This window comes from Sciurus vulgaris, assembly GCF_902686455.1.
Source record: "Sciurus vulgaris genome assembly, chromosome: 9".
NCBI classification, from domain to species: domain Eukaryota; kingdom Metazoa; phylum Chordata; class Mammalia; order Rodentia; family Sciuridae; genus Sciurus; species Sciurus vulgaris.
This window is the reverse complement of record NC_136469.1, coordinates 48,786,799-48,930,977: the sequence shown is the minus strand read 5'-3', so window position 1 is coordinate 48,930,977 and position 144,179 is coordinate 48,786,799. Positions and strand designations below refer to the sequence as shown.

General features: G+C 34.9%; 1 long non-coding RNA gene across 1 annotated transcript; it reads right to left on the bottom strand.

The window, feature by feature from the left end:
- Window positions 1-45,999: 45,999 nt before the first annotated feature.
- On the bottom strand, window positions 46,000-129,423 carry LOC306669460. Its single transcript, XR_013766123.1, has 3 exons — window positions 129,344-129,423; window positions 81,607-81,661; window positions 46,000-46,067 (listed from the first exon to the last, which is right to left on the bottom strand). It is a non-coding gene; the product is annotated as an uncharacterized lncRNA (long non-coding RNA).
- Between the last annotated feature and the right edge of the window lie 14,756 nt (window positions 129,424-144,179).

Genomic DNA, 144,179 nt, shown 5'->3' with positions numbered 1-144,179 from the left:
CTTTTTCATTTTTGTTCATCGCTGATCCATGAGAAAGCTTGCTGTCTCCGCCTAAAACTTCATGGACAAGAGAAATTGAAAATAAATGTAATATCATTGTTGGTTGGGTTGATGACCACAATATGACTTGCAATTTAGCATTTGGAAACCTGAGGCACACTGAGGTTAAATAGATTGCTCTCAGGTAACAATAAAGAGAGATAATAAATCAACATAAGAACTCTTAAGATTTTGGCTTTAGTCATATGCTTGGGGCACTGATCTACACTATACTCATGTAATTTATTCCTTTCTGTGGGATTATTCAAGCTTTTATTTTTTTTTCACCATCATAAATTTTGTTTTATGATGTTTGACCCCAGAATTTGTATTTGTTGTAAATGGAAAATTTATACAAGCATGTTTGTAATTGAGAAAGACAGAGCTTTATGGATTGTCTTCAAATGGGGGCGAGGCACATATGACAGTGATGAGAGTATATGCTAATCTTTGGGGGTCATCTCCTCCTTGTGGTGGCAAAATACTTTAAAGATCTGTAAAGAGTCTCATTTGTTGTTTAGTGCAAAATGGAATCGGACAGTCCTGTACAGAATTCTACATATTATAACTGAGACTTCTGAAAATTGCATGTATGCAGAAATATATTGGTCTTTCTTTACTAAAGTGAGGAGAATTTAAATTTTATATGTGACACGTTCATATTTTGCAAATAAGTACTAGAGGGCAGCACTTGGGCAACTGGGATAGGTGATAAAAGATGTATCTGGTGATTAGCCCCAGAAGCTGATGTTAATTGTTGAGCTGTCTCAGGAGAACATAGCTGCAATGACATGACCTTTGTGTCTGTGGTAGTTATACTCATACCATGTAGCTGAAAGAAAAAAAAAATCTTTATTTTGAAGCATAGAGAGGGTCAAAAGCAGGTAAATGACTTGTAGAGCTATGTTGGATTTTAGATTTAAATGTGGGGATCTTCTGCTAAATATAACAGAAGTTCCTTTGTAATGCTGTTTTAATATTTTAATGAGCTGTATTGACAGACAGGCTGTACATGTAGAAAATATAGATGGCTGCATGTGCAATTTATTTGCTAAAGGACCTATTTCCAGGAGTAATTGAACAAATAATTAAATCACTGAGAGATAGAAATCAGATAATTTAAATCTTTTGGCATTCAACAGTGGTTAACTCCAAGTTCTGCAGAAAATAAAGCCTACTTAAATGCCGTTTCTTATTAATATGTTGAGGAGTTATTGGTATAAGTAAAAACCACTTTATTTAAGTCTCAAAGTTCATCAATTGACCTCTATCACTCGTCATTTATCCTGAGTGTTTAGTCAATAAACAGAAAAAAAAAAAAAAAAAAAAACCAAGTACGTTTATTTTGCAAGTGAATATAGTGTATTAGCTGCAGGAGCTTACTGGAAAGAACTAGAAATCTTAAGAGTCCAGATCTGGTTCTTGTACTGACTTGACATCCTCTCTTGGATGTCTCAAAGACACCTCAAAATCAGCATGTGTGAGACTGAACTCATGATCTTCTCTCAGACCTGGTCATCTTTCAGTGTTTCCTATCTCAGTCGAAGGCACTAACCTCCACCCGGCTGGACGCTTGAAATCTGAAAGTCATCCTTTATTCCCCCATCTTCTTGCCGCACCCCCCATTCACTCCATCATGCGATCCTGTAAGTTTTATCCCTGTAAAATCTCAAATCTGCCAGCTTCTCTCCATTGCTGCCTGCGCCCTAGTCCTGCATGCATTGTCTCTTGCCTGGACTCGAATCTCCTCATCGGTCCACGAGTGATTACTCCTGCCTCCTCCTGCATGAACACGAAGGCACAGTGACCTAGGCAAAATGCAGACCTAATCAGATAACTTCTCTGCATCGAATCCTTTACTTATCTTCAGATAAATGAGTATTGCGAGGAACCGTAATCAAGGAACACCTCAAGGTCTTTGCTGCCCATCCCTCCAGCCTCACGTTCCCATTCTCCTCTCTCTGCAGTATCCAAAAGAAATCACTCTTCTTTTGGTCACTCATACTTTCTTGCCACAGGGCCTTGGCACAGGCTTCTTCCTGCCTGGAACCTCTTCTTTCTTTTGCCTGGTTAACTTCTCCTTATCTTTGAGGGCTGTTTGTACCAGCTCCTCAGGAAAATTTCACAGGCATCACTAATTCAAATCTCCATTTAGAGGCATTCATTGACCACCTTGTGGCTCTTCTCTTGGTAGCCTCCTTACACATGCTGGTGTCTGCCTACATGTGTTGGTGTCATTAGTTATAGAAGTGATAGCAGTCCCTCCCACTTCCTTCCTCCCTCCCTCCATAAACCATCAATTTTGCAGAACCAGAAACAGGGTCCAGGTTTCCTTATCAGTGCCTTTCTAGCACTGAATAGCATGCTGGGTGACTAATAGTTGCCTGGTATTTATTGAAAGAAAGAATGAATGAAGAAATGATATATCTATGTCTTCCAATGAGCTACCAACAACTTGTGCCATGGCACCAGCATCTGCAAAACCAAGAAAGATATTGCATTTTTAAAAGTCCTCCAGTTTTTTTTTTTCCCCCTAAGAGCATGAAGACATGTCTGATTTGAAATTAAGTATAACAATTTGTTCAGAAAACCTGTTCTGTGTTGGCTTATTATCCCAATCCAAACCTGCTGAATGCAGAGAGGGTATGGGAATTGTAAAAAGAAAAGAGAAATAGAGGAGAAGAAAAGAGAGGAGAGAGATCATCAGTGAATGCAAAAATCTGGAAGGAAACTAGAGAAGTGAGAGATGGGTAGTTAAAAGGAGGTAAAAACAGGGAAGAGGTGTGATGCTTTTTATAACTGTGTGTGGTCAAGAGTAAGTGACGGTGGAAGTTTTATCCGTTATAGAGTGAAATACTCAGTCACACACATGCACACACTATTTCTCTCTCTCTGCTTCACACACACACACACACACACACACACACAGAAGTGATGACCATCCCCTGACTACTTGCTTAATTAAATTAGCAAGCAATGGAGGATTTGTGATCCGAACGCAGAACTTGAGTTTACTAGTCTATAGCAGCCTTGTGGTCTCTTTCTTTCAATTAAAATCTGTGCATAGTCTTTGTGTTTGAAGGTAATCAGTTAAACTTATCATTAAGTTAAATTTAAGGATCATTGAGCCCTGCCTTAAATATTTGTCATCTATAAGGAAATCAAGGCAGAGGGGGAAAAAAGAGAGAGAAGTTTGGATTGCATTTCCTTGACGCATAGTGGATTTCATCAACAAAACAGTCTTTAATGTAAACAACCTCTGATTTTTTTCATGTTATATTTTAAAGTAATAATTTCATAAATAACTTACTTTTCCTAAAATGCATAAATTAAATTCATCAGGCTCCTGTCAGGGGAGTATTGGCTTAGGCTCAGTCAAATATAAAATTCTCCAAACTTTTAATATTCTTTTGCTCACAACAGCTTTTCAAAAGGTTGGGGAATGACTAGGAAATGCACTTTCATTCTCTGCTTAGTGCTTGAACATTAGTTTGACTTTAATAGGCTGGGATGATTTCAGCTTATAAATCTTCAACTGGAGGATAAAGTTCAAGTAGATAAAATCAAACAGATGTTGGTGGGAGGATTTCTTCATGACCCATAAAAGTGCTATCATCAAAGCCGAGAATCATTTGTTTTGAATTATTACACTGTTATCAAAAGGACTGTAGCAGTCTGTTTGTTGAGGAATTGGATCTGTTTATCTGAAAACAGAACAAAGATGCCATGCTATGGCGTTCCTGGGAAAGCATGGTTCAGACCACGGCTGACAGGGCCCCGGGGCTCTCAGACGCTTTGACTGACGTTTGTCAGCGAAGGCGGCAGTCAGCGCGTGTCATTCTTGAGGCGGTCTGGAACAGTCCTGTGTTAACCAGAACTTGGCCAAAGGCAGTGTGGAGGTCAGTGGTACAGAAACCCTCCAAGTAACAGTAGAAAGTTCATCTAAGTGAATAATTAGTTGTTAGTGGGAGGAATATCATTCATTTTCTCAACATGTAGGTGAACAGTGAGGAAAGGGAATTCAGTGCAGAGCACCAGTTCGAGAGCGGGCATTAGCACACAGACCATCTCAAGCCACTTAAGTGGGAATGGCTCATACCTGTGTGTAAATGTGTACTCATTTTTAGAAAGTGACTCTCCAAAATCCTTTTTCTTTGTATTAATTTGGTTTATAGGATCAGGCACATCTAAGTATTCCAGGCATGCCTCAGTGTTGGATGTACTCTAAAGGTAACACAGATGTTCAGAATATTTTAAAATATAACATGGAGAAATGATAGTTTTAAACTTGATGGTAATCAGGTTTTGGTGAGATGAAAACTGTGTGTGTCCCAATTTCTTTTACAACTGATAAATTAAGAACACCTCTGTTTAGTTGTCGAAGTTGCCAAATGTTTACTGAGTAATGTTAGTAGAACAATCTAACCTATAAGAGGTTTTCTACTTCACTAATACTAACCTCCCCCCTTGGACTTTTAAGACCTGGGATAATCTGGCCTTTTTGTACCTTTTTCTTTACCTCAGCATTTACATTTTGCTCTACTTTTTCAGGTTCTTTTGTTTTCATTTTTATTTTTTAATCAGTTTCAGGTGATTTATCTTCCTCTCCCATATCTGGCTATCTATGGTTTTTTTGCACTATAGTTGTATTTTTTCTCATTTAAAAATGTATTTTGGGTTCTTATAAAAGCAACGACACTGTGATATTTAAGTGTTTTGCATCCAATCAGAAGGAAAAAGATCTGCTAATTTTTTTTCTCTCTCATCCCCCACTCCTACCCCAGGACAGGAGCCTCTGATAAATCTTTCAAGATTAACGAAAGCCCTATTTCTCCATGAAACCCAACTGTTTTGATGGATCATCTGGACTATTTCATACGTCACTTAACCAAGACGGCCTCAGGATTTAAGATGCTGGGTTCTAACCCTGTTCTCTACTAGCTCTGTAAACTCTAGGACCAAGACTGTGGGATTTAATTTCTGCCACCATAAATTCAGTGATCTGAGCTTTCATTTACTCTAAAAAGTTGATGATTCATGCTGTGTTCTTATTGCTCTGCCTAAATTGTAAGCTCCTTGTGGGAAAGAGGTGTATTTTACCAGCTTTCTCTTATGTTGTGGTTGGTTATCTAATGTAATTCTAGCTTCCAGAAATTAAACAGCAAACACTTTTTGAGTACATATTGAAAATAAAACAACATACTATCTGATTGGAAATTTCTTTGTGCAAATATAGAAAATAAGAAATGTCAATTTAAGTGAAAATCAGCTGGCATCTCTTTGCTTTACTTTCTTACACTTGATCTTTTTTTCTCTGAAAGTTAAGGTTATGTTGTCTCAAAATTGTGTTCTTGAAAAATCTTGGTTTTTAGTCCTACGAAGTATTTTTCTTTTTCTTCTGTGCAATGTGTATAGAAGTTGTCTGAGTAGATGTACAATGATACTACATGACAATCATTTTACATTTTCCTCTGCATAAATCTTTTCCAAACCCAATTTAATTGCAAACAGGCAACGCTTTTCTATATAATTTTTTTTCCCCAAAAGATTAAGAAAGGCAAACACTATAAATGGGAAAGTGTTACATGTGGGGACCCCGGCTTGGATGGAAATGAAATCACAGGCTGAAATTTCCTTAGGGGATTCTGCCACATCTGGCACCCCCCAAAACGGGACACATTTAAACAGACAATAGATGCCCTCTGATACCTGGTGAGGGTGCTGCGTGGCTGCAGTGGTGGGGGCATGTCTAGTCAGCTCTTCTATTATTCCGGGGACCCTCACAGTAAGTTTTACTATGCCTAGTGCTGCCCTTACCATTAGGGAGTGTTCAAGATCTGTCTTTCTCTTTCCCTCTCCATCTCCCAGGGGAGTGCAAGAGGAAGGGGGCTCTGACGTGTATCCCCTGGCTCCCTCTCTCCCCATCTCAGCAGGTATCCCTATGCCATCTGCAGTCCTGCTGCCGATGTCTTCATGCGCCTCATTAAGTCTTCTCTTCTGGGCCACTTGGCCTGGTCTCCGTTTGACATTTGGTGACCTTTGGTTTTGTCCAGCAGAGCATCCTTCTGTTGGAATCCTATCAGCCTACCTGGTAGCCTTTTTGTGCAGGACTCAGAAGGGCTGTGGGCTTTCTTTTCCACATGGTCCACCTTGCCTCTGCAGACTGTGGCTCAAACTGGAGCGCCCCAAGTGTCCTTCACTTTGCTCCCTCTTTTGCCCTTGGTGTCTTCTTGGCAAGTGTCACTCATCCTCTCCCAAGTTATGAATAGGTTCCACTGTAGCTGGAGTCCGGTGCAAGGTAGGCTCAGCAAGCCTAGACATGAGGAATGTTCTTTAGCCTTCCCTGAGGGAGGCAGAAAACAGGGATTCATGGCCATCAACAGCTCTCTGCAGAGTTTTTCTTCTCAGAGATTCCCTTCTGTTCCCCTTTTGATGCCCTCAATGTGGACATAAGAATTGTTAAAAAAGAAAGAAGTTGTGCAACTACTTCTTGACTCAATAAATGCTCGTAATGCATAACTGTACATTCAAAATTCCCACCTGTGCTCTAATAAATAAGAATTTCTTGTAGAGAAAGGGCTAAGACTTGTATGATCATTTAAAAAAATATTAAGATGCTTTGAGACTAATTTAGAATTAGCATAAGAATCATTCAAGAGATTCCATTAAATTAACTTTAAAACATGAGGTACTTATCTAAAATATCTAAATATTTCCTCAATAACATTGCATTTCATGTGTATATAATTTTTTGCTCCAACTCCTCTGACATTTTTTAACTCTGGTAGTTATTGACTGAAGAACACATTAGACAGATGATAAAATTACTAGATGAAAATGATAGATTGGTTTTGAAAAAACAAAAGTCAAAATTTAGCCAAATCTCTGCTGGCTTAATCTGGACCTCCTCCTTTCCTTTCTTGTGAGCACAGGAAATATGTGGCTCTTCCTTTGTACACCTGGGGACCTCCCCTCCATGGGTTGGCATTGTAGGTCTATGGGAAAGGGGATCATTTTCCTCTCTCCCAACCAGGTCACAGTCCTTCTCTCCAGCACCTCATGCAAAGTGGATCCCAGCTGTGGGTGTGCTGCAAACACTGAGCTGTGGGGTGAGACGGCAGTGCTCCTTCACCTTGAGGGTCTGCCCTCACCCTGCAAGGATTCCCATGTCCTTGGAAGCATGGTATTAAGTACCAAGTAAAAAACACCATGGCAAATTGAATGTCATGAAAGAAAGGAGAACATTTTATATTTTTGTACCTTCAATGACATTGATTTTCATATTTTTTTAAACAAAGGGATCTGTATTTTTATTTTGCCTGGATCTCACACGTAGAGTGGTGGGGTAGGAACCCTGAGAACCTCAGTAGGCTATTGTATTAAGTCAGGTCCAAGATGGAGGTGCCTTGGGCAGTGGTGGGAAGAGGGAAGTTGGTAAGAAGAGCTACTTTTTTATGTGTTTTGAAGGCTCTTTTTCTACCTCTCTCTCCCTTCTTTTCCTTCTTTTTCTCCTATATAATAATTCAGAAAATTCCTAATTAAAATAGATTTGAAAATAAAATCTTAGGGTAAGTTGCTTAGAGTAGGCATAACCAGTTTAGGTATGAAATTACTCCCTGAAACACTCTTGTACTAAATTATAGTAGAAGGTACACTTGGTAGGGGTTCTTTAATTCAGCAAAGTCACTGACTTTATACTTTGTGGTGGTTGGTAGCGGCATTTTTCCCTAATGAATGCTAAGTCCATATAGAATATGTAAATATTTGGAACACATAGACAAATAACTCTTCCAAGTACAAAGCTCTCAGAACCAAATGCTATGTGTCCAATTTTTAAAAATGTTATCTCCATTATAAAGTGGACCTCAAGCATTTCTGGATTTTAGAACAGCTTGTTACTTGACAGGAAAGGTACCAGATTGCTACCATCTTAGGTCCACTGCTGTGATTTAAAACCTCATGAAGCCTTTTAAACAGCCAGAATGAAATACATTGGGTTTCTTTCTTCTTTTTCCTAATAAGTCACGATCCTTCCCAAACCTGTTTGGGCATCAGCTCTGGCACTCCTCACTGGGATGCCTCCCAAGGGGTTCTTTTCCTTGGACAGCAAGTCAGTTATTATCATCAAGAGATAACCGCTGTTGAAGAAGCGGGAACGTGCTGAAGAGGTAGTGAAACGAAGCAGGGGTTAAGCAGAGACTGCCCCCAAGTAAAGTCATTGTGTACCTGCATTTTGGCTGGATCAAGAATTACAGCCATGGTAATTAGCAGTGCAGTTTTGTATTATGGCATGCCAGGCCTGGGACTTTCTTTCTTTTCTTTTCTTTTTTTTCCCCCTCCCTGAGACTTGTCCTAAGGAGTAAGCCAGGGGAAAAATGAAGTGAGAATTAGATTAAAGCTGCCTTGCACTGCCGAATGCTGAGCCTACATGAGCTGCTGGATCAAGGGCCAGCACTGGAAAAGCTTTACTACAGTTGCTAAAAGTAAGCACAGCATCAGAATTTTGTTCTTCTCCAATGCTATCTGCTCTTAGTGAGGGTCACTGGTGTGTGTGTGTGTGTGGGGGGGCTTTCTGAAAAATCAAGGATAAAGAATAAATAACTGTGAGCCTTAGTGGCTCAAACAAATTATTTTCCGGTGGGTAGATAGAGTGCTAAGTGGGAGGCAGTGAGCTTGAACATGAGCATCTTGATTGGTAATCAGCGCCTGCCTTTCTCTGTGTCCACAAAGCTAGTAAGAAACATGATCAAGTTCAAGTAACTCTCCTTGAGCACAGAGACGGGCACAAAGAGAAGACATTCAAGCATCCAGAGTACAGAAGAACCATTTCGCCATCCAGTATTTCACGTGTGTTCTCGGTGTGGTACTTAACAGATGTCCAAGTGTTTGTGTGTGTTTTTGGTGTGGGGGTGTGCTTAACAGATGGGTCTTGGATGACATTGTTACTTTACATATGGAAGAAATATTTTATTCAACTTGGTTATTGAATTGTGAGTTTCTTTCCATTAGTGGTATAGAATTTGATATCTCTTTTGTTCACCACAAATTATTAAAAGTTGGCAAATTCTAGAGAGTCAACCTCGAATAAGATTTTTTTTTTTTTTCCTTTTTCACTGAACCTTCTTTTGGTACGCTTGTCATGCAAATGTTGGAAATATTTTGTTGAAATGCTGCATGTTCTACTGGTGGTTTCATATACCTGAAGCATCTACTATCCTTAAATATATGAAATTTGAGAACAGAAGGGACAGACTAGCAGCTGAATTTGCGTTTGCTGAATGGCAACTGATGTAAACAAAACGTCCACTCTTTGGACTGTTGGCAGCCACAGTTAGCCTCCAGAGGAAGTATTTTTAACTATTTCTCTTTCTAGTGGGAGTGCTGAAAACTTACAACCTCTTTGGGAATTTCACTTTTCTCCACGAAGCTGCAAAGGGAGCCATTTGATGTACTCTTAATTATAAGCTGTTTTGAATGTTGAAAGTTCTTTTCTAGCACATATGATTAGAAGCTTATGAAAAACATCTCTAGATTTAAACAATCTTGCTGGAATTTTACTTACCTGAAAAACAAAACCACATAAAATGGAGCTATACTGTAGTAATAATGACATCAGTAACACTGTTAACAATATTCACCGAGAGCTCACATGTACTGGGCACTATTCTATATAAATAAGTTCATAGTACAAGTATTATGTATATTTATAGATGTATTAAAGATTTAAAATTCTCTCCATGGCTCCATGAGGAAAGTAATATTATCATTTCCATTCTGAAGTGCAGGAAGGTCAAGATATTTGTCAAAGGGTATACAGTTATACATGCTAGGACAAATAAGGAACACAGATTAAGTATTTAAGCAGTAGGCAAAGTGTAGTTTCATCTTTTATTCCAAATGATTAATTTCCTTACTTTATAAAGTTAAAAATTCTATATAAAAAAAACAGTAAATGTTGCATTTGTAAATAGTAGTGACTCTCCAGTTTCTCTACAACCTATGGAGAATGTTATAATTAATCAAGATAAGTTTGGATGTTGAACCTATGTTATCTTTGAAATGCCAATGAATGAGAATGTTAATAACTCATAACTGGTGACATTATGGCATTTGAGGAGATGATAAGTAAAAATTAAGACAGTGCCCATAATAATAATGGTATGTCAATATCATTAAATATTATGCAGTCATTAAATATAAATTTGGGAGAATTATCTAGTATATTAATGGTGAAGGAAAATTTATTGATGCATTTGTAATTTGATCTCCTCTTGGAAACCAAATGGTGTCAAATCATCTCATCTACGTATAGGTGTTCTGTGTGGGTGGTTATTGTGTTCAAGTGCTGTGGTGCATGTATGAATGTGTCAGTATTTATATCAGCATAGAAAAATGCATGGAAAGATGTACTGTTAAATTACTTACTCTGGAATAGGGAGAGGGCATAAGGTTGTGGGTATGTATGTGAGCATGAGTGGGAACATGATGTGGACAGGCAAAATTAGAGGAAAACAAGGAAAAAATAAAAAGGAAAACGTGCTCGTTGGTTCATGCATTGATGATGATGATGATGATGATGATAATAATAATAATAGGAACACTGGTATAGGTATCAGAAACCATGGGTCCTGATGCCAGTTTTGACAGTGGCTCACCATGGTACCATAGATACACTGCTCTTTCTGTGGCCCTACATCTATTTTTGTATCTGTATCTGTGTCTTTCTATCATCTATCTGTACTTAACCCTTGAGACTGGAAATGGGACAAAATTGAAGAGAGATTATACAATTATATTTGTTATATAGACCAGTGTGAAATCACTGGAACTGGTCCTCTTTCTTTTTTATTTTATTTTATTTTTATTTTTTTAGGTCCTCTTTCTTAATATCATGGAATTTGGGAGCAGGAAGGGATCTTAGATCTTAAAAGATCATCTCATCTAATTTCTTCTTTGTACAGATAAAGGACAAAAATCTTGGGTTAAGCAATCTGGCCAAGTGAAACATTCTTTTGCTTACTTCCATTGTGTAAGAACAAATATGATTTGTTGACAAATAAATATTTAAATAACATAATAGTTTTGAGACCAAATATACATTAAAATATAGATTGAAATCTGTGTTGATGGTATCCAAAAGTCAAAACATGCTTTCATTAGCTAGTATTTCCAAGTTTTTTCCTTTATACTTTATAAAATGAATCTATTTGAACATAATTTTATGCTTTTGTTCACATGATCGAATAAAGGAGAAAGCATTGGGATATTTTTAAGCACTACTCAAAAAAATATGTGCAGATAGGAGATCTTAATTTCCAGTAAGTGAAAGTCAACCTGATATAATTGGTCCAATATTTTCTCTGTTTTGGAAATATCAGAGACATCTCAATCAGATGTTTTTAACATATGTATCCAGTGGAAATACTCATAATACAAATTTGGAATATTATCTTTCTTTTGTTTGTTTCTCATTAATTCCCATTTCAACATCAATGTTTCTTATGTTGCCTGTACTTCCAATGGTCCATTGTGGATATACATTAAAATATAGATGACAAAGAATAAATATAATTTAAAACTACCTAATGTTCAAAACCAACTCCCTGGCAGCCATATGCAACTGAGTGATCACCTGAGTGGCTAGATCATGAACATGCTCATCTGGCCTCCAGGGGTCTGCACATACACGGCTCATGGCACTTTCCAGTAAGAAGGCAAGAGATATTTAAATGTCTATTTAATTTAGTTAGTTAAAAAATACAAACAAAATAGATGCCTTAACCACCCACCATGGTGTGAACCCTGTGGAAACATGCTGACCAGCATCTATGGACTGGTGAATCACCTCCGTGCAACTATGCTCTGCTTCTCTAGGTGTGTGTGTGTGTGTGTTTTAAACACAGAGGAGATCATGCTCTCCTTTATCTCAATTATATCATTTTTCAATCATAAATATTCTTTGATAGCATAAAATATTTCAGGGTGTGAATATATCTGGCTTATACCCTTCTTAGGAATGGATTGATTCCAAGGAGTAGAAACAGACTCTAGTGAGGTTTGAGAAAGAGGGATTTTGAGTAAGGATAAAGAGAAATCTCATGGAGCACCACCCAGGATGTGTAGCTGCATCATTTTGGCTCCTGTAATTTCTCTGGTTGTAACTGGCTTTAGTTTCTGATTGAAGGTCTCTCTCTCCCTCCTTCTGGGTGTAGACCAAGACCCTCAAAGTCCCCTAATACCTCTTGACTTTCACATGGCTCATGCTGCCATGAACCCAGCTCAGCCTTGGGTTGGCTCTGCCACTGTGCACCTTCCTAGTTACATCCCATGAGTTTGTGCCTGCCTGTGAGCTAGTGACCTCATATTCTAGAGAATGAATCAGTTTAGAGTTAAGGAGCCAGAACTGGATGTTTTTCAGTCATTCTCATTCTAATTTGCTCTGTGGACTCTCCACTTAGCTTGGCATTTCAAGAATAGATAACAGATTTTCTGAGAAGGAGTCATGGGCAGGGCCTGACTACTACCTTACTACCCCTTACTGCCCTTCCTCATTCCAATCTTTGGACAACCTTCATAACATTGCATTTATCTGCCCCTCTCTGTTTTAGTAGTTTCATTTCTCCCTATTAGACTGCTGTATTTTCAAGAGGGAGGCAATGTTTGTCTAGAGTAAAGGGGAAGGAACCTCTGCAGTTTTTAATCTATATTTATCTATGTATCACTTCAGTGAACTGAGTCAAATGTGACATTTAAAATTCTGAGTTCATTTTTGTATTCCTTTGATTGATACATCTAAGAAAAAAGCTCTAGAGTTCTTCCTAGTCTTCCAACTTACCCATTGATTAGGATAAGATTATTCCATTAACTATACCATGTCTTATTATTGGTATCCATAACTTCAATTCTAGCTACAATTCACCACTCATTAAAGTTAAATTGGGTTTAAAAAAAAAAAAAAAAACTGCCCCATAAGTATAATCAAACAACAATGAAGCAAAAAGAAGTGTTTTGCAAACCTTTCAAGATCTAACTTTGTAATATTTGATACTTGAGGAACAGAAGAAGGGAGTCTCTGGGAAGAATGGTAATAATAGATACAAGGCTGGGGAGGGGAGAAAATTGTAGTGCAGAAAATAAGAGCAATTGACAAAGAGTTAAGATAAGAGTTTTCAATGAGTAGAAACTTTCAAGGTAGGAAGACCAAGGAATTAGTAGAGAGATCAAGTAGAGATAGGAATGGGAAAAGCTCACTGTGTAAAGAGAGTGAAGAGGGTTTACATTTTAATGATTTATGCTGAAAATTGGTAGTATATTTTATAAGGAAATCTGCTAGTACATTTCAAGAACAATAAACATAGTCATATCCTTTGACTCAATATTACTGTTCCTAGAAATTTGATGAAATCTAGATCAAAGAAATATTAAGTTCATAAAGACATTCTTTCTATTTTTTAAGTGAGCAGAAAATGAAAAGTCTATGTAAGTGTTATGATTTGGATATGAGGTGTCCCCTGAAAACTCATGTATGAGACCATGCAGGAATGTTCGATGGTAAAATGATTAGATTATGAGAGCCGTTACCCAATCAATGGATTAATCCACATTTGAAAGGACTACTGCACTGGTTGGTAGGCAGGTAGTGTGTGACTAAAGGAAGTAGATCACTGGGGGCATGCTCTGAAGTTTATATTTTGTCCCTGGTGCCATGATCTCTCACTCCACTTCCTGGCTGCCACCAGCTTAGCAGCTGTCTTCTGCCATGTCCTTCTGCCATGATATTCTGCCTTACCTCAGGCCCATAACAATGAAGTAAGTTGTCCATGATCTGATCTTCTGAAACTGTTAGCCCAAAATAAACTTTTCCTCCTCTAAGTTGTTCTTCTTGTTCCAGTAACGCAAAGTTGATTAACACAGAAAGTCTAATTATATGAAAACAGTTTAATTATAGTACAACACATCAGAAAAATGGATATCCTTGTATATAAAAATTATAATGATAAGGTAGCAACTTTTCACACTATAATATAAAAATTACCATTAATTACAACTATACAAATGCATGTGGTAAAACCTGAAAGTGAATAGAGAAAAATGAAACCAGTTGAATCCTAATATGGTGAGATTCTGGGTGATTTCCATTGTGGACTATGCTATTCAGAAAATAATGATCAAACTTAAGTGTGTCTGAGAGTCACTGGGAGCCTGTTAATAGTGCAGATAGCTAGGCCTCACCCAGAGATTCTGAGTCTGTGGATCCTGAGAGAGACCTGGGAACCCACATTTCTAACAAGTACCCTGCCCCACTGGGCATTCTGGTACAGTCTAAAGATTACATTTAAGAATGGTGAAGGAAAGAAGGGCAGGCAGGGAGGCAGGAGGGGCCAGGCAGGAGGAATCCCTTTAAATCCCTCAGAGTGGCCAGGGGATCCTTCACCTCCTGGGGCCTCCTTACTACCCTCTCCCCCACCAAAAAATTTAGCAATCTTGGGCAACTGTTAAAATTTGAGACTGAAATTTGATATCTTATATATCAATAATAATAGAGAAGAAAGCATAGCTTAAAGAGCCAATTGCGAGTGGATAAAGAATTAGTAGAGACTTCAGGAAGATGTCACTGTGAAAAGATAGCTCTGAAGGCCAAGTAGTGGCATTTGAACAGGAGGTGCATTGTGTAAACATAAAAGGCAGATTACAGTAAAGGACTGAGCCAGAGGGGGAAGTGCATGCTCAGAAGCTGAGGAGAAAAGACAAGTGTAGCCAAAAATATTGAGGATGGCAGAGAGAGAGAGATGATAATGGGTATTTTAAGGAAACAAGAGTGGTCAAGGCATTCACTACCTGTATTGCATATGCTAAGTGTTAAAAATGTTGCAGTGAACAAAGCAGATATGATGTGGGTGTACTTCTGCTTTCATCACAGTGTGGGAGACAGGTGAGACAAATGAGAGAGAGTCACAAACTGGATTAAGAAACATGAAGGAGACGTGGGTATTGAAAGAGAGAGAGATCTGAGAAAGTGGAGCTCAAGGGAGACCTCTCTGTGACAGGATATTAAACTGAGACTGGAGGTTAACCAAATTAGTACAAGAGGAAGGGGATGAAAAGAGTATCTCAGGAAGAGGGGGAAGAAATGCCAAGGCCCTGGTGAGAGAGAGTTCAAGGTGTCACAGAACTGAAAAAACTGGCAGAGTGGTTGGGATATCACAATGGAAAGGGAAGAGACATCAGATGAGGGTGTGATCTGACATGGGACCAATCATACTGGAATGTATAGGTCATAGTAAAGATTGGACATTATTCTAACAGTAATGATAGGACATTGAAAGGTTTCAAGCAGAGTATGATCTATGATAAGGTTTGTGGTTTTTGACCTCTTACTCCCACAGGAAGCCATGTTAAGAATAGAATGCATGAAGTTAGAACAAAACCCAAGAGACCTATTTTCAAGCTAGTGATGTGGCCCAGATGAAAGTTGACTAAGACTTGGACCAGGATGGGATCACTGGGGATCATGTATGAAACACCATCATCTTGACTATTGCTTCTCTTTAGTCAGGTTTTGAAACCAGAGTAACTAGCTCTGAGAGGTCAGCTGCTATGCTACATCAGTTTTCATCTCCTCTGTTTAGGAGCTTTGCTTTATGAAAATAGTTTTGCTTTATTCACTTTGAATTTCTTCATTTTCTTGCTATTGGAAGTTTGGTGAAACCAATCTATAGCCAACCCATCATAGTGTACAGATGATTCTTTAGATTTTTCTCTGGAATATCCATCACCTAAATATTCCACTGCCTAGATTTTGTCCTCTTTTGAATTTTTTATTGAATGGGAAGAAAACACCAAAACCTTAATCTGAATATAAGCACAGTTACTATTGAGGTTTTTAATGCACATGTTAAATTCTGGAGTTGAGCTGTCCAATATGGTAGCCATTAGCTACATGTAACTATTTAAATATAAATAAATTCAAATTGAGTAAAATTAAGAAATCAGTTCCTCTGTTGGACTAGCCATGTTTCAGGTAGTCCATGTTCATGTATAACTAGTAGCTGTGTAGCATACAATGCAGATACAGAGCATTTCTAGTGTCACAGAAAGTTGTATGGACATTACCTATGTAGAGACTCTTCTGTTTCTTTGCACATATGAGCTAGCTGTTATCTGATTACAATGATGAGCTCCGATTCGTGAAGAATTTTTTTTTTTTTTGCAAGTTCTTGGTACATTTAATAATGGTTGTATTTTTTATGACAATGGTCCATTGTCTTGTTAAATGATAAGTCATGAGTTTAATAATACCTTTGAAAGCAATCTTACATATTTTATATCATTTACATCAACAACCCAGAGTATAAAAAAGGTATTATTATCTCTAGTTCACAGATGAGTAAATGATGTTCAAAGTGGCTAAGTGATTTTATAGTAAGCTCTGGAACTAACAATAATAATTAAAACAACAATTAACATTTATTGCCAGATACTGCCCTTAGTATTTTACATATATTAACTCATTTAATCTCCAAAATAACTCTAAAATATAACTGTAAGACATAAGAAAAAAAATACTACTCCTTTTTTTTTCAGCTGAGAGAACTAAGACTCAGAAAGTCTCTCATAAGGAAATTTTTACTTTTAAATTCTAAATCTCATTTATTTGAGAAAACTTCTTTAACTTCTCTGAGCCTCAGTTTCCTCCTTGTAAAAGCTGTATAACATAACCAGTCTTATACAGCAGATGTATTATCAGTTAGCTTTGGTTAGGTTTTGTTATACTCACACAAAATCCCCAAATCTCAACAATTTACAGATGGAGACTTTTTTGTTTCTTTGCATGCCGATGGCAACAGCTCTCCTGTTTTTCCCTAGAGACTAGGCTAAAGGAACTACTTCTCTCTGGGACACATTTCTGTGGCAGTAGGAAAGAAAAGGGTAGATGGCAGAAAAGGGCACTGCCTTCTGAAGTTCTGCCTAGAAGAATGCACTACATTCTGGTTACAGAGAAAGTCATATGGCCAACATTTTATCTGTCTATCTATCTATCTGACTATCCATGGTGATGTTAGGGATCAAACCCAGGACCTTATGCATTGTAGGCAAGCTCTCTACCAACTGAGCTAGAGCCCCAGTCCAATGTGACCAAATTTGAAGTCAGTGTGTCCTCCTTTTGTAGGAACACACACCAAGTCTCACAGCAATGGACAGGGATGTATAGAACTCTGCAGCAAAAAGGGGAACAATGCTTGGGACTACCACTGCAATCTGCCACAATATTTTCCACAATATGGACTAAATATGACATGGGAAGACTTAACTCAGTGCTTGGCATTTAGAAGTTTGCCAAAGTTGCACTTAAAAATTTTTTTCACCCTCCCTTTAATGATTTCAGGTGAAGCTTAGAGCTTGAGATACAGTACCAATTATTAAAAAGAGTCCACTGATAATAATTCTTTTATTTTTCTCCAGGGAACATTTATTCACAGTGTGCATCATTGAACATGTATTAAGATATCTTCAATTATCTAAGGAAGACTTATAAAAGCTTTCAATTGTTTTAGTAATTGTTTTCACTGCCTTAGTATTATGTAGACAAAAGATAGCTTGTGGAGTATTATATTCTAAATTCACGGTGGCCAAGAGTTAAACTGGGCAGATATACATGCAAAAGGGAGAAATTATACAGTTATATTAGAAAAAATTAGGAACACTTTTGTTTCTCTTACCAAAATAAATACATAAAATAAAGAAAACTTTAGGATTAGATATAATTTCTAAGCATGTGACTTACATTTATGAAATTATGAAATAAATAATAAAACTGAGTAGCAAGAAAACTATCTGGATAAATTTCCTATCCTATGAAGACTTTGTTTAAAAATTGTTAGCTCTGTGGCTTTAAATTAGGTTTGTTGCTAGGACTTCAAAGAATGGTTTCATATATGAAGGGGTTATTTTGCATACTCTATAATAATGTAGTTCATGACAATATAAACATCATGTGTTTCTCAATGTCAAAAGTTACTTTTCTCATACCAATTTGTAATTTTGGGAAAAACACACTAATCAAATTTAATGTATAAATAAGGTTTTAGGCCTAAAATATACATATAATGCTTTGTATGAAAAAAATCTTTTTTCATCGCTGTTAGGAAAGAGTACAATAGAAAAACTAGAACTATTTGGAAAATGATCAAATGTACTGATCCCTCATAAGCAATTTGAGTTTGTCAGATATTACATTCAAATATTTATGTTTGTAATCTTAAGTATGTTGATTGTAGAAGAGAGACTAGGTCTGTCAAGGCAGCAGTTTGACATCTATAGACAATTATTTATTTGTACTTTGTCTAATTACCGGAAGGTTTTAATTTTTTAAAAATTATTGATGAATATAATTATTGTTAGCATTAAATGGACTGCACATATTTTCTTGGCTAAAAATATGTAGCAACAGGATTTTGAACAGTAGCCTATTCATTTAGTTATAAAATGATTTTCATATATCCATTTTCTGCCAATATAACCTTTCTATATTGAGTTCTGTTGGATTCCATTGCATGTTCATTAGTAGGGGAGACTTGACATTACTATAGACATCATGATTATTGTTTAAAGAAACATTCATCATTGAAATAAAATGAAAAATTCTAATGAAAAATTTATTTTCTTGATTCTAAATACATGACAGATTCCTTCACTTGGAATGTTGTTTACTAAACATTCTAGATTTTGATTCATAAATCATTCTAGATTTTGATTTCTGCATAGAAACATAGGCAAAAACACAACATGTACATTTAAAAATTGTTAAATGTCTCCCTATTATGAGATTTTTATTTGTGTTAAAGAAAATAACTTCTTAAATGCTTTGTTTTTATCCTCCTACTTCAATAATTTGCCAATTTAAAATATTAGGGAATAATAACTGGAATAATTCTGTAATTATCATAGAGTGATATTCCAGGTCAACTGTTTAATACAGTGCCTAGCACATTCTTAAAGTTCAATAAACATTAGCAATATTTTAGTATTAGTAAATCAGTTTAGGCCTGTCACAAATTCATCATCTTATTTTGGGTCAGTCATTTATCTTTAAACTCTCATATTTTTGGTTTGGAAAATATGAGGAAGGTTTGAAGTAGATGATCCCTGTGACTCTTTAAGCTGTGATAGATAAATAATCCAGTTTATAAGAGTGCCAAAGGTAAAGGACTTCAGGGTACTACAGCTTGGTTTAAAGGGTACAGAACTTGTTATGTAAACATACTGACTCTTCTTCATATGGATATTATTTGAATATAAAATTTTCTTTCCTTGAAATACCATTGGCCTCCATTAATTTTTACAAAGGGCTTTAAAGATGATAAGTGGTGTGTGAAGTGGTGAATTTTGCCAATAAGCATGAAGTGTGCAAGTTTAATGGTGCTATGAGACAGAACCAGAAGATAAGAGGAAATTGTCATTAAAGACAGACATGGAAAATTTCTTAAGAAAAATCTTGTATAAAATTACACATTTGTAGTGAATGTGTGAGCACTTTATTAAGTGTTTTAGTGATGAAAAATTGTTATATTTGGCAATTAAAAATGTCTGAAGTCAGTGTTAAACACAACTATTAATGAAATATAGGGCACATTGTTTTTTAAAGATTTTTAAAATATAAATTATTTGCTATTTATAATGTGCATATTATTGATTATGACTATAACCTTTTGGATAACCAAGGATGGAGAAGTCTCTATATAGTTCCATTTCAATGGACAATTGACACTGATTCATAGCGTCTCTAAATATCTGGAGTAATAAACTACGTAAACGTAGTGTTATTGTGCTATATAACATAAAATAGGCTAAGATGTTTAAGCAATCTTTTTGACTCTACAATTTGTTCTGTAAATGTATGTGATGTGTATATTTTTACTTTCACATTTTATTAATGTTGTATATTATACATTTTTAGAAATACATTGCTAAAACATACTTCTAATATAGTGTGAAACATTAAATATATCACTTGTAAGTCCTGAATGCTTCCTTGTAAGTGTGGAGAGGTAAGGAAAAAGAGGGTCTCTTGGGACCCATTACCACTTACCAAATACTTCAAGTTATGTATCTCTGATATAATCTCTTATGTAGAGAAGAATAGATAGTATAATAAATATTGTAAGTGTTCTCAATAGGTTTGTTGACATCTATCCCAAGAACAATGCCTGATACTCATTTTAATGTGCCATGGTTTAAACATATGTAGACAAAATACAATCCAGAATATAGTATAATCTAAATTATTATACCTAAAATCAATAGATATTTGGTAATGTGTATAGCCATGCATTCTGGTAGTTAAAGTAATTTAATTTCACTTTATAGTGGTGTATATTCAAATAATTTCTACTATTCTAATCATTTTGCATGTCTCTATGCAGAAAAGTACTTATCAGTCAATTCAAGTATTTCTTAATCTTAAATGTTTAGAAAAAATTGGCAAAGGAATTATCATCTTAGAATAAAAACATGCACAAAATGAGGATATGATTTGTGTAAATATTTCACCATTTTCTATGACTAACCATCATTTCTCATAGCACATTTTCCCTTCACAGTAATCCAGTGTTTGTGTATTTAACAAAGTAAAGCTGAGAGATTTTGTGTCTCATAAACTTCTTAGGAGAATCTCTTGGCATCATAATTTGCCTGTTGACTTTTAGTTCTAATTGATTCATTTATATAGAGATGGAAAAAAAAGCAAAAATGTTATAACTTGCTGATGTTTTCCTTCCTTGTTACTGTACTTTCTTAAAAATTGGAATAAATTCTTAAGGATATTTGTTATAAGCCAGTCTCTGTAGACATTTTGTCAAGATTGTATTCAGTTTTAAATCATGGTGATGATTTTGAGGAAAGAACTTGCTCCTATAAAGTAAAATTTTACAGGTTAGTCAGTGGGCCTTTGTGTGACGGTAGCATGGTCTTCTCTAGGCCTTCAGTAGGTCTGTGGAAAAAGCCAACCTACACAAGGTTGAGTGTGTAGTATCCATTATCAATACACAATGCATTTCAATATTTTCTCCATATAAAATGAGAGTTGATACTAAAAATGGTCATTTCCAAAACTTTTAAGGTGATTTTTTTGACATATTGTAAAGACTCATTTTCAAAAACTGTTTATAACCCAAGTACAGTCAAATTACTCTTTAGAGCAGAGACAGGTAACAGAACAATGTGGAGAGAATCCTCTAATACCTAGGTAAAAAGTAAAAACTTTATGAACCACCAATTAGTGACAGATGAAGCCTTAATCATGGCATAGATCTCTTTGAGATCCTTCATAAAAATAGATATCTCTTCCTTTGATTTCCACTACTAGACAGTAGTCCATTACTTTAGACATCTCGCTCTCTCTCCCTGACCCAGCTTCTTCTTTCACCTTATCACCAAAATTAAGGCACAATGGAGGGAGATGGTTCTATGGGAAGAGAAAGAACCAAAAAGAAATTAAAGAGGACACTAGGACTTGAAATTTTGAAGAGCTTTAAAGGATTTTAAACATATTTACATGTATCTGTCTAAATCTATCCATCTCCATCCCTCCATCTATCCTTCTATCTAATCTAGCTATTTAATCCATCTACCTCATCTTTTAATTCTGCTTCAATTGGAATGCTTCTGCCTCCTGTTGATAGATAGGGTTACAGGGCTTGTTGTAGCTACCACTTTCCACAACCTTGTACACAGAAGAAAAGGAGAGAGACATATCATAACCAAGCTCAGTGGTACTGAATATTGTTGTTACTGTGATGTGATCCTGAATTGGTTCACCAACCAACTATCTCTCCACAATTGTGTGTTATTTTTTTGAGGGTTTCTCAGAAGTAACATCTTAAGTATACACAGAATTGCAGTAATTTTAAATAAATTATTTAGACATTTTCATGCCAGTCATTTTTAACCCCAAATTATGATTATTTTGCTAATTTCTATTTAAATATCAAGTCAGTTGACATTAATATGACCTTACTATTCATTTAGTCCAAATATTTTCAGATACAGAATAGCTATTTAAATTTCATAGTTGATGTTCTTGTAAGAAAGATCTGAAGTCAATATTCAGAACATTCGTGAAACTAGTTTCATTGAAGTATTAGATATATGGAAATAAAAACAGGTAATATTATGAGAAAAGGATTAAATTGTGACATATTATATAAATACTTTTAAATTAATTTTTAAAAATACTTAAAGGAAATGCATATACAGCTCAGTTGAAAACTAGTGATATATTAACTAAACTTTAGAGAAATTTATTGCGATCACAAAAATGTTTGGAATGATGGAACTCTAACTTTATATCAGGAATAGCATCCCTCTAAAAGATGTTCCAAGTAAAAATTTCTTCAGTCAATGAAAACATCATCTTCTCTTTTGGTTTTCTTTGAAATAAATATGAGTGTTCATCTGATGCTTGATATATTGATTAAAAAACAAATAATGCCACTGTTTTTTTCTCATGCAAAACAATTTTCTCCCTTTGCTTGTTCTGAATAGATGTGCACAAGGCATATTTTTAAGACTAAAACTAAAAAGTGTTCTTTAGAAAAACCTATCATATTGTTCATCATAGTTGTTGCCAATGCCTCAGTTTCTTACTGCTTTTTCACCAGTTCAGAAACACACAGGGACCTAAAACATCACATGACATGGTTCAGAACAAAATCCAACAGTTCTGATGGCACAGAACCAGGCTGATACTAACAGGACAAGTGCTTTCCTCCGTTCTTAAAGGGTGTGTTATCACTTTTTGAAGTTGGTCTTTAGATAGAAACATGTAAAAAGTAGTAGACTTCATAACACGAGTTACTGTGTTCAATTTGATGAAGAAGTTAATGCAAACGGGGCTGTTTGAAACAATTTTTCTGAAAAATACTCTTGCTTTAAAATGTCATGTTTATTTAAAAATCGTTTAAAATTTACTTGATAATATTTTTATACCTTTTAAGGAGAACTATTTCAAAATTGTTTTTTCAAAATATTCCATCTTTTAAAATATTATGAATTTAAAATTTCTTATTTAAATGGTATCAGTTAATATTTGAGACTACTACTTTTTAAAATTTACATTACTAAATTAAGTAAATTCTTTATAGCTTCAGAGTTGCTCACTTAAAAAATTTCTTTGCTACTATACCAAAGAATAAATTTCTTTACAAAGTTATTCTGGTATTTTTGAATTGATAGCAGTAATACCCAGTTTTTGTAATCTTGGACAGAAGGGCATGTAAATGGGAGAACTTGTAGGTTCTGGAATATTTTCTCAGGTACACACACCCACTTCAGACTATTCCTAGGAATAATGCTCTTGAAAGATCCACTAACTTTTCAGTGTCGTTGTGAGCATTCTAGCTTAGGTTATATTGTATAAAGCAGTCCTTGCGAATTTATACTAATACAGAGAAGGCAAAGCAAACCAAAATAGTGTGTGTCTGACTAATTTGTGACTTATTTTTTTAAAAAGAGCCACTGAACTATTTATTTTTATCTCAGTGAAATGCTATCTAACCAGGCCAGTTACTAATCTCTTTAAAAAGCAAATCTTGATGTAACCATTAATGTATCACATTTAAAAAATTATGTTTGGTATCCTAATTTAAGCACTTCCCAAATATTCAGGGTATATCCTTGCTCTTCATGTGAATGCCGAGGTAATAGAATGAGAAATAAATTTATTTAGGGGTCATAACTGTTAATTTATGTACCTAAAATGTAGATTTATGATTGTGAAACTTAAATAAAATGTCAAAAGTCCAAATTTTAACACTTTCCATGATTTGTGGTTTCTTTAGTAGTTAAATATGTCATACTTTTTTGAATTTAGTGCCACACACTGTTACTTGCATGGAATGCCTGGCTTGTGGTGGAATGTTGGGATGGAATGGTGTTGAAATAAAGGAAACTATTCCAAAAGAGTGGTAAGAAAGATTTAGAATGTTATGAATCGCCTTCTGTCTTTGAAGTGTACTACCTTTAATACATGTGTTTGTCTTATATTGTCTTTCTAGTGTATCATACTTTGACTTAGTGGTTACCGCCAAATCCATCTCTTTTTTTCTGCAATGATTTGGCTGTAATAAGAAACTTGTTTTTCTTTTCTCCCTTTTACACTTTTTCTTCTTTCTGAACAACTTTGCTTTATTCCTTAACCCTCCCTCCCCAAATCCAAATGAAGTATCACAAGTTAGACTTCAAAGCAATTTTTAAAAGTCCAGTTACTCACTTGAAAGAAGGGGTGACTTTCTTCTGTGCTCTATGCGATTTTGTGTTCTAAATAAGATCCTTTAGCAATTTGAATTTATTTTAAAAATGTGGGTGGAAAATTGATTTAAAGTACTTTAAAATTAACGGTGCATTAGCATTTCTCTTTATTCTAGTTTATCTAGACTGGCTTAAGAGCCCTATATAAAACATGGGTGCTAAGATCAAAGTTTGTTATAAATATAAGAGCATTAAAAGTTTTTGGACTTATTTAAAAAATCTACCAAGGTTTCTAAGTTTGTTATTGGGACACTATTGAAAGAATGAATAATTATTATATAGGGCAAAATATGAGATAACATGGGTAAACTCATGTTAAGCACAGTCTGTATATACAGTTTATTGCCCGACTACTGAGCCAGTATTAGCATGCAGGAAGTCATCAATACATGCTTCTGGAATTGCACTGAAGTGAGACAGAGCATGTTAAGCAAACCAAATAATGTGAACAAGTCTCTATCCCTACAAAAATTCTCACGTCTGAAAACATTTTTTTTTATACTTAAAAGAAGTCTAAGAGAATCAAAACTTTGAAATTACTTGCATTAATTTTTCAGCAAAAAGTTTGAACTTTTATTTGGTAATCTTCAAGAGGCAAATGGTCATTAGTAGTTAATAACTCAAAGATTATGCTTGCCTTGACAACAAAGCAAGAGGGCATTTAGCAGGAATTTGTATGTTTTCATCTTTATTCTTCTCACCTCATATGCATTTTAAAATTTTCTTTCAAAATTTAATAAGAGGGAACATCTACTAGAGACAAAACTTACCTCAAGTCTTTTTACACTTATAACTCCAGTTGATAAGGATATATCTAACTGGTGTGGGACTCAGATCTATGATCTTCACAATCAAAACAAAGGTGTTAGTTTTGTATAGTAATCCATTATAACAATATTTTCTAATAGCAAATCTGTAAACATTAATGCCCATGTTTTAGAAAACAACACTTGAAATTTTATTTTTTTCTCTAGAATGACTTTCGCTTTGTTTTTTGTTTAGCGTTTTGCAAAATGCCTCACAAACAGTAAGAATTTAGTAAATTTATTGTGCTAAGTATGCCATTAATTTGTACAAGAAAATTAAAAAGTTTTTGACAATTATTGGACCATTAAGCTTAAAGGTAGACATTTCATATATTGTATGAGTGGATATACTTTAAAACAATATACATTTAAATATTTGTGATTTTTTTAATCTCCAAAATAAACAAAGGAAATTCAGCTAGTTTTGTTAGGTGTCTTACTCTACAGTAACTAAAGGTATCTTTAGGCTGTGTGTGTCTCTGTGTATATGTAGCCATTCATTTTGCATCTACACATACAGCTATATTCTCTCTCTCTCTCTCTCTCTCTCTCTCTCTCTCTCTCTCACACACACACACACACACACACACACACACAAAGGCATATGAAGTAAATCACATTTTCTGATTCACATGCTGCTTCAATGAATGCTTTGGCGTTTCCATTTCTCATTGATCTCCAATTGGCAGTGTCTCCCAGCACTTGAGCTCTAAGTTTTTCTGCCCCTCTAGCCTCTTTGTCAAGTAGCTAATGATCTGTAAACAAACACTTAAATAGGGAGCTCCCTATTTACATGAAGCCATCTGTGAATTCCTTTGTGATGTGAATAATTGCATCCTAATTTGTCTGTTTTCCCAGTTATCTATCTTAAAGAAAAGCTGTCTGGTGGTTTAATTTTTAAATTATGGAAACAACAAAAAGAGATTGACTCTCAGATGTTCTTGGTGTTTGAAAATCTCGGAGAAAATTCTACAAGGTTGAAAAACACAGTTGATGAAGTAAGAAATATATAATTAATAATAATATGACATTCTTAGGAATGAACAGATCAAATCCAGTGAGAAAATAAAAAAACTGGAAACTACTTAATGTGCAATAACATATAGTAATTTTACAACCATAATTTGCTATGATGATATATTCAAGTGGATAATACTCCATGTTCCTGGGTGAAAAAAAAGTTATTATTTCAGGAATTTATTTTTCTACTTTTTCTCCCTCATCTCTTTATATAAATGTGCTTATCCTTAAAAATATTGCATAGTTGGTTCCTAAATGCATGTGTTCAGTGTGATTTATTCTATCATCAATTGAAAAAAAAAATCACCTGTCAGGCTTGCAAAAGCTTTTGTAAAGACCAATGGTTAGGGTCACTGTGGCTTAGAAATGCATCAAGTGGGTTTCTATGGAAATTATGAAAGTTAAGCAATGAAATAATTTTAGATAATGTTTAATATTTTTTTACTTTCTTGATAACTAATAAAAATAGCAACCTAAACTTTTCAGGTAATTATAACATTCTCCCTCCCCCAAATATAGCACTCTTAAATCCTTTGAGATAAACAGATAAAATTAGAGATTAAAATTATTGTGCACAAAATCCATGAAGGAAAGAGACCACCCTTTATTTCTTCAAACACTTGGAGAGTTTTATTTAGGGGCTGAGTGAAACTGGAACCCCAAACATACTGGCAAAACATTGTAAAATTTGGAGGAAAAAAATGCAGAATTTTGTTAAAATGCCAAATTATTCATCAAATATAAGTGTTACATTAATTTTATATGGTTTCCAGTTAAAATTAATAATTTATCTGTTTGAAGATTTTTGGAGGGTGGGAGAATTGCCTGTATTTCCTTGCCCTTCAAGAGTAAAATAAATCTAATTAATATTTAAATAAATATTTTATGTGAATAAAAATATGTCCATTTATTTTAGAATAGATATTTTGATGCACAAAAGATCCATGTCATCTGATATGGCCAGATGGTGCTGTATGTGTTATTTTTTTTTTTTATGAGCACTTTCATTAAAGGCTTGAACATGTACTTTAAAATAAGCTTTCTTATTTTCTAAGCTTGTGAAATATTTTTGGAAAAATGAAATAATCCTCAATTTTTATTTTGTAAATTCTTACAGTATTTAAAATGAGAAATTCCTTCAATCACATTTAAACTAGCATATTGTAATTTGGTTTATGATTTGAAAGCTCTCACTAAACATCCAACTATCTTTCTTAAAATGGCATAAAAATACTTGAAATAGGAAATTAAAGATGTACTTAATCTCAAAGCTTTATTTTAGTGATCTGTGTTTTTCTCATCTTTTTTTGTGTGCTCATAGCTTTGGTAATCAAGTACTTACATTTACATTTCAGATATGCTCTCAGAAACTTATTCTATTCGTGTTACTTATCAAGGGTATCTACAAGGATCTGATAAATAGTATTTGATTGGAGATAATCCACTGTAATCCCAATACAAAAATCAAGGAGGGAAATGGTCACAGCAATAAATTATTCTTTCATTCATTCTTGTTACCTTGATTCCACCAATTTTTTTTCAAATCCCCTGATTAAGGTCACTAACCCCCACCTCACTCCATTCAAAAAAAATGTCCTTTAAATAAAAATACAGGGAAATATCAAGTAAACAGATCAACAAATTTGATCTTGTCCCAGAATTGTAAAAACTGCTTTTTAGAAATTGTTAAATAGTGGGATTATAAATATGGTATGAACTAACTGCTGTCAATTCCCTGTTAGGAATTGTACAGGAGAACCGAAAGGTTTAGAAGATGGTTCAATATTCCAACCTTGCCAATTCTCAGAGAAAGTAATGAGGTGGGTTATGCTTTACTTTCCTCATTTCAGTGCATAATAAATTTAATGTTTTCAAAAGTGAATATTTATTTAGGGATAAAATAAAGACTGTGCTTTATAGTTACAGTTTGCACGCCCCTCTGTAAAGAATAGAATGGTTATCTAGTATTAGTGTAGCTAGTTTTAATTCTAAAAGTCTATCAAGTTCTTTTAATAAATGTTAATGTATTTTACATGATGTATGGTATTAAAAAGTCTTCCTTAGAACTTAAGAGGTTTCAGAAATAATGACAAGGACAGTGTTGCTAGACAATCAGTGCTTGAGTAGAACACCAGGGCTTTACTGGTGATAATACCAATTCACGCAATTTAAAGATTAAAAGGGAACCCCTTGTTTGTGTTCAGTGTCTTGGTAGTTAAAAGCCTCCTGGTTTTGCAATTGGTACAGGTCAGAAAGGTAAATTGAAATTTCTGTCTGCTCTCCTATAAATACTTTCTTCTATTTTCTGTGGAGAGAGATACTTTTGGGACTAGGCTTATTGTCCCTGACTGCTTCCCAGATAGTGTTATCATGGTGAACAGGTATTTACAATGCAGGGCACCCTTGCGGGTCACGGTATGTGAGCCCTTCCATTTAGTATGTTCTATTTTATAGAGACTCTTCAGAAGTTCAGAAGTTCTTAAATTAAATTTTATTCATCATACCTAATATATTTATTTTCTCTTGTAAAAATAAATGTTTTCAATTCCATATAATTTCTCAAGTTCATAAAACACAAGGAGCAAAATTTCAGTTTTATAAAAATGTAGTATTTCTTAGTATCATGCATTCATAGATCATAGAACTCTTTGACGTGCATGTTAGCAGTGCTTTGACTTGTTTAAAAATGCTATTATTTAATAATATGAATTTTTATTGCTAACAATAAAAATTGACTATGCAATATAATATTTGTTTCTGATCTTATATACAAAATGAAAGCTTTGCTTATTTATTTGATTAAAATGCAAAAGTGCAAGTGCATTCAGGTTTGTGTTGTATAGAATAGAACTTATTTTATTAGTCACTTTCATAACCTTTAAAGAGCCTTAAATAGTACATATGAAAAATACATTCATAGCAGGTTTCCCTGGGGGATTTTTTCTTTGGTTTAAGAAAATTTTATTAAAAATTGGCATTGCAAATAACATTTTTCATAACTATATGTAGACCTGTTAAAATTTTTATTAAAACTGGAGTTCGGCCTGTTCTTTTTCATCATTCTATCAGATATTAAACTGCCGCAGCAGCTGTAGGAAATAGAGAAAGGGATTTTCAAAGGGATTTGAGTCTCCCTGTCTCTGTGCCTTTAGTGATCATATTATCATAACTATCACACATAACAAAGCTCTAAATCTGTAATTCAGATAAAGTAGTCAGGACTCTGAAATACAAAAATCCAAACATATGCCGTAACATTTTTTTGCAATGCTGGCTCCTTTAACATGGATTTTGTAAACTTGGAGAGGCATTCAAGAGATTTTGTATACGAACACAAACTAAACAACATTGTTAAGGGTATGTTTGACAGAGATTTAATTAGAGGTGTTTTCATACATCCAAGCAGTTCCATTAAAAGACCATGCCTGCATGCTCTAGCAAATTATGATCAAACCTCGAAAGGTTAATAAGAATGAAACTAGAAGCTGGTTTGGAAGCAGGGTCTATATGAATCTATGTCTAACTTCAGCAGTCTGAGTCTTTTCTCAAGAGAGCAACATTCCTTAAATGCAGTGTTAAAGATGGTAAGTGTGACCACATAATTCTTTTATGAATTAAGTAAGTTAAAAATGAGGGTAATAAAATTGAGGATGGGCTGCAATCCAAATCAAAATGATGCAAAAAAGGAGTTATGCAATGGGTTTTTTCTTCGCAATTACAGGACAAATTTATAACTTAATGTCTACGTGAAAAGAATATTTGCGCTGTGTAAAGTTTGTAAAACTTGTCAGAATTTCCAACCAGTTTGTAAATGAGCAGCTGTATGTATATATTTATTGTAACAGTGCCTTCTGCTGGTCACACCTTATTTATGGTGCCAGTGAATGCACTGTATAGAAACGAAAACTTATGTTTATCCTAAATTGTTCTTGGGTATATTTATTGCCTTTGCAGAAGTATTTCTGTGAGTCACAACTTACAAGTATAAAAATTATACTATGTGAGGGATTAACACATTTTCTTTCTGTTATACTTCAGCAGAAACAACCTTTTAAAAAGTTTCTCCTAGAAAGAACAGTTATTTCCTACATAATGCATCTTAAAATGTGGAATATTTCCAACTATTTTTATTGTCTTTCCAATTTTGAAATAGATTTGTACTTATTGACATTTTTCTTTACAGTTTTTCAGTCATGCTCTAATTAAGCCTTGTAGAATTCTTATATTTTATCAATATCTGTAATATCTGAGAATCATGAAATTTATTTGTAACTTGAGAAATGCAGCAGCATTTAAAATATAACAACTGACTGAAAATATTTAATATTCTTCTAAATATGAAGGCATACAAAGATGGTTGATTTTAACTTTGTTTTGAAAAATCAGAAGCACATATAATCATGAAAAATATTTTTCATCAAAATATTGCATGTAGTATGACCCTCAGTATATCCTTAATATATAATAAAGTTGTATACTTATTTATGAAATCTCTTCATGAACCCACATTATTTCAGTTTTAATTTTAAATAATATTTAGCAAAGAATGTGTGTGCATAATTTTAGAATAATTGTCTTGCTATTTTGCTATTTAAAGTGCTCCAATTAATTTTATGAGGGTATGGTTTATACTGAATGGGTTATCTTGCTGAAATAACCTTTATATGAAATTCTGAACATGGTATTTGATTATCTACAGTAAAATTAAAGTCTATGCTACAAAAATATTTTACTTTTCCTTCTTAAATCATTAAATCCTGCTTTTATTGCCTAAAGCAACATTTTAAAAGACTTTATTATGCACAAATTAAAAACCTGGATCTTTGATAAGAATTCATTCTATTTAATTAGAAAGAATTACTTCAATGGGACTAATTCTGTTTATGTTAGAAATAATGTAAATCAGAACGAATCCTCACTATTCCCTATATCACAAGTCATTGCACATGAGCGCTTTGTAGTGCTTCCTAGACTAAAATCAGAGAACCTCTCTGAAAAATATATTCCACCAGCAGCAGATTGTCAGGGTGTTTCATTCAAAGTTGGAATAACTCACATGACCATAACAGGCAGTGAAGAAAACACCAAATTTTTATTTCCCTCACACTTTCTATTTTCAAATAATTGTTTTTAGAAATGAATTGCTTTCATTATAATTATATCAACATGCTTGCGGAAAAGGTAATGATTAGGAACACACGTACAATATTTTTTGAATTGTGTTCTAGTGAGATTTTAATCAATGCTGAAAGGAACTTTTTCTTTTTAATGGGGAAAAAGCTAGGAAAAGAGTGGTTGAAGATGAAAAGGCTCAATTTCTGGCTTAATAGACCAACATCTTCTCTTCATGTGTGAAGAACTCCTGCTATTGCTTTAAAATGATGACATCTGTTTTGTTTACCATGTGGCATCCATAACAAGGATAGAGGTGTTCCTTGTTAAATTTTGCTATTTGGAATGAAAAAATATATATATATACACATATATATATATGTATATATATGTATATATTTTCACAAATATCTATTTGCTATTTATCCATATGTGACTATTTCCATATTATGTGTGTACATTTACACTTACTTTGATGCAGCCATGAATAATGAACTGTGGAAATGTGTGCACAAGGACATAGAAAGAGACAATACATGACAGTGGGCAGTTAATGCACTTTCATTTCCATGAGTTAGGGATAATTGCATAATTCATGAATGGCAGAGAAAAGTCACAAGTGCGAATTGCATATGGGCAACTTAATATATGTTTAATAGTGTCACTCTCATGTCAGTTAAAGATGTGTTTAAATTGCACCATTTTTGTTTCGAATTAAATCATTTTAAGTGGCATATCAATAGGAATAAGAAATCTAAAATAATGTAATTCTTTCTTATTTGGGTAGAATATAATCAGTACATTCTGTTTTTCCTTAATTTGTCAGTAAACTGAGTTTTCATATCTTTGTGTTAACTATTACTCATTCATATTTTATGCAGGATATTAATATAAACAAAACTATGCTCTTATTTTTTTGAAGTTATCTCGTACCATCAGTTAAGCTATGAAATCCATTGAAGACATACAGATCACATTTAGTCCCTGTTCAGCATAAACATTGTAGTAAGGGTCTCTATTCCTTGTAGAAAGTAATCTTTAGTCAGAACTTCAGAATTCTCAGTAGTTTCTAGAGAAATATACTAAATATAATTCCCTATGCATTTATTTTTCTTAGTTGGTGGATTTAATGATAGCACTTAGTAATTAGATATTCATTGAGAAATATTTTCTAATTTTATTTAAGGAGTACAGATTAATGATGTGGCTAAGATGCTCAATGAGAAGGCCATGGATCAGCAAAGGTTTCTAATACAAAATACTGGCTTGTCCAGTAACAACAATGCAGCATTGTCATGGGGAATGGGTCCTTGTGTACATACTTCTACAGATAGCATATAAATACTAAATCCATGTGCTAGTAGATAGACCTAACATTGTACTTTGAAAGTTATAAATTTTCATAATGATCCCGATGAGTCAAATTTAACATATTTTATAATTAAACTTTAATGCCCTGGTCCCCTAACTCCTTTTCTCAGAAACTTCATGAACACAAGTCTGCTTAGTTCACATCCTTCCCCCTGCGTCTACTGAACACAGTGTTCCATGTATACCTGGGAGGAAGCAGGAGACATTTGCTTTACAGGTACCTAATATGTCAAAAACAAAGACATTCAGTATCTAAATGGAAATCAATGGATATTGGTTTTTAAAGATCCATGGTTCTTCATGAAATAATGTTTCCTTCATGTAAAAAAAATCAGGTGAGATTTAAATCTGTATGAACTTCATTATATAATTGTGAAATGTATGAATATTAAGTATTACAGAAATAAAAGTATTTTAAATACAATGAACACAATACTGTGCCATTCATACAATAGAGTGTAGCATTTCTGTCTCTATCATTAAAATGTCTCCAATTTGTCAACATTGTAAAGCATACTTTTTCCCTTCTTTTAACTGGAACAGACTAATTGCACATTTTCAGGGTGGTTATTGGAGATTCCATAGGCAATTCTATGATAATCATTCTCGGGCATCAGACAGGTATTTAACAGTTTGGTTCAGGTTGTCTAGGACAACAAGAATGTTGTTATGCTGCAACTCCAAGCCGCTGGGATGAAATCAGTTGTGACAAAGCAGTGAAGATTAAATTTGTAACAGATACAACACCTTTGAAGTACTAGCTTATGATTTCACAGTGGCATTATGAGTCTTACTGCAGTATTTAAGCTGTCCAAAAGAATGCTGGTTATTAGCAGTTGAATTTTGTAAAATAGGATTTTATTGTCTTTAAATAACCATGGCAGCAGTTTGTATTATCCTAGTACTACATTTTATTGCCATGTATTAGAGTTGGTGAATATTTTTTCACACTCCTTTTCCAGGTAAATTATCTGTTAGGCCCTATGTGACTCAAATAGGGGAATAAATAAATATTTCTAGATGTCAACATACGGGATACGCACTTTTAAGTTTACTGTTTTCTAGAAGACCAAATGAAGACACTCTATACTTTATTTCTCCTACATAACATTTTGATGATCAGATAGCAAAATATTTCAGGCTTCATAGAATAATATGTATAAGGTAACTTAAGCTATATAATACCATAAGGCTGAACTGTTCCCTTAATAATCTTGAAAGTGCAGCATTAGCAATACATAAAGCAATTATGCTTTGTTACTAAATCTGATCACATCTAAATTTCCTGTCTTATCATATGTCAGAAAGAGTCTGGCTCCTAAAAATAATGTCTCAAAATCTTGAGGTATGCAATAAACTGCCTCTTGATGGGGAACGTGATCTCCACAGATGTTTTATTAGGCAAGCATCTAAGGTCATACAAATTTGAATACCAAAATTTTATGTAAGCTACTTAATATTAAACTGGTGTAATACCACTTGGTTTTAATGACTATATAGGCTTCAAAGGGTTAACTTTGCATGAGGGTCAGGTTTTATATGTTTGTATTTTCTTAGCCTTGGTCAGGAGAAGTGGCTTTGCTTGCCCTTGTGTGGTGCGGGAGTGGTAGGGTTTCACTCCGTTTGAAAACCTAGCACATCCCAAGAGGTTACCTTGGTGTAGATTTCTTTCTTTCTGTATTAAATCGCTCATTGTCGCAAAGTGACTAGTGCTGCTGCGCTTTGAAAAGAACTTCTAAGAGGTTAAAAAAAGCTTCTGTATGAAAGGATTTTTTACTCCTGCAGACAGAATACAGTTTGCAGCTGTTTGGCTTGCGACAGTGATATAGATCTGATTGTATACAGTATAGCAGGAGCCGTGGATGCAGCTGGAAGAGAGGTTATAAATTTTAAAAGCGATGCAGATTTTTGCCATTAATTGGCTGCTAATAAAAGCAAACTCAATGGCTTCTAACTGTGGGAGCCTGTGGCTCTGTATCTGATATCAGGAATTCATACACATTACACAGTTTTAGGGATTCAGACCACGACTAATTGAAATATGAGGCATACTGATCAAATTTAGCATTGCCAGCATGCACTATGGTTTGGGACTGTATGGCGACAAGGTAGCATTTATTACTTATTCTCCATAACACTGCTTGATTGAAATATCTAGCTATGTTGTCAGCAGAGGCCCAGCTGGGCTTTAGTACAGCTAATTAAGTCATTAAAAGAGAGGTCAAGCAATCTAATTCTTGCATACTAAAGTACAAAAAAGTCTTTTATTATATTTTTTAATAAGTTAAGATTTGAATTTTTAAAGAAATTTCTTTTTAATAATAAATGCATTTACTGGTTTATTTATTGAAGTCTTAATTTAAATATATAGAGGTAAGAAATTATGAACATGTCAATACACAATTTCCAAAGCAGTTTATATAGTTATGTTCTTTAATAATGACATTGTACATGTGATTTTTGAAAGTTGTTCATTAAATTAAATACTGATGTAAGGGTTGTAGCTTCTGATACTATACTACTGATTATTTCAGCATGGTGCTCCTTTTTTAAGGAAAAAAATTCAAAGATATGCACTGATGAATGTATTATGTATCCCACAAATCAAAACAAATATAGACTAGGCCATTCCTTGATTTGAGGCCTTTTTGGGTAAAAGTATGAGGTTCTAATCGTTTACTTTTTTGTAATTTATCAAATGCCTCTTCAAATCCCCTTTTCCTTTATTGAAGAGCATAGGAGCTTGTTTGTGTCAAATAAGTGAGTGGGGAATGAAAACAATGAATTTGTGTAGACATGTATTACCACTGTTCAAAATATTTTTTTACATTTCAGACAAATAACAAATGTACTACTTTTTCATGGTTTTAGAATAACATAGTTTAAAAGATGACACTTTTTCTTACCTTTATTATTTTAATATGCATGAATATTCAATTACATTTTCCTATGGTAGACTCCTAAGGTAAACACTGAACATAGTAGATGTTTCAGAAATGATTAACCAACACATGAATGAATATCTTGGATGCAAGGTATCAATTTTCTTAATAGTTTGGATAAGTTTACAACTTTTATTTTTTGTCTTTTTTTCCCTTTCACATTAACTCTCAATCAGTCATAGTTTCCAAAGCTAGATTAGAAGATAGAACATGAAGCTCAAATCTATTCATTTTGTTATTATTTATGAATGGATCTGGGAAAAATATTTGGGGAAGAAATGTGTTTCAATTATACATTCAATTAAGATAGAAATGAAATTAATTTTTGCTTGCTATTCTTATTTCTCCTTTGGTATTCATTGCTAATAATTAGTAGAGTTTAAAGATGTCATTGGTTTTGGCTTTCATTTTATAGTATATATTGTATTATTAAGAAAGTTCAAAAAATCAAGTAAGTAGTAGGAGAAGAGTGAATGGAGAAGCTTAAGAAGTATGAACAAAGTGATACAAATAGTTCAAATTACAAGTGTTGTCTTTGTTAGAAATGGTTTGAAATATCCAGTGAGATCTGCTTTGGAAAAATCCTAGAAGAGAACTATAAAGAGATGCAGATCTTATTCCAGATTTCATATCTGTCGAGGATCTACTTTCAGCATGCGACTGACATGGAACAACTGTTACTAATTTTTACACTTTTATTAGAGTAGAGCATGCGATTCTAAATAAGCTACTGATATTTGGACAGGAACTGTACATTTTCAAGTACAATGTGCACTGACATTGAAATAATAGGTTTTCAGATATTGAGAAACCTTGGACTATCAATATTGCTACTTATTTTCTAAATATCAGTTCTTAAAGGCCTTTGTAATTTATCAAATGCCAAGTAAAACTGTGCGTATAATAATTTGTAAATTTATTTGTCTCAGATGCAGCACTCTTTGCTATGGGAAAGTCATTGTTATTCATATCTAGAAGGGAACCTCATGCAATGTCACACTGATTAGACATTGGAGCACCTACTATGCGATGTAAAATATAGGAAGCTATGTATTCATAAATGAAGTCATGAAAACAGTTCTTCCCATGACCAGTGTATAAGCTCTGTTGCAGGGAATTCTTAAGGTGAAAATGCTAAAAATGATTTTGTCTATTTCATTACTGCTTATTAAGTCCATGTCTTGGGTCTTCTTTTCTAAAAAAGAGTAAAACCATGCCTTGCTCAATCATATTCACAGAGGAGTAGTTTATTTTTTTCCATATTTGGTATCAGAAATTGATGCTTTGTATCAAAAATTCATTTTCAAACCATTGAAAAAGTAATCATCACAGCAGGCTTTGTTAGTAATAATAAATCTGATAGGAAACATTTGAGAGACACAAGTAATTGTACACATGATAACTAAACCAAAGAATGATCATATTTTTTGTAGGATAACTCTGTGTTCAGTTAAAAGAAGACCCTGCAGTCAGTGACAGACAAACACTTTTTCGCCTCTTCCAGTTGGGTTCTCTCATTTCTACAGGTTCACAGACCTGTATTGATAGAGATCTTTCTGAGAGCCTGTCTCTTCAGTTACCACTTACCAGGTATCAGCGGGTAAGGGTTCACACTAGTGGGGGACCTACCATTACTAATCTTCATGGGTGAATTTGAATTCAAAGGAAGATTTCACCTGTCCCTAAAATTCTGTTCAAAAGTTTTATTTTTAACATCATTTAAAATGGGACTCAAATGTCAGATATATATTTTTTAAGAAATTTCTCTCTTCCAGGCAAAACATATTGTTTAGTTTTACCTGAAAACCTCAAAACATAGAAATTTTGCTACCCATTTAAAACAAGTACTTCATTTTTCAGGGTTCAGAAAGTTTAGAATTTCATAGCTTGCATTTATTTTTAGGACCATGAGTGTGGAATATGACTGAAGACCAAAAGTCTGGTCTCGAAAGAATTCTAGCTCAATTTTAAAATCAGAAGTTATGGAAGGTTTTGGGTAAGCCTGTGAATCTCTGGGCACCTGTCCAAAATGAACCTCTAAGTCTTTTGAAGTCTACCCATCACTAATATACACAGTACAGTCTAATCCAGCTGTCTGCCCCTTTTCCTGTTTCCCTTTCTTTTTCTTCAATCTGTCCTGAGGTACCAATAGCTACTTACTGTGAGAGATGTTTAGTAGAATGAATTTTTCCTCTTGGAAGTGTTCCCACACAGTGAATCTAGGGTTGTGGAGAGAACAGGTAATACTTTAGTCATTTGTCTTTTTGGTTGACATACATTTACACAATAATATTCCTACCTAACTTTCAAATTACAAACTATTTTAGTTAACGGCAGTAACAATAATATCTTTGCAAGATTTGTTTTCTGTTTCAACAAAAGATCATACAATTTTAAAGAGCAATGATTCACAGATGAAAGTAAACAAAATATAATTAGAAAATCAAATTAATTAATACCTTTTAATACCACAAGGCATAATATTATATTCTATTAAAGTTTTTGAGGGGGTTAAGTCAATGGAATTAAATTTTTTTCTTTTTCTTTTTTTTTTTTTTTTTTACATTTTACAGTTAATAGTTTGGTTGGAGACTGCTATTTTAATGCATATTTTTTCAAATTTATTTAAAATAAAATTTAGCTAGGGTCATGTTTGGGCTTAAAATTAAAATTAAAGCAAAGTAAAAAATAAAAATCTGAGCATAGTTTTTAAGACATCTTTGTGAAATACATACAGAAAACTTCAAATTGTGGTTAGAAGAGATTTCAACTAACTAAAATGCTTAAAATAGCTATCTTTTAAGAATCTTTCCTTTCTTGGTCATCTTCTGTTCATAATTGGATATTCATTTTTTTGGATTCATTCTATGGAGCTGTTTCTGAAACGGAAATTCTTTAAATATTTCTAAGCCTATCTTCCAAAAACAGTAGCAGAGTCCATTTCAAGAATTTTATGTTGTTATCACAGAACCGCACACGCGTTAACTCAAAACACAGGGCAGGAGGGGGGAAGCCAGTTCTCTCGCTGCTCTGACCTGAGTAATAAAGCCCCATTTATGTAAATAAAAGACTGACAAGCTGAAGGGAAGAGAGACCAGGACTAGAAAAGAGACTGCAGTTCAGGTAAAGAAAGTACTAGTCTTTTCTTTTCCCTCTATTTATGGTGTACTTCTTCTTCTCCTCTTATAATTAAAATCACCAAAGCATCAAGCAGGTTCATATCAAGGACTGTGATTTGCTGTCGATGGAAAAAATCAACACAAAACTCAGTGCCACTTAGGAATCTGACTTCGTATCTCAGTTCTGCCCTATGATATTGGACAAGTTCCTAAACATTTCATATGTATATGTGTGTGTGCGCGCGCGCGCGCGCGCGCGTGCGTGTGTGTGTGTGTGTGTGTGTGTATTATTTCTAAGACAGAATAATAACTAAGTTACCTTGGGTTTGTTTCGAGAATGAGATGGGAACATGTTTGTTCAGAAACTTTAAAGATTCAATTTCATTCAAAATTCTAGTAACACTTTGTGGAAAGATTACAAACTGATCCTGAAATTCATATGGGAGAGAAGAAGACAAAAAACTAACCAAAACAATTTCTGGAGATGAAGAATAAGGAAGGTGTGGTGCCATAAGGCTATCATGACCAAGATGAAGTGTTTCTGAAACGTGCTGGATGGATACAACAAAAGGGAGACCCCAGGCAGACCCCTTCATAAATGGAGACCAATTCCAAGGATCTGTGGGGAAATGATAAACCGCTCAAAATAGTGGAACTAGGACAGAAGTTTAGTCATATGAGAAAAAGCCCTAAACATTCTAGCTGAATTAAGTATCAGTATGAAAAGCAGAAGTTTGCATCTTTCAGAGAAAGTGTTGGAGAAAATAAAAACTTGAGGAAGAAGTGTATCCAAAAGCATGCATCAAAAAGAGAAAGCTTGATATGATTGCATTAAGATAATACAATTTTAGTATATTAAAGGATTGTATCAAAACAGGAAAAGTTAAAGAAGACTCTTCCAGATACTTGAGATATGTATAAGTAATAAAAGAATTAATATTTAATATATAAATAATCTTGAAAAAATGCAACCCAATAGAAAATTAGGGGAAAAAAAAAAAAAAGAAAGAACATTAGGTAAGGGATATGAAGAAGGACTTCACAGAAGAGGCAGACTAATACGGCAAAACAAAACAAAGACAGACAAAATATGTGTAGAACCATGAAATGTGGATTAAACAATGAGATATTATTTCACATCTATATTGGGTTGGCAGAATTTTCAAAAGTCTGGAAAATATCGAGTGTGAGGATGTGGCACAGTGGAAACATTTATGTACTGCTGATGTGAATGTAGTTCGGGACAATTAGAGAATATTTTGGCATTCAAGAGAAGAAGAGAGTACACCTACTCTATAATGCACTTAGGGAAATGTTAGTAAATGGAGAGAGTGATTAGAAGATCAACCATATTCTCTGCTCTGGCTTTTATATAAAAGGCAATATACAAAGATGTTTATTCCAGTAGGAAAAAATGGAACATCTTTAATATTCATCGTTGATCATTGGCTAAACAAATGTGGTGAAATCATGAAATAAGCCCTTATAAACGAAAGGTTTATAAGTGAATTAGAGTACTATTATCAATAAGAGTAAGTCTAGAAAATTTAATGAGTGAAAATATAGTTTGTATAATCATAAAAAATATGTTTCATAAGGTTCAAAAAACCCAAAACATTATATATTGTTTATAGGTAGATATTTACATAATAAAAACCAGTAATGTGAAATTCATATGTTAATTTCAGGATACTGATTAACTCTGTAAAGGAAGGGAGGGAGAGTAATGTGATCTAGGGTTGGTTTAAAGGACCTTTGACTCTAATATTTTTTCCTTAATGCAAAGTAGCAACATGTCAAGAATTCTTTTTAAGTTTTACCAAGTGACACATACTATTTGTACATATTTATAGGGTACAGTACAATGGTTTATACATGTATGTAATGTGTATCAGTAAAATCAGGATAATTAGCATTTCCATCTCCCTGCTTATCATTTCTATGTGTTGGGAACCTTTGGATTTTTCTAGATGTTTTGAAATACATCATAAATTGCTATAGACTGTAATTTCCCTACTATGTTATAGAATACTAGAATTAATTCTTCATGTCTACCCATATTTTGGTACCCCTTATCTAACTTCTCTAGTCCCCTCTTTCCCTCCCCTTCTCATTGTTAAGAACAGACGCACAACTTAAGAACAGATGGATCACCACTGAGAAGTCCAAATTTGAGAGTCTTTATTAAGCCGGCCAGCTGACTTTCACACACAATGTCCCAGAAAACGGCTATTGGGAGAACAGCCCCAACCGTAGGGTTGTAGGGGTTCTTATACCAAAAATCACATCAATCATAAGTGTCTGTTGCTATGATTTGAAATTACAAACTAATGTCATGAGATCATCATCAGAGGGGGAAGTGGGTCAAAATGACCCTTATCTAGGTACAAACTAAAGAATGGTTACTAACATCCACACAATCACTGTTCACAAGGTACATTGTTTAGGAGCAGTAGGAATTGAAAGAGAGCAATTTTTCATTACATAAGAATTGTCATTTTGTATTGCTAAACATATCATGCTAAGTAACTAATGATGCGCACAGAGGCAGGGTGTTCCCGTGGGAGAAGGTAAGCAATTGTTGATGGGTACAAAGGTGGGGTGTTCCCATGGGAGAAGCTTATTTTCTACATAACATGGAGTCTCAGAACAAAATGGAGTCTGTTTAGTCATTTCCCTTATAGTCTGGCCCATAACATTTTCATGGAGCCAGATCTGTCAGCCCATCACATGGTGACCTCTGTTCCACTCTTTTCTATGAGATTGATTCTTTTAAGCTTCCCCAAATGAGTGAAAATATGTGGTGTCTGTCTTCCTGTGTGTGGCTTATTTCACATATCATGGTATCCTACACTTCCACTCACGATGGCACAAAAGACAGAATTTCATTCTTTTTAATGACTGAATATGATTCAATTGTGTATATATGCCACATTTTAGAATCATCTGTTCATAAACATCTTGCTTGATTTTATTTCTTGAATATGGCAAATAGTCCCATAATAAGCATGGAGTGCAGGTATTTTTTAATACAATTATTTCATTTTCTTCAGATATATGTCTTATAGTGTAATGGATGGATCATATGGTAGTTCTATTTGTAGTTATTTGAGGAACCTCCATATACAGTTATTCATAATGACTGTATAATTTACAGTACCCCTTTCTCTGCATCACCAGCATTTGTTTTCCCTCCTCTTCCTCCTTATCTTCCTCTTCCTCTTCTATTTCTTCTCTTCTTGGGATTGAACCCAGAGGCACTCTGAGTTACATCCCTATCCCTTTTTGTTTGTTTGTTCATTTATTTAGAGACAGGCTTTTACTAAGTTACCCAAGCTGTTCTAGAATTTTCCATCCTCCTGCCTCAGCCTCCGAAGTAGCTGGAATTATAGGCATGTGCGATCATGTCCTAGCACCTATTTGTCATCTTTCTGATTCTAACTAAGGTAAGATGATATCTCCTTGTGGTTTTGATTTGTATTTCCCTAATGATCAGTGATATTGAGTATTTTTTCATATACTTGTTGGCCATTCATATGTGTTCCTTTGAAAAATGTTTCTTTAGGTCTTTTGTCCATTTTAAAATCAGATTATTGATATGGTTGCTGTTGAAGTCTTTGTATGTTCTCTGGATAATAGTCCCTTGGATGAATGGTTTGCGAATATTTGCTTTATTTCTGCAGATGGTCTCTTTACTAGAAAACATTTTGAAAAAAATTTAAAAACTGTTCATATTCTGTGAACTTTTTGTTGGCTTAAAATATCTAAGCTTTCAAGTTATTTTCATGTTTATGAAAAATCGTCACTAAAAATGAAATTACATAAAATCACAGTCCAATGAATTATTGTAAGAATTTGGGATTATGACAGTGTAGAAGCTTGGTGGAACAGCCCTGTAGGGACGAAATCAGACCAAGGAGGGAACCCTGACTCTGGGTGAGGCCTCTGAGGGGCAGTCATAAGGCTGGCCTGGGAGTGTGGGAAAACCACAAATGGAGCCATAGGCTGCTCCAGGAGTCAATAGCCAGAGCCAGGTTGAAAGGGCACTGCTGAGGTCCTGCTGGAGAGGCAGGAAGGACCCAGACCCTTCTCAGTCACCAGCCTTTCAGCCTCCCTCTGGTGCCCCCTAATGTCAGAGTGTAGCAAGGAACAGGAGGCAAGGCAGAAAAAGTTGCCAGGGATCTAGCACCAGAATAACAAATCAGATTATAGAAGGGTGATTTTCAAGTTGAGAGAAATTACATACTAACAAGCATATTTCTCAGTCACGTCAGAGAACATCCTGTCTTCATCCCAGTCTCCATAAAGTCACCTTGTAATAGTAAAGAGCAGAGGCTGCTTTTTCTTCACCTCCCCTTCTCTGTGTCCTTGAAAAAAATATCAGCCTTTTTTTTTTTTTTTGGTACCAGGGATTGAATTCAGGGGTGCTTAACCACTGAGCCACATTCCCCACCCTTTTTCGTATTTTATTTAGAGACAGAATCCTGTCGAGATGCTTATGAACTTGCTAACTTGCTTGCTGAAGCTGGCTTTGAACTCTCGATCCTCCTGCCTCAGCCTCCGAAGCTGCTTGGATAAAGACAGCATTTTTCTAGTTTCTCCATGCTTCCTCCTTGTAGACAATTCCACCTCCAATCTCAAGCAAACCCATGTCCTTTAGTAAATTTGCCTTTTGTTTTTCTCTTCTACCACACACAAGCACTTTGGCAAGTGACTCAGCTTTTCTCTGTAGCTTGACCCTCATTGTGATCTTGAGGGATAACAACATTTATGTGAAAACTCAAGAGAGAGCAGTTGCTGAGCTAGCTCTTCCATCGCATGGACTTTAAAACCTCCAACTTGACTCCACAAAAGCAACCCAGCCCGTGGTCTCAGCTTGAATTTTGATTCCCTGAGCATGCTCTCATTGTCAAGTCTTCATCCCCCATTCTGTACTTTTTGAGAATAACCACTTGGTCTTCCATCTCTCCCAAATTCTTCCTTTGGTTTTGCTTGTTTTCTAAGTCCATGAAATCACTACTATCTTCCTTTAATTCTTCTTTTCTTCTCCATGTCTATCAGTGCTCCTTGGTGTGACACTTGCTTTAGGTGACCACACTTGAATGCATTATAAGTGACTTTGACCCTCCCCCTCATAACCAGCCCTGCTCTCTCATGGCAGATTCCTCGAGGATCACCACTTCAGATTCCTGCCTTTTTGACCGAGATTCTTGAAAGTGTGATCTGCTCTGCTCTCTCTCCAGGTCTTCATCTCTACCCACTGTTGTCCATCTGTTACTTTGCTGAATCCCTCTGGTTCAAGGTTAAAGAAGATATTATAATTTTAGAATCAGTGACAGATTTTCAATCTTTGTCATATTGGTCTTGCAATATATTGAACACTATTGAATTTTCTCTTCTACCCTCATCAGGCCCTGGGGTATTATTTCCTTCAGCTCTTCTTCCTACATTCTGTTCTTCCTTTTCAGTGCATTTTCCAAGTCTTTAATTTTCAACTTTTATCTTAAATACTGGCACTTTTATGGTTCTTTCTCATTTTATAAGTATTCTCACTGAGGAATTTTTCATTCCTGTACTTTCTGTGACCACAAACACCCACTTGATGCCTCATCTATGTCTCCTTATTCCATCTCTTCATGTCCACGTTCCTACTATTATCTTAAAACGGGGCATCTTCCCTTCTGACCTGTCCTACCTGGTCTTTTCTTGCTGTCCATACAGTATATTAAGCCAGGAACATGGATGGTGTGTTCAATCTTAGCCTTTCCCTCTTTTTCAATCTGTATATTTAAGCCATACTAAGCCTTAAAGAATCTGGTCTCTGAAAACCTTTCAAATAAGACCTTTTCTGTAACACCATTGGCCTTTCCTTCAGTTTGGACACTCACCATAACTATGGCAAGTGCCTTCTCCTCATCTTTCTCTTCCCTCCTCGTTTTCCCGAAGTCTGTCTTCCACACCACCATGAAAATCTTCATGCCTTCATTCCTCATATCTTTTTATCATTCTTCATTGTATACAGGTGAGCATCTACTTTCTCTGCAGGATATACAGTTCTCTTTGAAGTGTGACCCCTACCTTATCTGCTCCCCCACAACGAGGTATTTTAGCCAGCATTTTCATCACTGTGATCAAAGACCTGAAAAGAACAACTTAGAGTTTATTTTGGCACTCATGTTTCAGAGATCTCAGTCCATAGATGGCTAACTCCATAGCTTTGGGACCTAGGTGAGGCAGAACATCATGGCGGAAGAGTGTGGTGGAGGAAAGCAGCTCAGGACATGGCAATCAGAAGGCAGTGAAGCTCTGGTCACCACGACAGAATGTAACCCCGAAAGGCACATCCCCAGTGACCTGCATCTTCCAGCCATCCCCTACTTGTCCAGTTAATCCATTAGCATTGGATTAATTCACTGATTGGGTGATGACTCTTGTGATCTAATCGTCTCACTTCTGATTGTCCTTGTCTTGTCTTTTGTGGCATGGCTTTTGTGGGGACACCTCACATCTAAAATAACACAAGGTCCACGTCACTGCTATTCTGAACTTGCTAGTCTTAAACTCACTCTGCATCCTTACCTCGCTCCGTTTGCACATCATTCCCTCCATCTGGAGTAACTTCTTCCTCCTTCCTCTTCTTCCCTACTTAGTCTTTGCAAACGTTTGACTTTCCTTCAGAAACTTCAAGTCTCAGACCAAGAATTTTCTCCTTAATGAGGAGGGTTCTGGAAGTCTTCTGTGTAACCTTGAGGCCTGGGCTTGGTGGTGCCCTGCCACCAGGGTTAAAGCTGCTCTGTCCTGGTTACGTCTATATAAGAAAATTTGCAGGACCTTAGAAATATGATTATAAGAAAAATCTCACAGATTTATCAGGCATGATAAAAAATAAAAGAGGCAAATGAAATGAAATAGCCTGCTCAGTGCTGGGCACATGGTAGACAGTGATTATTAGCATGATTGTAATTGTGAATATTAGTGAGAAGAGTGGTACAAGTAGCAATAATATTTCAGGTACTCTCATATCTGAGATATTTCCTCCTACAAATCCTATATGGATCCACATATTCCTGTTATATGGATCTTCCTTGTTATGTATTAAATATGCCAAACCTCACCATTGAGAGAATGTGAAGTAGTTTTTTAAAAAAATATATAACAATGAAAAAAATACATGGTGTTAATATTACAACAAAAGGAAAATGAGAGCAGCAAAATAAAATTAGAGTAAATTAGTGGACAAGAATGTGTACCATACAGTATCTTGTAATTTTCAAAATAGGTTTTACCTTTGATAGGTTTGCCTTTGAGCCTCCTAGTGGCCATAGCAATGAGAGAAACAAGATATATATCATCTGCAAAGTAAGAGTCAACCAATTACTGAGGATAAGCATAACTTTTCCTGGAGTTGAGCCTTTTGGGAAATTTCCTTGATGCTTTCATCACAAAGTGAGCCTGTGGTACACTGTGAAAAAGTGCTACTCACATTGTGATTCTTGGACCATTATCACTTTGTAATTTGTTAGACTGAGGAATCTCAGACCCCACGCGAACCTATTAAAATCAGATATACATTTTAACAATCCCTAAATGATTTATGTCCATAATATTATTTGAGAAATGCTACTGTGGTCGACAGTGTTTTAAATTCCTTAAAATGAATTAGTGAATTTTGTATGCTGGTTTCTTTATATGTTTATGTTTTGAATTCCAAATTTTAAATATGTCAAAAAGTAATGTTTAAAATATAACTTGGTTCCTAGATTTGACTTATTTTATTGTCTTTCTAAATCTGTTTTGAGCCTCTTTTTTAAATAAAATATAAAATATTATAGGTACCGTTATATTTTCTTTCCCCTTCCCTTTCTCTGCCACACTCCCTGGAGTGACCTTTATTGTAAAACAGGAGAGCATCTTTCCAATGTAGATTATTTTCAGTTATAGACATGTGGAATCTCAGGTCCTAATACAAACTATTAAAGTCAAATTCACATTTTAACAATCTCCAAGTATATGCATAGGTATATATCCATAGAATCCCATATTTTATGTAACCTGTTCATGGGAAGATCTTTAGTCTTCAATGGAAACTTGGGACAGAGCATGAAAGTATAACTCAGATTTACTAACACAAACCCCAAATTCTGGGGGAAGAAAGTGCTCATATTTCAAATGGTCTGGCTTAATCCAAGGAAAGGATTTAGATATAAGAACTGTAAGAATGGGTGGAAAAGGAAAAACAAATGAATTGATGAGCAATGAGTTATTCTGGCAATACTCCAAGGTTGGAAAGGTACATGTGAGAATTTGATTTTCTACTTGGTTGCACTATTTGATCAAAATGATCGTACTAGTGTCAGTACCAAATTCCAGTACTTCTTCCCACCTTTCTTACTTAAAGAAGAGATATTTACCATCTTTTACTGGACTCTGTCATTAGAAGCTGATAAACCTGGAGAAAGAGGCGGTGCCAAATCTGTGGCCTTACCCAGGTGGGCAAAAGGTTCTGGTTGATATGTATTATGCGAGGTGAAAGTGGAAGGGCCTGTGAGAATGGAAAAAAGGGAGAACAAGAAGAAGGAGGAATGGCCCTCTGTCCTCTGGTCTCCTCCCCCAGTTTCCCCAACATTCTCCCATTCTCCTGAAGATCCGTCCTCCCTTCCTCCAATTTTGTGATTTTATCAGGATCCTTCTGGGAGTTCCAGTGCTGGGGAAAATGTGAATGAATCATAAACCTAGAAATCAAATTTACTGGTTAACCAAGAGAAGATCATTAATCATCTTTAAATCAAATTTACTAATAAACCCTGAACAATGCTTAAAATTCTTCCAGAGTAACTGCAGCTTTCTTCAACTTGAAGGAGCTTTTATTCCTGGGGTCTCTCTTAAGCATGTATCATTGTAGTTTGAGGCAGTTTTTAAATTACAAAAGTAACAGTTGCGAGCACACACACATCACATGCACACACACACAGAAGTCAGCATTTTGGCGTGTAAAAACAGAACACATTTCCAAGTCTTTAAAATGATGATGTATTTATTATGGCCTCTGGTGAGAACCTAGAGTGCAGACATTTGTAGCACACGCACAAGCAGAGTTGTTACTCTACTGGGTGTAATCATTATTTCAAAAAGCATTATGAGGAGGTTGGGGATATAGCTCAGTGGTAGAGCCCTTGCCTAGCAAGTGTGGGTTCCATCTCCAGCACAGGAAAAAAAAAAAAAAAAAAAAATCCAACAGAAAAAGCATCATGAAAATTGTGCATTTACTCATCATAAAACTTCAAGATAAAGAAAATGCAAACATTAAAAATCTGTCCCAGACAACTTACATTGTATCCTTAATGTTTTTTCTTTTGCTAATCTTTATGTACTATCTTTCATTATCTTTGGAATCAGTCTGTCTGGTCATGCAGGGCAATACAGGAATCTGACTGTCCTGTGATAGGCAGGGCACCATGGGGCATTTTAGGTAGGAAACATTTTTGACTCTAGGTTAGATGCTCACCTAGACTCGTGCTGCTCTTGAACCTTCTGCAATCCTTTGGGAAAGCTGCCCTGCCTCTCTTCTATGAATCCTCACCCACTTAAAGTGGTAGTGAGACGCTATCCAAACAACACCTGTGTCATGGTGGGAGATGAAGAGCATCAACTGTGAGGTTAAATATTATTGCTATTAATTATTATTTTGCTTTTCAGAATTTGTTATTTTGGCAGTCTTTACTTTAGGTCATTTACTTTTACCCAGGGGTGAAGTTTAGATATTTGGGAATTACACTATATTCCCTTTCCCTTGTTTTTTAACTCAGACTATTCCTGGAAAAGTGAAGCTAAATATAACGAAAGAACACAACACAGAAATTGTTTAGGATTTTTATGTTCGTAGAAATACTCATTTCCCCACATACAAAATATTTCTTAAAGAGAGAGTATTATTTCAATGCAGCACCAATGAGGGTCCCTTCCTGCCAGTTGGGGAGTGTGCCACCGTGCTTGATGTAACGCCTGTGTGATATCATAAAGTCACAACTTGTCTTAAGCTGCATTTAGGCTTTAAATCTCTCTTTTAAAGCTCTGTTTATTTTCATTAAGCCTCTTCTTTTTAACTCAGGTGATGTGTTTGTGTTTAGAAATGTATAACTTTGGCTTACTTGGCTATTTTCCCTCATGCAGATTTTATGCTGGTAAATGTGCACTAAAGGGCATTTGTATAATTACTTGTTTAATCTGGAAGCTCAGTGCACTTTGTATGCTGCACAACGCGGTTCCCAGCTCAGGTATTAATAGTGTTTTTTGATGAGTCGATGAGGTTGATGTTGATGGCAATGAAAAGAAGATGAGAAAAAAATGAGCATGGTGAAATTAGGGAACAGAGCAGAAGCATGTTTGCATCCTTATAGAGAGAGATTCGCAGGAAAAGATCAGTCTCATGCATCCACAGAATCTGCACATGTCTGTATTCACTGCTGTGAATATACTCACTGCTACTTGCCTGTTGACTTAAAGCAGGGGTTGACTTCATTCTGGAAGCTATTTTTTTTTTTTCCTAGCTATTTGCTCTTAAAAGATATGAGAAAAAGATTGTTCCTAACATTTGGTCATTTATGCATGAAATAATTATTTCTCATAATCTACAGTTTATAAGAGGTCACTAGAGATTATTCATTTCTGCTTTTAGATACCACCAGCCTTACACTATTTAGAACAGAAGAGAATATATTCTTCAAAATCTGCAATGAAATCTACACTTGCAGCCATTCTAACATATAAATAGTTCCAAACAAATTTCTTGACTGTACTATTTCAGGTATTAGTAAGAAATATTTGTGTAGCTCTTTGTCTCAGTGCATTTCTTAAAGTATAATAATACTACTGTTTTTCTGAAAAGTGTACAATAAGAACTTCTGTTATTGTTATTTTTTAACACTTACTATGCTTAAAGATTTTTTCCCTTTGTTTTAGATTCTTACAGCAACCTATGAAGTAGGTATTTTGCTTCTGTTCTATAGGTGAGGAAATCAAGCCACTGATAGCCTAAAAATCTTTCTCCAGATTAGTGGTTTTAAATGCTGGGAGACCAAAATAAATGCTTTTAATCATGACTCTGTCTTGGCAGAACATTAATTCACAACATTTTAGTAGGATTACTTGAAAAGAGAAACTTCTGCTTAAATAAGTGTTTGAAACAAAATTAAGCAAGCTTATTGATAAAGAGTTTGTGATATCAAAATATTTATAGGAGAACATGCAGGGACTGTAGTTGGCCAACAATTGCTAAATTAACTTTACTGTTCAAAGATGAATTCCTTAGCCCTTGGTTGATATAACCTCATTAATAAAGTTATTAATGGTGGTTACAGTTTTTCTTCTGTGTTGAGAATGATGCTAGGCATATTAACAACTTTATGAAATTTGGGCAATATTAGTTATAAACTCTCTGAAGGCAGATACCATATTATGTGCCTTTAATTAATAGTGGAGAAAATTATTACCATGTTTTAATAGATGGGAAAGCAGACAAGCCAGACAGTTTAAATAATTTACCTTTTGCTATGGACTAGTAAGGGGCAGAGTAGATATTTAATATCAAATTTATCAGATTTAAAATCACTAGTCCATACTGGATTCTAGATTCCTTAGGATACAGGAAGCCTTGAATGACCAGTGGCTGCTTCCCTAACCTTGCTCCTTCTTATGTGTCCATGACTTTATAAATACCGTGCCCTGTATCTGGAATGTTCTTATCATTATTTTTGCCTTTTGAATATTGCTTATATAATATCTTCTATGTAAATACTCTTCTAACTAGCATTCCTATCTCCACGTCCTACAGAATTAAATTCTTTCTTATGCTGTTCTGAATCACATATTTAATATTACATTGTAATTTTTATTCCTGTTATGATTTCCTAGAAGACAATGAGGTATCACAGGTCAAAGATCACACTTCATTTCTTTTGCTCTGCAAGGCCTAGGTGAAGTCTGGGTATTATGTTTATAAATTTAGAATGAGTGAATAAAAAGGTGTTAACTATTGTTTAAATATCCTGGATCTTGAGTGAGCCCTTGGCAAGTGATGGTTTGCAACCAATTCTTGGTGGAATTCTCTAGTGGACCTTAGAAGGGATTGTGATTCCACTCTGGTAGTTAAAGATGAATCTATGCAGTTTTGATTCCAAAAGGCAAAAATTAAATTACTTATAAACTTAGCTGCCATGAAATTTGGAGAGCCTGGCTTGAAGGCATTTCAGAGACCATTTCACAGGGGTGCTTCTTCCTCATACCATGGCAATTAGGTTTATAAGGAATATTCCAAGCAACAACAATAACAGCAATCACATCAAGCAGAATTTGAAGACCTCATAAGGTTGTGTCAGAAATTACTGTGTGACTTCTGCCACACTCTACTGATCAAAATGAGTCAGAGTCAGTCATATTGATTATGAATGAAGTTAACACAGGGTCCAGATACCAGGAGATGTGGTTTACTGAGCACTAGTTCTCACACTTTGGGAGAAAATCTAGCATTTAGGCACTAAGGATATTTTGTGTACACAAAATTAGCCAAGAGGTGTCTTCATGGGTGAGTTTAGTATAAGGACTACTATGGAAGACCACATCAAGTGCATGGTTCATTGTTAGGACAATGAGAGATCTGATTCCCTTAGGATTGAGGAGCAGGAAAAAGATACATGAACAACAAGATTTCATAGGGGTAGAGAATCAGACAGTTGCTAGAAGTCTAAATTTGAGAGAGGAGGACCTCGCCCAGGAGAAGTTTATAAAAGAAGACCCATGAGGTACTGAGGAAGAGAAGCCAGGAAAGGAGATGACAAGAGAATGGCCCAGAAGTTGAAAAAGAAAATATATCCCAGAAACTTGTTAATCATAGAAGCCCCAAAAATAGAGATTTGTCAGTCCACAGCATGAGTGAGGAACAGGAAGTCTGGCTGTTTTAAAGGCCATTCATGAACCTGGAGAAACAGTCTCTTTAGCATTATGGACAGTAGAATCTAGAGTATAATGCCAGTTGTTCTCAGCTTTAGTTTCTGCAGTTAACCTGGGAGTCTTGGCCAAACGACTCTCATTGGGGAGTTGTGGAGTGAGGCATAGGCATTTTCATGCTTAATAAGAGTCTCTGAAGAGTGTGAGGCAAACCACATTTTGAGAAATACTAGATGAGAGAGAAAATGAGAAGTGGAGAAACAAAGGCACCGTAACTGCATGTCATCCAATGGCTTCTGGCAAAAGATAGGATGAGAGTGCTGTGAGAATGGAGCTGAGAATTTTTTTTTTGGGGGGGCGGTCAGGGTGGATATATTTGAACACATTTGTAGACAAAGGGGAGGTGGATGTGGAAAAAATATAAATGAGACCATTGATGGTGCAAATTCCAGGGAGGATGGAAGAGAGGTCATTGGGTAGAGCATGAGGGCATCTGTCAGCCCTGCCGGTCCAGCTTCACACCAGGGTTGATCCCAATTATTATGCTCAGTTATTCCTAATCCTGGAACCAATGAGAGAGCAACTTGGTGAGTTATTATCGCCTCTTTTCTTGTGAACAAATGACATGTAAAGCTAGTTTGGCTGGCCTGGCTGCCAATGTCTGATGAAGGGAACAAACAACTATGTATTAAAAAGCAGCGTTATCTTGTAGATGGATTTCTACTTTTTCTTTAAATGTTGTGGTTACTAGTCTATTGGCTCTGATACTTAGTTCTGTGGCGCCTCTTCCCCCCCACCCCAACCTCTGTCTCTTTCTCTTTCTCTTTTCATTATCCCTCTCTGCTAGCTCTGTATTTTGTGAAGAATTAGAATCTTACCCAGAACCTAGAGAAGTAGGCTGAGTAGTGGACTGAGTTTATCTACCTTTCTGCCCACCTTTTTCTATTCCTTATAACTAGACTCTGTTCAAGAGCAAACCATCTGCATTTGAATTACTTGGGGTGGTGATATGAAGTGGAAATTCTTGGGCTCTGCCATGGATATGTTTGAATTAGGAAGACTGGGTGTGGGCTCAGGAACCAGGCTTTTAAACAAATTCCCCAGCTGACTCTTCTGCATGGTAAAGTGAAGAATTTCTGAGCTGCAATTCACAATATCTAAGCCATAGAATCAACCTAGGTGCCCTTCAACAGATAAGATTGGATAAAGAAAATGTGGTATATATACATAATGAATATTATTCAGCTATGAAAAAGAATAACTTCATGACTTTTATGGGTAAATGGCTGGATCTGAAGACTATCATGCTAAGGGTCTCACTAAGTTACTGAGGCTGGCCTCAAACTTGATCCTCCCATCTTAGCCTTCCAATTTGTGACAATTACAGGCATGTGCCACTGCGAAGTTGACCAAATTATGCTAGGTGCGTATATGAATAGCACAATGCATTCTAATTTTATGTATCTATAGTGCATCAATTTTAAAAAATAAATAGAAGGAAGACCAAAAAGAGTAGATTAAGGGATTCCTGGGGAGGGCGCAGTGGAAGGAACAGAATAGTTCTGGTAATTGAAATGGAGAAAACTCTGTTATATGGATTTATGAATATGTCAAAATGAATCCCACTATTATGTATAACTATAATGCACTAAATAATAAAAAAAAGGCTGGAAAGTTTAGCATGTGTGGAAGTTCACAAAAGGAAACAAGATAAAGAGTAATTGTTCTTCTTTAGTAAGTTGAAAACGACTAAAAGATTGACTTTCACATTTCCCCATATGCTGACATAAAGTATAAAATTATTAACCATATTTGCTTTTTCCTTAGAACATGCATTAATTAATGCAATAAGCTTCAGCCAGCATCTGAATACCACCTTTGACAGGGAGTGCACAACTCAGGGCTCTCTTGTGAGAGAGCTCCTGGTTATAAAATGATTGTCCTGGACAATTTATTCTGTCATATTAAAATTTCAATTAAAATTAAACATTAGAGTTTTTTAAAAACATTGCCATGATGACTAATCACTGTATTGCTGCAATAGTTCTTCTGTTTTCATTGAAAATTGTTTAGCAATATGAGAGAGTTGAATTACCCTGAAACACATCATTCCAGGTAATTACAGAATTACTGAATCAGATAAATCTAATTCCATTTCCTATAACTTTCCACATACAATCCCTTTTGTTACATTGTACCAAATTATTAAATTTTGATCATCCCTCCACAGGTTTCTAATACTTATCAAAGTCTATTTGAATTTACTTTGTGATATTACTTATGTGTTTTTTATTATTTACATGTAAGGGTTACATGTTAGTTGAGTAATTTATTACATTAAAATATACCATTAAACTGATTATATATTTTAATTATATAGTCTAAATATGATTTAAAAACACAAGTTTAGTTACTTCTCACATTTTTTACTGTACATTTTGGTGGTGTCAATATTTCTATTAATGAGGCATAGCTTCAAATGCAACTTGAGGACTTTTATTCCTTTTATATTCATCTGTGTTCTGTTTCCAAGAGTAGTAGATTTAAGCCATTTCTTTAGTCTTCAGGCTTTCAATCCCAAATCACTTCTCTGCACTAATAGGAAATGTACTTCTGAATTACATAGAAATTTAGTGCAAATGTTCTCACGGAAGCAGACAAATGTGCTTCTTGAAAGACCAGCTCTTGGATGCCTGCCATGGCAGTGCTGGCTAGTATTAGCAAAGAAACACCATAAACTACACTGGCTAAGTGAAAATGCATTTTCTCCACTTTCCTGAAAACCATCCCCCACCCAGCCCTGGAATATCCAGAAATGGGAAGGAGAGCAGACAAGGAAATGCAAAAGCGTAGCTGCCATCAATTTCCCAGAGCAGTGCACTGCTCACACCTGAGTTGGGAATGAAAGGTGGAAGGGAGGAGATATGGACTGAATGCTAATTTTTTTTTTCAATGTTTTTTTAGTTGTTGCTGGACCTTTATTTTTATTTATTTATATGTGGTTCTGAGAATCAAACCTACTACCTCACACATGCTAGGTAAGTGCTCTACCACTGAACTACAACCCCAGCCCCTGAATGTTAAACTTTTAAATTAAATTCACATAAAATTTGAAAACTCTGAAGTGAGTCTTCATTTCCAAAATGACTCTTGATTTAGGTTGAAATGTCTGCAAATCTCCTGGCATATACTGGAAATGTAGTCATGGTAAAAGAGTCAGGAGAGGAAACCTTGAGCCAGCGGTGGGAGACAAATAAATCATTTCCTGTGGGCACCCCATTCAGTCAGCCCTTTTATTTAATCTACAATGATATTTATGTTTGTTACATTAGATTTATTTTTAGAATTATACATAAAATCAGTCTCCAAATTAATTTATTTCTCCTTCCATTAGTTTCTTCATTTTCTCTCCCTCCTTCCCTCATTCTCTCCTTTCCTTCCTTCCTTGAACATTGAGACCAGACTCTGAGCTAGGCACCGTGCTAGATGATAGCAACATACCAGTGGAAAGGAGAAAAACTGTACCCTTGTGAAGTTTATATTTCTAGTGTTAGAAAATAAGCAGTTAATGACTTTGAACTGAGCCTCAATGAATAGAGGAGGATCCCATAGGAATACCTGGTAAAGAATGTTCCATGTAGAGGGGAGGATGAATGTGAAGACTTTGAAGGAAGAGTGTGATCAGCAGACTTGGGAAAGAGCAGATGACTGCGGAGATATGGGGAAAGTGCTAGTAGATAACTCCAGGAAAGTGGTGGGGCTGGGGGGGCAGGTGATGTAGAACTGTGGGCCTTTGAATTTTATTCTGTGTGATGGAAAGTCATTGGAAGGTTCTGATTAGTAAGGGACATAAGCTGAATTGGGTTCTAAATATGGATGAACCTTAGGAGACAAGAATGGGAACCAGAGGACAATTTATATTTGAAATATTTCAAGAAAGAGCTGATACATGCTTTTGCTAAAGAGACGGAGATGAATATGATGAGACATGATTGGATTCTGGTTATAATTTGAAGTTAAAGTTGAGAATTTGCTAATGCAACCTATGCACAAAAGAAAGGAATCAAGGATTATTCCTTGACTGATTTATTTGTTAGATGCAAACTACACACAAAAAAATGAGTCAAAGATTATTCCTTGACTGGTTTATTTATTTGTCTTTTAAGGTAATTGGGGGAACCTGGTGTCATTTACTGTGATTCGAAAGAGAATAGAAAGAGCAGATTTGGGTGGAGAAATCAAAAGGTCATCTTTTCCCATATTAGATTTTAGATTCCTTAGAGACATTCTACTTGAGGTATGAATTTAGATTTCAGAGAACAGGTAGAAAACAAGGAGTCAATTCAGAAGTTGTTAGTTTGTAGGTGGCATTTAAGTCAAGTGATTTCAGGTGACCTGCTAGGGAGTGGGGTTGATTAAAAACAAAAAGTCAAAGAACTGAGGTTGGCTTACTCCAGCAGCTAGAGAATGGGAAAGCAGTTGATGATCTACTTTCTCATCAATGGAGGCAGAGAAAGTATGTCCAGTGATGCATGGGGAAGCTTAAGGAGACCAAGAACTGTACACTATTGGATTTGGCAAAAGTGGGTATTATTGGTGACTTTCATGAAGAGGTTCCAGTGGAGTGGAAATGTTGAAAGCTTGATTGAAGTTGGTACAAAGGGGAATGGGAGGTGGGAAGTAGAGAGAGTGAGTAGATGTCCCTTTGCAGTTGGTTTGGAGTGGTAGTTGCAGCCCGTGATGGATCAAAAGAGGGTTTTTATTTTATCTCATCATTATCATACTTTTTTGTGTGTCACCAGGGGTTGAACCCAGAGCCTTGTACATACTAGACAAATGCTTAAGCACTGAGCTACACCCCTACCTGAGGGTTTTTATTATTTATTCTCATAGTACTGAGGATCAAACCCAGGAATGCTTTACCACAGAGCTACATTCCCAGCCCTGGTTATTTTTTTGTATTGAGACAGGGTCTTGCTAAATTGCTGAGGTTGGTCTTGAATTTGTGATCTTCCTGCCTCAGCCTCCTTTGTAGCTGGGATTACAGATGTGCACCATTGCACTGGGCTGGTCTGAGGGTTTTCAGGGTTTGGGTGTGGAAATGATATAATGGAGTGGAGAAAAATCATGATGGAAGAAAGTAAGGGACACTTGTAGGAACCAAGTATGTAACCTAGGTGAGAAAGAACTGAGAGACAATGAATAGTTTAATCTTGGGTTTGAAAAACAGTAATCATTTATGTAGTGCATAAATAAAAAAAAATAATAATAACCCTATATATCTGCTATTGAATGATTAGTTCAAGTAGGCTCTTTGAAAATGGGAGCTGCTTTTGAACATAGAGGCTTACATTGAGTTGAGTCGTATTTACTGAATGAGATAGGTTACGCAGGAGTGACAGATTGATTGGTGTGTGGAACTCACACACTGCTAGGGCATGGCAGCAGGGAGTTTGTATTCCTACATATTTATTGGAACATAGTTTTTGTACAATTAGATCAGAAACAAATACTGAGCCATCTTTTATGTACCAAGCCCTGAATTGGACACTATGAATATAGTGCAGAAAAAGATGATGTTGCTGCCCAGGAGGATCTTACATTGTCGTAAAGGGGGATAGCAGGTAGAGAGGTGAATTAACAAATCAGACATTTTCTGGAGACACTCGTCACAAGAAGAAAACACCTAAGGAGATGTGATGGAGATACTCTCCCCATTCTTTGAGATTGAAATTTGTTATATATGGGGCCTGTGTGACCCAGAAACATGAGATGTGACTGTCACTTTCTCACTCTCACCCAGGTGTGAGATGGGTGGAGGAAGACAGCAGATTTCCATTTTTCAGAAGAGGAAATGAAGATTCAGTGATTTGAAGCACTAAGTTGTAAGAGGAATATTTAAATACAGATTTTTTTTTTTTTACTCTAAGTGTATTGTTGTTTTTATAATACAAAGAAACTTGGAAACTTTTGTGTATAACAAATCGAATATGCTTATTATTTATTTAAAAAATCATTCTATATATTAAAAAACAAGCACAATCATAAACATACAGTTGATCCTCACTACCATGCAGAAACAAACATAATATAAACATATAGCAGTTAACATCTCTTCAATTTCAACAGAATCCAAGATTAGGCTTGCATTTTTTAATATAAACAGTGAAATCATAATTTATGTTGATATAAACTGTATTTTTGAGAAAAGTAAAACTTTGTGTTGTTGATCAATTTCTGTAATGACATCCATTTAGATAGTGAGAAATTAGGTTTTTTAAGGTAATGTTTTAAATGATTTTATTTTACTACTAGTATTCTATACTTGTATATTAAATGTTAATATTTGCTGAGGGAAAGTCACTTATAGAATGAGTTTTTTAGAGACTACACAGAGAAATTTTCCTAAACAGAGATAAATATTTTAAACTAATACCCTCTAAAACTTCACTTTGGAAACATGAGACCATTTGGGGACTATAAATGTGCTGTTCAAGACTGTTGGCTAAGCAGCTCTAAACCCAAGGATTCCTTGTTAACTAAATGCTAAAGCAATGGATAAAAAGAGTATGATTGCATTAATACCCTCTTTTTCCATGTACTTCACTAGACAATGGTGTGGATCTGAACGACAATTTTATCTTTTAAGCTCTTGCAAATTTTGAGTCATTGGTATTTGTGCTCTAATTAGATGCAATGGAATTTTGAAATTTATTTTCAAAAACCTTCTCTTAGTGGTAAAGTGAAAGGAAATGGTAACATGAAAACTATAATATTTCTAGAAAAGACACAGTACAATATTCTATACCTCTCTTTATCCCAGCTTTGCAGACAAAAGTCTCGGCTTTTTAAATGCCTCGACAGATGTTAACATGTATACTGTTTATGATGATGATGGTACATATAGTAATGTAAGGAACACGAAGCAACTGAGTATCCAGAATCAAGTGCCTTAGTGTTGACTTTATTTTGGTGTCCCAGACTTTGTAATCTTATGTATAAACTTTGGGGAACTTCAAAATCACAGGGAATGTCTAAAATCTTTGTCTGAAAGTCTTTTTGTTCTTAACTGTCAGAGAATATAAAAAATCAGCTGTGGTATTTTCAGAACTATCCAATTTCAAATGCCCTTTTATTCAGTGCTTTTATGACCAGTTGCTTGACAACATATAGATATAGTTACTTCATGTAAATCTGCTATTAGTGTTGGGATATTTTTCTGGACATCTGCTATTATATGGTAGTTCCCAAACTGGGGATACTAAACTGGCTTTACTCTTTTTCCTTTTCACTAATTTTAAAGATTTTTATAACAGAAAATTCTTCCTCCACATACTATTTTTGAAGTCTGTTTTGAGACAAGTTTTAATTGCTAGATGTATAATGTACATTGGATTGCTTTAATAGAGATTTAGCATTCATTAGACATTAAACATGTATGCAGACTTGAGATTTTAAAAATCTGTTTTTGTATTAATTTGAATATCTGAAACTGATGTTTTGTTGTTATGCGTAAGCTAAAACTTTTAAAATATAGTCACTCTAAAACAGATTTTTCATGAAAAATTTCCAAATATACATATCTTCTAGAAGTAATTGCTACTAATCTTAATTTTAGTAATGTTTAATGACTAATACTAATCATTAATCTTCTCTGTTGGCTCACATAAGCATTTTGTTAATTTAAGTCGTGTTGGGGTTATATACATATACATACATTTGAGTTGCTCCTCCACGTTTGTGAATGTCTATAGGGTACTTTAAACTTATAGGTAAGAACATACTTTATAGTAATTCCATATTATATATCCAATATTTAGAGTACACTTAGGAAAAATATCCTTATAAACATTTTTCACTTTTTTTTTGTTCTTAATAATTATTATAGGAGAGAATAGATTAACAATACAATAGGTCAAGAATAGAAGAAAAATGTAGGATTAACTCAACACAAAAATTTATGTAAATGACTGAATTTAAAATAACCGCTTACTAGATCTTCTAAGTTTAGCAAATACCTTAAAGCCAAACGTTTAGACTGTTATCTTGGCGGAGAGAGTGACTTTGAAGATGGTCCAGGTTAAAGCAGTTGTATGTTTGAAAACAATGGGCATGGGGGTCCTACACAATTCTAAAGTTTTTTTTTTTTTCCTTCTAAGAAAAACACAGTCCTGTGGATCACCAAGTCCAGATTTGTACAAAGAAAAACTAGTTCAGGGCTGAGACCGAGAGCTGATACATTTCAAGGAGGACCGGCCGGCTGCACTTGTGAGCGGTGACAGATCTCTGTGAAATATAATCCTGATTAAAAATGCATGTGTGAAACCTCTTCGAATAAAGCGCTGTGTCCAACAGCATTTTTGAGCTCCTGCATGTGAGAAGGGAAGACTAATGTAACCACTCTGGTACTGTTCAATCCGTCATTTGCTGGCTGTTTCACATTTCTGAAATGATATCTTTTCTATAACCTGGGATTAGGTAGAATTGTATTTTTTTTTAATTAAAAAAGATTGTTGATAAAAGTGAATTTTAAAAATTCAGAAATTCATTGCCTACACGCAGGGAGTCTTTTTATATATGTCTAAATCAAGCACATGTGCTAAATGATAGTCATGATTTAGATGAACATCAAGCCTATGATGTTTAGGCCTCGACTGCTGCTAAGTCATGTAAAATACAAAAGAGGTATGTGCACAATTACTTCACATAGATTAACAACACTATTGTCGTAAGTTTATTTCAGTCCCAAAGCTGAAATCAACTATTGAAAAATTTAAGAGACTACTTATAAACCCGTTTTGTTCACTTGAGGTCCAGACTTAAAGGAAGTCAGGTATAAAACCTGAGAAGCTTCCAAATAGAGATGAAAAATCTCTCCAGGTTAAAATAAAAACAAGTAATTCAACTATGGTGAAATCTGAGCAAGTCAAGTTGCCTTGTGTTCCAGTTATTACAATTGTGTGGTTGTGATCTTAAGATCATGGCCTGGAATGCCTAATTATGTCTGTGTCCTTTGTTAGGATCGACAAGATGGTCATAGACCATGCAAATAGTCATTCTTTAAAACCTTAGGGAAATAAATAATTGGGAAAGAAATTAAGAAGTGACTCAGTGGAGTAACAGAGCATAAGTTTTGACTGTGATTACACATGTCTCTTTAGCTAGTTGTATAATGGGGACCCACACACATGTACACAAATGCACTCAGATTTATAAGAAAAAAATATATCAGAAAAATATTTATTGAGCTCCTTCTATGGACTTCACAGCTTTATGATAAGTTCAGTTTGTTAGATGTTCTTAAATATTCATTTTCAGTGGTTATTTTAAAATAATTTATTAACATCTCCTGACCAACATCCCTCAGGATGAGGGATGGGGGAAACATTCAATAGTCAATGGATATTTTTAAAGATGGAGTGCTTTGTTCGATATCATTTAGAAAAAATGCTCTGAAGTTTTTCTAAATAACAGCTCCCACTGAGAACATTTTTAATGTCATTTTTCCAAATAAAATGTAATTTTTTGGATTTGCACTTTGTAGAATGTGTGTAGACATGGTGGCTCTTTGTCTGGTCTCTCCTTTCATGTCTCAGTCTAGCTCTTCATATCTGGTTGTCTGCAGATCTTCCCAGGAAGATATGAAAATTAACTCACAAGTGCAATGCATTTAGCATATTATAACTGAAGAGTCTTTTTCCTTAATTGTGTAATCAGGAAAGCATTCAAGATTATAAGGGTTCTGAATTTATACCACCACAGTGAGCAGGAGAGAGGGATATATTTGACATTTTTAGGTCTCAAAGCTGAATATATGTTTCTGAAGTGTAAGTTGGTTTCTGTTTTTTTACTCACTCAAGGAACAGGTATTGGATATTGTTGGTGACACAAGCACAATTTTAATTGGAATATTAAAATGAGTATAGTTTGAGGAACACTATTTACTTGATAAATTTGAGATTTAAACTTATTTTGCCTTAGATTTTATGTTCCCTAATACACATCTATATTTTAATAATACCTATTCTTTCTTGTAGCAGGATTAATCCTATAAAATGACTTCCTTAAATGTGTGTGGTGATTTTCCTTAAATAAATTCCATTTTTTTTTGAGGAACATAGCATATGTAGTTTTATAGCAATATATAGAACATGAAAGAAGGGACGGAAGTGTACAACAAAATATGCTGCAGGTAGAAACCAATGAATAAAAATGACTATCAGTGAGATCAACAGCAACAACAAAAAGCTTTCTAAAACCTTTAAGACCTTGAATATTTTTTTCTAATCCCCTGGTGCCTTTTAACAAGTGGAACTATTTTTTTTTTTTTTTATAAAATTGTCAATGGCCTTTCTTTAGATTTATTGGGAGTATTTGTCTTTTGTGTTTTAACAGTATACAAAGCTTTCTCGTGTGTTATTTTTCCTGGCGCACATGCACACACACGAAATGCACACAGATAAGTTTGCCAAAGAGTGGCTGTTGATCACCTTCATGTGAAACATGATTCTCTATGTCTGGTGCAAAAACCACACAAGTAACACATACGTGCTTTGCTGATATCTTCATATTAACCAGTGCTTGGATATTCATAGGACTAAAATGTAATTTATCCTCATCATTCTGTATATTTTACTTTATTTGCAATTAATTCTCTTGCTATATTACATCTATGTTAATATATGTTTTCATACAAATTCTAAGGAGAGTACTGCCTCTAATTTATTTCCCATCTTGCAGTTAATTTAAGCAGGGGTTTAATACCAGTGATCTCCTTTCTTAGTAACAAATATACACAGTGAGTGTTCTGAGATTTATGTGTGAATCTAGAATTCAGAAATGGGTTTTCTTATTACTACTTTTGATTTAAAATTAATTACCAATTATTAACTTAAAAATTCACAATGAGAATTAGTAGTCTCAGATTGCTACTTAGTTCATTCTTATTATTTTTTAAACTTTAAGTTATTGATATTAATACCAATGTTTTTGAACAGCCTTTCTTTTATTAAAAGGTCCTCTAATATTCTTAGTCTGAATCAGTATGCATGTGAACACTCTATATGCAGGTATGAAATTTTAAAATTTCTGATGCAAGGAAATTTAAAAAAAAATTAGACCAAATGTTGATAAAAACATTTTTATGATCAGTTCTAAGAACTATAATATTTTTTATGTATATTAAAATATTGTAATTTTTAGTTCTGGTTTCAAAAATAAAAGTAAGAGAAACAAAACTGGATGGGAACATTCAAGAACTGTCATTGAATGTTATTTATCATCTGATATTTGAGATGATCATTTTCTTTCCTTTGAAAAAGACAATCTGCAAAATAAGTGTGTTTAGGAAATAAGAAACTGTAACATTTAAACCAATTCTAGCTCAATAGAAATAAAAATCTATCTGCTTAAGAAACAGTTACAGAAATAATGTGGCAATAGATGTTGCAAACATTGGATATGGTTTTATTTTAATGCTTATAAGCATACTTATATGCTTGAGTGCTGCATTTTGAAATGCAATCTAAAATAACGCCTGTCATGATAATTTGGGGTGAAGGGTCCTCCTATATTGTATACCTGGGCAGAGAACATGTGGCCTTTCCTAAATGCAGTTTTCATATAATCAGTGAAACTATGGACCTTTCCAAGAAAGAGTTGGAAGGGTTCCTTTTCAAATTCTTACCCAGTGAGTTTTACCATAATAAAACCATAAGGTGCCTCCAACAAATGGAATGTAAAAGATTCAAGAAACCCTCTCTATGAGCATATAAATATTGACCTTTGTTTGTGATTGACCTTGTTGATGTACCTTTCATATGAAGCAGCCATGGGTCTTGAATGGCTTTTCGTGGCTGTTATTTGAATAACAAATTTAGAATCCTGAGAAAAATGTTTTTTTCTTAGCATTAACACACAGGTACAGCACATGGTAACACCCCTGCTGGCCCAGCGCCCTTAGTTAAATCATCAGTTTGTTAACTGCTGTTTGCAAGGTAAACCCTCCCTCTGGAATGAACTTCTTTAAAGCAAAATGAAATAAAATAAAGGTAAGTAAAAGTAAATAGATTTTCCTATTGAAAGTTATTACTTCAGGAATGAAGAAGATGGATATTGATCGGCACCCTCCTTTGCCATTACTGTCGGGTCCACGTAGATAGCTAAGACACTTTATTCTAAGCAAACAGCCATTTTCTCTTCTGACATGGGATTCCAGTGAGAATTGAAAAAAGTAAAAGGTTTGTAAAAACATTTTTCTGTCCTTCTTACAGGGACAATTTGTGTTGAAGTAACAGTTTCTGAGATACTCACACCTGTTATTGATTTATTTCTTCTTTGTCATGAACAATCTCCTGTTTTATAATACAGTTACCCTTGTATTTTGCTCCAAGGCAGTAATATAGAAATAATTTTTGTTGCAACAATGTCCTGAGGGACTCAAAATATTGGAAGCATACGAATAAAACAGTAAACATGTGTATACCTTTTTCTAGTTCTCCCTCGTGCATAGTAATAGTTGTGATATTTGCTTTTAGCACTAATAAAAGCACAATATAATGATACACTATTGACATTACATTGAGAATACAATTCTAAACTCATGAACTCCCCATGGTTTCTGGTCAAATGACCCTCTACTATGACCTTGGGAACCCATGAACTGGAAAACAGAAAAGAGTGTGAATAATGCAAACTTCACATAGTCAGGTTATAATTCATAATTGTCAATGACGGACTATCTCTGTTGATAAGAAATCAAATTTGAGTCAAAAATCAGTGAATCTGAAGAGAAACTTTTGTTTAAATCTGCGAAATATGAAGCTGTATATTTGCACACCGGTACATGTGTAAGAGTCCACTTTACCGTGTGTCTACCTACACAGTACACAATTGTTTCCTCTTAAAAAATCAATATGGCTGTGATTTCGCTATAGTTCATTCACTGTTTATGGATAGGGATTAATGGTTGACCTTCCCTTGCCTTCTTGACTTGAACCAATTACTTTAGAATAATTTTTCAGATTTAACTTTTTATCACATTTTCTGACATTTTGGTGAATAATATTTGACAGCTAGGAACATCTGCAAAAGTTATGGTTATCATAATTTGAGCTCAATGGAACTACTGTCACTGATGCTCTCAAGATCATATGGCACTACAGAGTAGGGACACAGTTATTAAAAAAATGTTTGATTTTTCATTAGAAATCTTTGTTTAGTTTGCTTTAACAAAGGCAGACTGTTTTGGAAGAAAAAGAAAAAAAAAAAACAAAACCAGGAGGTAAAAAGCATATTTGCATTCTGTGGAGGGGAAGCCTCAAAGTATTTATTTTTCATTTTGAAATTTTATATATTATTGTTATGCATGAGATAGCTTTTAATTTTCTCTCTTTTCATATATTTTTCTTAAATGAATAAAACAAAAATCTTTGGGAGCATTAACATTGCAAACCAGGTTTATGCATCATAGGTTTGTAAGTAATTTTCGATAAAAGTATTTCATTTTAGTGTCCTGATTTCTTATTCAGTATGCACCCAGGGAAACTGGTGTATTGCATTCTCCTTGAAGAAAGCAATAAAGAGAGAAAATGCAGTTAGTCATTTATGTGCATATAACAATATAAATCGCAAAGATTAAGGGGAATCATTTTGGGGAGCACCACAATTTTGCAACCAAAGGCACTTAAATAATTACCTTTTTAAGCAACTTTTATTGACTATGCAGAAGGATAAAAAGTAATCTTACTTGTTTTAAATGGCATAAAGCAACCAAATGCCATTAACTGAGTGTTACATTTCTTATTTCACTAAGATTGTTGAAGCTTACCAGAAAGAGATAAAAAATGTATAAATTCAGGAACACTGGCTAGTAATATCCCAAACCATTGTCAGTGGACTCCTACTTTCTCCTGCCAAAATATGTGGAAGCATGCATGGATTGTACTAGATTAGTAAGAGGGGCTCGTTTCCGTGGCATTAGCCAGGTATCTTAGCAACAAGACCATACCAGATTCTAGCAGTGCTCTGTGGTGGTGCATGTAATATCCTGGACATAATCTGTCTTTTAATTTTCTCTGGATTGTAGTGATATTACAGATACATGTGTTCAGTTATAGATCTTTATTTAATAAGAAGAATGCCTTAGCTGAAGATTTGTACTATGCCAGGAGTGGGCAACTCACAATAATGTTGCCGGCGTTTTAGCCCAGGTACTGCCTTGTCTCGTATTTCAGATTGACAGGAAAACTTACTCCCTTCATTAAGATGTGCCTCATAGTTCATATCTTTATGCTGTGGAGATGAGGATGCTGCTGGAATTCATAATACTAAGAACGTTATTTAATGTCAGATAGAATGCAAATTGCTCGTACAATTGAAATGTCATCTAAAACATGCCACCGTATGCAACACCACTTTATTATAAGTCACTGAGAGCAATATCTTAAATTTGGAATTGCACTAATCCTTCATCTGCTTTGTTTACCTTTCATCTATAATAGAGATGTCGAATTTCCTCCAAACTGGATTTGCATGTTTTAACTGCTTGCTCACACAGCTCAAGATGTGTGGGAGGACCATATAGGGGTACTTCCTTTGATTTTCTTGTCTTTTTGTTGTTTGTTTAATGCAAATTAACAGCAAAAGATAGCTTTCAAATACAAGACAAAATGCCATGTCAACCCTTTTGGGGAAATAAGCTAAAGCTTATGGAAGAACATTTGATTATTTAAAGGACGAATTATAATACAAATATGCTGTCAGTTTATTGGTAATTGATTTTCCTGGTAATTTAGTTTCATGTGGTATTTTATTTGAAATTTAATTGAAACTATAATAATTGAAACTATAATAATTCTATAAGAATTATTTCTTCATTTAATTGAAACTATAATAATTCTATAAGATTCATTTTGTTCACAGTGAAATTACATATAAGCTACTCAACACTTTTGTCATGTTTGCTTGGCAAAACTGTCCAGAACAATTCCCTTCCAAAATAAAGCTATCCTGACATAAAGAATTGTGTTTGTACACAAGGGTTCTTAAAACTTGTATTCTAAATATTCTTCCAAGATGATGGCTTATCTTTTATAGATCAGTTTTCATACCAAAGAAGGCCCAGGACACCTCTTTATTCAGTTGCAGGGTTTTCCATGAAAAATAGCATTTTACACAGAGGAGAATGGCATGAAGGAAAACAGGAAGATGAGAGTCCTTAAGACCTGACTCCTTATTCTGTCCCCTTCTCTCCTTATCCCCTCTCCTCTAAATACAGCCTTTCCAAAGAATTTCAGCTCTTCAGTAGTGCTTAGCATCTTTTGATGGGCTGCAGTAGAAATTCTGTTTTGTATTTTCAATATTACATAGTATTTGCATTGTTTACAACAGAGTACTCTATAACCCAACATACACTGGTAGAGTGAAGAACTCTACCATGAAAGATTATTTATTAGTGAAGAAGTTAACATAAAACTTAAACAAGAGTATTAAGACTCCCAAAGTTAAACTCTTTGAGTTGATTATATGTTTACATGTCATTTGGTATAAGAATCTGTATACGACAATAAAATATTTATTTATATATTTATGAAGACAAGTCTTTGCTTCTAAAGATGATGACCTAAAGTAGCCAGTTTAATGGTATCATTGCTGTGATGCTATACCATTCACTGTGGGTTAAATGTGTCTAGAACTGCTAAGAATAGTTTCTGAAAGGGGTGTCTTAGAATTATTTGGTATATTTGTGAAAAATTTGGATTCCTATATTTTTTCTCAGATTCATTATATAAGACTGTCTAAGGATTTTGAAGTTTCTCCAGATTTTTTCCTCTTGCTCATTAGAATTTGAAAACTAATTTTTTTAAAAAGCAAGTCAAATGATGCAGTTTGTTATAGTCCATCATAAAACAATCATTTAAAAATTAAAGGATTACCATTCAAGGACTCTGAAATGTTCATTTTCAACCTTAACCGTTTTTATATAATAGTTGCACCTCTAACTTCTTATTTTTGTACTCTGCCATCATTTGAAATTTAGTCTTTCTAAAATCAAAACACAAGATCATATTGCTGATTTGTGAATTTCGCTTGTTGATACTATCATTTCCCTTGTTATTTGTGTTCAAAACCTCTCAGTAATCTGCACTGGGTGAAGGACAGATGTTAAGATTTCTAGTCAATTTTGCACATGGCTTCACCATGAAGTAGGTTTATTTTGAAAATAGGCCTTGAATGCATTGAAAAAACACCTTTAGTTCAAGATACCAAGTCAGATTAAACAACACCCAATAAAGTGACATATCCCACTTTTAATCAAGTAAAAGAAGAGAATGTGAAACTTTAGGAAAGATGTTTGGGTCATATTAATAAAATTGGCAGAAGGGTTAGGATGGTATTTCAGTGATACAGCTCTTGCCTAGTGTGTGCAAGGCCCTGGGTTCAATCCCCAGCAAAACAAGAAAAATTACAGCAGAAAGAACAAGAATAAATGGCATATTTTTAGCTGATAAAAATCAAGAGCCCCATGTTCCTCTGTATGAGGAAAGAGTTGCTGATTTCATCTAAATCATGGGTTCACATAGCAGGCTACTTCATCTTTTAAGCCTTTATGCAAAAAAATGCATTGAGTTTATCTTTTAAAAATGTGGCAGGGTGATGCTTTTGTGTTTCCTTCTCCCTGATACTTCTTCTAAGCTAGCTTACCCCTGGAGATGGGGTAGCAAGAGCAGCTGTTGACAATAAGACCCTAAGATGGAGACTCTTGGCATCGTGGGGTGGAGATCCAGGGAATGAGATAACAACTTCCTAATTTTAAGGACCTTTGTTAGCTGGGCTGGGAAGGAGGGCTGGAGAATGTAAAAAGTGAAAAGCAAACCTGATATCCTACTCCATCTTAACTCTGTCTTCATTAAAATTAAAAAACAAACAGTAGAGACTGTGTAATATATGGCCTGTGTCCCAGCTAACAGTAGTTTGGCAGAAACATGGACTATACTACAGTTCTAATAAGAAAGCATTGGTCCTGGAGATAGAATTCGCTTCTGGATGGACTCTTAGAGAGGGGCTGTTCCTCTATGACAGTGTCACATTTTAAGTCATGTCCTACTGTGGGAATGTTGACAAGAAAGCTCATGAAAGGTACGGAATCAGTAAGGAAGCACCACCTCTTACAGAACGAATGTTTATCAAGTGTCATACTAAATTTACTATTACTACTTTATGGGGCTGAGGAGATAGCTCAGTCGGTAGAGTGCTTACCTTGCAGGCACAAGGCCCTGGGTTTGATCCCCAGCACCCAAAAAAAAAAAAAAATTTTTTTTTTTAGTATTACTACTTTAATTTTTCCAAGCATAATTGTGAACACTGTGTTCACAAGGTAGTTGGTCAGAGTATTGGGAATCCGTGACTTGGGATGACAGTAGGCATAGCCATCTTTTCAGAGGCTGATGCAATTGAAGCACATTTCATATTTTATGCACATTTCATATTCGGCAGAGTAGTTTGGTTATTTCTATCATCCTCCTCAAGTGGTATAGGAGAGGGAGAGTTAGAGATAATCAGAAAATTAATGAGAATCCTAAAACTAGCAAATTCATTGTAGCCCTACTACTAGACAACTGAGAAACCTCAAAAATCAGCTGCTAAAAATTACCATTGAATCCTGAGCACTTCCTGTGTACCAGGGACTTTGCCAAGTATTTGACCTGACATACGTTGTTCAATCTTTATCACAACCCTGTAAGATGAAGTCTGTTATTATCCCATTTTAAGGATGAAGAAGAAGGTTTATGAGTTTAAATAACTTGGATAAAATAGTGAGTCAATAATAATGGTAATGATAATAATACAACTGTCTCTTGGTATGTGAAAGGAATTAGTTCCAGGATTTCCCTGCTTTGGGTGCCAAAATCTGCAGATGGTTAAGGCCATATAAAATGACATAGTCTTTGCACATAACCTACGTACATTCTCCTGTATACTTTAAATGATGTCCAGATTACTTATAATACCTAGTACAATGTAAGCACTAAGTGGTTGTCATACTGTATTGTTTAGGGAATAGTCATAAAGAAAAATGTCTGTACACATTCAATGCAGATGTACCATTGTAGGCCTACAAGGTGAACAATGTTAAGACAGTGAGTGCTGGAGAGAGACCAAGGATCTGAGAAATGATGTAAAGCACAGTACTTGGCATATGGCAAATTCAAATGTTGCTTTCTGGAACTTTCTAGAATTTCCTTTTAAAAATATTTTCAAGGCATGGTTGGGTGAATCCTAGGATGTGGAAGGTGGAGATACGGAGGCCCAACTGTCCTTATAGAAAATTAAAATCAAAGCCGAGAAAGATTAAATCACTTTCCCAAGTCACAAATCTAGTACTGGCAAAATCAGGCTTCAAATTAGGTGTTCAGGCTTCAGAATCTGTGCTCTTTACCAGTTAGCTATGCCAGAGCAAGATCCAAGGTTTCAATCCTCACTTCTCAAATTCAAACTTTGACCATCAGTACCCAAACATTACCCATGAAACATACTTTATTTGGGACATACTCTTTTTGGGTTTTTATATGAATGTAGATATTAAGTATAATCTATTGCTATAATAAGTATCTTTTCAACGACAAAGCATTGTGATTAAAGCAATAGAAAATAAAAATTGAAAGATTTGAGCAAGGAAGTACTTTGAGAAGTTTATCTCTTCATCATTTTGAACCTTTTGGTGAACTTTATTTGAATTTGTGTGTAGATTAGTAAATTAAGTGAACTTTAGAAAATTACACAATTGGCATCTTTTTTGTGGTTATACTGCTTAACAAGTTAGTTATCTCAAAGAAAATCAGCTTTATATCAAAACACGCAGTATTAAATAAGTTATGTGGCTTTACTATTAGTGGGTAATAATGAATATTTTGCTAATCTTTAAAATTATTCCAATCAGCATGTGGCACAACAGCAGAGATTCCTGCATGACTTAATCTTTACTTTTAATTTGAAATTGATTTTGCATTTATAATTATTGGTTTACTCTGTGGTTTAGACCCATACTAGCTATGTAAAACAATAACTTGAGACTAGAAAGGACTTTAATCATACTATTTTTATTATTATTGAATGATAAAAATATGTCACTGGTTTTATGATGTCATTTTGAACTTGAATAATCTTAGACCACTTATTGAAAAATCCTGGGTAATTTTAAATTGATGTTGACATTTAAAAGGATTGCCTATAATGATAGTGTCTTGTAGCTTTAAGTAGCAGTCTGAAGTAAATATAGTAATAATTATGGTTACATCTTGATCACTTGCCTTTTCCTGTTTATTAACCTTGTAGAGGAACATATTGTTAGAGTCATCTTTAATTCATATGAAAAATTAATCCTTTTCCATTCCATCTGAGATCTTAAAACAGACATGGAGAATGTAAATTCAGTGCTTGAACTTTTTTTCTGGAAGGGATTTTTGCATGGAAAACTGAAGCAAATCTATTAAAAGCCAAATACCTTCATCATGCATCAGTGTTCAGTGCCTTCTGTTACTATCTCCCCCAGAAGGAGCCCCAACATGCAGCACCAGTCAGCTTATCCCAGGGCCTGCTGGAACCAGCTAGTGGTTGAACTGTCAAGATCAGCCCATGTGGAAAGAAAATAACAAAAGACAGACAAAACTTACCAGCTAACCTGAATTGTTGATCCCTGGAGGGTACTCTAAGAAAGTTGGAAAAGATTATGTAAAATAGCTCTCATATGTTAAGACAGGAAAAATTACTTATGGCCTCTAAACACAAAGATTGTAAACAAGGTCCCCCATTTTTGCAAGAAAGAAAGATCAGCTCTATGAGATCAGCTTTCCAAACCCCACTTAGCTCAAGCTATGCCCTCAAACACAGCTTTCATAAAGTGTCATTGGGTTTAGGTTCAGCCTCTTGTGTCTGAGAGACAAGGGGAGAAATGGGAAAGATTTCTTTCTCATATTTCTGAGCCCCCTTCTGTGTTGGGCCGAACCCAAAGCCTAAATAGACAAGCTCCTTTATCCAAAATCCACACTTCTGTCTTCATCCTGAACAGGAAACAAAGCAGTTTGGCAGTGTAATAATCAAAGAGACAGTAACATTTTGTAAAGAGCTGACATGGAAACTGTAACTGAATCTGTGTTTACTGTTTGTTTCCTCTTATTATTAAGAATATTCATTATAGGCATAAGTTCAAATTGTGAAATTCTTACCTGGTTCAGTTTTTTTTAGGAATTAACTGATGGTGTTATTAATTTTAACTGTATTACAAGTTGATGGTTTGTATGTTCAAATGTTAGGGAAAATTTTTGGTGTCTACAGCATGATAGGATGACAACAGCTTATGACAATTTAATGTATTTTATGAGGAATTAGAAGACAGGAGTTCAAAGACCCTGAGCACCAAGAAATGCTACATATTTAAGGAGACAGAAATGCTAATTACTCTGATTTCATCATTTTACATTGTATACAATATATTATCACATTGTATTAAAAAACAACAAAAAACAAAATGAAATTTAAAGTAAATGGGATCTCTATGTGGTAGTTACGTATTTTTATTACATTTTAAACAGTTTCTGTCTCATTCTCCCAAACCTTCCTGAGCCCAAGTCACATCACTGAGTGTCCCCTCTCCTGACCACCATCCATAAAGTTTCCTCCTTATTAGAAATGAAGTCAATAGTGGATTCTAAATTTACTGTGAACAAGGTTAATTTCTATCCCCAGATCAATATTTCTCATTTTTCCAAAAATGTATTTACTTAACCATTTGTTTTTTCTCTTTCTATTTATGGATACTGTTAACTAACAATAGACAGTAGTGGCATTACTGTGCCATATTTGATAAAAGGAGCCAGGTCTGGGATTTGGACTGAGCAGATGTGGGCAGATATAGTACAGGTGATGGAGGATGCAGAGCCTGAGGTTCTGGCACTCTCTAAGTTGAGTGGGTAGATTAGCACTTGTACACACTGGACAGGGAGCTGATGGCTGGAAAGCTATGATTGCTGGAGACAAGTGAAAATGCTGCCACTAAGCCAGAAGTGGGCCAGGAACTGGATAACCCCATATCAACATAAGATCTGATTGCAAGGGGAGCCAGGTAGCCCAAGAAGTAAATGAGAAAATTTCAGGGCATCACATACTTGTTAAATATTCCATATAATCCAAGCATGATTCCACTTATCAAGAGAGCTCATGCTTGGAGTGACATTTCTACTTGCATCTTAAAGTAATTGTATGTGACTTCTGAAATAATTCTAATTCTAGCTCAGTGTTTTGTTTCTGGTAAATGCACATTAATGTTTTTAAAATTATTAAACATTTATCAAGAATCACTGTGCTGCTTCTTCTTGTAGGACAGCTATACTTCTCAAACCCATTTTTTTTTCCAAGGGGAAATGAGTGGAAATGCCATGTGCTATTTCTGAACCAAGGTTTTAAGGGCTATTCCATGACTCCATAGTGCCATCTTTACCATTTGCCATAAGAACTGCAATGTAGAAGGTAGGGAATAAAAACTTGGAGCAGATGTGATGCTGAACTCCAGATGGGCATATGAACCAAAAATAAACCTTTATTTTGTTAGTCACTCAGATTTTTGAGGATGCTTATTATCACAGCATTGTTTAGCTTGAACTTATTAATACACATTGTTATTGGCAATATTGTCTGTACTGAAGGGCAGTTAGTATTAGTGTATCCTTTGATAATTTTTGTCTTACTGTTTTAAAATTTTATTTACCTTGACTCTACATGCCTTAAAAATAATCTTAGTGTCTTTTTTATTGTTTGATCCACCATAGAAACTACTAACCTCTAAGATAAAAGATTTTGAAATATGTTGAAGTGAATCAATGAATGAATATTTAACAAATACTCCTTTGTAAAAACAATTATCCAGAGATGTCAAAGAAAGTATAACTAAGTATTTCTCTCTTGAGCAGTCTAGGATAGTTACCAATCACTTTGACTGTTTGAATAGGAAATCACATGATACTTCTTTAATGACACATGGAAGTACAGTGTGCAGTAAAAAAAAAAAAAAAAAAAAAAATTCTGCATTTTTAAAATTGCAAAAGTAAGGAAAAAGCGGGTGTCAGGGGGATCCCATGGAAATAGAAGGAAAATCAGTGGAGTAAAGGAAGGGGATAGAGTGGGAGGAGGGATGAGAAAAGGGAGGAACTGCAAGAACAAATTGACTAAATTGTGCTATGTACATATATCAATCTACCACAGTGAATTCCACCTTTGTGTCATGTATGTCTATAAGGCATTAATCAAAGAAACAATAGGTAAATAGAAGGAAGAGGGACAAGGGGAGGGAGGAGTGGAGGGAAAGAAGAAGTGAACTGAAATGGAGCAAATTATATTCCATACATTTATGGTTATGTCAAAATGAACCCCACTCTTAGTTATAACTATAATGCAGGAATAAAAACATTTTTAAAAAGTCATAAAAAATAAAGTATCACACATTTAATTTGTACTACTATGGACTGTACCGTGTGGCAATTATCACAAAGATTTTTAAAGAAAGGAAGAGTTGCTTAAAAACTACTTTAAAACTAAAGCAGGGGGAGTTCCAGATGGGAAGCCTGGATGATAACCTCTGGATATTTCCTATAATTCTGAGTCTGACCCTCATCCTTGGTGTGAGAACACGGGGTTTCATGGTGTACTAGCTGATAGGCTACAAGGAGTTATAACCAGTCAAGTGAAATGAGATTGAGAGTGCTTGCTTATTTATTTACAGAAGAGGGGAGCTCTTTCCATGATCCTTACTGCTATCAACCTTACACAGGAAAACCCAGGGACTCCAAAGTAACTAAAATTTAAACTTGCTCTTTGAAGTCTGTTTAACGAGAAGTCCTTCATCACATGGCCATTTTACGCAGGCCTCAGTGGGAAGCCATGAAAATTCTGGCTTCCATGCTGGAATGTTTCTTGGACTTGGCATTGTTCCTTTTTCTTCCACCAATGTTGTCTGAAATCCATGATCCATGTGAGCCACCTTTTCCTATTTATTTGTGAGTATGTATATCTTTTATGGATACACTCATATGTTTGGTAAGTTAGAAAATACACTCATTCCATTCAGATGGTAGTATTGCCTTACAAACTATGCAATAATTTGAGTTCTTTTTTATTTGTTCTTTTTAGATATATTCAACAGTAGAATGTATTTGGACATATACATACATGGAGTATAACTTATTCTAATTAGGGTCCCATTCTTGTGGTTGAACATGATGTGGAGTTCTTGATGGTGTCCTGTTTTCTGGTTTGTAGGGAGAACTTCCCAACTGCCATCATGTACTGTTTCTGAATATGCAATTTTGGTGCAGCATGGAGTCAATGGTGAGAAAAAGTACTTGGCTTAATAGAAGACCTAGGTTCTATGACAGACTTTGGGCTTAATCTATGTGACTTTGGTTAAATCATTAATATTTTTCAAGCTTTGGTTTTGTCATCTGTAAAATGGAAGCTATGATAGAATTGCAATGATTAAATAATATGCAAACAGGAAGTAATACAGACCCAGACTTGGGGGAGCTATCAGTGAGCAGGTCAGAGCTTCATATGTTCTCAACTTCTTCCTCCCGCAGCCTAGACATCAGGGCAGTGGCTGGACCAGGGGCCCAAGGGAATTCTGCCCCCTCCTGAAGAGGCTCCTGTCCTCCTCTAGCCCTATTCAGTCCTTAGACTCCTACCATAGTTTGGCCATCAGACCCTTAGGAGTAATTTGATTATGGCCTCCATCCCCGTTCACCTCAGTCAATGCAGGACACCCAGAACTGCTAAGTCGCTTATCGTCCCTCAGCCTTCCATCCCTGTGTGGTCCTGTTCATCACCTAATTTGACTCACTCCAACACCCTCTTGATCAGTCATTAGCAAAAACCTGTGTCAGGATTGGCACGGTGTGTTTTTGAAGGGCCAGCTCTTAAATATTGTAGGCCTGGGCCAGGTTAAGAGATGAAATCAAGGATATCATGGAGGTATTTATCTAGGTAAAACTTTAGAATGCAACTATTTAAAAATATAACAATTTCCTGTCATAAAAACAGGAGGCTGGCTGAATCTGGCCATGTTGACAGACCCCCTGCTCTGTGTCTTTAGCTTCCTCACAGAACTTTCTGTTCAAGCTGGTGGTCTGAAGAAAATTCATCTCTCCCTGAGCAGCTCTCCCTGAGCATGCCCTCTGTTGCCCTCGCCAGTCCCGACAATTTCCTTGTGTGATCTTTCTATCGCCACTCCTAGAGGCAGGGATGTGGGTCTTTCATGTTCTCCTTGCTGCCTCCCAACCATTATAACTCCTCCCTTCCCTTTACAACATGCCTTCTCAGAAACCTTGGCCCCTGGATTAGACTCCCTTCTACTCTTTCTTGTCATGACCACCACCAAATTCCTGAGATAGAAGGAGCACAACCTTTTTTCCGACCCCACCTCTCTCTCTCTCTCTCTCTCTCTCTCTCTCTCTCTCTTTTCCACTGTCCCTACTACCTGGACTCCAAAATTCCTTTCTTTCCACTTCCCACTTTGGGGACTGTACCACTCTCTCCTCTTCACCCAGCTTCAATGTTGTGGACCTGTCCTTACTCAGTGACTCCCTGGCCTACCACCTCAGCTCACACGCCCTTCTCTCCCACCATTATCTGGGCCTCGCAAAACCCCACCCCTATTAAATTCAACTCTTCTCCCTCTATTTAGCTGTCCAAGCAGCTGACTGGAGAGGAATAAAAATATTCAATCAGCCTCTCAGTTCTCTAAATTCATGTCCACTAATCTCAGGTGAGCTCTAAGTACTACCTTTGGGTTAGTCCTCCTGTTTCTTGAGGAGTTGTATTCCTCTCCGAGAGGATTATTTCATACCTTTTATTCTCTTCTAACCTCCCACACTTAGTCCTCTTCCCTCACTCATAACATGCTCTTTCTTCTTATTGAAAAAAATCAAAACCATCTAAAGGCAACTTCTGTGTGCTTCTGTAACAAATCTACCAGCCTGTTTATCTATTCCCAAACAGTATGCCTTCCCTCCAGGTAGTATAAATTATCTTTGCTAGTCCCTCTTTTGTGCAGTCTTTCCTCCTTTGTGCCATAAGAGCATTATTACTGTAGTTGCTCATCTCTCCTGCATTAAATTATCCCAGTCTACAGGACAGTCCCAATAACATGCACATATGTTCTTATGTCATACATTATAAGAGAAAAACCTTCATTTGGACTCAATATACTTCTAGATACCTCCTCAGTTTTCTGATAACTTCTCTAGAAAATTTCCTGAAGATTGTGTGTAATCTTTTCTTGCTTCCTCTCTCATTCTCTCTCTTAAACACACTTTATTCCAGTTTCATCCTTTCCATTTCCTAGGGACAGCTGCTATCATACCACTGAAGGCTCCATGTTGTAAAATCCAGTGGTCACCTTATTCACTTTCTTTGAAGCAGGTCTTGATAGAGATGATGATGACTTTATCCTTGAAATATACTTGAAATGTGGGACACTACTCTCTTTTGATGATCCTTTTACCTCATTGGATGCTTCTTCTAAGATTGTTCCTCTTTGTCTTCTTCATATTGGAACAGAGGAATACTCCAGGGCTCAGTCTATGGACCTTCAATTTTCTTCGTATGTACTCAGTCTTTGGTAAAATCATCTCTTGCCTTAACTTTGACCGTCATTTATACACTATTGCTAGAATTATCTTCTCTCAATTCCACACTCTAATATTCCACTGCCAATTCATAACATCCAGTTGGATGTCTGATATGAACTTCAGATCTAACATGTTGAAATCCAAATTACATATTTCTCAAATCCTACCCCTGTAACCTGTTCATCCTGGCAGTACTCCTATCACAGTAAACCAGAATTTCGTGCATCTAGTTGCTTGGGAAAAAAAGAAAAAAGAAAAAATCAAAACTCTCTTGACAGCTCTTTTTACTCCTCATACCCTATGTCCAACTGTTCCATTGATTTTACCTTCAAGTTTGAAATTGGACTGCTTCTCACTAGCTCCATTTCTAGTACTTCCATCCAAGGTAGCAGCATCTTTTATGTGGATGCTTTCAGTTATCAAATTATTACCTATTGTCCCATTCTAGTTTCTCTTCAGTCTATTTGCTACTAAACTAGACATATATTAAAACATAAGTTTTAGTCCATGTCTCCTCCATTCAAAACTTTAATGATTTCACATTTCTATTATTTCTTTGAGATATCTTGACTTCTCTATTTCTATTAGTAAGATGAAATACTCTATTATTACTTCATATTTTGTTTTCTCTCATATTTAGTATCTTTGTATTTTTCTCTATAATTTTGGTTATTTCCTTGATATTATTTACTTGTGCCTTGATTCGAATCTTTAATTTCAGGGATTATCATTTCATTCCCCTCATGCTTTCCCATACACTTGTGTAATTATTTTTGTACAACATCCTGGTCTTATTATGTGGATACAATATTGTCCTGAACTTCAATGAATGCATTGATTTTCATTCTTTAAAAGCAATCTTCTACTCTTGAATTATCTTTTTATTCTAAAATCATTTTTTCCCTATTAATTTGTATATCTGTTTTTGTTTCATGTTTCTTTATCTCACTATTTGTCTGAAACCCTTTGGTCAGCTGCTTATATTAAAGAAGTAATTCTCATCCAGTGTTTCCACTGCTAATGGATAAATAGGCACATCCCATGACTGATAGATGTGGATCTCAGTGTTTGGGTTGATACAGCTTATGGACTGGAATGCTTAAGTTGAATGAGCAGAGAACAGTTATCAGGTCTCAGATCCCCAAAAGCCCTTAACAAAGAGAACTTTATTCTTGGCAATAACATTCACAGCAGAAACCTAGACATAACCAATCAAGTCCATTCAACCTCTTCAGAGAAGAATCACTTGGGGGTTTTACCTAGAGGAGACATACACTGAATTTTCATTTGATACCACTTTGGGGTATAGGTTGGTTAATTGTTTCATATGCAGATTTCATTTAAAAAACATTCCTGTTTTCATCCTGCTCATTGTTTTTGACATAACTTCACTACAATCCATCACAACATATCCTTGGTTCATGCTTTTATATATTCTTTCAGTCACCCATTAGCTTTCAGAAACCAGTTAAAATCTCTTGTCCATTGGTGACTCCATTATGCTCCTTTTATTCTTTTTCTGGTTAGATTTTTCTTTGCATTTTTTTATGGTTCTAAAACATAGAGTGCATGGCTAGGTTGGTGAGATGAAGAAAGAACTCTACCTTTTCATCTGTTGTAAAGTTTGTGCTATTACCACTAAAGAGACTATTATAGTTTTCTTTGAGAGTTTCCCATTTTGGTCAACATGAGATGATACCCTTGGATTTCTCCCTAAATTCTAGAAGGGCTATTTATTTAATCTATACCAGTTACAAGAACAATGTCACTTGTATCTAATAAAATTAATTTTCAAGGAGAAATTAGTATTTACTATAGTCAATATTAATATATATGAACACAAAATTTGGTGGTAGGATTTCCAGTCAACTGCAGTATTGGTAAAGAAAAAAAATGTTTTTTTCCTCTATGGAATACAACAAAATGTGTTAAGCAAATAAAAGTTCTTGTTTTCCTTTAGTGGCATCATGATGATTACTTACTATGGGGCATTTTCATTACTTACACATGTTTGTTGCTTTTTGATTTGTTAAGTGTATATGATTCAGCATCATTTTCTCTAATATAAGATGACGAGAAAATTCTCAAACCACAATGGTCTCTGCTGGGATATCCTCTCAAGTGATTTGCATTTGTCAACCAAATGTTGCATATGAAGAAGAAAGAGAGGAAGAGGGATTTTTTTTCCCCATAATAGAGTAGAAATAACACATAAATATTCTCAAAAATAAGTACTAAAATTTAGTTTCCATTAAAAGGTTGATGTGAAGTTGAAAGAAATTTTCTTCATTTTTATGTCTTTTCCATTTTGTAACTTTAGAACTATTGGCATATTTTAATATTTTCATTTGGGAAAGTTATACTTCGTTATTTCAATAAATTAAATTTATAGTGTATGTTTACTTTAAGGAAAAATTACTTTTCTAGTTTAAACATTAAAGATCACCATATTCTCAGCACCTAATAGGTAGATAAATTCAAATCAATTTTAGTGTTTTAAATACAATGTTAACATTCTCTCATACTTTAAAAATAGTATTTAGCTGATAAAGACATTTAATCATCTTGATTATAAACGTCCTTAATGTCCATTAATATACTTTATCATATAGTCAAGTTTATTTACTTATATCATATTCAAATTAGTAGTTAAATATGAATTCATGTCCTATCCCTAAATGGGTTGCTTGGGGGTGCTGCAGGAATATTAAGTTATAGCTCATGGATTTGGGTGCCTTAATTTACATACCTTGAGCAGGCCATATGCACCCAGGGATAATTGGAATGCCATTTGAGGTAAGGAGGATTCCCCAAAGCTCCATACTAAAGACATGTTTTAAGAACAAAAAAGTAAGAGCAGAGTGGTGTAAAATTAAATTTGGATGGGTAAAGACTCTTTATGTTCCTCCTTTTGGCACAGCCTCACTTTGTCCCCACCTCATTGTTACCTCCACACCATTCTTCAATGTTCTTCATCTGCCCTCCCCTCCCCACTCAGGACCCAATGGCTCTGGCCTGACATTCTCAAGGACCTTGACTAGAAAGAATTTTTATGCTCTCTTTGTTTCCTGCGAATCTAGTAGTCCAGGATCTTCCTTACCTATCTAGTAGGAAAAGGTCTCTTTACTTCCATACCTATTCAGTAGCCCAGAATCTCCAAATTTTTGTTCATGAAACTCATCATTGTACAGTTTTGAATATTAACCCCAAAATATTATTTTAAATTACATTTAATTGTATACATACATTTCTGTACTAATACATATGCATTGTAAAACATACACAAAGAAAAATTAAGGATGACTAAGAAAGAAGTTATTTATGAACAGTGAAATTTTCTGCCTAGAAGTCTAGTAGTTCCCATATGGGTGCACACACCCTTTTGGAGAAAAATTCATAGCTCATTATATTGGGTATAACCATGTGTTCAAAAATCAAATATACTATTTCTTGTGGAATATTAGTGAAAGCCAAGGACTTAATATATTTCACTTTCAAGACAAGGTCACATTTCATTAAGTCTTTCCACTGAAGAAATGACAAATTATGGTAACACAACCTGTGTAGCAATTTTGAGAAGGGAATTAGTTTAAATTTTAATTGACACATAGCTGTACATATTTATGGGGTAGTGTGATACTTTGGTGCATGCAGTGTGTAAAAAGTGAAATTAGTATTTCCATCACCTCACATATTTATAATTTCTTCTTGTTGGAAACATTCACAACCCTCTATTTTAGGTATTTTGAAACATCTAATTAATTGTTGTAAACTGTATTCACTCTACTGTGCTTTAGAACACTAGAGTTTATTCACTTGTATATTTTGGTAATCAGTATGAAGGAGAAAATTTCGGGTGAAAGGATTGCTCCAAAACCCTATCTAAATAAGTTTAGTATTGACCATAGAGATAGACTTTTTAATAAGAAGATAAAGTTTGAAGAAAGAAGATACTCCCAATTAGGTGTGCATGGGCATATGCAAATACCTTGAGGGATATCTCTGTGGCAGGTTGGGGTGGTAGAGTTATTATTTACAGTGAAGATTATTTTTATTTATTTTCTTTAAATTGCAGACATATAATGTGACTTCAGCATAGAGTTTATTATTTCATTATAGTTGCTACTGAAATATTTATAGAGTCATAGTTTTTTCAAATTAAAAAGAATGTTTGATAATCATTTTATCTACACTCTTAATTTTGCAGTTGAGGTCCTGACAAGATCACAGAGATACTGACAGGATTAAGACTTTGCAATTTAACTCTTCTTACCGTGACACCAGTGCACCTTCTTTTCTTGATTAGCAGAAGTCTGGATGGATCCTATCTGAAAAAGAAAAAATAAATCAAACTATATATGCCTCTGCTTGGGTAAGGCTTGTTAAAAAGGGTGTCAACTATACTTCCCAGATGTTAAAATCTCATCCATAATGGATTGATAACTAACAGAAATTTTCCTAATCAGCCACAGTGAGGAAAAAGAAAAGAGAGAAAATAAAGGTGAGTAAAGCTTACAGATAGCAGAATCCAAACTCAGAGAAACTTGGAACAGTTCAAACAGACTATAGAAAAATGTGTGCTGGTTTTCTTAATCTTTCTTGAAAAAGGATATATTTAGTCTTCAAAGTATCTAAACCAGAAATGGGATTTAGATAAGAGAAAGCCAAGGCACTGTGCTGAAGAGAAATGAAGAAACACTTGGGACTATACACTAACTCTGAAAAACTTATGGTCAACTTAAACTTTTCAGAACCTCACCATAGGTATTTAGCTGATGGGAACAGAATAAGGAATAGCATATCTTGAATATTTAAGATGCACCATGAACTGTGAACTCAAGGCTATTGATCAGACATCCCTTAAGCTGTCATTTCTTTGTGGTAAAAATCTGTTAAAGGGGAAGCTGAATGCCACATACTAAGACAACTATTTGGTACTTTTTATTGTATGTTTTTCCCATTAAAATGTAATTCCTCTCTTATATACCTAAGAGAGATGAAAGCATATGTCCACAACAAACACCTGTTCACAAATGTTCTTAGCAGCATTTTCCATGCTAGTCAAAATGTGGAAGCAACTTAAGGGTGATATGTATGTACAATGGGATATTATTTGAAAATAAAAAGAACAAAGTACTGATACATGTTACAGTATGGTTAAGCCTTGAATATACTATGCTATATGAAAGATGATCATCACAAAAGACCACAGAATGTATGACTCCATCGATTAGCTTGCTAAGAACATCATAACAAAATATCATATTCTGAATGGCTTAAATGACAGAAGTTTATTTCCTTACAGTTCTGGAGGCTATAAGTTCAAGATCAAGTTGTGGGCTATTATAGTTTTTCCTGAGGCCTCTCTGCTTGGCCACCTTCCTGTTGTGTCTTCATATGACCTTTCTGCTGTGCATTTATTCCCCTGGTGTCTCTTCCTCTTCTTATAAGGCACCAGTCCTACCAGATTAAGGCCCCATCAGTATGACCTTATTTAGTGTAATTACCTTTTAAAAAAACCCTATCTCTAAATAATAGTCACAGGGAAGGTTAGAACAATAGGGGAAAACAATTCAGTCTGTAATATACTATTTATATGAAATTTCCAGAAAAGACACATCTACCAAAATAGAAGATAAATTAGTGCTTATCAGGGGTTAGGGAGAAGGGGAAATGAGGAGTGACTGCTAATGGGTACAGGTTTTCTTTATGAGATGATGAAAATGTTCTGGAATTAAACAGCAGTTATGGCTGTAAAACAATATAAAAAGTACCATGGAACCACGCACTTTAAATTAGTAGATTTTATGGAATTTAACTCATTTCTCAGTAAAACTTGAAAATGCAATCTTTATGTAGTAAAGTCCTATCTGGATGTGGAAATTCACTTTAACAAAGAGAATTTAATATGTATTGAAGAAACCAGAAGACTAAAGGTCTAGAGTACCAGAATAGTAGCAACTGCAGAAACAACAAGTACCTTGCTTAGGGCTTGAAAAACAAAGGAAAGAGTCTGGACTTATTCAAATTTAGCAGTTTGGTGGAGATGACATTTAGACCTCTGAGAAAGTTCTTCTTGGCTGATGCTAGTGACTTGTGTGTGATATAGATTCTGTGAGCCTTGGAAAAACTGCAAAATGGAATCAAGTGCTGATAGTGGTACAAACTACTCTCGGGGTGAAAAGCATCATGTGAATGTTTTCAATAACAGGAGGCAAACAGGAAGCAGAATGTCATTTCCCTTCCTCCTCTGACCTCCAGCTTCCTTCTTAGAGCCCCTGTTGGTAGAACCTTATATTAGAATTCTCCAGAGAGATAAAAGCAATAGAATATACTTAATTATTAAGGGATTTATTAAATTCTCTTACATAAGCAGAGGCTGAAGAGTCCTACAAGTGTCATCTGTAGGCAGGAGGACCAGGGAAAGTTTTCTACCAGTGTAGATTCTCAGTCCAAAAAACTGAAAGCCTCAGAGCAGAAGAGAGTGGCCAATGATTCAAGGGCAGTCCTAAGGTCAAAGGCCTGAAATCCTCCTGGAGGGCTGCTGGTGCAAATTCTTGTTCCAAAGCTGAAGAATCTAGAGTCCGATGTCCACAAGTGATAGCAGTAGCAAAAACTGTACTTTCTCAAGAATGGTTGAGAGTGTGCATGTGAGAGCTTCTTCCCCCTGTTTTTATGTTTTGTTTTGTTTTGTCATTGTCCTATCAGGGCTCTTGGAACCTATTGTATGGTGCCGCCATATTCAGGGTGGGCCTTCCCCAGTTGATTTAAGGATCATAATCATAACAGAGAACAGCTGGCAAAGGGGAAATGTGTTCTATAGAGCTCCAGCCCCAGCATCAGAAAACTGATTATACAAGGATGAGTTTGAGACACACAGACGATGGCCCAACCTGTGGCTAAAGTAGTGGCACACAAAGTGTGACTTCACTAGAAAATGAATAAGAGAATCTTTATGGCCTTTCCAATCCCAATTATTGCAAAGTCAAATAAAGTGTTCATCTGAGAACATCCGTGTCCAAATACCACCCACCTTCGATTCAGTACAATTGGTGCTTATGTTTTTACCCATTCTGAGGCATTTCTCAGGTACGTCCCTGAGTGCTCCCTGCTTGGTTGTCATTTCCCTGGGTGTCTCAGGAAGCCTTATTGCCTGGTCACTCAGACACTGGTCTGCCTGGGCTGCCTCCTGTCTCCCCAGGGGGGAGATTTCAAACATCCCTGAGTGACCTGGCAGCTGTAGTTCTTTTCACTCTCCTAATTAAGTACAATAATTTTAAGACTCATTTATATTTTCAATAACATAAGTCTTATATAACTATATTTAAGACATTATACAACCAAAGAAATTCAGGAACAAGCTCAGCTTTGGAGCTTTACTTTCTGTTACTTCATAGCAAGAAGGTACTACCCGGCAAATATTTTTAGGCCAAATCATTTACGCTGATTGCAATATTATGTATTTTAAAATATTCACTAGTTGTCATTTCCTGCAGTTATATTTTTCATGTTTCCATTTTGGAAGAAAAGAGAATATGTGCCTACCCAATTTGGAAAGGACATAACTTTATTTTAATATTAATTATTAGATCATTAATAGTATATTAATTTCCATATATTATTTATTAATAATCATTAACATGGCAGCTCTATCTCAGTCTATCTATTCCTTTAATTCGTCACTTGCACACGTGGTAAAATGTGTATCTTCTGATAGCCAAACTCCCAGGGACTTGTCCAGTGCTGGGAGGATTCCTTCATTTTTCTCCTATAGGTCCAAAGGTGCAGATATGGAACTCTCCTCTGCTTTTGTTGAGTACCTTTTTGGGACTTGGGATCTGTGCATCCTATCTGATGGTATTTAATCACTCTAGTCCCATGCGGTTGGGATATCCAGGGAGCATTTTGTATTGTAGGAGTTGTTCACAGGTTTTTTAAAATAATCCTCCAGTTTCCCTTGTTTTCACTGTTTACTAAATTATCTTCATACCTTTCTTTCTCTTTTCATCTAGGGGCTCCAGAATATCAGGAAATAATTTTCCTTCTTTCATAATTTTTATAAACCTACTCAGGTTTTATTTTTTGGTTGAATCACTTTTAGACTTCTAGGAATAAAAACTAATGACTATAAGCATAAATTATTTGTAACTGAAAGATTCATTTTCATTTTGAGTAATTCTAATATAAAAAGTTTTTTTTGCATTCAAATTCAAAGTTATGAAAATATGACAATACTACAGCTTACAAATAGTTATTCGAGTTCACATTCACTTGACAAACTATTAGAGTCATTGTCAGATCAGTTACTTGAAGTTTGATCTACAGTTTAAAATCTGTCTCGTTTGGGACCTCTTGAGCTAATGTACTAAATCTGAGATCTTTGCATATCAGATTCTAAATTTGAATTCTGGGCTCTGCTTTCAGCCCTGACCCTTATGTGCTTGAGCTGTTGAATCTTGCACCAGTGTGGAAGCTTCTGGGTGGTCTGCAAAAGGAGACGTAGGTAAAGCTCCTTGCAGTCATCTAGTCTGGAGGTCATAAAGGCCTGTGAATCTGAGGCTAAGTTCCATAGACAAGAGACCAAGGCACAGCACAACAGAGAAACAGAAGAAAAGACCATTTTCAATCGTCGATGCCACTTGAAAATCTAGGGGCATCAGGTGACTGGAGCATATAGCCAGTTTACAAACATCAATAGAAAGAACCCCCCCCCATCTCTTTCCAAGGACACCTGAATCCCCAGATCCCACTGTTGTTAGCATACTCATCTTTGGCATTTCTTCACTGTGGAAATCGGGGAAGGTTTGTTTTAAGTATATTAAGCTAATTTTCTGCAAAATTAGCCCAAAGCATGTAATCAGCTCATACACACTGTTTATCCGTTTGGTCTTTCTATTTAACACAATTATATGATAGATAAATTAAAATATAGTTTCATTTTGGAAGACAATAAATAATACTCAGGCAAAGTAAGTGATTGCTTTCAAGAGATGGTTTATCTTCTAGACTTTAAGAAAATGGTGTTAGCCATTTTCTGATACTGGGGTAAATTTCTGAGAATTTTCCAGGATAAATTATAACATGGAAAAGCATTCTTGCACAAATGTCACTGTTACAAATTTATCTATGATTTCTCTCTGTGTTAAAGAAAATGTGTTATATTAAGTAGTGCTGAAAAAGACAGAGCTTCATTTTTTTTTAAAACAACAGAAGGTATCTGCAGGTCACCTCTATGACTTATGTATTAACAATAGGGATAGAACCTCCTTCATTACAGACATTTCAGTCCTTTAAATGAAATTGGTCACCTCAAATGCAGAGATGATATTTGAGCCACCATGAAGTCAAATGCTTCATGTTTTCAGAGATTTAAAGTATAAAACCTTTTTGGTATGTGACATATTTATTTAAAAATTGGATTGGGTTTTTAAAAATGAGTTCCTGAACTAGATGGTCTCTAAGAATCTTTTCAGGTTCCCCAACATTATGTGCTTTATACAGCACTGCTAATATGGATTTCTATGTACCTCCAATGTGAAATTATCTTGTTATGATTTTAACAATTGTAAAAAGTATGTGATTGCCCCTGAGAGGTCATAACAGTTTTTAAAATAAACTGTCCAGAAACCAAAATTTACATTTTGTGGGTAAATTTGCCAGAAAGATAATTTCACTGTGTATGTTATGTCATAGTTCCCGTTTCTACTCATTCACAGCTTATTACAAAATGTAACTCAGGGTCATTTGTATGTGGTGCCAGAATCAGTGGGATATTATTGTGCAGGACTAATGCTTCTAACCTCTCCACCAGACTTTGGAAATCGATGTTCATTTCACACCACCCCTTTCCTCCCCCAATACTGCTCAACAAATACCAAAGCCAGGAGAGATGACCCCTTTTAATTCCTTAATATAGGCCACAGTTCTCTTAGATTTATAGAAGACCAGTAGTCTATTTGTAAAATATGTATCTGCAAGATGCAGTTTATGAGAAACTTGGCTTTTGGGACACATTAATTCTAACTGCAGATGCAACTTTCATGTTTTATAATATAACCCTGACAGCTGTAATTTCAGATTAAAGATTTTTCATTCACATTCCCATCCTGATTGCTCTGCACGGTCCTTATATTACCTTATTGTCAATAGCAAGTGTTCACCCTATTGGGAGTCATTTAATAACCAGCTGCCATTTAAAGTGTAGACAGAACATTTGTCTCAGCTCGGCCCTCTCAAGTAGAGTTCCTCAGCACACGGGGCTGGGACCTCCTCAAGAAAAACAACAGCTGGCCTGTGCGATTGTCCTGGCTTCTCCCTTTTTGCAGTGGCTAGTTAAAATAAACATGGACACTCTTGGTGAAATTTCTGAATGCATTTGTGAGTTTGTTATTTTAGTAACCAAATCGTTCCCTCTGTCAGTCCTTCATCCCCAATCCTTTATCCTACCCGGACCCCCATCCACTTATGGCTTAGGCTTTTATTCTTTTCTGAGTTCTGTATGTCTGTTTCTCTTAGAGTCACTTATATTGGTTACTTAGAATTGAGCAACGTGAAAATTGTAGGTTTAGTGGATATCCTAAAACATCTGTTTTCTGAGAGGCTAAGATATCAGTTTTTGCAGATCACTTTATGTTTATGAACAATCAGATTGTAATTAAGAACAATATTAATTATAACAGTGAGACAATATTCCAGAAATAGAATTACAAATCCTGGTTTGTCTATAAAAATCTTTGAGATCTACAGTTGATATATGAAAATGCATTCATGATTGGTAATGTTTTTATTTAGTGTCTCCCTTTAAATTTCCTTAACTTGACAGCTGGGGATTAGCTTCTACAGCAGGCAGTGGTAAAAGGAAATAAAAATGAAAAGTAAAAGAAGGCTTAAAAAAATGGACTCTTTCATGGCTAATTAAACCAGAATACAAATCAATCATTGGAAATAAGTGATGAATTTATTATGCTTGTAGGCTTACTGTACCCTGTAGTGTATGCTATACACTGAAATCACAATTCCCATCAGCTTATAGGGTAATCGTTTACCTTAAGCTTTATCTTTATCTATCACATTGATCTGAGACTCTTAGGCAAGGCATGGAAGGTTGGTGGTCTATGAAAGTGTGTGAAGTTGAAATATCTCAGTTAAGAAACTTAGGAACCTCTGCCTAGTAGACTAAGATTTTATATTTTTTCTCCTTTTATTTCAATTGCTAAGAAAGTGTCTCAGACCTATATCTAATTTAATCCTGATAAATGATGGGGAAGGGCAGGGAACGGCCTTTGGAGAAGTCATTATTTCCTTGCTTTCTTGCTTAATATGAAGAAGAGTTAGGTTTTAATTCTGTTATCAATAATTAACAGGAAAGGATTGCAATATTAGATTTGGGACACAGTCTTAAAACATTTAAGACTGAAATATTTTTTCTTGATTATTTTTTGATATTTGGTTTTGTAGTTAGGCAACTACATGTGACTTGTTCTCTGGGTAGACTTTGATAACAAATTTTTTCCTTGAGAGTCAGGCATGTTTTTCACATAATGAGAAGGATTTTTCTTTTCACAAATGTCACAAGCATATGAGGGATCATTCAGACCTCTAAATTATCTCCCTAATTTTGCAACAAAAGAATGTGATGGCACACAATATTTTCAAACTAAAAAGCACGTTAAATTTCTTTATTTTTTGATGGGACACTGGGGATGGGACTCAGGATCTCATGCTAGGGCAAGTGCTCCTCCACAGAGCTGCACTTCTAGCCCAAACAAATGTTTAATCTATAAATATTTCTAGATGTATGTAAATTTCTATAAACTTCACAAAATGAGAAACATGTACCCTTTTATAGATAAAAAATAAAAGTGTAAGGAAATGATGAATGGCAATACAGCCCATAATATGATCACCTCCACTTTGTGATTGCTGATCTTTTTAATTTGCCCTTTTACCAATGTGGGTTTCACAAATAAATGGGGCTCTTACAAATAAATATGACTTCTTCTCTAGGGATAGTAGCATAACTAAGCAGTTGAACTCTCAACCCTATGAGGTACTCGGCTCTCTTCGATCCAGCTTGGTGACCTTGCCAGAGAGGCCACCAGGGCTCCTCTTGGCTGTCTTAACACACCTCATATATTAGCCACTCCCAGAGCAAAAGAGCATCATCCAAAACTTGGCCCAGCTCTCCCGTGTGTCAGCATCTGAGGGCCGCAATAAAGAATTAGGCCAGCTGCATCCACGGGAAGAGCCTATGGCCCGAAACATCTGCATTCAAGCACAGCTCTGGATGAATAATAAATCGAGATGTCTCTGCCTTAAATTGGAAAAGAGGTCCCATGACTAATCATGCCTATAAGAGCTTCAGTATTAGAGTTTAGGGAAAAAAACATAAGGCATCTTCATTTTCTGCTTCTGCATTTTAGTGCTTACCTGCAGATGTTAAATACAGTTGACAGGCAGTTGTTTTAAGAAAGGTCATGGCCATTTACCTTGAAATTTTTTCTTGTTTTAAAAAGAGAAAAGTAAAGCAATTTACTATTGAAAAATATAGAGAGGGTGTAGCACAGAAAAATCCTATAAAAAAACTGATCTAAATGAATTAAAAAATTCAGAAGGTCCAGGCCTTGGGTGTGGGGGGAGTACTGACTGTCTCACTATTTACTATAAACAAAGTACTGAGACCTCTGGAGGCTAATGGGGCTGTTGATTGGTGTTTACTTGTCCCAGCAGGATCTGGTTTCTGATAATCTAGGACTCCTGTGTATTGATGAGTGTAGGCTGGTGGTGAAGTAGTAGAGCCCACTTAAAGGTAGGGAAGAGGGGTTTGTAAGCTCTTTGGGGCTAGGTTGAGCTGAAAGACTTTGTTTATTTAGAATTCCTCCCAAGTCCTCTAGGACCCAACAGGGGCTGTGAAGTCAAATTCCCCAACGTCCTGTGTATCTTTGTGGGAATATCTGGTTGGTGAAAGACTAAATAAGAAATCTACTACACTTTTCAAAAAGGAGCCAAGGGCATTTTATCTGATATTGTTTCCTTTCATGCATTGATGTTTTGGTAGAACATCATTTAGACACAAGTTATTTGAATTAGAACATGGTAAGGAAAATGGCTAACATTTGCTCTAAGAGTATATGTTTTCAGGAAAAAGCAAAGGTAATCCGTGTTTTAATGATATTTTAATTTTTCTTTCCTTTCACGAGTGTTTCAGGTTGAGGTAAAAGCTGATCCTGAGACTATTTTGACAAGTTCTGCCATAACAACTAGAGCTTAGTCATAAGTAAGCTCCCATGAGAAAGTTTATTCCACCATGGTGGTTGTTCTGGAAGGGAAAAGTAACTTCAGAATGCTTAACCCAATGATCATTCCAACCTTGTGGTCTCACAACCATTGATTATGTGATTTCCATCATAGAAACATGGAGATAGTGTGTGCAATAATGGCTTTGTATAAACTCAGCGGCACTGCGCTTAAACCATAGTTAGTGAGAGTACCTACTAGCTATTTGATCCTGTCAGAATCGTTTCTTTTCTGCCTTCAACTGAATTACCACAATTCTGCTTCTTCTCCACCAGAAGAAATAAGACACTACTTTCCATTTATTAAATTAGGCTTTGCTGAAGATTACATTTTGGTTAAAATACAAAATTCGAAAACACACAGACTTGACATGCTTTTAGTAGCTTCAATGTACATATTTTAAGATTGCTGTGATTTAGAGAAAATGTCTCACACTCCCTATCATCTCATTATTATATCCTTATCATTCATCATTAAGATCCTTCGTGAAATTTACAAACTTATTTCTCTTCCAGAATCTGTTTTAAAAAATGTTGCAGCTTAAAAATGGTGTACATGCAGTGTGAGAACCAAAAAGACCTCTCAGTCTGTTTCTAATTGTTCATCTCAGACTGATATTTTATGACTTTCAAATACATGTGTCAACATTAGTCAGTGTTAAGATGTTTGTTTTGCATTGACAGAAGTGGACAAAAGTGAACCAGTGTTTTTAAAAACAAATTAGTTCACAGTTTATAATAAACTATAAATATTAATTTATAAATTAAACTATCGATGTAAATTATATCTGATTTATATAAAATAAATAAATATATTTATACTTATGTGGAATATAAATATTAATCTAAGAATAAGTGGTATTGAGTACCTACTATATACCTAACAGTGTGAAAGAGACCATGCAAAGTAGCAAAAATAGAATATTCAGAGTTCTTTCAGGGAAATATAATCACAAGTGTGAGAAGACATGACACACAGACGTGACACATGATACACTTGGACAACAGACACAAGTACATCAGTGTGTGTTGGGTTATGCAGTTGAGCTGAGGAGCAAGACAGAAATTTAATGTTGCATGTGGGCTCGAGGGGAAGTAGTTTGGGAAAAGTGGAGTTTGAAATGATCCTTACAGGAAAACCTGAAACTTGATGGAAAATGGAGTGAGAGGCAAGTATGGATCACACATTGGATGTGATCAGAAACCAGCAAGGGGAACTTGCCTGAAGAAGAAAGCTAACTTTAAGGAGAAGCATCTGGGTATTTAGAAGGATTGAAAAACAAGAACAGAATTTTGATTCCAGGTGGTAGGAAGAGTCAACCATTGGTGGCTTTTGGGCAGAGAAGTGAGATTCTCTAAAATAGGCAGAATAATTTGGATACGGGAAAAATATCTGGGGCAAAAAAATCTGGAGGCTTATGCAAATAGGCAATGGAGACTGAGAAAAAAATGATGGTATTCACTTTACATTTCAGTATGAATTTTAGTTACATTGTTGAATATTTATGTTGAACACTGTAATTGGTTATATTTTCCCATCTGTAGGTTTTTCCTCTAGAGAGTTTTATAAAAATTTTCCAAAACTACATTTTTATTTTAAAACATTTGGGATTTATGTTACAATAATGATATACACACACTGAAGAACTTTTAATTAAATATTGAATTAGTAAAAAGAAGAAAGTTTAAATCATATGAGATTCCATTCTACTTTGAAATCGTTGCCATTAACATAGTAGCATTACTATTTTTTAGTTCCCTTTATAATTGTTTTCGCTGTTGCAATAAGACTATTATACAATGCCCTTATTCTGTGAACTCCCTTCTTAAACATAGATGTATAATGAAATCTTTTGTTATAACACCCTAATTTGTTATAACACCCTAGATTGTCTTCTGTTACTGCAATTTAAAAAAGTTATATTGTACTGCATGGTAGGAATTGACCATATTTCTTTCCCTGGTGTCCTGCTATTGAATATTAGTTGATTCTCAAGTTTTTTCTATGATAAAAATGGTTACACAAACATCCCCATAGCTAGATCTGTGTGTGCCTACAAGGTAATTGGTTTTATTGTACTAGAATAAAAAATATTTGGAAAATTTGAGCTTAGATATAAACACAGCAGCAACTCAGTCTTGTGTTAAGCAGGTTAATAGAGTTCTTGCCATGTACAATTTGCATTGCTAAGCAAAATGAGAAGTTATATAAGACAAGGCCCTTACCTTACATAGCACAGGCTACAGCATACTCATTTCATGATCTAAGAAGGGAAAATTGTGGTTTTAGGGAACACTAAGATATGAGCTGGGAAGATAGTTTTGGTCTGGGTAGTGCAATATAAAATGAGGAATTTATACCTGATTTAAACCAATTAAGATTTTTAAAAACATGTTTTTCATACATTTAAAATGCTTTTAGATAGAAGAATGGGGATTTATGGATTGGCATTAAAGAATATTCATATCTAGGGAGAAAAGATGGAAGGTTACTGTAATTTTCCAATTTTCCAGGTCCTAGGGGATTGATTGTGGGGTAATGGAGAGATTTGAAGTATCAGGTGGAAGAGGCAGACAGACATTGGGCTTAGCTCGTTACAGCTATTCACTCTGTAAGGTTGCTGGCCCGCATGGCACTGTGCCTTCCCACTTTCTTTACATTTCTGTCAGCAGTGACTACTCATATCACAGCATCCGCGTTGCTCCTGGATTAGCATCTGCCCTCCGAGGAGTGGAGTAACAATGTCCTTCCTCTAAAACAAGACGCAACATTTATAAAGGAACTCTTTGCTAATGAAGTTCTCAGTTTTCTTGATCTAGCAGGACTGGTGCCAAAGACATATGAAATAGCAAAGGTAGTGGTGGCCTGGAGTGGGAAACCCCTGGAGGTCCAAGTTTTGTTTTTGTTTTTGTTTTGTTTTTGAAACAGATTAGCATAATGAAGTGGGATAATGGATTCTCAAATCATATAAGAGTTTGAAAAGGGGGAGAAATAAAATAGGAAAGAAGAATTGAAGACCAAATTGTTGTCCTAGTGAAGTTCTAATTCATTTTATGATTTACATGCCATTGCTTTGAATCCTATTTTATTAAGCAAATTTATTCCACACCAAACATTTACATCATCTACTTTAGGCAGCTTAACAGATATTGAAACCAAAATATACATTGACAATAAGAAAACATTTTTTTAAACTTCTGCCTATTTTTTTTTTTTTTTTTTTGCCATGTAACACAATTGCCCCCTTTTCTGCCAAGTTGATCAAGTCCTTATATTAGAGAATAAAAGTTAGTTTTATTGGGATATTTATTATGTGCCAGGCAGGCGCAAAATATTTTATGGGACATTATCTCATTTACACTTAATGTTATGGAAATTTTTTCAGAAATGCTTTGGCAGAAATGCTGCCATTATTATTAGTAATATTATGAAAATCAAGAATTATGGTATGGGTAACCCTGAAACCTTATTTTGATATGAATATCACCTTGGGTATATTTAACCTGTCTATATCTGTATACAAAGGCTATGATAATTAATTTCTACTGAAATCTAAGAGGTTATCATTAACGGCATTTGAAAACTTTATGGGCTTAAATTATTCTTTTAAAAATAATATAATAGCATGTCTATGATATGACCATTATTTTTACTTCTGATAATGAATAAATTTGGAAAACAATTCATTTGAAAAGCATAAGTAGACAACAGAATACAAATTTTGTAATGCATTTGACTTTTACAAGTAAGGTTTTGCCAAGATCTAAATCCATGCCTTTGTGTTTGAGCAATTGACTGATCAAACTATCTTCCTCTGCCTCCACTCAGCTGAGTTTCCTTTCCCAGAGATATTTTCCCTCTCCTCTGCAGAAAATTTGGCTGTAAAAGATGTGCGTGCAAATGTCCACAGGTGTTGGGCCCATAGCATAATGTCAGGCACGCAAATGAACAACACAGGAGTGTAGTAAACTGTATGTGCATCTGCAAATAATTGCCCATGGTTACTGACATTGGGCCAGCAGTTTTTTTAAAAGCCCTTGTATATATGCTGTTCTTAACTTGTTCCAGATTTAATGTTTAATTCGCACCCACCATTCCTAAAGGTAAAGACAAGAATAAGGCCACCTATAGAATATTTTGTGCAACAGCACCCTTGAAAAAGGCAAAACAACTAACAACTGAAAATAACACTTTTGCATTTGATTTAAGCTTAACATATATGACAAAAATCTAAAAGAATGCATGCATCTTCTGCAAAATAAGTCTTTAAGACACTATTCATTCTGTAGTTAAAGGTCCTCTTGATTAAGAACAACATGATAAATTTCTTTTAGAATTTAGCAGCAGGAGAAAAAGTTTTCCTTAAAAAATACAGTTGTTTCATTTTATCTTTCAATGAGAAATGCTTAATTCATTTTCCTAGTACTTTGGGTCAAGCCTAACAATAAGCCCAGTGTAATGTAGACAGGTTGTATGTGATATATATATATATATATATATATATATATATATATATATATATTTAATTTCATTTTAATCATTCCGTTCTAGTCAACACAAAATGATACATCTACATAATTGGATAACACGCCTATTCAAAAGACTAACACCAATCCTATCACGGGAATTGTAGTACCCATGTTTCTATCCAAGAGCTCACTCCAAATTATTAAAGCTGATATGCTTATTGTCCTCTTCCTTATTCCAAATGTTGCTTTCTTAGTTCATGTATCCACTTTCCATACATCCTTATCTACTCTTCTTTGTTCCAGTCTCATTCCCTTTAAAGTCATCCAAAATATTACCAGAGTTTTTCTCTATAATGAAAATTTCAGCATTTCTAGCCCTTGCTTTGGGTCATAAATGTCTCCCTAAGAATGTTCCATAGAATAAAGAATATCAGATGATTTATGGTTGCTACATCAAAAAAACACTCTATTCAAATATAGTGGAATGTTTTATTGGAGTTAAATAGATTTATTTACATTAAAATAATTCAGGATCTTTGTTCTAAGGTTCAAGGGGAGCTGCTTGTGTCCACAGCATCCTTTTTCATTGAGGTCTTGGGCATACATGCAGGGAGACTCATGTTTTAGGAAACACATACTTGAGAAGAGGGTACTAGAGGTTTTCCTTTTCTGATAGACAAACTCCTCTTTGCCCTCATGCTAATCTATTTTGCCAGCCTTGTCTTGGCTCTCATATATGGTGGAGTAGAGCTGGAGTACTTCTGGGCCATACCATGTTTTCTCATCTTAGTGTGAGTTTATGCTGTTCCCTTTGCTTATGAACATATTGCATATTTATAAGAATTCAAGTCGTTGAATAGTACCTTCCCCTTGAGTCTGAGTTGGTTCTGTCACTTGGATTGGATCACTAGACTTTTGTGGAAAAGATTCTGTATGACTTCCAAGGTGAAGTCATAGGAATGCTCATTCTGAGGGAAACCAGCCACCATGCAGGAAGAAGGTTGATGACCATGCGACCACTGTACTGTGAGGAATCCTGGGCTAGTCAGGGTCAGAGAGGGGGTGTCTGCCACAGCTCTGTTGTTCTAGACATTCCAGATAAGATACCTGACATGTGAGAGATCTTATCTGGTAACTCCAACCTAGACACCATTTGGCTGCAACTGCAAACTCAGGTGAGAGCTGTTTGGAAGTAGAGTGAAAGACATGTGCTCTGGGGGATCAATTCCGGGTGGAAGCTGAAAGGACCTTAAAGAAACTATTAATAAAGTCTGTGCTAAAATGTTGGATCACTTGTTTTAGTCGTATGTTTTGGGGTTAAAAAAATAAATTGGAACAAAAGAAAATACTTTTCAGTTTTCAAGTAAAATGTAGAAACATTCTTAAGACATTACTGGCTAGATTAAAAATATGGCTGTTTTTTATTTCCAGTTTCTCTAATCAGCAAAAGATAAATAGAAAAATACCTTGGGTGCTAAAATAAAAACATCATCATGGGGTAAACATTTCAAATTTCTTTGTTAAGATCTCAAAAATACTCAACCATAGGTTGACAAAGTTTTCTTGTGAAGGAAAATATAGTAAATATTTTAGGTTTTTAAGGCTGAAAATGATCTCTGCACGATGTTCTTGGTGGTATAATACACATAATCTAATTTACCCATTATCAACACTTAACATATTCACAGTGTTGGATATCCATCACCACTACATAAAGAGAGAACCCCAAAGTAAAAGTCATGCCCATTAAGCTGTCATTCTCTTCTCTACTCCTCCTGATCCCTGACAACTACTAATCTGCTTGCTGACTGCATATGTTTTCCTTTTTTGGATATTTTACATAAATGTAATTTTGTATTATGGGACTTTTTGCATCTGCTGTCACTTACACTAACTTCAAGCATCATCCCTGTGAAGCATGGATCTGTCTCATTCTTTTTATAGCAGAGTAAGAAATATTCCATTGTTTGGATATACAACATTTTGTTTATTCATTCATCAGTTCATGGACAGTGGGTTGTTTCCATCTTTTGATTATTATGAATAATTATGTTAAGAGCATTCATATACATTTTTTTTTCAAACTGCTATTTGTAGCATCTTCAGGCAATGAAAGTGGAATTGCTGAGTCACATGACAGTTTTATTTAGTGAGGAACGGAGAAAGTGCTTTCCATAGTGGCTGCACATTTTTATCTTCCCAATGATGAGTTTACTGATTTCTTCATGTCCTTGCCAACACTTATTGTTGTTTTTTCTGTTTTGTCTTGTCTTTAATTACAGATATCCTAAAGAGTGATGTCTCACTGTGGTTTTTGCTTTGCCTTTCCCTACTGCCCTAATAACAAATGGTAATGCTTCTTTTCATGTTCTTATTGGTCATTTGCATATCTTCTTTACTAAAATGTGTACTTGAAACCTTCATTTTTAAATTAGGTCATTTGCATTTTTGTTAAGTAATTGTAAGAGTTCTTCCTATATGATAGGTATTAGATCCTTAGTAGACACATCATTTGCAAGTATTTTCTTCCATTATATGGATTGTCTTTCTATTCTTTTGAAAACGTTTTTTGATGCACATAAGTTTTAACTTTTGATGAGGTTACAACTTACCTATTTTTTTCTTTTGGTGCTTCTCTTTTTTTGGTGTTGTGTTTATAAAAATTACTCCTATGTTTTCCTCCAAGAATTTATAATTTTCACTCTTATGTCACTGATCCATTTGGGGCAATTTTCACCAATATAATGAGTTAAGAGACCAACTTCATTTGTTTGCACACTACTATTTGGTTGTCTCAACATGATTTTTAAAGAGATTATTCTGTCCCCATTGGATATTATTAGAACCATCTTTTAAAATTAGTTGACCATAGTTGTATGGGTTTACTTCTGGGCTTAATTAAATTCTGATTGTGTGTATGTCTACTCTTACACCAGAACAACAATACTGTGACTATTGTTGGCTTAAGTTTGAAATTGAGAAGGGTGAGGCTTCCAACTTTGTTCTTTATGAAGATTATTTGGCTATTGAGGGTCCCTTACAACTCCATATCAACTTTAGAATCAACCTTTTCATTTCTGTCTGAGTTCTCAGGATTTTGATGAGGTTGTTTTGAATTTATAGATTGCTTTTAGTATTACCATCTTAACCATTTTAAATTTACTAATCCAAGAAAGCAGACTGTCATTCATTTTTTTTAGGATGTCTTAAATTTCTTTTATTAATGATTTGTAATTTTCAGTGTACTGTTTGTATTTTATAATCCTTTAAAAATGTCAAAACCCTTCTTAGCTTGTAGGTCTAACAAAAAAAAAGCTGTAAGTTTGATTTGATCCATGAACCAGAGCTTACTATACTCCAAAGTAATCAAAAAGAATTCTCAGAATATTAAGGATATGCCTCTTAACTCCTATGGTAGAATGAAAGTATTAGAATAAAATGGGAAATGCTTCATGACATTGGTCTTGGTAAGGATTGTTTGGATAAGACCTCAAAGCATTGGCAACAAAAGCAAAAAAGACAAATGGGATTATAACAAACAAGCTTCTGCATAGCAAAAGAAACAGCACAGTCAAGAGAAAAACTACAGAATGGGAGAAAATATTTGCAAACTCTATATCTGACAAGGAGTTAATATCCATAATATATAAGGAACCCAAATAATTCAGTAGCTTAAAACACAAATAATCCAATTAAAATGGCAGAGGACCTGAATAGACATTTCTCAAAAGACGTGTAAATGGCCAACTGGTTATTAAGAATAAAAAGAAAATGCTGGATATCAATATTCATCAGAAAAGTGCAAATCAAAAACACAATAAACTATAGTATTATAGCTCTTAGGATGGCACAGACACAAGAGAAGTGCTGGTGAGAAAATAGTGAAAAAGAATACTTGCTCACTGTTGTAGCAGCAAGTGAATGTAAATTATAATAGCCATTATTGGAAAACAGGATGGTGTTTCCTCAAATAATCAAAAGTAGAATCACCATATAATCTAGCAATTATTCTACTAGATTTATACCAAAGGAAAGAAACTCAGTATGTTGAAGAGATATTCACACTCCTGTGATTATTGCAATACCATGTATGACACCTAGGTGTGGATTCAACATAGGCATCCCTCAAGGAATGAAGTAATCAAGAAATTGTGGTATGTATATACAATGGAATACTTTCAGACATATAGAGGCAGCAATGTGGATGAGCCTGAAGGACATTATGGTAAGTGAAATAAGGCATGACACAAAACACAAATACTGTGAGATCTTGCTCCTGTGGAATCTAAGAAAGTTGTTCTCATAGAAACAGTAGAAAAGTGGTTACAAGAGGTTGCAGGATAGGAGAAAAGTTAATCAATAGAGAGGCCCAATACTCCAGTATGTTGGTACAGGAACCAACTCCATTAACAAGACACCCCAAACAAATAATCCAATTAGTTAAATGGGCAAAAGAACTAAACAGACACTTCTCAAAATAAGAAATACAATAGGTGAACAAATTTATGAAAAAAATGTTCAACACCTGTAGCAATCAGGGAATGCAAATTAAAACTACATTGAAATTTTATCTCACTCTAGTCAGAATGGCAATTATTAAGAATACAACTAATGATAAGTTTTGGTGAGGATGCAGGGGAAAATGTGCACTCACATGGAGATTCCTCAAAAAACTAGATTTTTTTTTTGTTATGATCCAGCTATCCCACTCCTATCCAACGGATCTAAAATCAACATACTTACAGGGATGCAGACACATCAATGTTTATAATAGTACAATTCACAATAGTCAAGCTATAGAACCAGCCTAGGTGGTGACCATCAACAGATGAAGGAATAAAGAAAATGTGATGTATACACAATGGAGTATTAGTCATAAAAAAATGAAATTATAGCATTTGCCAGTAAATAGATGGAACTGGAATCATGCTAAGTGAAATAAGCCAGACTCAGAAAGCTAAAGGTCAAATGTTTTCTCTGATATGTGGCAGCTAGTCCAAAAAAGAAGAAAGAGAGAGAGAAAGAGAAAGAGAGAGAGAGAGAGAGAGAGAGAGAGAGAGAGAGAGAGAGAGAAAGGGGGAGTCCATCAAAATAGAAGAAAAACCAGTGGAGCAGTGAACTAGATGACTAAATGAAGGGGACCAAGGGAGAGGGAAATGGATGGGATAAGGGAAGGACAGAGGAATGAGTGTAATGTAACTTTCCTGTGTACATATATGAATATGCTGTAGTGAATCTTACCATCATATATATTCACAGGACACTAACTGAAGAAAAATCTAAAAGAAAATAGTGTTAAGTTCAGCAGAGGAGAAGGAAGGAAACAGGGAGAAGGAGGAACAGAGGGAAAGTAGAAATACTGGGGACTGAATTATATTCCATGCCATTTAAATTATGTCAAAATGAATCATAATGTTATGTATACCTAAAATACATTTTTAGGTATACATAATGTTATGCATACCTAAAAAGAAACAATAAAAAGGTAAGATATTAAAGAAATCAATGTTAAAGATATATGTCATTCACCATATCAACAGACTAAAAGTTAAGAATCACATGATTATTTCAATAGATGCAGAAAAAGCATTCGATAAAATACAGCATCCCTTCATGCTCAAAACACTAGAAAAAATTGGGGTAGTGGGAACATTCCTTAACATTGTAAAAGCCATCTACGCTAGGCCCATGGCCAATATCATTCTAAATGGTGAAAAACTGAAAGCATTCCCCCTAAAAACTGGAACAAGGCAGGGATGCCCTCTTTCATCACTTCTATTCAACATCGTTCTACAGACTCTAGCCAGAGCAATTAGACAAACCAAAGAAATTAAAGGGATATGAATTGGAAAAGAAAAACTCAAACTATCCCTGTTCACTGATGACATGATTATGTATTTAGAGGAACCTGGAAATTCCACCAGAAAACTTTTAGAACTCATAAGTGAATTCAATAAAGTAGCAGGTTACAAGATCAATGCTCATAAATTCAACGCATTTTTATACATAAGCGATGAATCTTCAGAAAGAGAAGTTAGGAAAACTACCTCATTCACAATAGCCTCAAAAAAAAATAAAATACTTGGGAATCAATCTCACAAAAGAGGTGAAAGACCTCTACAATGAGAACTACAGAACACTAAAGAAAGAAATTAAAGAAAACCTTAGAAGATGGAAAGATCTCCCATGTTCTTGGATAGGCAGAATTAATATTGTCAAAATGGCCATACTACCAAAAGTGCTATACAGATTCAATGCAATTCCAATTAAAATCCCAATGACATATCTCACAGAAATAGAGAAAGCCATCATAAAATTCATCTGGAAGAATAAGAAACCCAGAATAGCTAAAGCAATCCTCAGTAGAAAGAGTGAAGCAGGGGATATCGCAATACCAGATCTTCAACTCTATTACAAAGCAATAGTAACAAAAATGGCATGGTATTGGTACCAAAATAGACAGGTAGATCAATGGTACAGAATGAGGACATGGACACAAACCCAAATAAATACAATTTTCTCATACTAGACAAAGGGGCCAAAAATATGCAATGGAGAAAAGATAGCCTCTTCAACAAATGGTGCTGGAAAAACTGGAAAACCATATGCAACAGAATGAAATTAAACCCCTATCTCTCTCCCTGCACAAAACTCAACTCAAAATGGATCAAGGACCTCGGAATCAGACCAGAGACCCTGCATCTTATAGAAGAAAAAGTAGGTCCAAACCTTCAACTTGTTGGCTTAGGATCAGACTTCCTGAACAGGACTCCCATAGCCCAAGAAATAAAAGCAAGAATCAACAACTGGGATAGATTCAAACTAAAAAGCTTTCTCTCAGCAAAGGAAACTATCAGTAATGTGAAGAGAGAGCCTACAGAATGGGAGAATATCTTTGCCACTCACACTTCAGATAGAGCACTAATTTCCAGAATCTATAAAGAATTCAAGAAACTGTACACCAAGAATACAAATAATCCAATCAACAAATGGGCTAAGGAAATGAACAGACACTTCACAGAAGAAGATGTACAAGCAATCAACAGATATATGAAAAAACGTTCAACATCTCTAGTAATAAGAGAAATGCAAATCAAAACTACCCTAAGATTTCATCTCACCCCAATTAGAATGGCGATTATCAAGAACACAAGCAACAATAGGTGTTGGCGAGAATGTGGGGAAAAAGGTACACTCCTACATTGCTGTTGGGGTTGCAAATTAGTGTAGCCACTCTGGAAAGCAGTATGGAGATTCCTCAGAAAGCTTGGAATGGAACCACCATTTGACCCAGCTATCCCACTCCTTGGCTTATACCCAAAGGACTTAAAATCAGCATACTACAGAGATACAGCCCCATCAATGTTCATAGCTGCTCAATTCACCATAGCCAGATTGTGGAACCAACCTAGATGCCCTTCACTTGATGAATGGATAAAGAAAGTGTGGCATATATATATACAATGGAATATTACTCCCCCATGAAGAATGATAAAATTAATGCATTTGCAGGCAAATGGATGAAATTGGAGAATATCATGCTGAGTGAGATAAGCCAATCTCAAAAAACTAAAGGATGAATGATCTCGCTGATAAGCGGATGAGGACATATAATGTGGGGTAGGAGGGGTTAGCGTTAGGGTTAGGGTTAGGTTTAGGGTTAGGGATAAGGAGGGTGATAAGAATGGAGGAAGGAAGGACTGTATAGAGGGAAAAGAGGGGTGGGAGGCGTGGGTAGGAAGGGAAAAAAATAACAGAATGAATCAAACAATATTGCCCTATGTAAATTTATGGTTTTTAATTAAAAAAAAGATATCATGAAGACAAACTTTATTGAAAATTCTGGATTAAATTAATAAATAAATAATAAAGTGATCTTAGAGTTTACAACTAATTCTATAATACAATGAGACCTTCCTTCTGTGGCCTTTTGTTGAGATGTAAATATTTTGTAAGTGGAAGGAATTTAAATGATTAGTAGCCAAAGAGATGAAAGATGACAATGAATTCTTTGTGATAGCTCTCATTTCAAAGTGTTCGTCCACTATTAAGTGTGAGTTGCCCATGGACTACTTAACCAATAGAAAGGGGGAAAAGTGATGCTAATCTAGTTTCACTCCTAAGCCTTAAGAAGGTCTAGAGGATTCCTCTTTCATACTATTGGGGAGCAATGAGTCTTCATGAAAGAAGATATATCACAGGACCTGACATTACAGATAGGGAGACAGGCTCAGTCAGATGCTACTATTTACAGAATCATGAAAGATTATAGAATGATTTTGCTTCTATTTTTCCCCTTCTAGAAGTTTATTGGATTATACAAATGGGTATGAAGGGAAGGGAAGGGAGAAGGAAATAGGAAAGACAGTAGATTGAATTGGACATAAGTTTCCTATGTTCATATAGGAATATACAATTAGTGTTACTCCACATCATGAACAACCACAAGAGTAGGATGCTAATTGGAATAGGTTGTCCCCATGTGTGTATATGTCAAAATACATTCTGCTATCATTATATGTAAAAACAACAAATTAAAAAATGAGTTTTGCTTTTAGCCCCTAAAGTAGTAAATTGCTACCAATTCAGCTTTTGTTTGCTACCTAACAATTGTTAGCAATAGATAAACAAAAAAATTGTAAAGACTTCTTGTCCTAAACAGGTAGGCAAAATAATGGCAGCTCCATCAAGAGTAGCTACTGAAGAATGACCACATGCTCAGTGTGAATAACACAACATAGACAGAAATGATAATTTCATACACATCGCCATCTGTATTAGATAACCAGAAGCAGATAGAGAGCAGATGTCTCAGGGAGGTTCTTGCAACTACATCTGTTTCTCTTATCCACACATTTCAGAACCAGTCAGAAGCTGGGTTAATTCTGGAGAAACTGAATAAAGTTTCCTGATAGTTTAAGTGAAAATTTTCTCCTGAAGTTAACAATAAGGTCAAGAATGGCTACTCCATTGTAGAATGTAGAATAGTATCAACACGTCAAGAGGAAGGGAGGCATACTGCAAACATAATTTCTTTAATAACCTGTTGTATTTGTCTTAGTAGCCCAGTGGTGAAATGGGCTCTTTTTCTATAGACTTAGTCTGATCTTTCTGTTGATAATAGTGAGAATAAGCAAACAAACAAGAAAACAGCTAGAAATACAAATAATTCTGTACTCCTAGAATAACAGAGGGTTATGCTTCAGATGACTTTCTATGGAAGGGGAACTTGACTATAGAAAAATGCTCAACATTTGCTTAGGTAAGTGTAGTTTTAGATCAATGTAGAAAGTTCCAGAACTTTTAAAAAATAGTACTGTAGTTTTGAACTTAGCAATCACTTTGACTCCTCTGTGTAGGCATTGTTGAGGGATAGGGCAAAAGTAATGCCAGCAAGTGGATAACAGACTTGAGTTGCCATTTGAAGTGAGGAGAGGAAAGAAAGCAAGAGATAATTCATGACAGACTTGGCCTTTGTTGGTGTTTGGACATAATTATGTGTAGCTAACTTGTCCAAAATCACAGAACTAGTAAGTGGTATGTCCTAAATTTGTTACAAGGTTGTCTAATTTTAAACTCATGCTCTTATCTTAGGTACCTTCTCCTTCACTATATTAAGTAGTACGGAACTACATCAGAGGAAATGACTCACTTTTCCTGGTCAGTCAGGGAGGCTTTGCTAAGAAGTCAATTTGAAAATTACCATGGGGTGCTAAGTGAAATGAACCAATCTCCCCAAACCAAAGGACCAATGTTCTCATGTGGAAGCTAACCCACAATAAGGGGCAGGGAGATAACAAAAAGAATAGAAGTTCAGTAGAGTAGAAAAAGGGAAATGAAGGGTAGGGAGAGGGGATAGGAATAGGAAATACAATGAAACAAATCTGACCTAACTTTCCTATGTACATATATGAATATTCCACAGTGAGTTTCACCATAGTGTATATCCATAAGAAATTAATTAAAAAAAAACTATGAGTAAATGGCAGAGAGATCAGTAGAAGAAAGAGAGTAGGGGTAGGTGGAAGGGAGGGGGAAGGACAGGTACTGGGGATGGAATTAGAACAAGATATATTCCATGCTTACATAATTATGTCAAAATGGATTCTTCTGTAATATATAACTAAAAAGAACCAATAAAAAAGAGAAAATTACCATGTGGATCTGTAGAAAATTTCATTCCACTTTTCTAACTCTTAGAACAGTTTCTTTCAATGACTCTAATTTATTGGTTAGGAGAAAAAAATCCTATTTAGGATTACTTCTATATTGTTTCATATTAAAAAATCCAATGTTATATAAGCTTTTAAGTTCAAATTATAAATCTTTATTTTAGTATTGATATTTAATATTTTTATTTTTTATTTAAAAATAGGACAGTTATGTTTTATGAGTCCCTTTGATTAAAACTGAAAACACTAAAGTCTCCTTTAAAAATGAGTTGCATTTATAAACTTAAATTATCTCAATATTTTCAACTGCTTGCATAAATGTAATATATTTGATTTTCTTACACACTTAAATGACCAAAGAATTTTTACCCAAACAAGGAAGTTTCCCAAATGTTAAAGGACTCTGAAACTCTAAAAAGTAAATCTTAAAAATCAGTACTTTTTGAAAATGAGATTTTCTATCTTTGTTTTGTAAATTGTAGACCCTTATATATTTTGATTGGGAAACTGATGTATCTAGTTAGTAATTTCCCCTCTGTGGTCTATATCAAAATAGCATGAATTTCAAAAGCAGAGGACTAATTTTTGAAGTGCTGAAATGTAACTAAACACAAAAGCGAATGTATATTGCACTATTACTTTGGGGTGATGTGAAAGTACTTAGGCATTACTGGGAAACCATCATTATTATATGACAATTACTTCCCATTGTCTTGGTTCAGCTCTTTAGGAGGTGATGATAATATACTTTGTTGTAAAGTAGCTTACAATTTTGGAAAAAAAAATCTTAAAATATGTTGTCAACTTATGTTTTCTGGACTTTCATTAAATTCATTTTTCATTAAATTCATTCATATTTTTCTAGATATTTTTGTAGTGTCATTTTAATTGTCCTTTACCACTCATTTAGGCAGTTAAACATACAAATGTCTCAAAATAAATAAAACCAGGGGTTATGCTTCCTTTTCCATTTATGGCATGTGGACATATTTTTCTCTCATTTATATGCACATGAACTTTTTTAGGTTGCCATAGTAAGTCAAATGCAGCAATGCAGAGATGAATGGAATATGGATTTTTTTTAATCTGTAGAATACAATAAAACTCTGAATATGAGCCATGAGTTTATGTCATTTTGGAGTGCTAAAGTGCTAATAATTAATAATTAATTCATTAAAATTATGTGATCAGGAAAACAAAACACAGAGGGAGAAGTAGACTTCTTATAGCAGAAGCAGAAATTACAAATGGATTGATATGATGGTTTTGCTAGTGGAACTGCTCTGACAGGACAGTGGAAAACAATAGAATCCCTTGATTGCAACTTCATTTTCTTTCAAGAAGGCGGGCACATCTTTGGCATCGAGAAAAGAGGGAAAGAGTTATTTTTATAATACCAGATAATAACTTGAAATCCAAGAGTTACTAAATGAATGCAGGAGACTAAGCCATCCTACTTTAATGCAGGAATGTGTGCATCTTTAAATCTTTGGCAGAAAACTAATTTCTTCGGGTTTCTTTATACATTTATCCTCGTTTTGTTTGCTCAGTGAATCACTGTATTATCTTCTCACTGTTTTGTTTCTCACACCAATTTTATAGTTCATGTTTACCAGTAATTTTCTGACATTCTTTCTTCCCCCAGGTGAGACAAGGTGTCAGGGAAGGTTTATACTGGAGTGAGAATCAAACGTGGGTTCCCCAATAGGGGACAGCAGTCCTGATCAAAGACCTATGGCTCAGTTGGACACTTGACCCCTTCTGGACATTTCTTTTTTGAGTGTGGTGGGACATAGTCCTCTGTTTCTGAACTCATTTTATAGATTCTGTAACTCCCATCTGGTTCTTCCCTGAAGAAGATATAACATTGCCTCAGTTAGAGAAAGACAAACTAAAACAAAACTTTTCTATGCTTTGAGAAAATGAACACACTGAGTTAAATTTTTCCATCTCAAATCTTATAAAAGTCCTGAATTATGGACCATAAAAAATGGAAAATGCATCATTAATCAGAAAGGTTCATGAAGGTAAGAACTGTGTTTGTTTTATTAAATTTTAAAAAAAGTTTTTAATTTGTTCTAATTAGTTGTACATGACAGTAGAATGCATTTAGACACATTGTACACAAATGGAGCACAACTCTCCTTCCTCTGAACATGGGGCAGAGTCACACTAGTAGTGTAATCATACATGTACATAGGGTAGTAATGTCCATCTCATTCCATTGTCCTTCCCATTCCTTCACCCCACCCCTTCTTTCACTCCACTCTGTATAATCCAAAGTCCCCTCATGTTCACGCCCCACCCCATTATGGATCAATATCTGCTTATTAAAGAAAACTTCGGCCTTTGACTTTTGGGTTTGGCTTATTTAATTTAGCATGATATTCTCCAGCTCCATTCATTTACCTCCACATGCTATAATTTCATTCTTATTTAAGACTGAGTAATGTTCCAATGTGTGTATATACCACATTTTCTTTATCCATTCATCTGTTGAAGGACATCTAGGTTTATTCCATATTTTAGAATTCAATTCACAATACTGCTATTGTGAATTGAGCTGCTATAAACATTGATGTGGCTGCATCACTGAGGTATGTTGATTTTAAATCCTTTGGGTATAAACCTAGGAGTGGAATAACTGAGTCAAATGGTAGTGCCATTGCAAGTTTTCTGAGGAGTCTCCATACTGCTTTCCATTATTTCCACTTATTGTTGCTTGTATTCTTGATAATTACCATTCTGACTGGAGTGAGATAAAATCTTAGAATAGTTTTGATTTACATTTTCTAATTGCTATATATGATGAACATTTTTTTTCATATCTTTGTTGATTGATTATATTTCTTCTTCTGTGAAGTGTCTGTTCAGTTCCTTAACCCATTTATCCATTGGGGTTTTTTGTTGTTTGTTTTTTGTTGCTAAGTTTTTTGAGAAGAACTGTGTTTTTTCATTATCATTTTTCTCATAGTCACTCAAATAGGGTCACATACACTAATTTTGACACATATTTGCTGAATTGGTCAAGAACAAAAGAGGAAAATCAATTCATATTGGGTGTCTACCACTGCTGTGTATTATTTTGGTTCATCTTATGTAAACCTGAATCCTTAACCTAGAGAAAAAATAGTAAATATATTGTTTACAAATATAAGATTATGCATACAGAAATACATACTGCATGCCATTTTGTTTATATTTAACTTTAAATCATATTTATTTTTTGGTATTGAATTCATGAAAATATAAGAAAGAATGACTGTTAGCAAAAATTGAGAACTGGAAACTCTAAGAACCAAATATTTTTCAATTTTTTTTAATCTGTATTTAGAACATGTATTAATTCTAAATTTGTTTATAGATTGTTAAGCCTGAGCATTTTAATTACTGCTACTTTGTCTTTAAAAAATATTTTCATATACACACCAGAGGCCTAATCATTTTCAATTTTTGTCAATACTTTAGTGCAATTTCCATAAACAGATAAGAAAGAGTATTAGAAGAGAAACAGGAGAAACAATCATCATGAAAGATGGTGGAAATGTTTCCTGCCTGTCTTTGGTCAATCTCCCACTCATTTTCTCCACCAGTTTCATAACTTGCAGAAGAATCTCAGAAGTTCTTTTATGACACAGTGATACTTATGAAGTGTGAATGTACATCTACATATATAAGCCTCTCTGGTATGCTTAGAGTTTGGTACATTTAGAAAAAAAGAGAAGGAAGTTAAGTGGCTTATATTTTAGCTTATAATATGATGTTTATAAACAGAGATAACTGTTTGCAACAATCAGGAAATTTCTGGTTCCATTGAAAATTCCCCTTTGATTAGACAGAGAAAGTTCTGTGTGGTTGTGCAGTATTATTATTGTTGTTTTTATTGTTTTTGTTTGGTTATTTTCTTTTCAGAGTTCTTTCAGAAAGTGTATGTCAACAAAAGGGCAAGGAAACATCAATATCAAATTTTCTTTTTATATTCTTTTTCCTGCAAACTGCTCTAAAGCCAGTATGACAATAAATAAAAGAATATTTCAAAAAGTTTTAAATTTATAAAAATTAAATCTGAGCTCATCCTACTTTTCAGCAGTATTATCATTATTGTACATACAAAGTAGTAAAATACATGAAAATTGGTGAGTTTCTCTTGAAAGGATGGATCTCTGTTTCCCTTTCTTCTCTTCTCAGGCACATAATGGAAACACTTATGTATTGACAGTGATCTCAATGTGTATAAGTGGTTTTGTGTTTGGCCTATCACATTGCTCCTGAGACTGTACATTTTACCTGGGCATGTATTATTTAGTATTTATTATTCCATGGAAGAGAATCACCTCTTTCAGAGATAGAACCAGTTCAGAGAAGAGGTCACACAGAAGTGGTTTATGCATTAATGATGGCCCTTTACTATTTTCACTTAGATTGTGAAATAATTTTTGGGTAGTGGTGTAATGAACTCACTATTTAATAGAATGAGCTAAGGTATGTATGCAGCTATGTCAGTATGTCAGAACAGGAGGAAATTACTCATCTTTGTAAGGCAATGAAAACTTTTCACTCTGGAATAAGTATCATCAAAACCTATTGAAACCTGAAATTCAGATTGTTAGTATTATTTGATTCATTTGCCAAACCTCTCTATTTTAACAAAGATAGCACAGTATATGCATCAAGTCTATTGGTGAAATGGAAACATACAGCATAATTTAATCCATATAAGACTCTTCTGCTTGAAGTTATAGCAGCCCAACAGAGCATTAAAAAAGTAGTAATTGGTTTCACCTAAGTGTATGAATAAGACAAACTTCTTAGTCTGGAATTTGTGATTTCATCAAGCTTGTCTTCTAAATACTTGGCTATATCTACCTCATTTTGTTATTTTTGTTAATTTGAATGAATGCTGTAATTTTACAGATAGAGATGGAAGGAATGGGAATGACAATGGGAAAAAAATCAACCCGGGTTTATTAAAAATTGTTGGAAAAAAGAGTTTAGAAAAGAGCAGTACTCTAGTATTCCCAAATTTCATTAACAGATGGGTTTATGTGTGTGTGTGTGTGTGAGAGAGAGAGAGAGAGAGAGAGAGAGAGAGAAAGATTAAGAGAGAGAGAGAGATATTTTGATTTGCTCATAGTTTGTTGAAGATAGATTGGCAGTAACAGCTGCCACCAAGTGTCAACAATCAAGTACAATGAAGTGTGGCAACCCCCCAACTGTTTTCCATTCAAATGAGTTATGAGTTCTCACTGTTCAGAATCACTCTCCTTTAACAAAAAAAAAAAAAAGAAAAAAAGAAAAAAAAAAAAAAAAAGAAAGAAAGAAAGAAAGAAAAAAAAAAAAAGAAAAGAAAATCAGTTGAGTTGTGAGGAGAATTGGGGAATATCCACCTGGCAGGAAAATTTTCATGCTTTGAAAAAAAGTGGAGAAAAGAGATTACATTAGATCAATCAAAGTCACTAGAAAATGTTAAAGTGAGAAAAAAAGCAGTGAGAAATAAAAAAAAAAAAAAAAAAGAAAAAAAAAAGCTATCCAGGCAAACCCATTAATGAGAACGAGTGTCAGTTTTTCTTGGTTCAAGGACTCTGCTACAATGAATTAGAACACGGAGCACCGTAACAGAAATGCACAGAGGCAACTGCACAGAGGCAAGGGGCCCACTCGACCCCCAACATCAAAGCCTCCTTGGAGAAAAAAAGGCTTGGTTACTTGTAGCTTAATCCAACATTACACACTTCTTTCGAACATCAAAAATGCTGTTCAGCCTTGGATGACTGGGCATTCTTACTACTAATCCAGCCTTAATTATAAAAAATTTTATACTCCCTCAGTTTCCTGCCCCTACACCACCAAATGCCTGCTAGGAGGGAGAGACATGGGAAGTAGGCAAAAAGAAATTATGGAATACTATGTGGTAAAAGGGCATTGCTGCATACTTAGTGGTCACAGATACCCAGTATGTTCTAGAAACATCTGTATATAAAGAATTTGTCATAGAAATGCTGCCCCAACTTCAAATAGTCCTTATGTGTTTTAGAAATATTAATCATTTTTTCTTCCTTAACTCTCCTTAGGAGCCTGAAATATTTTCTCTTTCTGAGGTATCTTAAATGGTATTGGGATCCTACAGACCACTTCAGGCTACTTGTTGCAAAAGATAAAGTCCACATATTTCTTTCAGCTACCTTTTATACACAAACATTGATTTGTGGTCTTTTTGTGCCCTCAGGTCTAAAAGAACATGGCATTTGTGCATATGTACTTGAACTTGAATGATGTCAAGTTACAGAGTTACATAAATTATCTCCAGAGCACAATAAATAAATTATTCCAGGCAATTCTTGTGAATATTGTACATTTATGTCTACTTACTCTTTTCCTAATGATTAACACAGCTTATCCTTTCTCTTCCCAAAGCATCTACCTGAATGCTTGTAGACAATTAACATGTCTCTTCTTCAATTGTCTCTCCTCTAGCCCAAACATGTCCATTGCTCACAGGTCTGTCTTAGTTTCAAACCTTTTATCAGTTCAGTTGCTTTCCTTTGAACTTACTCCAGTTTGTCTTTCTTTTCAAATGTATGATATCCAAAACAGAACACAAAACTCAAGTAGATTTAGATGAACAACTCAAAAGCAGTTTAGGGGATTCTTGTTTTTAGCATTCTGCTTACAATCTGGGTGCACTAAATTCTTTGCTTTTAATGAAAATATAATTTTTAATCCTGTTAAGGTTATTGCCTACAACCTGTAACTCCACAGCTTTTGGTACTATTGAACCCCCTCTCGTGTTAATGTGAATATAGGACTTCTTCGCATAACTATTTTGCATTTGATTTCAAGCAATTCATCCAATGCATTAAAAGTCATTCTGTATTAATATCTTTCTTCAATGCTAATAATAATCTCACTTATTTGTTGCTCATGAATGTGTTTAATAAGTTTATGGTTATCCTTTGGATTGTGTTTCTAATTTATAATACATCATTGAATTATATGGTTGAGAAGACTGTGTATAATGTACAGTCTCTTCAAACATGACATTAGCCTATTAGCGATTATTCTGGTGCCCAAAAGATCAGAAACAATAGGCTATCCGTCTTTTAGCAGTTTCCTCTAATCCATATTTCTCTGGTTTCTCTATAAGAATGCCAACCCCCTGCTTTTGAAAAGAGGACAGGTGTTCAATGACAGCTGCACTTGGTCTCTTTGGCAATCTCCCAGAAATGAGGAGTCTCCCCCATGTCCACTACCCCAGTCCCAGTCTCAGCTCCAATTCTCACTTCCTTCACAGGTTCTAGATGTGTCACAGTCGGAAGGGAAAAAAGCTATGATCCAAATTTGGGGATGTATAATTGTTAATTATCAATAAATAATTTTATTTGAAAATTTACCAGCAGATGGATGGTAACTTTGACATGGTTTCTTGAGAAAAAGTGCCACATCCCAATATGTTCATTCACATTATTTAGAACACTGAAATAGTCACAAATAATACAACCCATTTTTTTCATTAAATGGTATATTTGTTGAGTACATATGCAAAAGGAAGTTCTAGTTCAAGCCATAGTTTATACCACATAACATGAGAATTAAAGAATTACAGAACTATTAAACTTAAAATGTAGGGTCAGAAAAGGACATTCTGACTGAAAATATTAATCAAGACACCATACAAGTAAAGTTTGAGAAATATGAAATATGGTGTCACTCATTTTTTATAAAACTTGAATCAATTTTAAGTTAGGTTGGACTTTGTAAAATAAAACCCTCTGTAGTAAAGATGACAACACCTAACATTGTTTTGGAATCATGTTAGTCTTTGAGTGAACTCATACTGAATTGTTTGGGAAGGAAAATATATTTCTAATATGAGAAACTGTCATAAATTATATCTAAAAGTCACTTAAGAGACATTTATTCTATGTTCATATGTGAGAAGTCACTTAAATAGTGGCAAAATAAATCCATTAATAATTCTTAATTTTTCCAACAACATGTCTGTGATAGCAGAGAAAAAACCAGCAGAGTTCTGGAGCATTTATTAAAAGTATGAAATTATTTCAAAACCTTGTATTTTATCCAAAACATTTATAAAGATTTTGAATTTTAGTCTATAATATGCCTGTGGTTGTTTGCATAGAAGTATAATGCTTTGTGTCAAATACCAGTTAATTTTTTACCTTGATGTATTTTTTGTTAAAAGTGTGATTCTAATAAGATGAATCACATTCATCCTGATATTATATGATGTTCTACATTAATTTATTGATGTCTTATCATCTGATTCATGATTCAGCATCCAAGCTCTTCTTGTGGGTTGGAAGACCAATAGAGCCCAGAACAGTGATTGGCACATAGTGGGTGTTAAATATTTGTTGAAAGAATAACTAACAACCTCATGTGATTCCCTAGGCTTCTGGTATAGAAACGCCCAGAAATATTGCATTCCTATATGAAATCCAGGACTTTTAAGCACTTTGTGATCAAGATCCACCTCTTAATCTTGCAATGACTGTCATCTAACCAGTTTGAAAAATAAGTCACACCACTCTGCTTCACAACTCTCTCACCTTGCTCTGAACACATTGCACTTGGTAACTCATTGCTCACTTCTTTTCCTCATTTAACCGGATGGGGAAGGAGAGAAGGAGAGTCTGAGGACAGAACTGCATGTCATTTGTCTTTTTATTCCCACTGAATGGATAAATTTGCTGATAGGTCAATGCACAATTCTGACTCAGAGGACAGGTCACAGCCAGTTCTTTTTCTGTGATTCATGATATGGGCCTAATGCTTTTAAAGACCTTCTATAGCGAAACTATTTGCAACCTTATTTTCCACTCTATAATACGCTAACGAACGGAGTAAGTACTTGATGCATAAAAAAGAGCATAATAATTGCTGGGTGGAGCCACAGGTGTCTGAGTGTGGCAGTAAGTAGTATTCCACAAAAGCCACTTAATATTCTCTTGCCCTCTTATGTAACTTAAGCACCCATCTTTACTATACTAACCCACCACTTGACACACACAGGTACCAAGCCAAGCTCAAATGAACTTTCAACTATGCCCTTGTGACTTTCCTTCCTTTAGGGTCCTGGGTTCCTCTTCTACTTGTTTTCACTCAAATGCAGCCCAAAGTCCACCACTTTACTTCCATATTCTATCTGTAACTGATACTCAAAATGAGTACACTTAGCAACTTATTATTTTGCATTGTTTATAAATCACTAAAGGGACTATTAGTCCTCTCTCTGATTCCTTACATTTCCTAGGACTGAAGTTGTCTCTTGACACATAGCAAGTATTCAAATATATCTTTTACAGATTAATTAACATCTATCTTTAATGCATCTTAATTTTAGTTCTTCCTCTTAAATTATTATAGTTCAAAAGCTAATGAAAAGATGGTAGAAGTTTGTTTAAAAGTTGCTCCCATGAAAAATTATTTAAAATTCTTCTAGCTTGCAAACATCCATTTGGCTGCTTATTGGAATGAAAAGCCAACACAGTTTAGTTAAAGGTTGAAATGTTCTCATATTTATTTGATCTGTGGGATCAGTTTTGCAGTTCTGGATGACTTTAAACTTCATGGAAGTCATTTTGCAGGAAATTGCAAATTATTCTGCATCAACTTTCTCTGTCTCTTATTCTATGCTGCCCAAACTTAAAAGGCAACAAGACTCCTTTCTTGTCCTGAGGGCTGATGTAAATTGATTTGAGAGAGGGGTTGTTGGGAGGAAGAGGGACCATCACATTTACATTCCTCTTCACTTTTTGAATACTATTCTATTAATAAAAGCTTTGAATCAAAGAAATTACTTTTTTAGAGTATATTTTCTTTATTTAGAGTGTATTTAGACACATTCGAAATGTTCAAACATGTTCTTTTTAATATAATCATAATATCATCATTTATGTATTAGTTATACTGCACAAATACTTTCCAGAAGTTATAGCAATATCCTCTTCTGTTTACTTAGTACTTGTTTCAAAAGAAGATTGAATTAATCTTCTAAAAAGAACCTCAAGTACCTGTGTTTCTTGTCTGTTATTATAGTCGTAGCAGATTACCAATGTCCTAGAAAGACAAAAAGTCCAAACTCGAGAGGGGAACACAATGTGCTCTTTGCACATTTGGCTGGCAATAGTAGCTGAAGGGTATAGAAGCATGTGAAGATGCAGTTTTCTTTTTCCCAAAGCTTTGTTGGAGGTAAGGAAGAAATAGTCTAGACATGATACTGGATTAAGAACTAACAACAAAAAGTTAGTGGATTATAATAGCAGGAAAGAATAATCTCCTGAATACTTTGCTGGGCTTACCTTGTATGTCAAATGTCAGCTCTTTTTTCTGCACATTTTCTAAAGACAATAGCATTGTTGATAGTTTTGCCTGTGCATTTTTGAGACTGCTTTGTTGGAACCAGCCTGCCTTTGGCACATGGAGGCAGGGCTGTATTTGAAAAGCAGAAAGGAAATGCCAGGGAAGTTTCTCCAAAACTATAATATCTGTTTACATTTTTGTGGGGGTGAGAGAAACAAAACCACTCGTTGAGTTAAGAGGCACGGTACTGAAATCACACGTCATAAGAGGTTACTGTCATATCTTAGAGTTTGTGCTCTTTTGTGGAAGTTGGCACAAGGTACTTGCTCAGGTACACCTTTCTGGTTAGTCTTCCATCAGGTCTGCTTGGCAGCTGAGGTTTATTAACAGATTGTGCAATAAAGAGGAGAGAAAGAGAGAGAGAGAAAGAGAGTCTAAGAGTAAGCTTTCCGGGGTTGTGCTTTACAAACACTCTGGTCGTGTTGCCAGGGTCTTCAGGGGGATAAGCAATCCTCACATACCCCTAGCACATATTTACAAAAGACAAAATATGAGTCTCTTTTGAGAACTTTGGTAGGACAAGGTATAGTACTGGGAGCAAAGTGTGCTTTGGGGAGTTTTAGCTGTGTATTACTGTCACCCTACATGTAGACCTTCCAGAGTGTTCCACCTGTCTTGCAGTAACAACAATACATAATAATAAAAATCGTCCCATTAAGGTACTTTATTCCATTTTTAATTTTCTTATTTTATTCCTTATTTTCTGTTCTAGAATGAAATGGTTATTTTTAAATAAAAAAGGTTCCAACTCCATGTAGTCCTTTAATATCACATAACCTTTTTAAAATAGAGCGAAGGCAACATTTTGGGTAATTACCTTGGTGGTTCAATGGTCTCCATTTTGCAAATTGTCTGTAAAAGACAAGTAAATTTAGTGTACACGTGTACTTTGCCTGACCTGTGTTGCTCTCTGATCATGATCATTTTACCTATCTAGCCACTTGTGGAATTTCACTGTTTAAAGGTTATTCTTCTTTCTGTCCAAATGATGTATAGGCATGTTGTACTGCTTTTTGCCGCAAAACTATTTGCATTCCTATAGGAGTTCAAATGATTAGGATATGCTTATTATTTATAGCTACATAGGTAATACCATAAATAAAAGATGGGCTGATAATAGTTTTTCTCTTTCATACTTCAGTTGGTCATAATTTCATCAAAAACTGTTCTTCTGGCAAAGATTCATATTAGGTACTGTCTTTGCCCCACTTTCACAGGGTTAAGTTACTTAAAGCATTTGAAATTATTCAAATATTAAATGAATGCAGTCATTCTCCTTTTAAGAAAATGGTTTTGAACTTCATATTGCTCCTTTAACTTAGTCAATCAAACTATAAACTCCAATTTCTGCCTGATTATAGTCTTGATCAAGGAAGGAGAACACAGCCAATTCTAAAGAATAAAAATTATGTATTTTTTTTACAACATAAAGATTTCTAAATGCTGAAAATTAGAGTTTGTGTCTTGGAATATTTTTAGCTTTACTGTTAGACCGTCTTACTGACTCTGTAAGTCATTTCATGTTTTTAAGGACGTAAAGAGGCTAGAATAAAGAGAGGTCCAATTAAATGTATCAAATACAGAAAAAATATTTAACTTCTTGATTTCAAAATACTTTGTTGGGAGCCACTGAAGCCAGATAATGAGGTCATTAAAAATAATATGTATTTTTATTCTGATAATGCCGTCTTTAGTACTTACAATGGATCGGAAAGAAAGAACAGAGTTATCAGAAACTCTCTTCAACTGCTGCTATAGTCAGGGCAAATTGTTCACTGAAATGGGATTAGAAATAACAGGAGTAATAAAACATTTCCCATAATCCAAATGGATTGAATTTAGACACTAAGTTTTGAAAATCAAGTTTAAAGAGGAATTATAGAAGAATGTTTAAAATCTGAAAAATTCTGGGCCTTGCAACGTCACCCACCTCTGTGGAATGCAGAAGGGGGAATGAGTTTAGATAGGAAAATGTTTTCTCTTTGGCTGTGACATGTCTTTGGTGCACACAGTGTGTCGTGGTCATGTTTACATGGCTAGAAATGTAGATCAGGATGAAATATAAAATCAAAACCAGACCTAAAGATTAGAGAGTCCTTAGAGAAATGGACAAAGACTTCACAGGGAAGCTGCCAATGGGATTGAAAACATCTAACACCGCCCAATGCCCTTCCATTCTTCTTCCACTCCAGACTCCCAGACAAACTAGAAATTAGGCAGAAGCATGTTTTCTTGGGAGGAAAATCTAAATCAGCATGGAATTTCAAAATGATGTTCTGTCTGCCTCTTCCTCTATTTTTGACTTTGCTTTGTTTTTTTTTATCTAACATTTCTCACAATTTGCCATGGCTGAAATTTCATTTATTTATTGTCTAACCCCTCCTCATTAGAATATGTAAGTGATGAAGTTCCAGGTTTATATGAGTCTGTAATTACAGTTCCTCAGTTCTCAAAAATAATTGTTGAATGAATACAAGTTCTACATGACAAAAATAAGAGTAATTTTAGTTAGATATAAGATAAACATGTTGAAATGGAAAAGGACAGTGAATATCTCCTAGGAATTTCAGTTACTTTGCAAAGCAGCATTTATGAATATGCATGGATGATATATTGGCAAAGGTCAATTTTTCTTTTAACATAGTGGTGAGGGCACATTAGAGAACCAGCAGAGTAACAGATAAGAAGTTGGACCATCCATGAAGCTTCCACACCACAGACACCTGCAACCAGCTGGAAACTGATAAGATGGAGGGGACAGCACCTGAATAATAGTCAGGGGAATAGAAAATTTCCAAGGGCTCCCTTGCATAATGGGTTGCTGCCCCAGCAGAAATGTGTAAAACTTCCTTGCAGAGGATCTGCAACACTAATCATGATCTCTACATAGGGTTTCCTTCCCCATAGTTCCACAATAAAATGAGAAGAAAAATTTCACAATGACAGGGCAAAAATTACAAGACTTATCAAAAGATGCAGGAGCTGGAAATTGCACACCTACATATAAAAGGAGCCACCAAATTTCTGGAACTAAATCTGGTATCCAATGAAAGAATTATATCTGATCAGTAAAGGTTAAACAGTAATAAAAATACGTATTTGTAGAATTAAAGACAACAGTAAGGATTTTGGATACTTGCAAAAAATAGTTAACAAAATAGAAAGTGAACTAATGGAGTCTTACTTGTACAGAAAGGAAAAGAAAAGGAAGAGTTAGCAGGGCAAGGAGATGAAAACCAGATTCAGGAAACCTAATACTCATATAATAGGGAATTCAAAACAGAAAAGAACTTTTTTTTTTTTTTTTTTTTTTTTTTTTTTTTTTTTTTTTTTGCGGTGCTGGGGATAGAACCCAGGGACTTGTGCACTCTACTGACGGAGCTATCTCCCAAGCCCAGAAAAGAACTTTTTGAAAAAGCTAAAACATAATCCACAGATAAGAGTATTTCAAGAACAGCAATACAAAGGAATAAAAAGAAAAAATAAAAAAGGAGAAGAGCTAGAACATAAGTACTATTTAAATAATGAGAGAAATTTCCTCAAGACAAGTCTGCAGACTCAAAGTATAGAAATATTTTTCTTTTTTTCTATTTACATGCAAAGAAAAATAGAAACATTTCTGATAACGTAAACCACTGGTATGAGCAGTGTGGAAAAATTATTCAAAGACAATACTACAGTAGTTAAATAAAATTAAAACGTTAAATATGGGATGTAGGTATTAAAGGACTATACAAGCAGCAGTAAAATCAGGAAAACAGCGTTTTAAAAATTATTGTTAGTTAGGTTATGAATAATTTGAAAAGCAGAATTAATTGTTGAAAGCAAAATATATAAGGTTTAAAGTATAATTACGATAAGCAGGACAACAATTCTAAATTTTATAGATGATATTGAGAAATGTGGAGGAAAACAGTATAGAAAGAAAGTATGTTAAATTTTCATCCTCTCTCAGAGGTTTCAAGGATGTTATTTTATTCTTAACAATTATACTAAAGAACAGTATATTTTGTACTCTAACAGAAATTGCTTGTAGAATAAAAAAAAAATAAACTTTTAACTTTCAAATCACTAGACAAAAGGAAATGTATTATATATCAGGAGAAGGAAGGAATTTTAAAAAGACATAAAAATTGGCAGATTCAGGAAAAGAAATAAAATCACAGAAAGACTGGCGAATGTACAACCTCTAGTGCTGGAGAGATGTGGTGGCAATGGTAGCCGTAAAGCCTATGGAGAGGGTTTAGTAAACCATCAATTCAGGGGAAGTCCCCTATGGCTCAGGGTTCATCCAAAGGGAGCCCAGGACACCCTGGGAACTACATGCAATGCCAAGCCAGCACATAGTAGTCTCCCCTTGCCCATGGTTTTGCTTTCACTGAAACTCCTGTCCAAAAATATCAAGTGGAAAATTCTAGGAAAAAAAATTGTAGAAGTATTTTTCCTTTGCAGTGGGTGGGGGAGTACCAGGGGTTGAACTCAGAGACACTGGACCACTGAGCCACATCCCCAGCTCTATTTTGTATTTTACTTAGCAAAAGGGTCTCACTGAAGTTCTTAGTACCTTGCTTTTGTTAAGCTGGTTTTGAACTTGCGATCCTCCTGCCTCAGCCTCCTGAGCTGCTGAGATTACAGGCATATACCACCAGGTGTGGCAAAATTGTGTAAGTTTTAAAGAACTTTTATCATAGTATACTTTATAACTATTCTATTTATTACTAGCTTTTGTTGTTAATTTTTTACCATTCTTAATGTAAACTATCATAGGTATGCATACATAGGAAAAGCATAGTATGTAATATTTATATAGTAATAATAACAATAAATAATATAACTAAATGTTGATATAGTAATATACTTGGAAAACAAAAGAAGGCATTATGGAATAAGCTATTTAAATTCTCTCTAATCATAAAAATTCATGTTTATGACAAATTTCTCTCAGATTTCTGAAATCAGATTTGTGATATGCAATAATATGTTTGTATATATTTGTATATATGTTATGGTTATCATCATACAAACATTTGTTTTATATGCAAATGAATTAAATTTAACAAAATGTAAATATTAATAAAATAATCTAAATATTATAAATTGAAAATTTGCTAATAAGTCTTTTGCAATAGGAGATATTGAAATCATAATGACATATAAAAAAGGAACAAGGAAAATAACTTTTGAATCAATTCATTAAGTGAAGCATCTTAATATAAAAACCAGTATTTGGAACAGTAGCAAAATCAACTGAGGACTATCCTTTTTAACCTTGCAGTATGGAAGAAACTTGAATAAAGCACAAAGTCATAAATAAAGCTATAAAAGTGAACGGTCACAGAATTTGCATATGTAAAAACAGAAATAGGTATACGCTGAAAAATCAACAAAGCTGGATGTGAAACTTTTATAATGAATTCATCATTTAATTTTGGTTAGGATTAATAACTATACTGTATAAAAGGGTTTCTAAAGATTAGGATGAAAAATACAGAAATTCAACAAAACCGAACAAAAACAAAGGAAAAAAATAAACACAAACTTTAAATTCATATTTGAAAAATACTCAACCCCACTAGAGAATATAGTCATGAAAGGAAAGCAAAAAATTCTCTCAAAAACAATTAGATTGGGAAATTAAAATTATTAATAATATGGATGCTTTGCAAATAAATTGGAATATTTTAAATGAACATGTTAATTGACTCATCAATTCTATTTATTAGGTTTTTTCCACCTATTTGCATATGTCCACAAAAACTTTAAGTGCATTTACTTTATTATTGATTTTAAAGCACAGACCTAAGAGGAATCAATAAAAAAATGTTGGTAATCACACATAGAGCTACTATTTTAGTTAAAATAAAAACAGCAACAACAAAAGCAAACAAAACACAACTCCAAAACAGGTAAATTTATATTTTATGACTTGGCAAACCTCTGAGATAAATTATTACATCATAAAAACCCAACTAATATGCCAAACCTTATATATTGTATGTGTTAATTAGAACAAAACTACCTAAGCTTACTCTTATTTCCTCTTCCTCTCCTCTCTCTCTCTCCTATATACATACATATATATACACACATTTATAAATATTTATATATGTAGGTGAATACGTGAATGTGCACACATCTATATTTGTGCATATGTAGTTATATATGTACACATTTTGTAACTATATAGGTAAGTATCCATGTGCATGAGAATATATGACAGGTGACTATAATACAAACATACAAAATCTGCAGGATTATGAATCATGCTATTAATAGTAATTATCTCTTTAGAGCAGGGCAGATAAGGCAAGGTGGGAGATAAATTTACCTTTTCTTCCATATGTTTCTATATTGTTTAAACTTTTTACTGTGATTTAAGTCAAATAAAATTATACTACCTTTTTGCCCATTAGATTAACAACATTAAAGAGAAATATTGGTTATGTTAAAGTTGGCAAAGATTTTGAAAAATGCCCCTTAAGGGGTCCCTAAGCCATTCCTGAGTCTGAGGCCAGGGAGTAGGAATGGGTGGGTCAGAGACAGGGGAAGACTAGGAGACTGGATAAAGGTGCTGATAGCAGGCCTTGAAAATTAAGTATTTTTTTTTAAACTCAAAAGTTAGTAGCTTATTTTATAGGCCAAAATATAAATGGTTTATTTCATAGGTCAAATATAAATACATTTTGCAATATAAACAACCTTAAATAAGTGTGCAACTTAAAACAGCAGGTATGTTAGATTGAACATGTGTGTTTGAGAAATGAGCAGAAAGAAATGACTCATAAAGAAAAATTAGTAAGAATGAAATCTGCTAAAATAGGACTCATGTAAGCAATTTTAAAATTCATGTTTGGATCATCCCAGCTCCTTGTGTCTTCCAGATTCAAAGTTAAGTTAGCATGAGAATAATTGATGCTGGAAATATTTTAATAGAAAGTTTCGCAAAAAGTGATATTTAACTATGTTAGTGTTAGTGTTATTGTGCTTAATTGACTACTGGCAATATGGCAATGTGTTGTTAAATTCATTGTGTATTTCTTATAAAAAGTTTTAAAAAATCATTGAAAATTTAGAAAATTAAAAAAATAAAAAGAGAGCTAATTGCTTCCAAAAGTCCAGGTCTCATACAAACTCTCAAATGACTCTTAAACCATCATAGCATTGTTTGTATGTCTTGTTTATTTTTTAATGTATTTTGTATAATTATAATAATTTTTTACATATAGTTTAGTTTCATTCTGCATTGTAATCATCTTCCATATGATTATATAGTTATTCCTCTTGGTTAGATACATATCAATAAACAACATAGGATCTTAGAGGAACTCCCAGTTCCATAGGTAAAATAGCTTTAGAGATCATGAGCATTCAATGTACTAATTTGTACAATAGGATGTGGATAAGCACGTGTGGCAACACATCTAAGAAGTGCCTTCTCCACTTTAGGGGTCGACGGGTAGGGATCTCAAAGGAGGATGTGGCATTTAATCTGAGAGGAAAAGGTCAGTAAGCCGCAGGTTAATCAAAGGTGAAGAGTGTTACAGAAGAAGGAAGTTATGTGCCAGGAGCCTGGGGCTAGAGCACACAGTGTATCCAGAAAGGAAGGGGGTCATGTGGTACTACTAGAGTTAAGAGTGTTGTGTAGTAACAACTTAAATATCCAAAGGTATGATGCACACCCACAGGGTAACTTTTAAATGCAAATGCATGTTAAAAAATCTTGAAAAAAGAATGTAGTAAAGGAATATGAGGCATGAAGTCCAGGTGGAATATATTTGAAAAATAAGAAGGATAGCAGAAGAGGGATGAAAAGATTGCATGGGAACTAGAGAGAGGAGAGAGAAGGAGAAAGAGTAACAGAATATAGTAACGAGGAATTAGTAGAATGAAACCAAAGTGGTGGGTGAACTTGAATATTGAGAGCCGGCAGCAGAGTCAGCTACAATGGCCAAAGATGGGGAGCAAAAGTAAGAGAAGGCAGTGAAAGGTCATACTAGCAAAGATTTTAGGAAGAATTAAAAGCCTGAAACCACACTTCATTTTCCTTTGTTTCTTATTCTGCAGTCATCTGGACTGGGTACCTTGAAACCTTCTGAGGCAGGTAGCCCATTAAATAAATACTCCCTCCTTTCCCAAACTTGCTCCCGTATGGATTCCCAGCAGAACCTTCTAGCTTCTCTTTCATAGTCTCCTTCACAGAAAGGATCCTTTGTCCCTACCCACCCTAAACATAAAGGTTTGCATGTGTTTGGTTATCAGTCCCCTCTCCACCCTGTCCTTATTTCCTCTTCTATCTCATCTTTGTGTGAGATGAGGGTTGAAGGCCCACAAAGGCTGACTTCTAAACTAGACCTCCCTCCTAAATTTCAAAACCATTTTTAGAAATGAATAATAAGATTTTTAATTTGTATTTTTCAAATAGTTTCTCCCACCTCCACCTTACATAAAATTACATTTGCACTCAGACTTACTCTTTCTCATGTGTTCCTCATTTTGCACTCTTAATGGGCAATCTAGTAATCTAAATAGTTATTTTACCAAGCCAGAGAGCCATCTTTAACCCTTCCTTCTGGTTTTTTCCTTATTGTTCTCTATTTCCACATATTTAATTGATTATCAAAACCTATCAGTATTCTTTCTTGACTATCTCTTAGATCTGTGGTCATCCACCCAGACCCCTTCACATTCCACCTCTGCCTATCTTGTTGGATGCTACTTTAGTTCAGGTTCTCATAATTCCTGGTCTGCCCTCATAACAGATCTCCCTTGAGTCTTCCTTAGACATTTTACAGATCAAAATCGCATTCCCCAAATGAAGCAGCATGCAAGCCACAAAGAACAATATGGACAATTTCTCTAATGCTACTTGTGCATCTTTTATTTTTTGCTTTGTTCCTTCTTTTTAGGCATGTTCTTTATCCTTCTCTCTGACTGATTGATTCTTCTATGTTTTCTGTCTTCAGTTTAAAAGACACTTTCTCTAATGGGTTCACTGATTCTGTATTAGATATTCAAACTACATGGCCTCAAAATCAGCACTCAGGTCATCAGAATACATGGTAGTTAACTCTCACATGAGGCAATGATTTTTTTGAGCAAACTAAAATAGCTTTTCGACTGGGAATGTAACAAAGTAGTAAAGCATGTACTTAGCGTGCACAATGCCCTGAGTTTGATCCCCAGCACCACAAAGAAATAAAAAAAAAAAAAAAAGAAGATAGCTTTTATAAGTGATTCTGATGTACTCAGGTATCATTGAGCATTTATATTAACTTAATACAAGATGCTATGAAGAAAGCAGTATTATTATCTTTATTTGAGGATGAGGAAGCTGGGTTACAGAAATCCAAGGTCAAAAAGCTAATATATAGCAAAGCGATGATTGAATCTTTGTGAGTTTATAGCATAATCTCAAAAGAGATGCCGAGAAACACATCATTGTTTTAAGTTTTTTATACTAAATTGAGCATGCTTCTGAATCCCCATTTCAACTAGGCAGCAAGAAAAATCAAAACAAACTCAATGAAACAAATAAACCAACAAATCCTCCAAGTATAAGCAGTCAAAAATCCTCTTAATCTGATTTTCTCCACTGCCACCCAGCTCCTAGATATAGCCACTGCTCTGAGTTTCAGAAGAATGAAGATCCCTTCCTGGCCATTCAGAGCTTCAATTATCTGGAGACAATAAACCTATTGAAGACAGTATCTAAGATGAGGACAATAGGTATTGAGAACCATGTCAAGAGCTCATATTGTGCCTCCTTATGTGCATGATAATCTATGTGGGTGTGATTACAACATGACTTCAGGAAAGGAAAAATGTAAGCATGGCCTGGTGAATGTAAAAGACACCCAAAGAAATGGAACCATACACAGTGAGATTGACAATGGCATTGCTCTCTTTGGGTCTGATGAAATGGGCTAAAGGAAGAGGCAGATAGAAGAATGCTTTTGACAGGGTCAAAGAAGGTCAATAAGTTTGGACTAGTTGTTGAGTGTTTTGGATATGAAACCCTGAGAGGACAAGTCCGGGGAACCAGGTTAGAGGAGGAAGTCAGAGCACTCATTTAGTCAGCTTGGTCTGGGGCTCTTCCAAACTAGTAACAACAAATTTCACAAACAGGGTAGAGTTGAAGATGATAAATTTAAGTGCTGGAGGAGTAGATAACTTCTTTTGAGTACTGTGGTCACTCAGTGAACAAGATTGCTTTCAATAGGATGAAAACCTGAAAAGAATCTTGATCTTGTCTATTATAGATTAGTTTGGTTATTGCCACTTTATGCAATAAAGGGATTCCCAGGTTGATTAGGTCTATTTTAATTTAAATACCCTGACTTTCAGAGATTCACTCTTCTGTGCCTTCTACATCTCCTGCTCCCTTTGTTTCTCCTGGGTGACAAGAGGAAGCTTCAGAGGTGAATCTGCACTGGGAATGGGGCATCTTCTGGTTGCTACATTATCTTGTAGTGCCCCTGAATCTGAGTCCCTGGTGCTAGTGTCAGCCCTATTGGGGCCTGCGTAACTCCCCATCTATTCTGGTGGAAGCTCACAGGCTGAGGTCTCTTTGTGTTGTCCCAAAATCATGGTGGCTTTCACTGCCTCTGGAGTTATGTTCACTTACCTCTACCCCTGTATTCCAGAAGGTAAGACTCTCTTATCTCAAATCTTAGAATGTTCTGTTTTATCTCTCTTGCCCAGCTTTCTAGCCTATCCCCTGAGATTTCCTTTACTTTTTATCTACTTTGATATGGAGTTTTCTCATGCTTTCACTATGAAAATTCCAAATTGGATAAAAGAGATGACTCAAATTTCTACATAAAGCATATCATTGAGAGCATTTTATGGGGACAATAGGATGTAGTGGGAGTCAAGAGTTTGGAGATTTGTTAAGGCTCAATTCATATCCACAGTGAGCATCTACTGCATATGGTAGTTGATTCAAAGTCACTTTTGACATGTATCATCTTTGCCATCTTGTTTATACTTTCTCAGAATTACAGATGAGGGATATCATGAGTGCTTTATGACTGAGGTTTAATATTTGATGGGCGTACTGGTTTGGAATTTGATATCTGAAAGCTGTCTTGACATTTTCCTGATATCTTTATTGTCTTCTTGGTCAGTCTCAAGTCAAATTCGACCTTGGTTCTCCCTCTTCCTTTTTCCCTTTTCTCACCACTGGGAAAATAAGAACCAATAATTCAATAAAAGAAACACTTAGCTAACAAGAGACCTTTTCAAGTAGATGTCATCTCTTAATGGAGAATTATTATACTATATATATTTTAGCTACAGCAGAACCAGTTTGGGGGATAGAAATGACTTGAAGATTTTTTTCCCCTCTACATATGTTTTTCCAGAAAGAGAAAATATCCAGTCAGCTTGGCTCCTGTTCCGTAACCAAAAGGAAAAATGAGGCAAAGAGAAGGCAGCAGAAAAATTCCTATTGATGTACTATTAAAAATATCATTACTGAAATATTAATCTGATAAGGAATCCACAAAAATTTTGACTGAAATTATAATGGAGCTAAATAAATTCCCTCAAACATATTAAAAATTTTTTCTTTTTTCTTTTTCTAGGGCCTTGTGCATGCTAGGCAAGTACTCTGCCACTGAGCTACATCCTTAGCCTGATATTATTTTTTGCCATCTAAAAAAAGTAATACTTACTTTCCTTAGTAAATTTCAAGAATTTCAGAGCTACCATCAATATGTCAATCTTAAAGCTGGCACTTAAGTGTTTGAATTAGCCGGATGAGGGTCAAATGGCTAAGTACAGGTAGTTGGTTTCGATTCTTAAGTTTGTAGACAAAGGCATTTTAGCAACCATAGATTTGTAGCTCCTTCATGGCACATATCCTCTGGCAGGTAGAAAATGTTTTCATGTGAATTCAGAATTCAATAGCTATGTGCTATAAATCTGTTGAAAACTGGCCCAGCAGAAAGGTAGAGGTAGTGTGGACATTTCCTCATTTTTCCCCCGTTGTCTCCTATGCATAATCTGTTTGTGATGTAAATGAAATAGGTTCAATGTCTCAAAAAACAGAAAGATGACAGAATTGGGTACAGAATAAACCCAAGTGGAGATGGAACCAAAAGGATAGGAACCCATTTGTTTACAATAAAAAAAAAAAAAAAATTATTAAAAAAAAAAAAAAAAAAGGATAGGAAAAGTTCACTGCCACACCAGGAACCTGAAGTCCCACCTGACCCAAAGGCAGCTCTTCTGTCTCCCAGACTTCTATAAATGTCATTTCCAAGGCCTGTGGTCAACAGAGTGTGCTCTGACTGCAGCCTGCCTGGATTGGAATCTGATTCCACCACTGACCCCACCACTTTTTGGGCAAGTAAATTACTGATTTTGTCAATCCTTCAGTTTCCACATCCGCAAAATGGAGAAAATATGACATCATTAACTTATTGTTTGGGTTTTGTGTGAATTAAGGAGAAAATCTATGCCATGAGTTTTAACCTACTACATCCTACAAAGTAAGCATACTGTGAACATTAACTATTATTAAGTCTAATATTTCACTTATCACCAAATATTTGTGGATATCAGAACCATTCACATAACCTCTGTATAATTTGGTGGTTTAAAGTCTAAGAGAATCCCAGTAGCTATCTGCCCCAAGTCATAATGTAGTACGTGAAACAGGTATTTTAAGTAATTTTTAGAAAGGTTCCAAGAGTTTTAATAGGGACTTTGAAGAGCTATAAACACTGAATAAGCCCATGACTTACTCAACTACATGGGTGTTTTGGACCCTCCTTGAAGGTCTGATCTGCAGGAGTAAGTAAAAATATTCTCCTCTATCTCTCCTCACTCTGCAAGCAAATGCCTGCATAAAATGGAAGCTGGAGTTCTTTTGTTTTGAATTAAACAAATGAACAGGGGATCTTTCTTTTTTTTTTTTTATTCAGTGGGTCATAATTTTTAGGTACACTCTGATGTATATCATATCATCACATAAGACTCACATTAACTTCAAAGAGAGCGACACACAATGGTGTACAAAGTGGTAAGAAACATTTCCAGGACATAATGAAGTATTATCTGAAGCAGTGCTGAAGCAGATGTCTTGGGAGAGGAAACGGTAGCAGCATACCAACTGAGTGAGCTGCCACAGGCAGGCCTGGGTCACTGGCTCAGCTTTAACGAGATCATGCTGACAACCAACCAGAGAGGCAGAGCTTGGGGGAAAAGCACAGTGGAAGTGCTGGAGCCCCTGTTAAGTGGGGGCCAGCTTACACATGTGACTTGGCAGAGAGATTTGGTCATTCATAAATCTTAGTTTCAGGGAACTGGGGACATTGAGGAATGACCAAGAGCCACATAGTCATGAAATGTAGCCAGAACTCTTGAAGGAATGTGGGACCTCAGAAGGCCAAAGATACTCATCCTATTAGCTTGGGTATTTTATTCCAATTCCTGAGAAGCATGCTATCCTCAAATTCTGATCATCTTTATCATTGAAAGATTAGAGTTCTGGGCTTGTATTTGGATTGGCCAGGTTGAAGAAAGATTTTTATCGGGAGAACATTCTGACATAGTGAAATTCCACTAATTTATCTTTATTGCCTCCTGGAAGACTCCAAGGCTTTATATCCTGGGGGCTGAATCAAGGAGGCAAAGGGGTCTCTGTACAGTAGTGTCTAATTTCCCAAATATCCTATGGAGATACCTTGAGTTATAAAAGAATCCTAGGCTGTACTGCTGGGCGTGGCCTTCTGATAGGAAATCCAGAGGGTTATCAGGTGAGCCAGAGGGTTATCAAAGAGCAGTGATCCTGCAGGAAAGGAGCATGGGAGGGGTAAAAAGATTAACACTCATTATTTTGAAATCTCTCTGGATCTCTTTGCGACGGTAATACTTAACTTTTAGTAGAGCAAAGAAGAAGGTGTAGCAAAATACAACTTCGGAGAGAAAGCACCACACAATGCTCTCTGGAGGGGTTAACATAGAAGTTGCACGCAGGATTACCCACTGCCCACTGCCTTCACTGACGAGTTGCAAGGGAATCTGATTAATGGAGCAAATATGGTTTTGGCATAACAATCAAGATGGGCTCTTTAGACAAAGCGGGATTTGTCTACTTTACCCAATGCCCATTCAAGATGGACAAGTCGACATTCTAAAAATGGAAAACAGATGTTTCATACAAAGCTTTAAAAGTGTCAGATATAGATGAAGGACCCCAGCTACTCAGATGGATGGGATCCAAGAAAAGAATGTGGAGAAATCTGACATTTCATCCAGCATGCGTAAGTGCACTCTAAAATAATCATAGTTTACCTCTGAGTAAAGGGAAGTTATCCAAAATCAGTAAATTAGGAAAGAATGACTTCAGAATCCCCTAATAGCCCTCACAATAATGAATTATCAATCTAATTGATGTCAGATTATCTCCAAATCTAGAGACAGGTAAGACTGAGTAAAGACTTAATCGTGTATATTTGATAATTAAGTATTTAAATTCAGTCCATCATGCACACTCCAGAAACATGTAGAATGTTTAGTAAACTTATCTTCATATTCCTAAAGCGAAGAAAAAGGAGATTATTTGCAAAATCAATGCACATTTTAAAATAAGAATTAATTAAGTAAATAAAATTAATGTGTGTTTTTAACTCTCCTATGAACTGTGCATGGTAACATTATGTGTCAAACTTTTAAAAAGCACTCATTCCAGGATTCCCATGTAGATAATGTGATTTCATTTTTCTTTAGTGGAGCTGTACACTGAAATATTTTAAAAGCTCCCCAAATTATTTTATTGTGTAACTGGATTGAAAAGTACTGTTTCAATGTGGCTGTATTATGACTTTTGCTCCTTAGGGTATGCAGAGAGTCACTGCCAGTGTGTATAGCTAATTGCTGGCACCTCTGTTTAATATTCTTAGGAATTTTACAGGACAGTAGTAAGAGCATAGATTCTAGTAGAAATGCCTGGTTTGGGATCTCAGATCTCCCCTTACTAGCTTTGTAACCTTGGATAAATTACTTATGCTCTCTGTTTCTCTGTTCATTGGTGTATTAATGGTGATCATCATAGCACCAACCACTTAGAGTTTCTGTAAAGATTAATTATATGTGAGATACATCTAAAGCCTCTAGAACAATTTCTAGAAAGATAATCTCTTATAATACTAAAAAGGATCCTGGCTCTAAATCCTTCTCTCCCAGTCACAGAATAGCCCATCACATAAACCAAAAACAACTATTAAGTGTCTAAATTCAACAGCCCTGGAATTCTACATTATTTCTCTGCCTTGTGAACAAAGTTCTTTATATTAAGAGTTGGAGTTGTTATATAAATCTGTTCCTAGTTTTGTTTCTCCAGTTTTGGTCCATGGAAAGCACCTGAAGTGACTCTCAGAAATAGAGTTGTCTTGTGAACACTCTTACCAAATTGTCTGGGGTTAATTCTTATGCACAATAAAATCTTAGAATAATTGGTTTAGTCCATTCTATTGAAATAGGCATTTGTAGGAGAATAATTGCTGTTTCTTTTCTTCTTCCAATTGTGACGTGTCCTTAGGATAAACCTTGAAAAAGCCTATACAAGTATCTATTAGAGGACATGGAAATGCTGTTGCCAATGTGCTTATATAAGAACTCTGTAAAGGTTGTAGATTTCCACTTTGTGTGACAAAGCTGTTTAACTCTGTCTCTAAAAGTACACTTATTTTTATAAAAAAGCAAGTGGGTTTCTCCTGCTGTATAACTATCTTTTCAAGGGCATGGACCTATTTAACCACTGTTGTGAAAGCAAGGTTGAGTTATTGCTTTGCTTCCATGTTCTTAGTCCTCCCTCTGGTAAGTGGGACAACCCAGAACTGGCAGAGGGGGAGAAGAGGGAATGCTCCTAACCCAAACTAGGATCCTTGTGGACCCTCTTTTTTTTTCTGTTTTTTCCCTTTGGGCCACTTTTCAATTGTTAACACCCTCCTGATCAGACATTTGGAAGAGTTCTAAGGCTCATAGTGTTGACACATGCTCCATAGCCAGGCAAATTGCAGGAGGGCAACCTGGCAAGTGGATGACTTCTACTGACTGGCCTGAAAATTACTTCATGGAATCACACAAGATTGGGCTTCCAGAATGATGGTGATATACTAATTTTAGAACATTCTCCCTCATGCCCAGGTAGAAAAATGATCACATGCACTGATCTGAAGATTGTATGTAACTTCTTCTATTCCCATTATTCTAATCCCTCATACATAAAGTACTATACCTCACCCATGCCAGTTTTTTTTCTAAATATAGGGACTCTACAGCAATTATTTGTATACCCTCTTGACTACAACTTTACTCTTTTTCACTAAGCTTAAAACCATCAGAAATAACTTTCTTTTATTTTGCATTCTTTATTGCTGCATTCAGAGGATTACTTATTCATAAAAGAAGTAAAAGGTTCAAACTTGAACAAACTGGTAATGGATGCAATAGAAGCTAGAAAGAGAGATGTGAAATAAATGAAGATATCTGGATATGCTGCTGTAACCACTCCATGGTCCTTTAAGAATTGCAAAAAATAAAACTTTGCTTCTCGCTCCTGTTGTGCACTGGTTGTGGACTTGTCCTTAATTGTCTTCATTTTTGAACTCAGGCTGGCAGAGTGGCAATGTCAGGATAAGTATCCAGTTCCAATGGTGGAGCAAAGAGACTCTAGAAGGCTTGGTTTAGAAAGGATATATGCTATTTCTATTTACGATTTCTCCAGTCACATGCCTGCTACTTCAAGTCAGGGGATTCCAGAAAGTACAATCCAACCAATTGCTCCAAAGAAAAGAGCCAGAAGTGTTTGGGGAATAGCACTAACGACTGCCACACATGTATTCAAAGAGTAGACCTATTCAATATTTTTGAAGTTTCTAATGAAATGTGTAGAATGGCTGTCCTTTTTTTTTTTTTAAACAATGAGTATATATTGTTTCTTTTTAGATATACATGACAGTAGAATCATGAGAATTTTTTCAAAAATTGCAGAGAATAAGAAAAGTGACTCAAAGACTTGTTATAAACATGAAAAATTAAAATCCAACTTTTATCCATATGCAACAGAATGAAACTAAACCCATATCTCTCACCATGCACGAAACTAAACTCAAAATGGATTAAGGACCTCGGAATCAGACCAGAGACCCTGCAGATTATAGAAGAAAAAGTAGGTCCAAATCTTCATCTTGTTGGTCTAGGACCAGACTTCCTTAACAGGACTCCCATAGCACAAGAAATAAAAGCTAGAATCAACCACTGGGATAGATTCAAACTAAAAAGCTTTCTCTCAGCAAAGGAAACTATCAGCAATGCGAAGAAAGAGCCTACAGAGTGGGAGAATATCTTTGCCAATCATACTTCAGATAGAGCACTAATCTCCAGAATCTATAAAGAACTCAAAAAACTCTACTCCAAGAATTCAAACAGTCCAGTCAACAAATGGGCTAAGGAAATGAATAGACACTTCACAGAAGAAGATCTACAAGCAATCAACAAACATATGGAAAAATGTTCAACATCTCTAGTAATAAGAGAAATGCAAATCAAAACCACCCTAAGGTTCCATCTCACCCCAATTAGAATGGCGATTATCAAGAATACGAGCAACAACAGGTGTTGGCGAGGATGTGGGGAGAAAGGTACACTCATACACTGCTGGTGGGGCTGCAAATTAGTGCAGCCGCTATGGAAAGCAGTGTGGAGATTCCTTAGAAAACTTGGAATGGAACCACCATTTGACCCAGCTATCCCACTCCTTGGCCTATACCCAAAGGACTTAAAATCTGCATACTACAGAAATACAGCCACATCAATGTTCATAGCTGCTCAATTCACAATAGCCAGACTGTGGAACCAACCTAGATGCCCTTCAATTGATGAGTGGATAAAGAAACTGTGGTATATATATACTATGGAATATTACTCAGCCATAAAGAATGATAAAATTATGACATTTGCAGGCAAATGGATGAAATTGGAGAATATCATGCTAAGTGAGATAAGCCAATCTCAAAAAGCCAAAGGACGAATGATATCGCTAATAAGTGGAGGTTGACACATAATGGGGGGGAGGGAAGGGTTAGAGTTAGGGTTAGGGAGGGGGGCAAGTATAGAGGAAGGTACTACTGTATAGAGGGTAAAGAGGGGTGGGAGGGGTGGGGGGAAGGGAAAAAAATAACAGAATGAATCAAACAACATTGCTCTATGTAAATTTATGATTACACAAATGGTATGCCTTTACGCCATGTACAAACAGAGAAACAACATGTATCCCATTTGTTTACAATAAAAAAAAAAAAAAAAAAAAAATCCAACTTTTATACCATGTAAAGAACAAGTTGCTATATGTAATTTTATTTCCTTCAAAGACAGAGTCACATAGGGTAGAATTTGTGATGGAATCTAAAAAGAAAAATGCAAGCAAAGGAAAAGACTGAAAGAAAATATACCTAAGTATTAAGAATGTTATTTCTAGGTCAGGAGTGCATGAGTAATTTCTCTCTTTTTTTCTTCTACTCTCTGTTTCAAATTTCTCATAATGAGTATATATTGTTTTTACAATGGAAAATGTTTTATGAAGTATAGTGGGGACTGTAATGTTTTAGACAAGAGGAAACGGATGGATTTTTTTTGTGTGTTAAATATAAAACCATGTTATTAACCAGTAGGTTAGTTAGCTGGGAATAGTCTTTCCTGGAAGTTTAAAAGTAACATCAACACTCATGACTATGGAGAATGAGACCTACTGAAAGGGCCAAAATGGCTGAGAGAGCTCTGTGGTCCCTCCCAGAGCTGGGTTGGGCTTTTCCTTCTACTGAGACAGTTCTCTAAGAAGCACACACCACTATTTGTCAAAGAGAAAATCTCTGTTTAAATTCCAGCTCTTAGTATTTTGTATTTATTTGACTTTCTCTTGAGTATTTGATTTTGATGAGATCTGGAATGTTACTTAGGAACATCACAATATTTCTTAGGCTTTTCTTGAACCTTAAAAAAATTATGGATGATATGTTTTGGGGTTTTTTGTTTGTTTTTAGCAATGCTGGGGATTGAACCCAGGGCTGCATGCACGCTATATGAGTGCTCTGATACTGAGTTACCTCCTCAGCCTGAAATTTTTAAAAGGACACTTTTTTCATAATTTTAAGAGATAATTCAGTCTGATAGAGACTGACAGCAGTTCAAGTTCAGTGGTTACTTTAGAAGCAAGCAGCGAGGTGTGAAGGAATGAGCAAGGGGCATGAGGAAACTTGGACTGGATGGGCAGATTCATCTTCTTTCTTCCTTTATTTTTTGCAGTACTAGGGATTGAACCCAGGACCTGGTGCATACTAGGCAAGTACTTTACCACTGAGGTATATTCCCATCCTAGATTCATCTTCTTGATTGAAGTAATGATATTATAATACATGCCATAATGTATCAAAGACTAGAATTTAAATATGTGCAATTATATCTAAGAGACACTGTTTTAAAATGTAACTCCATGTAGTCTGTCAATAGGGTCAATTGAGGGGCTTTATCTGCCAAGCTGCCAAGCTACATAGATCAGGCCTAGGCCCCTAACAAGTAATATTTTTATCAAAGTTGGAGGTTGGAATGTGAAAATTTCAGATGATATCAAGCTGGAGAGAATGAGAATGTTGAAGCTGCTTATATCTGTATGAAGCAAGGATATGAAATTGTCAAACTGGAAGGTAATCAGTAGCTGATTCTGTGCATCTGAGATAAGTATACACTCCCAGCTTCTGTGACTGAGATGTTGGCCAATTAGACAGAATTCCTATTTGAAATTGTTTTGATGGTTACTGTGAATCACAATTTTAATTTACTTATGGATGGTGCTTACTCAGACAGTTTTGTCATTGAGACAAATCGACATCTTTCAGGTAGAGTTTGAACGTGACTAGAGAATAATTTATATAAACCCACATTAACTTGGTGATTCTGAGAACAGTTAGTATGTGACCCTGCAGATAACACTCAATGAATGATAATAAGTAAAACTTAAAATTCCAAGATATGCATCAAAATGTTACTGCTAGCGTATCTTCAATGGGAAAATATGAAGTCATTATTATAAAATTTAAATTTATTATGCTTGCTGTATAATGTGATTTCTCTCTTGCATATTTCCAGTGCATTGAACTTTTGAATCCTAACTTCAATTTTTTAAAATTCGGGTTAATAACTAGGTAATGCTAAGCCTCTAATCATAACCAAGGCTATTTCTACAAGAAGAAATGCAGAACTGAGGTGAAAATATTCTTTTGATCCAACAGATCAGCTGTGGTTATTATGTTCTACAAAGACAGACATTTGTGTCACTTTGATCTCTCCACCATTTATATGGGCCACAGCTGATTGGATTAAGACACACATGCTCTCAATGCTGTCCTACCACTTACTATGCAGAAACAATTTAAATCCACCTAATGAAATACTTCCAAATTCTAAGATTTCACATGTATAACAAAAGGATGATACAGTTGCAAAAAAAGTTATTAACATTTTCATGTTAAACTGCTAATGGTTTAAATAATAACTGCAAGTAACTGATAAACACAGAAAAACCTTCAAAGACTATATGTATCTTGGTCAAATTAGGCACACAGTTTTATATATATATATATATGTATATATATAATATATGTAAATATATACATATTTTATATATATATATATTATTTTTTTTAATGGAAGTCCTTGATGTAGAACTCACAAAATATTACATGAAAACTTTGGAAGGGAAGTTTCCCTTGGTGGACACTATTACCAAGTCACTTGGTTTAGCAGCCAGCAGAGTAGCCTTTCAGCGCAGGAACTGAAAATGTGTTTGAATTTTAAAGACTAGCAGGATCAAACTCAAAAACCTAGATGATAGTTACCTGATGAGGCTCATAGAGTGTCATTAGAATTCTTTGAATCGCCTGTCTCCAAAATAGTTAAGTCAGCACATGGGCACTCACAAAATGTTTGAGATACTGCCTGGTGAAGATGCTGATGTCAATGAATAATGGCAGAGAGTAAAGCATTCGTAATAAATAGCAAAATTTAGAATCCACAATCATGGTTACATTAGCAATAGTAATAGCAGCATGGTTACTATAGATAGTGCTCTTTCCTAGAATAGTTTGGGATATGAGAATAGCAATAAATATTTCAATAATTAAAAGATGATTTTTTTTAAAGCACCTGTTATCAAGAAAAAGTGTGGATTCTTAATAATCCATGCTCGTATTGGCCCCATCTTGTGAATGGTAATGGCAACAGTGACAGAGCCGGCTTCCTGTTCTTGACCAGTCTCTCTTGCAGTTTGATGTTGCCATGTTACCAAGTTCTGGCTAATGAACACATGATGAATTCCCCAGGCCTTGCTGCTAAAAACCAGCCATAAGTAATCTTTCTGGTTTCCTTCTCTTTGTTTGGAATAGAGATAATTCTCAGCATGAACTTGGAGGATGAATGTTAAAAACAATAAAGATACAAGTAGAAAATAGTCAAATGTCTGAAAAGCCTTCCACTGATCAGGACCAACCTTCTTGATTTCACATGCTTGAAAAATATACTTTGAAAAATATCAACCACTGTGATGTGGGTTTATTTGTTTCAGCAGCTAGCATTATCACAGTAATACAATTGGTAAAGCACTTGTTGTCACATCTTAATATCAAAGAGAGTAGCATATTTAGGATACTGTTTATAGATGCAAATTGTGAGAAAGGGAGACACTTTTCAAAAATGTGATAGTTAGGATTCTCTAGAGAAACAATCAATAGATAGGTAGATTGATAGATAGGGTGGCATTTATTATGAAAATTGGTTCATGTGATTATGTAGGCCAAGAACTTCCACAACTTCTAGTTGCAGTCTCTGAACTAGAGGACCAGATAAGCAAGTGGTGTAAATTTGGCCCAAGGTCTTAGGCTTGAGGATAGAAAGGTTCAGGGCAAAAGGGGAAAACATGGAATGCATGCTGATGTACATCCTGGAGCCTGAAGGAACAAGATCTATACACTCAGGAGGAGATGCAGGTTCTCTGCAGCTACAGGTACATTTGCCCTTTTCCACTCTATTCAGTCTGAGCCCTCAAAGGATTGGATGCCTGCCCACAATGGTGAGGGCAGATCTCTACTCGGTCTACTGATTCAAATGCTAATCTTTTATGGAGTACCTTTATAGTCATACCCAGAAATAATATTTTAACTTCTATCTGGGTATCCCTTAATCTAATCAAGTTTGTACATAAAATCGAGTACTACACAAAAACATACCTTAGTTCCACTTTATCTGCAATTTCACTTTCCATAGTATCAGTTTTCTGTAGTCAACTAAGTACAAAAAATATTAAATGGACTTTCAGAAATAAATAATTCATAAATTTTAAATAAATTCTATTATAGAACATTGTTATAATTGTTCTAGTTTATTATTTGTTGTTGGTGGTTATCTCTTACTGTGCCTAACTTATAAATTAAGCAATGACATACACTTGCATGGGTAGTAAAAATCATAGTATATATAGGGTTTGTACTAGCTGTTCTTTCAGTCATACACTGGGGATCTTGGAATATGTCTCCCACAGATAAGGGGGGACTACTGTATGAGGTTTTGATTATATCAAGAATTGGACCTATGTTTCTTTTTTTTTAATGTATTTTTTTTAATTGTAAACAAATGGGATACATGTTGTTTCTCTGTTTGTACATGGCGTAAAGGCATACCATTTGTGTAATCATAAATTTACAGAGTAATGTTGTTTGATGGACCTATGTTTCTTGAACCTCAGTTTCCTCACATGATAAATTGAAAGCAATCTCTCTATACTTTAAAATGATATATAATTTAAGAATGTCTTCCTCATGGCACTTACTACCTTTTATTGTACAAAAATACATATTTTATATTATTTCTCCTCCTAGGTGTTACACTTTTAAAGCCTTGGATTATGTGTGATAACTCTTTTATTGTATGCCCTGAAATAACTTGCTCAGTTATTTTGTAGAACTAAAATGTTTGTGAAACATTTTAGAAGTTAAGTAATTGTTTATTAAAGAAATATCAGCCGATATTTATTTATGTTAAAAATGTTAGGGATGATCTAGATGTGCATGTAAATTATCTAAATTTTTCCCTGTCTGTGGTTAACAGATTTAATGTAATTTAAGACTTAGAGTCATAGGTTAAAAATAAGAACCTGTTCTATACTTCAAAACTTTTGTCCAACTTCTTACCCATGGCTTAAGAGGATATAATTTGGAGTAAGCACAGATTTTCTTCCTTATGGTTTTCTTCTTTATGGTGAAATTCTACATATTCTTTTTAAAAACTGCAGAATTTTATAAGTTGTCTACTTTTTTGAAAAAGTATATGTCGAGATTACATTTTTGTTTTGTGCTACATTCAAGTCATGTAGCTGCAGAACAATGAAAAACTCATGAAAATGTAAATATGTTTGACTTAGCAGTAATAAACAAATTGTTGATTTAATTGTAAGTTATGTCATCGTAAAATGCAACTCATAGTTTTATTTCTAGTCATTTCTTTGAATCCTTTTTTCTTTTATCATTAACAGCTATGAAATTTGCACTTTTAAATCTTAAAAATATCCTTTTTATTTTCTTTAACAAACAAAAACACCCACATTTGCCAAATCACCATTTTATTCAGGACTGAGGATTCAAGCAAAACACAAACTGATTATATTTTTTTCATTTGAGTGATTTGTGTTCTTATTTCATATTTTCCTCATTATTAGATATATTGGCATCATTAATATCATACTGGATATTGTGAGGAGTATAGTAAGCCCTAAGTTCAGTTCCATTCCTTAAGAAAAAAAAAAAAAAAAAAAAAATATACATAAACTGCTGAAAGGGTATATTTTAAATGTTTTCACTAAAAAAAAAAAGCAAAACAAAGCAAAAGAATTAAAAAAAACAGGAAATTAAAACAAAAACGTAAAAATAATAACAAAACAAAGAAAAAAATGTTCTCATAAAGAAAGAGTAAACATGAAGTAAGGGATATATTCATTAGAATGATTTAATCATTCTGTAATGTATAGATGTGACATAATATCATATTTTGTCCCATAACTATGTATAATTATTGTTTATCATTTAAAAATAAAATTGAAAATATTTTAAACAAGTCTGTACAGTCTTGTTGGGAAGACAAAATCTATTCATGAAAATAGGGTAACACCCATGCTGAATGCTAGATGCAGTGCCAAATAAGTGAGGAGTGAAGTCTCAAAGAATGTTTAAAATTTAGAAAAGTGAAGAGTTCATCTTTTATTAAAGAAAAGTAGTTGAGAATTGTGTGGAGACAATTAAAGCCCTAGACCTGGACACATAAGAATCACCTGAAGAACTTTAAAGAGTCTGATGTCAACCCCACACTGCTGACCTATTAACAAAGTCTCTGTAGGTGAGATCAGGAATCAGCATTTCTAAAGCCAGAATGATGCCTTGAACTTTCCAGCTGGGGAATGAGAAAATAGCCATCTTGAAATATGCCAGAGTGTTCTTGTCTTCATGACCAAGTTCTTTTATTATAGTCTGAAACCCTGGAGCTTTAATAGAGCTCAACTGACCTGAGGGAAGGAAATACCCAACTCCAGAATTCTCCAGGAATCCTATCCCATGTAAAGGGGGGAAACTCTGTAGAAGCACTTGTGAAGTTTAAAGTCTAACACAGACTTGCTAAGTCTGTGACCTAATCATAAGACCATAGAATGCTTCCCCTCTCTGTATAACTTTCAGTCACTAAAGGGCATTTATTGCAGTTCATATTATCCAGTTTATCAAATATAATATTTAGAAAAAATTATGTCATACTAAAAAGCATAAAACACAGTTTGAAAAATCTGAGAAACCATCAGTACCGAAGTCAAATGGTAGGAATGTTGAAATTACCAAATTAGAATTTTAAAACAACTATGTTAATGTGGTTAAGGCCCTAACCCTAACCCACTAATTGATATGGTAAGTAGACACATACATGAATATGTGAGTAATGTAAGCAGAGAGATGGAATTAAAAAAAAAAAAAAAAGAAGAAGAAAAGAAAGTGCTTCTAGATATTAAAAAACATTTGAAAAAAGAATGTCTTTAATATGCTCATTACTAGACTGAACATGATTGGGAACAGATGTTTGAGTTTTGGGATAGGTCAATGGACACTTCAAAAACTGAAGAGCAAAGAGGGGAAAAAAGACTGGGAAAAATGAACTATGCAAAAAATCAACATGCAAGAACTATGATAAAACTACAAAGCTGTAATGAGAACAATGGAAGAAAGAGAGAAAGGAAAGAAAGAAATATTTGAAACAATAATGACAGAATTTCCCCAAATTTGTGCCAGATGGCAAAGCACAGAACTAGGAGCCCAGGGAACTGAGCTAGATAAAAATATACTTAGCTGTATAATAGTCAAACTGTAGAAAATCAAAGATAAAGGAAAATATCTCTGAAGAAGCAAGAGAACAAAAACACCTTCCCTATGGAGTAACAAAGTTAAAGATTAATATCCAATTTCTCCTCTACCTGAGAAAATAATGTAGAGAAATAGTTAAAGAATATTAAAGGAAAAAAACACACCCATCTCAAATTCTGTACCCTGTGAGAATATCCTTCAAAAGTGATGAAGAAATAAAGACTTTTTCAGACAAACATAATTTGAGAGAATGTGTTACTGGATCTGTCTTGCAATGAATATTAGAAACGATCCTTTAGAGTGAAGGAAAATTATATAAACTAGCAATCTAAAGCTACATAAACAGAGGAAAAACATTAGAGTGAGTAAATAAAAACATTTTTTTCTGATACTTAATTGATCTAAAACAATTTATCCACAAGAATAATAGCAAGAATGTATTTGAGTATGTTTATGTATAGCTTATGCATAAAATAAGTGAATGACATCACTAATACACAGAAGGAGAAGAAAGATTAGAAAGCTATTATTATAAGCACTTGCACTGCTCATGAAGCAGTAGAGTGTGATTTGAAAGAAGATATGGATTAGTTGTAAATTTATATAGCTATATCTAGGACAAACACTGACAAAAAGTTTTAAAAAGTATAATTGGCATGCTAGAAAGGAAAGAAAATGGAATAAAAAACTGCCCAATCAAAACTGAAAAATGCAAAAGCATATCAAATCAAATCAAATCAAAATATCAAGAAAAGAGTGGAAAACAAAATAGAAACAAAGAAAAAAGGCCACAAATGAGAAATAGTAATGAATGTAGCAGATATTAGTTTGATTATATCATAATCACTTTAAAAGTTGATAATCTAAATACATAACTTAAAAGAATGTCAGAATGGACCAAAAATACAACACTAATATAATTCTGTATATAAGAAACCCGCCTTAAATATAAAGACATCTGTACATTGTAAACAAAGGAACAAAGGAAGATATACCATGCAAACACTTACAAAAAGAAAGATGGAGTAGCTCTATTAATTTCAGACAGAGCAGACATAAGAACAAAAGAAATTATCAGGGATTAAGAGGAGCAATGCATAATGATAAAAGGGTAAATTCTACAAAAATACCCCTCAAACAAGACAACTATTAATGTTATGTGCTTAGCAACAGAACATCAAAATACATGAGGCAAAAACTGTCAGAACTTCAAGGAGAGATAAATGAATCCACTATAAAGGTTGGAGACTTCAGTACTCCTCTTTCAAAAATGAACTGATGCAGCAAGTAGAAAATCAATAGGACATAGCTCAATTCCCAAGCACCAACAATCAACAGGATATAATTAACATAGGTAGACTACTTAGTTCAACAGCAGGAGAGTACACATTCACAAGTTCACCTGGAACATTTATCAGATAGACCACATTCTGGAACATTAAACACACACTTACAGAATCAAAAGAATAGAAATCATAGAATGAACATCTCAGGCTACAGAGGATTAACTAGAAATCAATATCAAAGAGATCACTAGAGAACAACAAAGTAGAGAACACTACCCAACTTTAAATTTTATCATAGAATGATAGTAATTAAAACAGAATTGTATTGATGAAAGAATAAATATAGAGAAGAATGAAACAAAACAGAAAGTCAGAAAGAGACCCAAGAAAAATATCTTTGTCTAGGGAACAAATGCAATAAATACAATGGAGAAAATAGAGTCTCTTCAATAAACTGTACTGGAACACCTTGACTTCCACATACAGAAACATGAATCTAGACGCAGAAACACCTTTCACAAAAATTAACTCAAAATGGATCATAGGACTAAATGTTAAATCAGAACTATAGAATGCCTGGAAGACATCAAATAAGAAAATCTAAATGGTCTTGGGTATGGCAACAATGTTTGATACAACAATATAAGCACTTCCCATAAAAGAAAGAATATATAAGGTAGACTTCATTACAATTAAAGTTTTCTATTCTGTGTGAAACATACTGAAAAGTCAGCCCATAGACTGAGATAAAATATTTTTGACAGACATGTCAGATAAAGGGTCGATATCCAGAATATACAAAGACTCAACAATAAGAAAATGAACAAGTCAAAAGACTGGAACAAAACAAGATTAAGATTTAGGTAAAAGACACCTCACCAACATGGCATGGTGGCATAGGCCTGAAATCCCAGCAACCCAGGAGGCTGAGGCAGGAGGATGGCAAGTTCAAAGCCAGCCTCAGAAACTTAGGAAGGCCCTAGCAACTCAGTGAGATCCTATCTCTAAATAAAATTTTATAAGGGCTGAGAATGTGGCTCAGTGGCCAAGTGTTCCTGGGTTCAATCCCTGGTACCAAGAAAAAACAAAAAAAGACAATTTACCAGAAAAGATGGCACATAAGCCCATGAAAATATGTTCAACATCATATGTCATTAAGGGATTTCAATTTAAAACAATGATATGTCACTTTACAACTATTGGAATGTCTAAAATCCAAAACTATGACAATACAACTGAGCTATCATCCATTGCTAATGGGAATGCAAAATCCTATAACCAACTTAGAAGACACTTGGGTGGATTTTTCCAAAATAAAAACACTCTTACCATATTTTTTCCACAGTTGCAATTTTTGGTACTTACATAAATTATTTGAACAAAAAAAAATTTGCACATGAATGTTTATAGCAATCAGTCAGCTTTCCATTGCTGTGACAAAATACCTAAGATAAACAACTTAATGAGGAAAGGTTTATTTTTACTCATGTTTTCAGAGGTTCCAGTCTGTGGTTGGTTGGCTTTGTTGCATTTAGGCCAATGGTGAGGCAGAACATCAGAGAAAGGAGTGTATGATGGGGCAAAGCTCCTTACCTTGTGGTGGTCAGGAAGCAGAGAGAGAGGCACCAGGGTCTCACTATCCCCTTCAAGACCACAACACTAATGATCTTACATCCCTTCATGGGTCTTACCTACTAACAGTTCCACCACTTCGCAGCAGTGTCATAGGTTGAGACCAAGTGTTTCATGCATGGTTTTGGGGACATTCCCATTGCAAGCAACTTTATTC